This window comes from Triticum urartu, chromosome 5A (assembly GCF_056163025.1).
Source record: "Triticum urartu cultivar PI428250 chromosome 5A, HENAU_Tu73, whole genome shotgun sequence".
Lineage (NCBI taxonomy): Eukaryota > Viridiplantae > Streptophyta > Magnoliopsida > Poales > Poaceae > Triticum > Triticum urartu.
Genome location: NC_141877.1, coordinates 607,537,524 through 607,681,306, shown reverse-complemented (window position 1 = coordinate 607,681,306; position 143,783 = coordinate 607,537,524). Strand labels below are relative to the sequence as shown.

General features: G+C 46.7%; 6 protein-coding genes, 1 long non-coding RNA gene, 4 other non-coding genes and 1 pseudogene across 11 annotated transcripts; 4 read left to right on the top strand and 8 right to left on the bottom strand.

The window, feature by feature from the left end:
* Positions 1 to 1,544: 1,544 nt before the first annotated feature.
* Positions 1,545 to 4,482, top strand: LOC125507475 (uncharacterized; annotated as a pseudogene).
* A 44,879-nt stretch (positions 4,483 to 49,361) lies between these two features.
* Positions 49,362 to 50,262, top strand: LOC125506166 (uncharacterized). Its single transcript, XM_048671028.2, has one exon. It carries the CDS (start codon positions 49,470 to 49,472, stop codon positions 49,920 to 49,922), a length of 453 nt encoding a protein of 150 aa, XP_048526985.1. The 5' UTR covers positions 49,362 to 49,469; the 3' UTR covers positions 49,923 to 50,262.
* Positions 50,263 to 55,355: 5,093 nt separating this feature from the next.
* LOC125511003 (vesicle-associated membrane protein 721) lies at positions 55,356 to 59,610 on the bottom strand. Its single transcript, XM_048676289.2, has 5 exons — positions 59,249 to 59,610; positions 57,329 to 57,470; positions 57,124 to 57,244; positions 56,980 to 57,042; positions 55,356 to 55,810 (listed from the first exon to the last, which is right to left on the bottom strand). Exons 1-5 carry the CDS (start codon positions 59,436 to 59,438, stop codon positions 55,655 to 55,657), a joined length of 672 nt encoding a protein of 223 aa, XP_048532246.1. The 5' UTR covers positions 59,439 to 59,610; the 3' UTR covers positions 55,356 to 55,654.
* A 4,412-nt stretch (positions 59,611 to 64,022) lies between these two features.
* LOC125511002 (transcription factor BHLH089-like) lies at positions 64,023 to 67,874 on the top strand. The gene is made up of 6 exons (XM_048676288.2): positions 64,023 to 64,462; positions 66,395 to 66,589; positions 66,740 to 66,805; positions 66,966 to 67,034; positions 67,126 to 67,203; positions 67,422 to 67,874. Exons 1-6 carry the CDS (start codon positions 64,247 to 64,249, stop codon positions 67,554 to 67,556), a joined length of 759 nt encoding a protein of 252 aa, XP_048532245.2. The 5' UTR covers positions 64,023 to 64,246; the 3' UTR covers positions 67,557 to 67,874.
* A 1,965-nt stretch (positions 67,875 to 69,839) lies between these two features.
* On the top strand, positions 69,840 to 75,052 carry LOC147973303 (uncharacterized). Its single transcript, XR_015603640.1, has 3 exons — positions 69,840 to 70,301; positions 70,792 to 70,934; positions 74,605 to 75,052. It is a non-coding gene; the product is annotated as an uncharacterized LOC147973303 (long non-coding RNA).
* Positions 70,934 to 73,952, bottom strand: LOC125547146 (protein FAR1-RELATED SEQUENCE 9-like). Its single transcript, XM_087524949.1, has 4 exons — positions 72,207 to 73,952; positions 71,912 to 72,132; positions 71,662 to 71,832; positions 70,934 to 71,584 (listed from the first exon to the last, which is right to left on the bottom strand). The coding sequence occupies exons 1-4, from the start codon at positions 73,891 to 73,893 to the stop codon at positions 71,165 to 71,167; spliced, it is 2,499 nt and encodes an 832-aa protein (XP_087381075.1). The 5' UTR covers positions 73,894 to 73,952; the 3' UTR covers positions 70,934 to 71,164.
* A 7,256-nt stretch (positions 75,053 to 82,308) lies between the features above and the next one.
* On the bottom strand, positions 82,309 to 82,379 carry TRNAG-CCC (transfer RNA glycine (anticodon CCC)). The gene has a single exon. It is a non-coding gene; the product is annotated as a tRNA-Gly (tRNA).
* Positions 82,380 to 83,650: 1,271 nt separating this feature from the next.
* TRNAA-AGC (transfer RNA alanine (anticodon AGC)) lies at positions 83,651 to 83,723 on the bottom strand. The gene has a single exon. It is a non-coding gene; the product is annotated as a tRNA-Ala (tRNA).
* Positions 83,724 to 84,401: 678 nt separating this feature from the next.
* Positions 84,402 to 88,465, bottom strand: LOC125511004 (receptor like protein kinase S.2). Its single transcript, XM_048676291.2, is given in 3 exon segments — positions 84,402 to 85,376; positions 85,379 to 86,839; positions 88,026 to 88,465. Coding segments are annotated over 2 exon segments (2,121 nt in total). The 5' UTR covers positions 86,766 to 86,839; positions 88,026 to 88,465; the 3' UTR covers positions 84,402 to 84,642.
* Positions 88,466 to 95,385: 6,920 nt separating this feature from the next.
* Positions 95,386 to 95,456, bottom strand: TRNAG-CCC (transfer RNA glycine (anticodon CCC)). Its single transcript has one exon. It is a non-coding gene; the product is annotated as a tRNA-Gly (tRNA).
* Positions 95,457 to 95,697: 241 nt separating this feature from the next.
* On the bottom strand, positions 95,698 to 95,770 carry TRNAA-AGC (transfer RNA alanine (anticodon AGC)). The gene has a single exon. It is a non-coding gene; the product is annotated as a tRNA-Ala (tRNA).
* A 561-nt stretch (positions 95,771 to 96,331) lies between these two features.
* On the bottom strand, positions 96,332 to 106,662 carry LOC125507480 (wall-associated receptor kinase 4-like). Its single transcript, XM_087524636.1, has 3 exons — positions 106,440 to 106,662; positions 98,217 to 98,798; positions 96,332 to 97,128 (listed from the first exon to the last, which is right to left on the bottom strand). The coding sequence occupies exons 2-3, from the start codon at positions 98,722 to 98,724 to the stop codon at positions 96,332 to 96,334; spliced, it is 1,305 nt and encodes a 434-aa protein (XP_087380762.1). The 5' UTR covers positions 98,725 to 98,798; positions 106,440 to 106,662.
* Positions 106,663 to 143,783: the final 37,121 nt, after the last annotated feature.

Here is a 143,783-nt window from a genome sequence, read left to right as displayed (position 1 = left end):
AATTCAAAGTTTGAAATTAGTCACCATAATAAAAACTGCCCTCCTGTATGTGGACTTTATGGAATGAGATCCAGTTGGCTTCAATGTACTCGTGTTGATCTCAGCATTAATATATTTTCTTTGCGGGTTACCATTCACGTTTTCTGTTCCGAAAGAAACAACATTCATACGAGCCTGCCATTCATGTTTTATATTCAGAAGAAAAAAAATCAACCCTAAGGAAAAACCTTCATAGAAAAAAAAGGAACATTCACGCTGCTGGCTCTGAGCCGCGTTGCTCTACTACAGGCCTGCTGGAGTAAAGGGATTTTGTGTGCCGGTAAATAGCAGGGGTGCTCCAACTCGTCCAATTATAAAATTATCACAATGCCTACATTGAAAACCTCAACATAGGGATTAGGGATAGCCCGAAGCATCGTAGGAGTCCGGTGTACAACCCCTTCGCCTCAGATAAAACTAGTCCAGCAGGACCTCCCGGCGTGTCATTACCCCGATTGGAACCGCGCATATCTCGTAGTCAGGCCACAACCGGATGAGCTAAGCGTACAGCTACCGAAAACCCGAGTTGCCCTAGGTGGCGCCTTATCCTCCCCCCCCCCCCCCCCCCCAACCCCCGTGTCGCTCTTCTTGGGGCCGACCGCCCGTGGCTTGAGAAAACTTCTTGTTTGTTGGGAAAGCACGTGAATAGCGAGTGACTGTCGGTCGGGAATAGTACGAAATTTGTTGTCGCGATCGTCGGTGTCATCTGGTCTACATCAACGACTTCATTGTCATTGCTCCTACAAGCTTGTGGGTTTCAACAAGGTTGCTTCATTAAGGCAGAAAGCCCGGAGTCGGCAACAAGCGTTGCTCATGGCACAGCGCCACGGGATGCAGAAGAATACTTCAAGGACTTGCCTGTGCTTTTCTACTCTTGTAAACACTGATTTTGCAATAAAAGAAAACACAAAAAGAAAAAAAAACGAGTCACTCTACTACACCGTAAGTGCACCGATAGCAACGATCTCACGCGCACAACACAAGAGAGCGAGTAGAACTGATATATGCAGTTGGCTTTGGCTAGCTAGAGAGCGACGCCATGGCCAGGAAGTGCTCTCGCACTGCAGCCTTTCTTGTCCTTCTCTGCCTCGCGCTGGTGGCACACGCCGTTGCAGCTGCCAGGACCGTGCCTGATGCAGCTGGCGTCGCGGGGGAGGCCTCGCTTCCGGCCGCTGCTGCCTCAGAGAGCGGCGCCGGTGCAGGGGGAGAGGGCGCAGGAAGAACCTGTTCGTGGGCGTGCCGGCGTGGGAGCATGGGGGACCTTCCGGGCATGCCGGCCGTGGGCGGCCGCTACGGCGGGGGCTTGGGCAACAACGGCGCCGGCGTCTTCTGTTACGGCCCATGGCTCTCAGGCCCCAACAGCAGAAGACCAGGATGACACCGCCACGACCAAGGCGACTGGGCTGGAACGACCGCGTCGCCAGGCCCAGCCCAACAAACGCTATACAGGTCCAGAATGGAACACCGGCAGGAAGGGTTAAGTACTGCGCCTTCTCCCTGGGTGCGGGGTGTGGAGAAACTAGACACTGGACGGCGGCGACTCCTCCTCTTATCCCCATTTCCTTCCTCTAGAACCCTGATTCTGCTACTCAAAATCCTGTATCTCTTGATGAATTCGAGTGAAGTGATAGCGGGACCTTAACAATTGGTAATCAGAGCCACCAGATCCAGCCAATTTTTTTTCTCCACCCTTCCCAATCTGGTGGGGAGATTTCCATCCATCATCCAGACAAGAAGGGGCAAGGCTATGACGATGGAGGAGCACACCAAGGTGATCGCGGATCTGACCGCGGCAATTGCGGCCCTCACAACCAAGATCGAGGACATCCACCCCGTCGTCCACGAGCTGCAAGGATGGCGGCCCCAGATCGAGCAGTCTGTGGAGGAGATCCGATCGGAGGTGGGTCACTTGCGGACTCAGATCGACAAGGCCACGCTCCCACCGCCGGTGGACAGGGCCACGGCGACTGCTCCACCACCTCCTCTTCCGCGGCTCAGCGAGCTTCCGCCGCTCCTCCCTCTCATCGCGGATGGATCGCGGCCCCGATTGCCACCACCGACGGCCGACGCACCTCATCTGCGCGCCGTCGACATCTAAGATCGTGGTGACACCAGTCACGGGCCCGATGGCCACGGCGTTTTCACTGATCTTCGGGGGAAATCGTCAGGGGAGATCCGCACCCCGCGATTACCTCCGGCCACTGGTACGTCCGACTTCTATCACCATGGCGAGCAGTCATTTGCTGGGGATCGTGGGTACTTTAGATTGCCACCACCACCGCGGTTTGATTTTCCATTGTTCGATGGATCCAATCCGCGTGCCTGGCGTCTCAAATGTGAGGCATACTTTCGGGTGTGCACCTTGAGTGCGGACACATGGGTTAGTTGTGCGGCAATGTATTTCACCGACAACGCACTGTCATGGCTGCAGTCGTCGCAAGCTCATTTGCATTACCAGGAGTGGGGGGAGTTTGCATCTGTTATTTGTGCACAGTTTGGTAGGGAAGAGTTTCAGAATTTGTTGCGCCAGTTCAATTGCTTGCGACAAACAGGCACTGTCACAAAATACGCAGAGCAATTCACTCAGTTGATGCATAACCTATTAGCTCATCATAGCTCTTGGGATCCTGCATTTTTGTCACCCAATTCATGGATGGATTGCAACGTGATATACGTGTTGCAGTTGTTTTACATCGACCCCAAACATTGGATACTGCTGTGGATCTCGCGTGTTTGCAGGAAGAAGTCGTGGAGGCTCTTCGGCGGGACGAGAGGCGCCACCCCGCGCTGCCGCCAAGCTCTCAAGGGGGCCGGGCAATCCCTCGTATGGCCCTGCCCTTACCCCCACCACCATCAGCAATCGCTCGGCAAGGGGGTACTGCATCAGAGTCACGCCCACCGGAGACGACTCGTACTCCACCAAACGACGACAAGCTGGCCACCCTTCGGGCCTACCGTCGCGCCAAAGGGCTTTGTTTCACTTGCGGCGAGCGCTGGAGCCGCGAACATCGTTGCGCGCCAACGGTGCAACTTCATATAGTGGAAGAGCTGATCGAGATGTTGCAAGGGCCAGCACAACCAACACCATCCACAGAGTCCACACCAAGTGAAGCTGACTGTTGCGTGCTCTCGCAGGCAGCAGTAGGCGGTGCGGAAGCGCCAACAACCATGCGCTTACATGGCTGGGTGCAAGGCAAAGAGGTCCTCATGCTGGTGGATTCCGGTTCATCCCACAGTTTCGTGAGCGCTGCTCTGGCCACACATCTCCAAGGAGTTAAGCCCGCTCATCGTGCTCTCTCGGTGCGGGTGGCAAATGGCAGTATTCTGCAGTCTGACCAAGAGATCCCAGCGTGCAAGTGGAATTCGCAGGGGGTCGAGTTCACCACCAATCTCAGAGTTCTTCCGCTGGGCAGTTATGATGTAATTCTTGGGATTGATTGGCTGGCTCACCATAGCCCAATGAAGGTACACTGGCTGGAGAAGACCATGGCGTTTCAGCATGATGGATGAGAAGTGCAACTCTATGGGGCTCGAGCAGATATCACTCAGTGTCAGATGATCTTGGGAGCGGAACTACACGAATTACTGCAACAGACAGCGGTGGCCAGAGTGGTCAAACTGTGTACGGTGGCAGAAGACACGAATGATCCTCCAATTCCTCCGGAAGTGGCGGAACTCTTGAAACAGTATGCCACACTGTTCGAGGAACCCAAAGGGCTGCCACCACAACGCTCGTTTGATCATTCCATTCCTTTGGTGCGGGGAGCTCGACCAGTCAACATACGACCCTATCGGCACAGCCCGGCCCAAAAAGATGAGGTGGAACGGCAAGTCACTGAGATGTTAGCTCAAGGGATAATTCAGCCAAGCTCCAGTCCGTTTGCGTCACCGGTCCTATTGGTGCAGAAGAAAGACTTGACTTGGCGATTCTGCATTGATTACCGGCACCTCAACGCAAACACAATCAAAAATAGGTTTCCCTTACCAGTGATTGAAGAACTTCTCGACGAGCTGGCAGGGTCATGCTGGTTCACCACTCTCGACTTGCGCTCTGGCTATCATCAGATTCGCATGAAACCGGAAGATGCCCACAAAACAGCCTTCAAAACACATCATGGGCATTTCGAGTTCAAGGTGCTGTCATACGGCTTGACGGGAGGACCAGCTACTTTTCAGGGTGGGATGCACATGGTACTGTCACCCTTACTGCGCCATGGAGTCCTCGTGTTCATCGATGATATCTTAGTGCACAGCAAAGACAAGAAGACACATGTGACCCTACTGCGCCAAGTGTTCCAGCGTCTCCAGGAGCATCAGTTCAAGCTCAAGCGAAGCAAATGCTTCTTTGCTTGCCCCAGGCTCTTATATCTGGGACATGAAATCAGCGGGGAAGGTGTGCGGACGGATAACAGAAACATCAGCGCGGTTCAGACTTGGCCATAACCCACTTGTGTGAAAGAGGTGCGCGGTTTCTTGGGCCTTGCGGGCTATTATCGGAGGTTCGTCCGAGGTTTTGCAATCATCAGTCGCCCCCTCACAGATCTCTTGAAGAAGAATGTGGTGTTCAGGTGGACTCAACTCGAAGAGGCATCATTCAGAGAACTCCAACAGGCTCTGGTCACAGCCCCGGTACTCGCCCTGCCGGATTTCACTAAAACATTTGAGCTGGAAACTGATGCTTGTGACCAAGGAATTGGTGCAGTTCTCTCACAAGAGAAGCACCCAATTGGCTTCCTCAGTCGCGCATTGGGACCGCGCAATCGCATGCTCTCCACCTATGAAAAGGAAGGCCTGGCCATTCTCTTGGCGGTAGACCACTAGCGTGTGTATCTCCAGAATGACGAATTCATAGTACACACAGACCAGCGCGGTCTCATTCACTTGGAGGACCAGCGACTAGCGACACCATGGCAGCAGAAGATCATGGCCAAGCTGCTCGGGCTCCGCTATCACATCATCTACAAAAAAGGAGTGGATAACCGTGCCGCTGATGCCTTATCGCGCCGACCGCCTGTTCCACAGGGGGACCTCGCCACCATTACATCAGCAGTACCGGCCTGGCTGGAGGATGTGCAAAAAGGCTATGCTGAAGATCCGGCAACGCAACGTTTGCTCGCTCGGCTGGCCACAGTGCCAGGAAAGCAGGATGGTTTTCAACTCAGCCAGGGGGTTATCAAGCAGCACGGTCGGGTTTGGTTGGGCGACAATGTGGCGTTACAGAAGCAGATTCTCGAGGCCCTCCACACCGGAGCGATCGGTGGTCACTCGGGTTTCAACGCCACGTACCGCAGAGTGCGGCGACTGTTTACATGGCCGGGACTCAAGCACCACATCAAGATCTTTGTGGACGCATGCCAGACCTGCAAACAAGCGAAGCCTGAGCGCGTTCGGTACCCAGGTCTCCTCGAGCCACTACCGGTTCCCACTCAAGCTTGGCAGATGGTGTCATTGGATTTCGTTGATGGGTTGCCTCGGTCATCAGGATACAACTCCATTCTCGTGGTCGTTGACAAATTTTCACGGTACGCCCATTTCGTCGCCATGTCACATCCATTCACAGCCTTCCAAGTTGCTCAAGCTTTCGTGGCTAACATCTACAAATTGCATGGGCTGCCGGAGTCGATCGTATCAGATCGCGACCCGATCTTCACTAGCGTCTTGTGGAAGGAGCTGTTCCGGTTAACTCATACCAAGCTGCGCATGAGTACCGCACGACACCCGCAGACGGACGGGCAGACGGAGCGCGTGAATCAATGCATGGAGACCTTCCTGCGTTGTTTCGTCAATGCTACGCCAACCAAGTGGTACACCTGGCTGCCTCTCGCAGAATTCTGGTACAACACCTCGCCGCACTCCGCGCTGGGCACCACTCCCTTCGAGGTCCTCTACGGACATGCGCCAAGACACTTCGGCATCATTGACCCTGTGGCGTGCGCGTCACCGGACCTGGCGGATTGGCTCCAAGACAGGGCGCAAATGGTAGCGCTCATTCGACAACACTTGCTGCGCGCGCGCCAGCAAATGAAGGACTCGGCGGACAAGCGCCGCTCTGTAAGTGCATCTAGTGCCACCCCTAGTTGGTTTTGGAGTATTAACGACAAACCTAGTTGAGGGACTAATGTGTTTGTGAGAATTGCAGGATAACACAGGTAGAAGTCCTCATTGATTCGGTTTTCCTACCAAAGATGACCCCTAAAAATGTATGAAGACATTGATGTCAAAGGTGGTATATGAAGATATTCACATTGAAGACTATGACAAGAGAAGACACCGCATGAAGCCTATGGAGCTCGAAGACTTAGATCTTTCGTAGTTCTTTTTCTTCTGTGTTGAGTCATAGGAACCACCGTACTGTTAAGTGGGGTCCAAGAGAACCAGTCAGAATGACTGAAGTGATGCTTAAACAAAAACCTATGTCTTCGAGTGAAGACTATGAGAGCAAATCTTGTCCAGAGTCGGACAAGTCAGCTTTGCTTGTAGCCCAAGTAAAGTTGCCGTGTGAGTTTAAAATCTGACCGTTGGAACACGTGTCAGTTCTTTAGTGACCCAGGGTCATTTCGGACAAATCAGGTCGGGTTGCCTAGTGGCTATAAATAGCCCACCCCCTACAACCATAAACGGTTGGCTGCTCAGATTCAGAGTACGGCTTTTGTCGTTTGAGAGCAACCCACCTCGAAGCCTTTGAGAGAGAATTCCTTGCGAGGATAAAGCCCTAACCACCCAGAGCCAAAGAGAATTAGGCATCACTTAAGTCTTCTTGTCTGAGTGATCTGAAGACTTATTACACTTGAGGACTGTGCATCCTCCAGCCGGTTAGGCGTCGCGTTCTGAGCATCCAAGAGACATTGTGGATTGCCGGTGAATGAAGTCTGTGAAGGTTTGGGAGTCTACCTTGAAGACTTACCAGAGTGATTGGGCGAGGTCTGTGTGACCTTAGCTCAAGGGGGATACGGTGAGGACTGGGTGTCCTGAGCTGCGTGTTCAGGACTGGGTGTCCGGGACTGTGTGTCCTTTGGTTTAAATACCTAGCCGCCCTAACCAGACGTACAATTGTCACAGCAAATGGAACTGGTCCAACAAATCTTTGTCTTCAACGAGTCACTGGTTTCATCCTTCCCTTCTCTTTATTTACTGTTACTCTGTGTGAAGTCATTGTATGTTTGCTCTATCTTTTGTCTTCACTGAGTGACTGTGTGATCCGTTTGACTTCTTAATATCTTCCTGCCTGATCCTTACTACCTAGCTACTATTAGTCATTGTCCTTTCACTTCATTGAATACATGACTATGGTTTATCTAATGTAGTCTAACTTCCGCTGCATGGTAATAGGTTTATTTCTATCGTTTGTCTTCGAAACTTCCATGTTTTGAAGACTTTCATAAAAATCGCCTATTCACCCCCCCTCTAGTCGATATAACGCACTTTCAATTGGTATCAGAGCAAGGTGCTCCCTTGTTCTGTGTGATTCGGTTTAACCACCTGGAGTTTTAGCTATGTCGACTGCAGGGATAATTAAAGTCTCCGTTGCGTGCCCCGTCTTCGATGGAACTGAATATCCCTACTGGAAGAATAAGATGCGCATGCATCTTGAAGCCATTGACGTCGACCTATGGTATGTCGTCAAGAACGGCGTTCCCAAGGCTGGAGAAGGTGTCACTGCTGCTGATGTCAAGAAGTTCGTTCAACTGGACTCTACTGCCAAGAACATTATCTGTGGTCATCTGACCAAAGGACAGTATGGCCGTGTGAGCGCTTTGGAAACATCTAAGCTGGTCTGGGACTGGCTCTCCAAGGTCAACGAAGGCGTCTCAACCCAGAGAGATCAGAGAATCAGCGTTCTTCGCAACCTCTTCAACCGCTTCAAGCGTAATAACAATGAGAATGTCCAGCTCACATTTGACCGACTCACTGACATCACAAATGAGCTTCAAGCCCTCGGCGCCACTGAGATCACCAAGCATGAAGTCGTCAAGACACTACTGAGATCACTTGACAGTTTGTTTGACACCCTAGCCCTGATGATTTAAGAACGACCTGATTTCAAGACACTCAATCCGTCGGACATACTTGACAGGCTCAACACACATGAGTTTCAGCTTTCTGAGAAAAGAGATATCTACGGTCCAAACTATGGGCGAACTCGTGCCCTGAAGGCAAAAGCTGTCTCCTCATCTGAAGAAGAATCTGACAGCAGTTCTGACGATCCTGAAGACATTGGAAAGGAACTTGCTATGCTTGTAAAGAAGTTCCAAAGATTCACCAAGAAGAAAGGCTTCAGAAAGTCTTCACAATCAAGCTCAAGGAATGATGAAGCTTCTGCTCATGACTACAAGAAGAAAACATGTCACAAGTGCAAGAAAACTGGCCACTTCATCTCTGAGTGTCCGCAGTGGGACAATGAGAACAGAAAGAAGAAGAAGAGCAAGGAATATGACTCTGATGACAAGAAGAATAAGAAATACTCAAAGTCTTCTTCCAAGTCTTCCTCAAAGTCTTCATCACACAAGAAGAGCTCATCTGGCAAGGCACGTGCGTTTGTTGGCAAGGAAATGGATTCAGAGGAGGAGTCCGCGTCTGAGGAGGCGGAGGTGGAGTCTGAGGAGGAGTCCGATTCTGGTGTTGCAAGTCTAGCTACAGCATACGTTGCCAGGTCCATCTTCAACACTGAAGACAATGACTTCACCACCGACGCCGATGCAAATGACAAGGACGACTCTGCTCCTACCTACTGCTTCATGGCACACGGTGCCAAGGTAAACACACGCACTACTCACTATCAAACATCTAGTGACGATGACTCTGATTGTGATTCAAGACCCAGCTACAAAACACTGGCTAAAATTGCAACTGAACAACAGAAAGCCATGGAACATATTCAAAAACTGTTAGACAAAAGCGATGATCTGTTGGGCGCTGAAATGACTTGATCTGAATCCTTAATTGAAGACATAAAAAATCTTCACGTTAAGTATGAGGAACTTGAAAGTCGTCATGAAACGCTCTCAACAACTCATGAAAAGCTTTCCTATGATTATCTTCAAAGGAAGCAAGATCTTGAGAAATTGAGAGCGGCTCATGAAGATCTTCAAAAGGAAAATGAGTCACTTCGCACCGAACAGATCAGTTCCGCTCAGGAAGGATTTGAACCACCATGTCTTAAATTCATTGAGCGTGATAATGCTACTTCTGTTGCTGAATGTTCTACTGCTGCTACTGTTGCAATATCTTCAACTGCTGATGTGGTAACTAACCCCTCTGCCGAGGATACCACTGCTATTGCTGATGAGAATGCTAGGTTGAAGACATTGCTTGAAACAGGGATGTACAAAAGACTTAAAGGGCATCAGACACTATGTGATGTCCTCAAAAAGCAGATTCTGAGCCGAACCCCAAGGAAAGAGGGTGTTGGGTTCATAAGGAAAATGAATGCTGATGGCTCTTACTGGAAACCTGAGCAGTACCCCAAAACCACATGGGTTGCTGCAAAGGAACCTTCAGCAGATCCATCCAATCTATCTGGCTTCACTTGTGCTAACCCCATTATCATTGATGAATCCTTTGATGCAAACTATAAACTGTTTAAGAATTAGAATGGTGAAGTGTTTGCCAGGTACATTGGTACTAACTGCAGGTATGGACCGCCTATGAAGAAGATCTGGGTGCCCAAAAGGTGTTTGGAAAATCTTCCTGTGAATGTCGTCATGACACCACAGATGAAGAAGACTAACCCCAGACCACAGGCTTCATACGGCCCAAAGGCTTCATACAGACAGAGGACTCATCTTAGTCGCACTAACGCAAATGTTTTGCAGGGAAACCATACTCAGGCCTATGAATATGAGCGTTGTTCATCGAACTGCCATGTTCATAAGACCAAGAACTATTCTGCTTATTCTTATGAGTATTATTGTCCGCCTGCAAGACTGTTTGCTAGGGCTCCAAAGCCAAAATTCTCAGATGCTGCACTTAGACTCATTGCTTCTAAGCCACCCTTGAAGATGTGGGTGGCTAAGAAAGCTTAACTCTCTTTTGCAGGGAAAGGTCTCCAGTAGAAAACCAAAATCGTCTGACGCTATTGCTGGGGACCTTAAACATCTTGTAGGGCAAGATCAAATGCCCGAATGGCATTACTATGTACTTCGTTCCTGAATCGCATGCTACTCTCCCTATTAGTCCTAATCTGGATCTAAGCTTTCATAACCCACTGGTTCGTTAAATGTTTTTGCTTCACAATTCTCTTCGTGAAGCCTATCCCCCTAACTACACTGTAGGGTACGACACCAGCGTCTTCAGAATGGATTATTGATAGTGGGTGTACAAATCACATGACTGGCAAAAGAAGCCTTCTTATGGACTCAACCTTACGTCCATCCGACAAGAGCCACATCACATTTGCTGATACTGGTAAAAGTAAGGTATTGGGTCTAGGTAGAGTTGCAATCTCAAAGGATCAACACATGGACAAAGTCATGCTTGTTGAATCCCTTGGCTTCAACTTAATGTTTGTCTCAATGCTTTGCGATTTGAACATGATCGTAATATTTGGAAAATATCGCTGCCCTAATGGAATCTGACAAGTCTCTATTGTTTGAAGGGTATCGGAAAGATGATTTGTATGTGGTAGATTTCTCAGTAGGACCACAGCTTGTCGTATGTCTTCTAGCAAAAGCTTCAGAATGCTGGCTCTGGCATCGGAGGCTTGGGCATGCTGGCATAAGGAACCTCCACACCCTTGCAAAGAAGAAGCATGTCATAGGCATAGAGGGTGTCAAGTTCAAGAAAGATCACTTATGCGGTGCCTGTGAAGCAGGAAAGATGACGAGGGCCCAGCATCCCTCGAAGACAATCATGACTACGACTCGACCCTTCGAGCTGCTTCGCATGGATCTTTTTGGTCCCACTCATTACTCAACTCTTACTACTACTGCTTGTCTCTATTGCTTCGTCATTGTTGATGATTATTCTAGATACACTTGGGTGCATATAATCCTTTACAAGACTGAAGTGCAGGATGTCTTCAGACGCTTCGCCAATCGAGCAATGAACAACTATGGCGCCAAGATAAAGCACATCAGAAGTGACAATGGCACTGAATTCAAGAACACTGGCCTTGATACATATCTTGATACCTTGGGCATCACACATAATTCTCGGCCCCGTACATGCCACAGCAGAATGGCGTCGTCGAACGCAAGAACAGAACACTCATTGAGATGGACAGAACAATGCTAGATGAATACAAGACCCCAAGAAAATTCTGGCCGGAAGCCATTGATACTGCATGCCATACAATCAATCGTGTTTATCTTCACAAGCTTCTGAACAAGACATCGTATGAGCTCCTCACTGGCAAGAAGCCAAATGTCAGTTACTTCAGAGTATTTGGCGCGAGGTGCTGGATCAAGGACCCACGTCACACTTCAAAGTTTGCCCCAAAAGCACATGAGGGTTTTATGCTTGGATATGGAAAGGATTCGCACTCCTACAGAGTCTTCAACCTCTTTCATTATAAAGTGGTTGAAACCGTGGATGTGCGGTTCGATGAGACTAACGGTTCACAAAGAGAGCACTTGTCAAATGTGCTAGATGAAGTTCCATCCAGTGAATCAATCAAGCTAATGGGAACTGGAGAAATCATACCTTCTGAAGCTCATCCTGAAGAGGAACTCATCATCTCCGCACCAGATCAACCTGAAGACAATGCTCAACCTGAAGACAATCCCTCCAACAACGACAATGATCAGCAAGAGCAAAGTCTTCGCCCTGTACACCCTCGTGTTGCCAATGAAGTGCAGATTGAGAGAATAATTGACAGCATCAATGCACCTGGTCCGCTCACTCGATCAAGGGCAACCCAGCTGGCAAATTTCTGTGGGCACTTCGCATTCGTCTCAATAACAGAACCCAAGAAAGTGGAAGAAGCCTTCATGGAACTTGAATGGATTCAAGCTATGCAAGAAGAGCTTCAACAGTTTGAGCTGAATAATGTATGGGAATTGGTTAAGCGTCCTGATCCTCGGAAGCACAAAATAATAGGCACAAAATGGATATACCGCAACAAGCAAGATGAGCATGGTCAAGTTGTCAAAAACAAAGCTCGTCTAGTTGCTCAAGGATATACTCAAGTGGAAGGCATTGACTTCGATGAAACATTTGCTCCTGTGGCTAGACTTGAAGCCATACGCATACTGCTGGCCTATGCAAATCATCACAACATACGTCTTTATCAAATGGATGTGAAGAGCGCCTTTCTCAATGGAAGATTGAAGAAGAAGTGTATGTTGCACAACCACCTGGCTTTGAAGATCCAAAACATCCTGATATGGTATACAAGCTCAACAAGGCACTGTATGGCCTCAAACAAGCCCCTCGGGCCTGGTATGACACACTCAAATACTTCTTGAAGAGCAAAGGCTTCATACCTGGTTCCCTCGACCCCACTCTCTTCACGAAGACATATGATGGTGAACTGTTTGTGTGCCAAATATATGTGGATGACATTGTCTTCGGCTGCACCAATCAGAAGTACAATGAAGTGTTTGGATATATGATGCAAGAGCAATATGAGATATCCATGATGGGAGAGCTGAAGTTTTTCCTCGGTCTTCAAATACGACAGCAACGCAACGGTATCTTCATAGCTCAAGAGAAGTATCTCAAAGATTGCCTTAAGAAGTTCGGTATGCAAGACTGCAAAGGCTTCACGACGCCAATGCCAGCCAAGCATCATCTAGGTCCTGACGACAATGGTAAAGAGTTCGATCAAAAGGTATACCACTCCATGATTGGTTCTTTGCTTTATCTATGTGCATCTAGGCCAGATATTATGCTTAGTGTTTGCATGTGTGCTCGATTTCAAGCGACACCAAAGGAGTCGCATCACTTAGCGGTGAAGCGAATTCTTTGATATTTGGCTCACACCCCAACTCTAGGATTATGGTATCCAAAGGGCTCAGAGTTTGATCTAGTTGGATTCTCGGATGTTGATTATGCTGGTGACAAGGTGGATCGCAAGTCTACATCAGGCACATGTCATTTTGTGGGACGATCACTTGTATGTTGGTCTTCAAAGAAGCAGAATGGTGTATCTCTCTCCACTGCTGAATCTGAATACATTGCTGCTGGATCTTGCTGCGCTTAGCTTCTGTGGATGAAGCAAACCCTCAAGGACTATGGCATTCATCTGAAGCAAGTGCCACTCTACTGCGACAATGAAAGCGCCATCAAGATTGCCAACAACCCAGTTCAGCACTCGAAGACAAAGCACATTGAAATTCGTCATCACTTTGTCAGAGATCATGTTGTGAAGGAAGATATTGATATCATACACGTCAACACTGAAGAGCAATTGGCAGATATCTTCACCAAGCCCTTGAATGAAAAGAGATTTTGCAAGTTACGGTGTGAGCTAAATATCTTGGAATCCTCAAATGTCCTGTGATCAGGCACACATCCTAACACTTATGCATATTGATGACTTAGATGTGCAACACACGAAGTAAAGTATATCTTCAATCAATGAAGACATACATTCTAAGTGTGAACACATTAATGTGGAATTTGACTTCGGAGCGCCACGATAATTGTGCGCCGTGTCTGGGTCTAATACTTCCTATACGGTGGGTAACGCCACCACCAAATGTTCTATTTGAAGTGTTTCACTCATGGCGTTACCTTGCTATGTCTTCACATTTGGTTTGGTTTCAATCTCAACATGTTTTCATGATTATCTTCACTATGTTGATTATATATATATACACTAGTGTTCTGTCCTCTACAGCATTCACTTATAGCTATGTCTTCTTGTTGAATCTTTTGATCTAAGTGAATGTGATCGGACCCTAACCTCTCTGTGCTCTCTATTTCAAACTCTATCTCTCCAAATCATATGCATTCTATTGAAACTGTCGAATGTCTTCTCTGCGTCCTTGTCAGCAGAAGATACAGAGACAAACATTAAGTCCGTTTTCAATGCTCATTCCTCCACATGAATGTTGGAAATATGCCCTAGAGGCAATAATAAAAGCATTATTATTATATATCTTTGTTCATGATAATTTTCTTTATTCATGCTATAATTGTGTTATCCGGAAATCGTAATGCATGTGTGAATAACAGACACCAACATGTCCCTAGTAAGCCTCTAGTTGACTAGCTCGTTGATCAACAGATAGTCATGGTTTCCTGACTATGGACATTGGATGTCATTGATAACGAGATCACATCATTAGGAGAATGATGTGATGGACAAGACCCAATCCTAAACATAGCACAAGATTGTATAGTTCGTTTGCTAGAGTTTTCCAATGTCAAGTATCTTTTCCTTAGACCATGAGATCGTGTAACTCCCGGATACCGTAGGAGTGCTTTGGGTATACCAAACGTCACAACGTAACTGGGTGACTATAAAGGTAGACTACGGGTATCTCCGAAAGTGTCTGTTGGGTTGACATGGATCAAGACTGGGATTTGTCACTCCGTATGACGGAGAGGTATCACTGGGCCCACTCGGTAATGCATCATCATAATGAGCTCAAAGTGACCAAGTGTCTGGTCACGGGATCATGCATTACGGTACGAGTAAAGTGACTTGCCAGTAACGAGATTGAACGAGGTATTGGGATACCGACGATCGAATCTCGGGCAAGTAACATATCGATTGACAAAGGGAATTGCATACGGGGTTGATTGAATCCTCGACATCGTGGTTCATCCGATGAGATCATCGTGGAGCATGTGGGAGCCAACATGGGTATCCAGATCCCGCTGTTGGTTATTGACCGGAGAGTCGTCTCGGTCATGTCTGCTCGTCTCCCGAACCCGTAGGGTCTACACACTTAAGGTTCGGTGACGCTAGGGTTGTGAAGATATGTATATGCAGTAACCCGAATATTGTTCGGAGTCCCGGATGAGATCCTGGACGTCACGAGGAGTTCCGGAATGGTCCGGAGGTAAAGAATTATATATAGGAAGTGCTGTTTCGGCCATCGGGACAAGTTTCGGGGTCACCGGTATTGTACCGGGACCACCGGAAGGGTCCCGGGGGTCCACCGGGTGGGGCCACCTATCCCGGGGGGCCCCATGGGCTGAAGTGGGAGGGAACCCAGCCCAAAGTGGGCTGGGGAGCCACCCCCCAAGGGCCCATGCGCCTAGGGTTGGGGGGGAACCCTAGAGGGGGCGCCCCCTTGCTTGGGGGGCAAGCCCCCCACCCTTGGCCGCCGCCCCCCTAGTAGATCCATCTACTAGGGCCGGCGCCCCCCCCCTTGGCACCCCTATATATAGTTGAGGAGAGGGGAGGACTTCATACCTGAGCCTTGGCGCCTCCCTCTCTCCCCGTTACGTCTCTCCCTCGTAGTATAGGCGAAGCCCTGCTACTGTGACGCCCTGCATCCACCACCACGCCGTCGTGCTGCTGGATCTTCATCAACCTCTCCTCCTCCCCTTGCTGGATCAAGAAGGAGGAGACGTCTCTCGTCCCGTACGTGTGTTGAACGCGGAGGTGCCGTCCGTTCGGCGCTTGGTCATCGGTGATTTGGATCACGTCGTGTTCGACTACATCATCACCGTTCTTTGAACGCTTCCGTGCGCGATCTACAAAGGTATGTAGATGCATCCGATGTCTCGTTGCTAGATGAACTCCTAGATGGATCTTGGTGAAACGAGTAGGAAAATTTTTGTTTTCTGCAACGTTCCCCAACAGTGGCATCATGAGCTAGGTCTATGCGTAGTTCTTCTTGCGCGAGTAGAACACAATTTGTTGTGGGCGTAGATTTGTCAACTTTCTTGCCGCTACTAGTCTTTTCTTGCTTCAGCGGTATTGTGGGATGAAGCGGCCCGGACCAACCTTACACGTACTCTTACGTGAGACCGGTTCCACCGACTAACATGCACTAGTTGCATAAGGTGGCTGGCGGGTGTCTGTCTCTCCCACTTTAGTTGGAGCGGATTCGATGAACAGGGTCCTTATGAAGGGTAAATAGAAGTTGACAAATCACGTTGTGGCTTTAACGTAGGTAAGAAGACGTTCTTGCTAGAACCCTAATTCAGCCACGTAAAACTTGCAACAACAATTAGAGGACGTCTAACTTGTTTTTGCAGCAAGTGGTTTGTGATATGATATGGCCAAAGTTGTGATGAATGATGAATGATCTATATGTGATGTATGAGATGTTCATGTTATTGTAATAGGAATCACGACTTGCATGTCGATGAGTATGACAACCGGCAGGAGCCATAGGAGTTGTCTTTATTCTTTTATATGACCTGCGTGTCATTGAGAAACGCCATGTAAATTACTTTACTTTATTGCTAAACGCGTTAGCCATAGTAGTAGAAGTAATAGTTGGCGAGCAACTTCATGGAGACACAATGATGGAGATCATGATGATGGAGATCATGGTGTCAAGCTGGTGACAAGATGATCATGGAGCCCCAAGATGGAGATCAAAGGAGCTATGTGATATTGGCCATATCATGTCACATTTATTATTTGATTGCATGTGATGTATATCATGTTTTGCATCTTGTTTACTTAGATCGACGGTAGTAAATAAGATGATCCCTCATAATAATTTCAAGAAGTGTTCCCCCTAACTGTGCACCGTTGCGACAGTTCGCTGTTTCAAAACACCACGTGATGATCGGGTGTTTTATTCAGACGTTCACATACAACGGGTGTAAGACAGATTTACACATGCAAACACTTAGGTTGACTTGACGAGCCTAGCATGTACAGACATGGCCTCGGAACATAGAAGAACGAAAGGTCGAGCATGAGTCGTATAGAAGATACGATCAACATGAAGATGTTCACCGATGTTGACTAGTCCGTCTCACGTGATGATCGGACACGGCCTAGTTAACTCGGATCATGTAATACTTAGATGACCAGAGGGATGTCTAATCTAAGTGGGAGTTCATTAATTATTTGATTAGATGAACTTAATTATCATGAACTTAGTCTAAAATATTTTACAATATGTCTTGTAGATCAAATGGCCCACGTTGTCCTCAACTTCAACGCGTTCCTAGAGAAAACCAAGCTGAAAGACGATGGCAGCAACTATACGGACTGGGTCCGGAACCTGAGGATCATCCTCATAGCTGCCAAGAAAGATTATGTCCTACAAGCACAGCTATGTGATCCACCCGTCCCACAGAACCAAGATGTTATGAACGCTTGGCAGACACGTGTTGACGACTACTCCCTCGTTCAGTGCGGCATGCTTTACAGCTTAGAGCCGGGGCTCCAAAAACGTTTTGAGAGACATGGAGCATATGAGATGTTCGAAGAGCTGAAAATGGTTTTTCAAGCTCATGCCCGGATCGAGAGATATGAAGTCTCCGATAAGTTCTTCAGCTGTAAGATGGAGGAAAATAGTTCTGTCAGTGAGCACATACTCACTATGTCTGGGTTACATAACCGCTTGTCTTAGCTGGGAGTTAATCTCCCGGATGATGCGGTCATTGACAGAATCCTCCAGTCGCTTCCACCAAGCTACAAGAGCTTTGTGATGAACTTCAACATGCAGGGGATGCAAAAGACCATTCCTGAGTTGTTCTCAATGCTGAAATCAGCGGAGGTAGAAGTCAAGAAGGAACATCAAGTGTTGATGGTCAATAAAACCACTAAGTTCAAGAAAGGCAAGGGTAAAAAGAACTTCAAGAAGGACGGCAAGGAGGTTGCCGCGCCCGGCAAGCAAGCTGCCGGGAAGAAGCCAAAGAATGGACCCAAGCCCGAGACTGAGTGCTTTTATTGCAAGGGAAGCGGTCACTGGAAGTGGAACTGCCCTAAGTACTTAGCAGACAAGAAGGCCGGCAAAACAAAAGGTATATGTGATATACATGTAATTGATGTGTACCTTACTAGTGTCCGTAGTAGCTCCTGGGTATTTGATACCGGTGCAGTTGCTCACATTTGTAACTCAAAGCAGGGGTTGCGGAATAAGCGGAAACTGGCAAAGGACGAGGTGATGATGCGCGTCGGGAATGGTTCCAAGGTCAATGTGATCTCCGTCGGCACGCTACCTCTGCATCTACCTTCGGGATTAGTTTTAAACCTTAATAATTGTTATTTAGTGCCAGCTTTGAGCATGAACATTGTATCGGGATCTCGTTTAATTCGAGATGGCTACTCATTTAAATCCGAGAATAATGGTTGTTCTATTTATATGAGAGATATGTTTTATGGTCATGCTCCTATGGTGAATGGTTTATTCTTTATGAATCTCGAACGTGATGCTACACATGTTCATAATGTGAGTACCAAAAGATGTAAGGTTGATAATGATAGTCCCACATACTTGTGGCACTGCCGCCTTGGTCACATAGGTGTCAAACGCATGAAGAAGCTCCATGCAGATGGACTTTTAGAGTCTCTTAATTATGAATCATTTGACACGTGCGAACCATGCCTCATGGGTAAGATGACCAAGACTCCGTTCTCAGGAACAATGGAGCGAGCAACCAACTTATTGGAAATCATACATACTGATGTGTGCGGTCCAATGAGTGTTGAGGCTCGCGGTGGCTATCGTTATGTTCTCACGCTCACTGATGATTTAAGTAGATATGGGTATATCTACTTAATGAAACACAAGTCTGAAACCTTTGAAAAGTTCAAGGAATTTCAGAGTGAGGTTGAGAATCAACGTGACAGGAAAATCAAGTTTCTACGATCAGATCGTGGAGGAGAATACTTGAGTCACGAGTTTGGCACACACTTAAGAAAATGTGGAATAGTTTCACAACTCACGCCGCCTGGAACACCTCAGCGTAACGGTGTGTCCGAACGTCGTAATCACACTCTATTAGATATGGTGCGATCTATGATGTCTCTTACCGATTTACCGCTATCTTTTTGGGGCTATGCTTTAGAGACTGCTGCATTCACTTTGAATAGGGCTCCGTCGAAATCCGTTGAGATGACACCATATGAATTATGGTTTGGGAAGAAACCTAAGCTGTCGTTTCTAAAAGTTTGGGGATGCGATGCTTATGTCAAGAAACTTCAACCTGAAAAGCTCGAACCCAAGTCGGAAAAATGCGTCTTCATAGGATACCCAAAAGAAACTATTGGGTACACCTTCTACCTCAGATCCGAAGGCAAGATCTTTGTTGCCAAGAATGGGTCCTTTCTAGAGAAAGAGTTTCTCTCGAAAGAAGTAAGTGGGAGGAAAGTAGAGCTTGATGAAGTATTACCTCTTGAACCGGCAAATGGCGCAGCTCAAGAAAATGTTCCTGAGGTGCCTGCACCGACTAGAGAGGAAGTTAATGATAATGATCAAGATACTTCTGATCAAGCTCCTACTGAAATTCGAAGGTCCACAAGGACACGTTCCGCACCAGAGTGGTACGGCAACCCTGTCTTGGAAATCATGTTGTTAGACAACGGTGAACCTTCGAACTATGAAGAAGCGATGGCGGGCCCGGATTCTGACAAATGGCTAGAAGCCATGAAATCCGAGATAGGATCCATGTATGAAAATGAAGTATGGACTTTGACTGACTTGCCCGTTGAACGGCGAGCCATAGAAAATAAATGGATCTTTAAGAAGAAGACAGACGCGGATGGTAATGTGACCATCTATAAAGCTCGACTTGTCGCTAAGGGTTATCGACAAGTTCAAGGGGTTGACTACGATGAGACTTTCTCACCGGTAGCGAAGCTAAAGTCCGTCCGAATCATGTTAGCAATTGCCGCATTCTACGATTATGAGATATGGCAAATGGACGTCAAAACGGCATTCCTTAATGGTTTCCTTAAGGAAGAATTGTATATGATGCAGCCGGAAGGTTTTGTCGATCCTAAGAATGCTGACAAGGTGTGCAAGCTCCAACGCTCGATCTATGGGCTGGTGCAAGCATCTCGGAGTTGGAATATTCGCTTTGATGAGATGATCAAAGCGTTTGGGTTTACGCAGACTTATGGAGAAGCCTGCGTTTACAAGAAAGTGAGTGGGAGCTCTGTAGCATTTCTCATATTATATGTAGATGACATACTTTTGATGGGAAATGATATAGAACTCTTGGACAGCATCAAGGCCTACTTGAATAAGAGTTTTTCAATGAAGGACCTTGGAGAAGCTGCTTATATATTAGGCATCAAAATCTATAGAGATAGATCAAGACGCCTCATAGGTCTTTCACAAAGCACATACCTTGATAAGATATTGAAGAAGTTCAATATGGATCAGTCTAAGAAGGGGTTCTTGCCTGTATTACAAGGTGTGAAATTGAGCTCAGCTCAATGTCCGACCACGGCAGAAGATATAGAAGAGATGAGCGTCATCCCCTATGCATCAGCCATAGGTTCTATTATGTATGCCATGCTGTGTACCAGACCTGACGTAAACCTTGCCGTAAGTTTGGTAGGAAGGTACCAAAGTAATCCCGGCAAGGAACACTGGACAGCGGTCAAGAATATCCTGAAGTACCTGAAAAGGACTAAGGAAATGTTTCTCGTTTATGGAGGTGATGAAGAGCTCGTCGTAAAGGGTTACGTCGACGCTAGCTTCGACACAGATCTGGATGACTCTAAGTCACAAACCGGATACGTGTATATTTTGAATGGTGGGGCAGTAAGCTGGTGTAGTTGCAAGCAGAGCGTGGTGGCGGGATCTACATGTGAAGCGGAGTACATGGCAGCCTCGGAGGCAGCACATGAAGCAATATGGGTGAAGGAGTTCATCACCGACCTAGGCGTCATACCCAATGCGTCGGGGCCGATCAAGCTCTTCTGTGACAACACTGGAGCTATTGCTCTTGCCAAGGAGCCCAGGTTTCACAAGAAGACAAGGCACATCAAGCGTCGCTTCAACTCCATTCGTGAAAATGTTCAAGATGGAGACATAGAGATTTGTAAAGTGCACACGGACCTGAATGTAGCAGATCCGTTGACTAAACCTCTCCCTAGGGCAAAACATGATCAACACCAGAATTCCATGGGTGTTCGATTCATCACGATGTAACTAGATTATTGACTCTAGTGCAAGTGGGAGACTGTTGGAAATATGCCCTAGAGGCAATAATAAAAGCATTATTATTATATTTCTTTGTTCATGATAATTGTCTTTATTCATGCTATAATTGTGTTATCCGGAAATCGTAATGCATGTGTGAATAACAGACACCAACATGTCCCTAGTAAGCCTCTAGTTGACTAGCTCGTTGATCAACAGATAGTCATGGTTTCCTGACTATGGACATTGGATGTCATTGATAACGAGATCACATCATTAGGAGAATGATGTGATGGACAAGACCCAATCCTAAACATAGCACAAGATCGTATAGTTCGTTTGCTAGAGTTTTCCAATGTCAAGTATCTTTTCCTTAGACCATGAGATCGTGTAACTCCCGGATACCGTAGGAGTGCTTTGGGTATACCAAACGTCACAACGTAATTGGGTGACTATAAAGGTAGACTACGGGTATCTCCGAAAGTGTCTGTTGGGTTGACATGGATCAAGACTGGGATTTGTCACTCCGTATGACGGAGAGGTATCACTGGGCCCACTCGGTAATGCATCATCATAATGAGCTCAAAGTGACCAAGTGTCTGGTCACGGGATCATGCATTACGGTACGAGTAAAGTGACTTGCCAGTAACGAGATTGAACGAGGTATTGGGATACCGACGATCGAATCTCGGGCAAGTAACATATCGATTGACAAAGGGAATTGCATACGGGGTTGATTGAATCCTCGACATCGTGGTTCATCCGATGAGATCATCGTGGAGCATGTGGGAGCCAACATGGGTATCCAGATCCCGCTGTTGGTTATTGACCGGAGAGTCGTCTCGGTCATGTCTGCTCGTCTCCCGAACCCGTAGGGTCTACACACTTAAGGTTCGATGACGCTAGGGTTGTGAAGATATGTATATGCAGTAACCCGAATGTTGTTCGGAGTCCCGGATGAGATTCCGGACGTCACGAGGAGTTCCGGAATGGTCCGGAGGTAAGGAATTATATATAGGAAATGTTGTTTCGGCCATCGGGACAAGTTTCGGGGTCACCGGTATTGTACCGGGACCACCGGAAGGGTCCCGGGGGTCCACCGGGTGGGGCCACATATCCCGGGGGGCCCCATGGGCTGAAGTGGGAGGGAACCCAGCCCAAAGTGGGCTGGGGCGCCACCCCCCAAGGGCCCATGCACCTAGGGTTGGGGGGGAACCCTAGAGGGGGCGCCCCCTTGCTTGGGGGGCAAGCCCCCCACCCTTGGCCGCCGCCCCCCCTAGTAGATCCATCTACTAGGGCCGGCGCCCCCCCCCCTTGGCACCCCTATATATAGTTGAGGAGAGGGGAGGACTTCATACCTGAGCCTTGGCGCCTCCCTCTCTCCCCGTTACGTCTCTCCCTCGTAGTATAGGCGAAGCCCTGCTACTGTGACGCCCTGCATCCACCACCACGCCGTCGTGCTGCTGGATCTTCATCAACCTCTCCTCCTCCCCTTGCTGGATCAAGAAGGAGGAGACGTCTCTCTTCCCGTACGTGTGTTGAACGCGGAGGTGCCGTCTGTTCGGCGCTTGGTCATCGGTGATTTGGATCACGTCGTGTTCGACTACATCATCACCGTTCTTTGAATGCTTCCGTGCGCGATCTACAAAGGTATGTAGATGCATCCGATGTCTCATTGCTAGATGAACTCCTAGATGGATCTTGGTGAAACGAGTAGGAAATTTTTTGTTTTCTGCAACGTTCCCCAACAATGAAACCCAGAGAAGTAGGAACGACCACCCGACAATCCAGGCGTGCGTGAGACATGGAACAAACCCCAATATACTGCATGATGGCCACATGTTCCTCAGATGTGAATCGCCAGGGGCACCTGTGTAATAACACAGTACCACCCCTGTACCTATAAATACACCCTTCACATCGGTCATTATCTCTTCTTCCACTCTCGCACGAACCCTAGCGCCACCTCTAGCCCTCGACGACGCCGGCGACGAAGTGCTTCACTGCCGCAACCTCTCCGACGTCGTCTTCACGCCGACCGCGGACAACGTCCTCTCCGCCATCGCCGTAGGTGTCCTCCGTCGCCAAGTTAGGGCACGAAAGATCGAACTGCTCGGCCTCCTCTTCCACTCCGTCTAGCAGTTCTCAGTGTGGTAAATAAAACTTCTTTTTACGGCCCCTTTTGATCCTATGGCTTTGTCACTTTCTACCATAAGAAGTTTCTATTCACACAAGTTAGATCTCTCTCATACTACATCTCATAACATGCCTAGTATATTCACTTATGCTTCACAAAGTAGTTAGATTCCTCACTTGTACTGATCTGTGGATTCGTACAAATCTGGAACCAACTCCTTATCTATGAGTGAATGTCTTCGCGCGATGAGGTCAATGTCTTCTAAACTGATTTATCTTCAAAATCTTCTGAGAATGCATATGACCTCTTCCCCTTCCCTCGCACCTTAATGCTGTCACAGGTACATGTCCGTGGGAGAATCCTTTGGTTCTCATAATCTGCATTCATTTGCAGAATTCTTACAGCATCACATAAACTCTCCCGAAGCCAGTTCATGTTGGTCCAGCAAGCGAAAACCTTTGAAGCCTTTGAACGTGTTGAAGCCTTTCAAGTTAAAGTTTATGGCTTCAGAGAAATCAGTAAGGAGGGGTGGCAGAAAGCATCGTGGAGAAACATCTAGAGATCTGCCAGATGACCTCTCAAAGCTTTACAAGACAGATCCTGAAGAGGATTACAATCAGCGCAAAACACGAATCCAATGGATTCGACGCTATTGGGCAGAACAGTGGTTCAAGTACAGATTTGTGACAAAGGAATATGCTGAAAAGAATGCCATCAAGCGACCATGGGGAGACATCTTCTACAAAAATCTTCAACCCAGGACCAGAGATGAAGCCATTGAACAAGGCTTCTATCCCTGCATGGTCCGTGGGCCACAGCCTGCAGATGCACACCCATCGTCACTACTATGGTGCCGTGACGACAATCTGTTCAAGCGCAACTTCCAGTTTGCCACGAACTCAGCGAAGCAGAACAAGAAGTCTTTTGGATTAGACTTTAACCCTGGTCCTTCTGCTCCAAGGGCTGACGGCACACGCGATGCGGAACCCAATGTCATCGGTCCTTTCTACAACCTTGCAGGACTCATCACCCATATCTTGGTTCAAGGGACAGCCGTGAATGAGCCTGCAGCTGACGCTGAATCAGATGAAGCGCCTGCAGCGCCAACGCCAAAGAAGTTGAAGAAGCCCAAAGCTTCAAAGCCTGCCCCTTCACCAAAAATCTCAAGGGTGAAGCCACTGGCAACTGCACCTCCTGAAGACAGTGTGCAGTCCGAAGATTTATTACGCATCTCCAAGCCCCAGAAGGCCAAGATGCCCCTGCCACACACCGGCCAAGAGCTAACAGCTGCTGCCATTCTGCGCAATGATGACATTGATCTGTCAAGTGATGAAGATCTTGCAGATGACGCTCTTGAGCAACTCATCAAGAGCAAAGAAGAAGCCGAAATCTTCAATGATCTGCCTCTCTTTGATGTAACCATCATCCACAACTTCATTGACGAGTGGTTTGACATGCCAAACATCAGCTTTGATGATCTGCAGCTACCCATTGGCCTCAGTGTTGCCTTCCAAGGTGACATTGCTTCAGAGCTAGCCATCGCCCAGCGCGTTATTGAACTGAAGCAGAAGATTGACTATGAAAAGGCTCAGTTCAAGAAGCATATGGCCAAGCTCAGTGTGCAAGAAATGAAGAACTTCAAGATCATGATGCACGAGCTCAAGGAAGCCTTTCTGAAGAAACGTGCAGAAGCTCAGGGTTCGCGTGAGCGCATGAAGGCTCTGGCTGACAGATGTGTGCAAGCCTACAATGAGGCTGAGAAGCGCAAGGCCCTTGGGCGTCCTGGCATTGACCCCAGGATGGCCGCAAAGAAGAAGAAGAAGCCTGCTACGGCTGAACCCGACGCACCAAGGCAGGAAGCAGTTCCGATTGTCTTCCCAACTAGACTGACTGGCTCGAAGCCAAAAAGTCGGTCAACCGCTTCAGAGCTCAAGAAGACAAGGACTGCTGAGGCTGAAGCAAGGAAGAGAAAATATCATGAAGCCTCTGCTGCTGACCCCGCCAAGAAGAAAAGAAAGACCAAGAAGGAACGGGCTGCTCCCACAGAGCCCTTAATTGTTGAACCCATTTCCATGGTTCACCCTGACGCTGATCCACAAGACCGTCAACTGACTATCCATGAGCCTGCTTTCTCAGAGGCTCATGAAGCTGAAGACATTGGTCACCATGACCATGTTGAAGATGATGTAGTCCTTCCTCAGCTAGAGCACCAACAGGTATCATCGCCTGTGCTAACGCACATCGAACGCATAAGCATTGGTCGTCCACTGACGCCAATTGCACAGGATGCTTCATGGGCTGATCGCCCACAAAAGGAAGAAGACTCTGAGGCCCGGCCAACACCAACTCCACAGGCGTCGCCCGCGTTGCGCAGGCTTCGCAAAGGTCCAAGGCCTCAAGTCTCTGCTGAAGACAATCCGGCTGCATCAGCCGCGGAAGAAGAAGTTCCACAAGCTGCTACTCCCCTGCCCCACCAAGAAGCGGTTCTCGAGGAGAACGTGATCGTGACCGACCCTCCAGCTTGTCAAGTGGAGGATGAAAATCTTGAGGCAGCCACAACCACCAATGAAGCTAATGTGGAGCCCTCCCCACCAAAAGCATCAGAAGACAGTGAAGTCACTGATCCTGACACTTCTGTTCCTGAGTCTACTGTCGGTCCTCAATTAGACTATCATGTTGAGCATAGGCCTCAGGTCCAGAAGCCAATCCCAAGATTGCCAAGGTTCCCAGGTCCTGCATCAGCACCTGTCTCCTTCAATATCAATGGCTTCAGGGCAGACAACACATTCTTCAATAGCTCCAGGAACCCCTACTCAAGGGAAAGGATATCATCTGATCGGTTCTGGAGCTATCCTCAGCGAAGCTATTACTCATGCATTCTGTACAACCAAGGTCGCATCTTCCCACACAAGCGCCTTGACTTTGAAGCTATAGCTGGTCTGCCCTGTCTGGAAGAAGTTTTGGATTGCTTCAAGGAAGTTGGACTGCTGTCGTTCGTTACTGACCAAGAACATTGGAATGAAGAGCTACTGCTCCAATTCTATGCCACACTTCACATTCAAGGGTATAGCAGAGATCCGAAGACTTGGGTCCTGGAGTGGATGACTGGAAATGTTCATCACGAAGCAAAAGCCTTTGACATCATTGAGCTCACTGGCTTGCCCACTCCTGGCGATCTCTTCGAGCATGGCTGTCAGCTGCATAGTGAAGCTATTGAGAGCATCTTTCAGAAGCCGGAACCTGATATGAGTCAGATGCTCAGCATGATGAAGCCATTGCCCCAAGACGCTGCTTATCCCACGGAGTTCTTCGTTGAAGACCTTGAGTATCTGCCAAGAACCATTTATCACATCATCCGGCGGACTCTCTGGCCCATCAAAGGGCACTCTCCAAATGCCAAGCTTGAGGGTGCAATGAAGACTTTGATCTTCTATATTCTTCATGGAAAATGCTTCAATGCACAGGACTTCTTCATTCGCCAACTTGCTGCATCAGGCTCTGATCTGTTTGGCTTGAAGTTCTACGCCCCATGGGTCATGCGGTTAATTAAACTTCACTCCGATATCTCATATCAGCCATCTGCTCGCAATCATAGGATTTTTCTGCCTGATGTGGATATCTCTACTGAAGCCATCTATCCTGAGCCTGCAAAGGAACCTCTAAATCTTCAGAATGCACAGCATCAGAGTTTCACGCAGAACATTGAAGGAGTTGAAGCAGTCACTCGGGTGTATCCTTTGGCTGGCACTACACGTGCACCACACCCTGCTTCCACTGAAGCCACTGATAGTACAACTGCTCCAAGACCCAAGAAGCGCACTCGTGTTCTCAATGATCGAGAGCTTCTTGTGGCTCTTCATCAAAAACAGGATAGGCATCATGACTGGCTGAAGCGTTAGATGAAAAGCCTCTTGGTGGATGTTAATCGCATTCGAAATCTTGCCACCAAGAATGCTTTCGTTACCCATGAAACCTGTCGCCGCACATGGAAAGGGCTAACGATGATGTGTTCTGAAGCTGATCTTCAAGAGGATGGCTTCACTGAGCGATTCAAGTTTGACTCCACACCTCCTCGAAGGGCTGTGCTGCGAGGAACACCATCCCTTGAAGACTCTAAGTTCTCTTCCTCTGCTGCAACAGTGACTGTCAGAGTTATCGAGGATGAAGACGATGCTACTTCACCGTCACCTCCTCCAGCACACGTCAAATCTGCTCCAAGCTCTTCTGCACCGCCAAACACCACCAACGACCCTGCTGCTTCACCTACTCCTCCTGGGAACGAGTAGATGCTCTATGTCTTCAAACCTTTTTGGTCCTTACTGACAAAAGGGGGAGAAGCATATGAGTTTGATAGTCTTCAAGCGGGTCCATATGGGCGGGTACTTTATATTTTGCTTCGTGCTTACAACTCTCGTTTTGCTACATTTGGTTCTTTGAGTTGTAACACTTAAACTCGATGGTCGTCTGCTACTTATTTGCCACCTTGTGTTGCGATGATAAATTCCGCATGTGCGACGATAAATTCCGCACTTAGATCATTCTGCAAACGTCCATTTTCCATTATGCATGTCATTATCTTCACATACTTTCTCATGCATAATGGATTGTCATCATAAGTTGAAGTGGATCTCCACAAGTACAACCTGCCATGTGCATTTGCATTCCAAAAGCAAATTACTTATATGCACATATTCAGGGGGAGCCCTTGCAACTTATGAAGACAATTCCTTATCCTTTACAATTTCACAGATTATATTCCCCGTTGAAAACTTCAACTAGTTTGTCATCAATCACCAAAAAGGGGGAGATTGTAAGTGCATCTAGTGCCACCCCTAGTTGGTTTTGGAGTATTGAAGACAAACCTAGTTGAGGGACTAATGTGTTTGTGAGAATTGCAGGATAACACAGGTAGAAGTCCCTCATTGATTCGGTTTTCCTACCAGAGATGACCCCTAAAAATTTATGAAGACATTGATGTCAAAGGTGGTATATGAAGATATTCACATTGAAGACTATGACAAGAGAAGACACCGCATGAAGCCTATGGAGCTCGCAGACTTAGATCTTTCGTAGTTCTTTTTCTTCTGTGTTGAGTCATAGGAACCACCGTACTGTTAAGTGGGGTCCAAGAGAACCAGTCAGAATGACTGAAGTGATGCTTAAAAAAAAACCTATGTCTTCGAGTGAAGACTATGAGAGCAAATCTTGTCCAGAGTCGGACAAGTCAGCTTTGCTTGTAGCCCAAGTAAAGTTGCCGTGTGAGTTTAAAATCTGACCGTTGGAACACGTATCAGTTCCTTAGTGACCCAGGGTCATTTCGGACAAATCAGGTCGGGTTGCCTAGTGGCTATAAATAGCCCACCCCCTACAACCATAAACGGTTGGCTGCTCAGATTCAGAGTACGGCTTTTGTCGTTTGAGAGCAACCCACCTCGAAGCCTTTGAGAGAGAATTCCTTGCGAGGATAAAGCCCTAACCACCCAGAGCCAAAGAGAATTAGGCATCACTTAAGTCTTCTTGTCTGAGTGATCTGAAGACTTATTACACTTGAGGACTGTGCATCCTCCAGCCGGTTAGGCGTCGCGTTCTGAGCATCCAAGAGACATTGTGGATTGCCGGTGAACGAAGTCTGTGAAGGTTTGGGAGTCTACCTTGAAGACTTACCAGAGTGATTGGGCGAGGCCTGTGTGACCTTAGCTCAAGGGGAATACGGTGAGGATTGGGTGTCCTGAGCTGCGTGTTCAGGACTGGGTGTCCGGGACTGTGTGTCCTTTGGTTTAAATACCTAGCTGCCCTAACCAGACGTATAGTTGTCACAGTAACTGGAACTGGTCCAACAAATCTTTGTCTTCAACGAGTCACTGGTTTCATCCTTCCCTTCTCTTTATTTACTGTTACTCTGTGTGAAGTCATTGTATGTTTGCTTTATCTTTTGTCTTCACTGAGTGACTGTGTGATCCGTTTGGCTTCTTAATATCTTCCTGCCTGATCCTTACTACCTAGCTACTATTAGTCATTGTCCTTTCACTTCATTGAATACATGACTATGGTTTATCTAGTGTAGTCTAACTTTCGCTGCATGGTAATAGGTTTATTTCTATCGTTTGTCTTCGAAACTTCCATGTTTTGAAGACTTTCATAAAAATCGCCTATTCACCCCCCCCCCTCTAGTCGATATAACGCACTTTCACGCTCCGATCGCACATTCGCAGTGGACGATTGGGTCTTCCTCAAGCTCCAACCGTATGTCCAGCGCTCAGTGGCAACAAGGAGCAACCAGAAGCTATCCTTCCGGTACTTCGGGCCGTACAGGGTGTTGCAGCGCATTGGTGCGGTTGCATACAAGCTCCAGCTTCCACCTACCAGCACTATGCACCCGGTCTTCCACGTCTCGCAGCTTTGGCAAGCCCTTCCACCAACGGAGCAAGTCCACCAGCAACTTCCAGCAGCATTAGCTGTTGGGGAACGTAGCATAAATACAAAATTTTCCGACGTGTCACCAAGATCTATCTATGGAGTCATCTAGCAACGAGGGAGGAGTGGATCTACATACCCTTGTAGATCGCGCGCGGAAGCGTTCAAGAGAACGGGGTTGATGGAGTCGTACTCGTCGTGATCCAAATCACCGATGATCCTAGCGCCGAACGGACGGCACCTCCGCGTTCAACACACGTACAGAGCAGCGACATCTCCTCCTTCTTGATCCAGCAAGGGGGGAGGAGAGGTTGATGGAGATCCAGCAGCACGACGGCGTGGTGGTGGAAGTAGCGGGATTCCAACAGGGCTTCGCTAAGCGCTGCGGGAGGAGGGAGATGTGTCACGGGAGGGAGAGGGAGGCGCCAGGCCTTAGGTTTGGTTGCCCTCCCTTCCCCCCACTATATATAGGGCCAAGGGAGAGGGGGGAGGCGCAGCCTTGGCCCTTCCTCCAAGGAAGGGTGCGGCCAGGGAGGAGTCCCTCCTCCCCAAGGCACCTCGGAGGTGCCTTCCCCTTTTAGGACTCTTCCTTTCCCTTGATTCTTGGCGCATGGGCCTATTGGGGCTGGTGCCCTTGGCCCATATAGGCCAAGGCGCACCCCCTACAGCCCATGTGGCCCCCGGGGCAGGTGGCCCCACCCGGTGGACCCCTGGGACCCTTCCGGTGGTCCCGGTACAATACCGGTGACCCCGAAACTTGTCCCGATGGCCGAAATAGCACTTTCTATATATAATTCTTTACCTCCGGACCATTCCGGAACTCCTCGTGACGTCCGGGATCTCATCCGGGACTCCGAACAACTTTCGGGTTGCCGCATACTAATATCTCTATAACCCTAGTGTCACCGAACCTTAAGTGTGTAGACCCTACGGGTTCGGGAGACATGCAGACATGACCGAGATGACTCTCCGGTCAATAACCAACAGCGGGATCTGGATACCCATGTTGGCTCCCACATGTTCCACGATGATCTCATCGGATGAACCACGATGTTAAGGACTTAATCAATCCCGTATACAATTCCCTTTGTCTAGCGGTACGATACTTGCCCGAGATTCGATCGTCGGTATCCCGATACCTTGTTCAATCTCGTTACCGGCAAGTCTCTTTAATCGTTCCGTAACACATCATCCCGCGATCAACTCCTTGATCACATTGTGCACATTATGATGATGTCCTACCGAGTGGGCCCAGAGATACCTCTCCGTTTACACGGAGTGACAAATCCTAGTCTCGATTCGTGCCAACCCAACAGACACTTTCGGAGATACCTCTAATGTACCTTTATAGCCATCCAGTTATGTTGTGACGTTTGGCACACCCAAAGCACTCCTACGGTATCCGGGAGTTGCACAATCTCATGGTCTAAGGAAATGATACTTGACATTAGAAAAGCTTTAGCATACGAACTACATGATCTTGTGCTAGGCTTGGGATTGGGTCTTTGTCCATCACATCATTCTCCTAATGATGTGATCCCGTTATCAATGACATCCAATGTCCATGGTCAGGAAACCGTAACCATCTATTGATCAACGAGCTAGTCAACTAGAGGCTTACTAGGGACATGGTGTTGTCTATGTATCCACACATGTATCTGAGTTTCCTATCAATACAATTCTAGCATGGATAATAAACGATTATCATGAACAAGGAAATATAATAATAATCAATTTATTATTGCCTCTAGGGCATATTTCCAACAGTCTCCCACTTGCACTAGAGTCAATAATCTAGTTCACATCGATATGTGATTAACACTCAAGGTCACATCCCCATGTGACTAACACCCAAAGAGTTTACTAGAGTCAATAATCTAGTTCACATTTACCATGTGATTAACACTCGATGAGTTCTGGGTTTGATCATGTTATGCTTGTGAGAGATGTTATAGTCAATGGGTCTGAATCTTTCAGATCCGTATGTACTTCGCAAATTTCTTATGTCATCTTGTAGATGCAACTACTACGCTACATTTGGAGCTATTCCAAATAACTGTTCTACTATATGAATCCAGTTTACTACTCAAAATAATCTGGATTAGTGTCAAAGTTTGCATCGGCGTAACCCTTTACGACGAACTCTTTTACCACCTCCATAATCGAGAAAATTCCTTAGTCCACTAGTTACTAAGGATAATTTTGACCATTGTCCTGTGATCCATTCTTGGATCACTCTTGTACCCCTTGACTGACTCATGGCAAGGCACACTTCAGGTGCGGCACACAGCATAGCATACTGTAGAGAGCCTATGTCTTAAGCATAGGGGACGACCTTCGTCCTTTCTCTCTATTCTGCCGTGGTCGAGCTTTAAGTCTTAACTTTATACCTTACAACTCAGGCAAGAACTCCTTCTTTGACTGATCCATCTTGAACACCTTCAAGATCATGTCAAGGTATGTGCTCATTTGAAAGTACCATTAAGCGTTTTGATCTATCCTTATAGATCTTGATGCTCAATGTTCAAGTAGCTTAATCCAGGCTTTCCATTGAAAAACACTTTCCAAATAACCCTATATGCTTTCTAGAAATTCTACGTCATTTCTGATCAACAATATGTCAACAACATATATTCATCAGAAATTCTATAGTGCTCCCACTCACTTCTTTGGAAATACAATTTTCTCATAAACTTTGTATACACCAAAATCTTTGATCATCTCATCAAAGCGTACATTCCAACTCCGATATGCTTACTCCAGTCCTTAGAAGGATTGCTGGAGCTTTGCATATTTATTAGCATCTTTCAGGATTGATAAAAACTTTCCGGTTGTATCACATACAACCTTTCCTCAAGAAAATCGTCGAGGAAACAATGTTTTGACATCCTATCTGCAAGATTTCACAAATAATGCAGTAATTGCTAATATAATTCCAACAGACTCTTAGCATCGCTACGAGTGAGAAAGTCTCACCGCAGTCAACTCCTTGAACTTGTCGGGAAACTTCTTAACGACAAGTCGAGCTTTCTTAATGGTGACATTTACCATCATTGTCCGTCTTCCTTTTAAAATCCATCTGTACTCAATAGCCTTACGACCATCGAGCCGTTCTGCCAAAGTCTACACTTTGTTTCCATACATGGATCCTCTCTCGGATTTTATGGCCTCGAGCCATTTATCGGAATCCGGGCCCACCATCGCTTCTCCATAGCTCGTAGGTTCATTGTTGTCTAGCAACATGACTTCCAAGACAGGATTACGTACCACCCTGAAGTAGTACGCATCCTTGTCATCCCACGAGGTTTGGTAGTGACTTGATCTGAAGTTTCATGATCACTATCATAAGCTTCCACTTCAATTGGTGTAGGTGCCACAAGAACAACTTCCTGTGCCCTACCACACACTAGTTGAAGAGACGGTTCAATAACCTCATCAAGTCTCCACCACCCTCCCACTCAATTCTTTCGAGAGAAACTTTTCCTCGAGAAAGGACCCGATTCCAGAAACAATCCCTTATTGCTTTCGGATCTGAGACAGGAGGTATACCCAACTGTTTTGGGTGTCCTATGAAGATGCATTTATCCGCTTTGGGTTCGAGCTTATCAGCCTAAAACTTTTTCACATAAGCGTCGCAGTCCCAAACTTTTAAGAAATGACAGCTTAGGTTTCTCTAAACCATAGTTCATATGGTGTCATCTCATCGGAATTACGTAATGCCCTATTTAAAGTGAATGTGGTTGTCTCTAATGCCTAACCCATAAACTATCGTGGTAATTCGATAAGAGACATCATGGTATGCATCATATCCATAGGGTGCAGTTATGATGTTCGGACACACCATCACATTATGGTGTTCCAGGCTGTATTAGTTGTGAAACAATTTCCACAATGTCTTAATTTTGTGCCAAACTCGTAATTCAGATATTCATCCCTATGATCATATCATAGATATTTTATCCTCTTGTCACGACGATCTTTCAACTTCACCCTGAAATTACTTGAACCTTTCAATAATTCAGACTCGTGATTCATCAAGTAAATATACTCAACATCTACTCAAATCATCTGTGAAGTAAGAACATAACGATATCCACTACATGCCTCAGCACTCATTGGACTGCACACATCAAAATGTATTACTTCCAGCAAGTTGCTTTCTTGTTCCACTTTACTGAAAACGAGGCTTTCAGTCATCTTGCCCATGTGGTATGATTTGCATGTCTCAAGTGATTCAAAATCAAGTGAGTCCAAATGGTCCATTTGCATGGAGTTTCTTCATGCATATACACCAATAGACATGGTTCGCATGTCTCAAACTTTTCAAAAATGAGTGAGTCCAAAGATCCATCAACATGGAGCTTCTTCATGCGCTTTATACCAATATGACTCAAATTGCAGTGCCACATTTGTGTGGTACTATCATTACTATCTTATACCTTTGGCATGAAAATGTGTATCACTACGATCGAGATTCAATAAACCATTCATTTTATGCATAAGACCATTGAAGGTATTATTCAAATAAACAGAGTAACCATTATTCTCCTTAAATGAATAACCGTATCGCGATAGACATAATCCAATCATGTCTATGCTCAACGCAAACACCAAATAACAATTATTTAGGTTTTAATACCAATCTCGATGGTAGAGGGAGCGTACGATATTTGATCAACCTTGGAAATACTTCCAACACATATCGTCATCTCACCTTTTAGCTAGTCTCCGTTTATTCCATAGCCTTTTGTTTCGAGTTACTAACACTTAGCAACCGAACCGGTATCTAATACCCTGGTGCTACTAGGAGTACTAGTAAAGTACACATTAACATAATACATCCAATATACTTCTATCGACCTTGCCAGCCTTCTTATCTACCAAGTATCTAGGGTAATTCTGCTCCAGTGGCTGTTCCCTTTATTACAGAAGCACTTAGTCTCGGGTTTGGGTTCAACCTTGGGCTTCTTCACTAGAGTAGCAGCTGATTTGCCGTTTCATGAAGTATCCCTTCGTGCCCTTGCCCTTCTTGAAACTAGTGGTTTCACCAACCATCAACAATTGATGCTCCTTGATTTCTACTTTTGTGGTGTCAAACATCGCGAATATCTCAAGGATCATCATATATGTCCCTGATATATTATAGTTCATCACGAAGCTCTAGCAGCTTGGTGGTAATGACTTCGGAGAAACATCACTTTCTCATCTGGAAGATCAACTCCCACTCGATTCAAATGATTGTTGTACTCAGACAATCTGAGCACAAGCTCAACAATTGAGCTTTTCTCCCTTAGTTTGCAGGCTAAGAAAATCGTCGGAGGTCTTATACCTCTTGACGTGGGCACGAGCCTGAAATCCCAATTTCAGCCCTCGAAACATCTCATATGTTTCCGACATTTCAAAAACGTCTTTGGTGCCTCAATTCTAAACCATTTAGCATTACGCACTGAACTATCATGTAGTCATCAAAATGTGTATGTCAGATGTTCGCAACATCCATAGACAACGTTCGAGGTTCAGCACACTGAGCGGTGCATTAAGGACATAAGCCTTCTATGAAGCAATGAGGACAAACCTCAGTTTACGGACCTAGTCCGCATAATTACTACTATCAACTTTCAACTAAATTTTCTCTAGGAACATAACTAAACAGTAGAACTGAAACGCGAGCTACGACATAATTTGCGAAGACCTTTTGACTATGTTCAGGATAATTAAGTTCATCTTATGAACTCCCACTCAGATAGACATCCCTCTAGTCATCTAAGTGATTACATGATCCGAGTCAACTAGGCCATGTCCGATCATCACGTGAGACGGACTAGTCAACATCGGTGAACATCTTCATGTTGATCGTATCTGCCATACGACTCATGCTCGACCTTTCGGTCTCTTGTGTTCCGAGGCCATGTCTGTACATGCTAGGCTCGTCAAGTCAACCTAAGTGTTTTGCGTGTGTAAATCTGGCTTACACCCGTTGTATGTGAACATAAGAATCTATCACACCCGATCATCACGTGGTGCTTTCAAACGACGAACTTTCGCAACGGTGCACAGTTAGGGGGAACACTTTCTTGAAATTTTAATGAGAGATCATCTTATTTACTACCGTCGTTCTAAGCAAACAAGATGCATAAACATGATAAACATCATATGCAATCAAATAGTAGTGACATGATATGGCCAATATCATATAGCTCCTTTGATCTCCATCTTGGGGCTCCATGATCATCTTGTCACCAGCATGACACCATGATCTCCATCATCATGATCTCCATCATCGTGTCTCCATGAAGTTGTCATGTCATCTATTACTTCTACTACTACAGCTAACGGTTAGCAATAAAGTAAAGTAATTACATGACGTTTATGTTGACACGCAGGTCATAAATAAATTAAGACAACTCCTATGGCTCCTGCCGGTTGTCATACTCATCGACATGCAAGTCGTGATTCCTATTACAAGAACATGATCAATCTCATACATCACATATATCATTCATCACATCCTTTTGGCCATATCACATCACATAGCATACCCTGCAAAAACAAGTTAGACGTCCTCTAATTGTTGTTTGCATGTTTTACGTGGCTGCTTATGGGTTTCTAGCAAGAACGTTTCTTACCTACGCAAAAACCACAACGTGATATGCCAATTGCTATTTACCCTTCATAAGGACCCTTTTCATCGAATCCGATCCGACTAAAGTGGGAGAGACAGACACCCGCCAGCCACCTTATGCAACTAGTGCATGTTAGTCGGTGGAACCGGTCTCACGTAAGCGTACGTGTAAGGTCGGTCCGGGCCGCTTCATCCCACAATGCCGCCGAATCAAGATTGGACTAGTAACGGCAAGCATATTGAACAAAATCAACGCCCACAACTACTTTGTGTTCTACTCGTGCATAGAAACTACGCATAGACCTAGCTCTGATACCACTGTTGGGGAATGTAGCATAAATACAAAATTTTCCTACGTGTCACCAAGATCTATCTATGGAGTCATCTAGCAACGAGGGAGGAGTGGATCTACATACCCTTGTAGATCGCGCGCGGAAGCGTTCAAGAGAACGGGGTTGATGGAGTCGTACTCGTCGTGATCCAAATCACCGATGATCCTAGCGCCGAACGGACGGCACCTCCGCGTTCAACACACGTACGGAGCAGCGACATCTCCTCCTTCTTGATCCAGCAAGGGGGGAGGAGAGGTTGATGGAGATTCAGCAGCACGACGGCGTGGTGGTGGAAGTAGCGGGATTCCAACAGGGCTTCGCTAAGCGCTGCGGGAGGAGGGAGATGTGTCACAGGAGGGAGAGGGAGGCGCCAGGCCTTAGGTTTGGTTGCCCTCCCTTCCCCCCACTATATATAGGGCCAAGGGAGAGGGGGGAGGCGCAGCCTTGGCCCTTCCTCCAAGGAAGGGTGCGGCCAGGGAGGAGTCCCTCCTCCCCAAGGCACCTCGGAGGTGCCTTCCCCTTTTAGGACTCTTCCTTTCCCTTGATTCTTGGTGCATGGGACTATTGGGGCTGGTGCCCTTGGCCCATATAGGCCAAGGCGCACCCCCTACAGCCCATGTGGCCCCCGGGGCAGGTGGCCCCACCCGGTGGACCCCTGGGACCCTTCCGGTGGTCCCGGTACAATACCGGTGACCCCGAAACTTGTCCCGATGGCCGAAATAGCACTTTCTATATATAATTCTTTACCTCCGGACCATTCCGGAACTCCTCGTGACGTCCGGGATCTCATCCGGGACTCCGAACAACTTTCGGGTTGCCGCATACTAATATCTCTATAACCCTAGCGTCACCGAACCTTAAGTGTGTAGACCCTACGGGTTCGGGAGACATGCAGACATGACCGAGATGACTCTCCGGTCAATAACCAACAGCGGGATCTGGATACCCATGTTGGCTCCCACATGTTCCACGATGATCTCATCGGATGAACCACGATGTTAAGGACTTAATCAATCCCGTATACAATTCCCTTTGTCTAGCGGTACGATACTTGCCCGAGATTCGATCGTCGGTATCCCGATACCTTGTTCAATCTCGTTACCGGCAAGTCTCTTTAATCGTTCCGTAACACATCATCCCGCGATCAACTCCTTGATCACATTGTGCACATTATGATGATGTCCTACCGAGTGGGCCCAGAGATACCTCTCCGTTTACACGGAGTGACAAATCCTAGTCTCGATTCGTGCCAACCCAACAGACACTTTCGGAGATACCTGTAATGTACCTTTATAGCCATCCAGTTACGTTGTGACGTTTGGCACACCCAAAGCACTCCTACGGTATCCGGGAGTTGCACAATCTCATGGTCTAAGGAAATGATACTTGACATTAGAAAAGCTTTAGCATATGAACTACATGATCTTGTGCTAGGCTTGGGATTGGGTCTTTGTCCATCACATCATTCTCCTAATGATGTGATCCCGTTATCAATGACATCCAATGTCCATGGTCAGGAACCGGTAACCATCTATTGATCAACGAGCTAGTCAACTAGAGGCTTACTAGGGACATGGTGTTGTCTATGTATCCACACATGTATCTGAGTTTCCTATCAATACAATTCTAGCATGGATAATAAACGATTATCATGAACAAGGAAATATAATAATAATCAATTTATTATTGCCTCTAGGGCATATTTCCAACAGTAGCGACAAGTCCCGTTCCCGAGGAGGTTCTGGACAGCAGAATGGTGCAGCGAGGCACTTCCGGAGTTCCACAGGTCCTTACTCGCTGGACGGACCAACCGGCGGAATTTGCAACCTGGGAGGACCGCATCGAGCTACAGCAACATTTCCCGAATGCTCCAGCTTGGGGACAAGCTGTGTCTGAAGGAGGGAGGGATGTTACGGCCCATGGCCCTCAGGCCCCAACAGCAGAAGACCAGGATGACACCGCCACGACCAAGGCGACTGGGCTGGAACGACCGCGTCGCCAGGCCCAGCCCAACAAGCGCTATACAGGCCCAGAATGGAACACCGGCAGGAAGGGTTAAGTACTGCGCCCTCTCCCTGGGTGCGGGGTGTGGAGAAACTAGACACTGGACGGCGGCGGCTCCTCCTCTTATCCCCATTTCCTTCCTCTAGAACCCTGATTCTGCTACTCAAAATCCTGTATCTCTTGGTGAATTCGAGTGAAGTGATAGCGGGACCTTAACATCTTCACCTGCATGACGGGCCCGCTTGGCGGCGTCGTCGGGGGTGGCGTGGGGAGCGTCGGCCCGGTTGGCAGCGTTGGGGTTGGGGGAGCAGGTGGTATCCCGTGCGGAGGGTTCGCCGGTGTCAGCGCCCCGTTCGGAGGGCTCGGAGGCGGTTACGGCGTCGGAGGCGCCGGCGGCTTCACGCCTTGAGTTCGCCGCGCTAGCCGAGCTAGCTAGGGCGCTCTATGTCATGCATACATGCGATCATGGAAGAATTTACTGATAGTCAGCCCTTCAAAGAGAGCATCACCCCGACTAAGCAAGACGGTTTGGAAGAGCATAGCTCAGCGCGGCTAGACAAAGAAGCAGACACCGAAGAGAATGAAGACCCAGAAGGTGATGAAGGCCATAGCCCTGGGCAGCTCAATCTGAACGAGGTACCAACATGCGGCAGCGAAGAAGGAGATTCCGAAGCCGAAGACGTGTCATGGAGGAACCTCCGGTGCGCCTTGCGCAATAGCCTCTTTGTGGTTGAAATATCAATGATGATACGAGCGGAGGAGTCTGCAAGGGCATCAAATGAGCTTAACCTTGGCACATACAATAGATGGACCAGTGGGGACAGAATGTATGAGGAGGGGAATGCAAATGACTCCGATGAAAATGGCCCACCTCCTAAGATGCAGTTCATCATTTTGGAAAGGATCATCTACCGGAAGGTGTATGGACTGGACCCTGGCTATCACGAGTTCTGGGATGTAACCCTTGCACATGAGGCGGTGTTCCGCGAGGACGACATCGAGGCGACACAACAAAAGATGCCTCGTGTTCCTCGGATAATCGGTGAAGAGAAGAACAATCCATGTGCGAAGCCCTTGATATATCCCGGACTTGTACTCAACAGATGATCGATTTGAAGATATGGATGCAAGAGTATGTCGTCTGGCATTATCGGCCATACATTTTCTGCAAATCTAAAGCTAGCCTTACGATTATCGTCAGGAGCAATCATGTTGATTCGTTTCTCAATGACAAATGTCTTTAACCTGAATGCATGAAATTTATGTTCCAGTTGTTGCTGAAAGGGAAGTTGAATGGTTCAAGCTCTTATCCGACTAGCTATGTGCAAAGATTTTTCTTTTGTCAAGTGAGCACTGACAGTGGCGGTGCCAGGATCAAAATGTTGTGATGTCAATCTTTTCTAATGAATTTTGTTTGTACCCACAAAAAAGGTTTTTTTAGACAAGTTTGTATCCCTTTATTTATCCCCTTGATGTTACATTGTGAGCCAATGAAAACATAATACTTCATTGCTTACATAAATATTTATGGCAGCAATCCTTTGTGATCATGCATATTTGGATACATATGTGCATATTGCATAGCATATTGGAATAAATTTCAGTATGAGACAATGATCGGAAGAGAAAAAACATAGCAATACAAAAGACAGAACTTACGAATAGAAGGGGAAGGGTAGATGGCCTCGTTCTAGCTTTGGACCCGATGACCAATACAACAATATTGATCGATTGATGCCGACGGACCATTGACGGTCCATCGCTCGTGGCTCACTGGACGGCCGGAGGTGGCCATGCCTCACGGCTCACATCCTGACCGAAGATCGCAGGTGGTGGACAGGAGTCGCTCGCGGCTCACCGGACGGGCGGAGGTGGCCCTGTCTCACGCCTCACGCCCTGGCCAAAGATCGCAGGCGGAGGACAGGATGAGGCTGTGGCGGAGGAAAAAGAAGTTGAACTGACGAGCAGAAAGTTGGGAAGGCAGAGAAGTCGAAGGAGAAAATCAAGGGATTTCTGCGATGCATAACGATCAGGGAAGATATTTAGGACTTTCTATTCTTGTACGAACTAGCCCTTTTTTTTAGAAGATCCTAGCCCATTGTACACGAATCAGATGATACATGGGCCTGTAGTCAAATTCCAACAGTTTTTTTGTTCAGGGGCGTGTTGTACGTAGGCCTGGGTCAATTTGTTACGAAATTCCTGTGTAGTCAAACGACTACACAGGCTTAACGTGGCTTCGCCACTGAGCACTGACCCCTAAAAAGTAGTGTAGCTTCAATAGTAATGTTATTTGGGTAGCCGAGTGATTAAGGTTCAAAATACTCTTGACTAAATTTCCTAATTTATAATGCCTTTGTTTCCACTCATTCACTGAAAGCTCTGTCTGAATCCTACAACGAAAATAGTTGCACCAAACAAATTGCGCCCTGAGCCTTTTCAAAAGTTTGTCTTTGGGGCACAAGTCCAAGTCCAGAATTTAGCTAGAACCCTGAATTTTCCATTTCTAGCCCCCAATTTGTAGCCTCGTTGTATTAGTTGATCTATAACGGGCAGTAGATGATGAACTTCAATTGTAATTACCGATACCTCCTAATCCAGTGTGGCTCACCGGCAATCTAATTGTTTCGATGATCGATACTTGTCCACCGGAGAATTAAACTTACTGGGGCTAAGGATCATGAGAGCCCGATGCTTCAACCTATTCGTGTGACCAGACTGTACATATCTACTGCATGCGGTTGCTAATATGGACATGCACATGCCTCACCGACCACCTCCTAGCAAGTTCTAAATGCATTTTATTTGGAGGATAGTTGGTCGTCATTGTTATTCATGGACATTTATTGTTTGGTGCAAACATAAATCCAACTCACGTGGATGCGGTTCATCCTTTGTCCTACTTCTAGGTATCTTTGAGACTTGATTTGCTTATCCAATTCATCTCAGTTTTGATCGTTTGCTATTTCTAGCTTATGTACAAGTTCTCAGAAGTGTCAAATTCTAGTGCATTAGAGGTGCACATTACTACATATGCGCACACCATTGCGCGATGCATGGCATATTGCTAGAAATATTGCAAGGTAGGACAATATATATTGTAGTTTATTTTAGGTAAATTCACTTATACATCATCTAACATGAGATTATTAGACACATACTAGTGTTGTATTAGTTTAGAGATCACATATCACTTAATTCAGTGGAAATTTATACCCCCAAGGATAAATTGTACTTGGGCGTCTATCTGAAATGGGTATTTCGCCATGTTAATTAGGCTATATTTCTCTTCTAAATTTGATCTACGTTACAGCAAATATGCATACCCCGCACATATCCATCTAGCAATCTTTTGAAGAAGCACAATATGGCAAATATGTTTGCCAGGTTAGCTGTGTCAAGTGTGATTCTCGTGATGTTTTCAAGTTGATGTGCTCCTGCGCTATTCCAAACTCCAGTTGATCGATGTATTGTGACTGTCCATGCGTGGCAATATTGACGAACGAACCCAGCCGTACGTGGTACTCCCCTGGTCCAAGCCATGTGCTACGTACGTACTCTCGACTTTGCAAGAGAGATCTTTACTTCAAAGCCAGGGCGCATGCAGATGCTAGGCGGCAGAGACCGATCTCTCGACGCATGAACCCACCCACGTACTACGTACGTACGCCCAGCGATCCGGCACCAGTAATGCGAAAGCTGGGAGTGGAAATGTGCTCAGTGGGGGACGGCCAATGACATTCATGACGGTCAAGGGGGCAGGCCAAGCTCTGAAGCGGCGTACCCAGCGTCACGTTGCGCGGCAAGCGTGCACTCCATCGACCGGGTGTTCCATGTGATAGGGCATGCAAGAGGCGCCATTTATTCTGAGTTGGCAACAAGGCGTAGGACGAGGCGAGCGGCGAACGAGGATGGGAGTAGGACGCGGGGCGGTGCTGCAGCAAGCTATGGACATCACGATGAGCTGCTGCTCTCAGACCGGAGCCTGTCTTGAATGCGCACGCGGCAGAGATGCTGCAGCAAGCAGCGGCAGAGCGACGAGAAGAGAGGGGCACGTAAAGTTTTTTTTTCTGTTTTCGTTGCATTTAATCCTTTATAACTACTAGCAAAGTGTTAGATTTAGTGGGACTGTCTAATTGACAGTCGATTGAAAAACGATTGGTTTTCAGTCAGATTTTTAGGCCAATAGGTACCTAACGGTTGTCTGCCCCTGTTTGTACCTGTCACCTGTACGTCCATGGCAAAATTTGCTACCAGCCTACCAGCCCCACTAAAATAATAACGGGTTTGTCCATCTGCCAAAGCCGGCCCGATTACACTGGAGGGATCTCGTAGCACCTGAACTTGCGAGGGGATTATAAGCTAAATAAAACAGAAACATGCGGGAAGGAGGGATCTCATGTCAATCGATCTAATCACCAAGGGAGAAGCAAGCAGGAGGTCAAAATCACCAAGTTCAGAGACACTCACATGGAAGAAAAATTGCTAGATGAACCTCAGGGGACACATGTTCGAAAATTCCTCCTCACTAACCTCTTTTGCGTTCACCAAAAAAAAAACTGCCGTGCATTACTGTTCCGGTACTTCTTCTCATATGGGCTGAGTCTGGAAAACACAGTACACACGAACATCAACAGTGGATGAAATCGTCTGAAAGAAAGTAGACAGAACATAAAACAGAAATTCAGGAATTCAACACTAGATCAGAGGAAATTTCAGTATAATGTCAAACACCAGTAGTTTGACAGCAGCAACAGTAGTTTTAAAATACAAAGTTCAGGCATTGCTTACAAACAACAGTAATTCAACAATGATCAAATAACAGTACAAGCATCTATTTTTAAGCTATTTCTTGTAAAAATACAGTAGAATAACAGTGCAAATGACAGTCAGCTTTACAGTGTAATTGCAGTAGATTTACAGTGTAATTTATAGTAGAATTACACTGTAAATTCTACATGTTCCAGTGACATTTTACAGTAGATTTACAGTGTAAGTAAAGTAGTGTTGCAGTTGAATTACAGTGTAATTACAAGTAATTGTACTGTAAATGTCAGTGGAACTACAGTCTAAATACAATTGTATTTTACGATAGAACTTCAGTGCAAAATACAGAGTTTTACAGTGTAAATGTAGTATAATCAAAGTGTATTTTACAGTAGAACTTCAATGTAAAATTCAGATTTTGAGGGTATGATTGCAGTAGATTTACAGTACAATTACACCATAAATACTACAGTTGAGTTCCAGTGACATTTTTACGGTGTAAATACCGTAGTATTGCAGTTGACTTACATTAACTTACAGTTTAATTTCACAAGTAATTCTACTGTAAATGTCACTAGGAATTTCAACTGACATGCACCTCCATCTTCCTAACAACATAAACACCCACTAATTGAAGAACACATCACTGTTAAACTTGACAGGAAGCAACTACTCGGGTCACGACAACGCAGATGAGCTACTACTGGAAACATGTCTTCTTCAGTTAGTATCATCCGCATGCAAAGGAAACAAACATGAGTATTATAAGAGAAAGTTAGAATAAGAGAACATATATTGCAAAGGAGATTAAATTTACACACATCTTTAAATCAAATCTACAACTGATGTGAAGTCTAAAACCTTGACAGAAAATAAACCAAAATCCATAACGCATTGGTTTCACTGGAGCTGATTCTTGGACCAAAAAACACCTCGCCTACAATATTGAAATTACATTAGCTAAAATTACAAATTACACTAGAATATTCAGTTTACAGTGTGATCTTGTGAAATTCAGTTTCCATTGTTTCAGTGAAAAAATTACAGTAGCTAAAAACACCAATTAAATTGAAATTGCACTGAAATTCTACTGTAATTACCATGTAAATTACACTGTAACAACACTAAAAAATTCAGTGCAATTACAGTGAATTACACTGAAATTATACTGTAAAATCCAGTGTAAACTAGCATGTAAATTACGCTGTAATAACACTATAAAATTCAGCGTAATTACAGTAAAAAAGCACAGTAAATTCAGTGTAACTACTATCCAAAAGAACACTGAAATTCAGTGTAACTACAGATGCATTTTCTGTAATTACACTGCTTAGTAAATTACAATGAAGATTTCACTGACATGCTAAACTGTAATTACACTAAAAAAAACTAGTGCACTGACTAATGACACCGACCAAGTAGAAAAACCTGTGCATGGTCAGATTTCTTCCACAAAAGGTCAAACATTAACAACCACTGAAATTTCAGTATTTTTATTGCCAACACACTAAAAAATAAGATAAAGTTCTAAAATGGTGCTAAAAATGGATGAAATAATACCCAACAAAGACCAACCCCAACAAAGAAGACAAACCCCAAAGAAAAGGTTCTACAATGCTTGCAGGCCAACCATAGACAAACCCCTAACAAAAGGTTAACATAGACAAACCAGAATAAAAACCACTAAGAGCTACAGTGTGGAAAAGAAACTTCAGTTACAATGAAAATACACTATAATTTCATTGTAATGTACACTCAGAATCTGTCTTTAATTACACTGAATATTGAACTGTAATTACCATGAAAATTACACTGTAACAACACTAGGATTACTCTGCAATGTGCACCGTAATTACACTAAAAGAGAGAACTGAAAAAGAAAAGAAAAGGTAGACAAAAAAAACTACCGGCAACATATGATACGAATCATCTTCCGCAGAGTCATTGGGCACAAAAAATATTGATCTAAAGAATCTGAGGTTTTAAACAGATTACATAAACATGATACACAAAGGTTAACAACACTTACTGGATGAGCTAGAAAACAAAAGGAAAAGCAAAATTAGGCATAAAAAGAAATAAGAGAAACAACTGAATATTATGGAACTTAACCTGCTTGACTATGGAAATTGCACAGATGAAAAATTATGGAACTCATTGGGGTAATACAATTTTAAGAGATACTGCAAATTTCTGAACTTGCCACAAGGAGAATGACAGAAATAAACATGGTACTAAGCTAATGGTCAAAAAGACTTGACCATCATTTCTACGAGGATGGAACTGCACAAAACATAACTGTACCCGACATATATTGCAAATGCACTGAACAAAAAATACTGCAAATGCAGTGAAAATACTACCTACCTACCCTGCACAAGATAGCTAGCAAATATTGATGCAGAAATGAAGTCATACCGCAAATACAGTGAACAACACTAGTTACATAGCACCAAACTGAAAATACAGAACCAATACACTGTAAGCAACTAAAGTACCACAAATCACATACATTGGAACCTTAAAGTAACACAGTACAAAACTAAAACAGAAAATTCAGAGCAAGTAGGATCTAACACCTACATCCACAAAAGAGATCATGAGACATCTAAATCAATCGGGAGATTGAGCAAACTTCACATACATCTACATCAAATGGGCCAGCCAAAAATTAAACGAGCATGGGGGATCTAGCGCACTATTAGATGCCCATGGGGATCAATCAACAACCACTGTAGTGGGATGATATCAAAATCGAACAGCAGTAAAATATCAAAAGGGGCACGGGGATCCACAGCTACGAACCACCGGAGCGGGACTCAAGCTCGAGGAGAGGTGGAGCTTGGAATCGCAATGAATACGATCAAAATCGCCTCTTCCTCTCCGCTGGTGTAGCGCTCACTCTACGCGTCAATTCAATCGGGCCGGTGGGCGGTAAAAGACAGCGTCCGGGCGGTAACGGGCCGACCCAAAATGAAAACCGCGCCCGACAAGTAGAAACCGCCCAACAAAACCCAGCTCTCAACGCGAATCGCGTGCAAGATCGAACGGCCAGCGATTTGAATGACAGCGAATTGTAATTCACTCGACTGTAAAATAGCAAATCCGTAGATTTAATCTTGTTACTAATTTGTGTTTAGATTATTTTCTTTACTCTGTCAGGTCAGACTTGTTTCAGCTAGAGTCCTAGTCACGTAAGAGTGGTTGCATGCATGGTGGTTGTACTGCATGCAAATAACATGGGCCAGACGTGTGCTATGTTCACGCTGCGGCCAGGTTGTTAGGATTTCTATCGAGTCTTCCGATGCGGTCCATTGTACGTGGGATGGCACGTACTCTAAATGGATCGTGGCGGAATTATCGTTGTCAGTTTTTTTGTGTGGGATAATTACTGTTGTTAGTTGATGGAATAAAAGGTCCTGATCACGGCTAAAATCCAACACAAAGCTTGTGAGACTGGCAACCTCACTAGTCCTGTTGGGGGCACAAGGAAGTTTTGTGTTTGTGTGTACAAGTACTGGTCATTGGTTGTGCCGCTTAACTCCTGTCGGTTTGATGAACTTCGAGGCCGTTTAAGGGGAATTGTTGTTCGCTACGAACCCTGCAGTTGAGGGCCCAACAACTTCCTAGTACAGAGGAAGTAGTGGGGGGCAACCGGTGATGTAGTTTGGGAAGGATTAGGATAACGTGTGCACGTGTTGGATGCACACGGGGCGTCTGAGTATATATGGCTCATGGGACGGTGGTCGACACACCTCCCGATAACGCATCAACCCACCCACCATGTCGTTCTCCTCGTTATGGCGGTGAATCTCTATGGCGTCACGTGAAACTCCAACCAACTGCATGGTCCCCAAGACCACTGTGTCATGGGCGTGGCACTCCTCCCTCAGCCACCGGCGATAGCCGTCTGGGAGACGGGCTCGGCGGCACGTTTGGGAGCGAGCTTGGGGACGTCGTCCCTACCAACAGTGAAGAAAGAGAAATTCCTATCCTTTTGGGGATTTTTTTAATTTAGCCCTTGGACTCTATTTACTTTCTACTTGTCTTTAATGTTTGTATGGGTTACCATGACATGTGGGACCGGGTGCCACATCACAGCAACACCGTTGCTTGACCGCGTCAACTGGATAAATTGAATGGTATTGGAAGTTCAGGGTTGTGTCCTGATCAGTTTTGAAGTTGGGGAATGTAAATTAGACTAGGACATGAGTTGAGGGTTGCAATATGCACTTATCTCTTAGGGCATGCAACCATGTGGGCAAAGTTCAGATAGGTGTGAACTTGTAAGTTGGGAACTCGTCTTATACTCTTATTTCACTAGTGGGTCATGCTTTGTGTCGATTTTGAAATCATGTTGATTCTATTCTCAAATTTAAGATGTATTTAACATGAATGTGTGAAATTTATGTTCAACTTATTGCTGGAATGCAAGTGAATGGTTCAATCTCTGATCTGGCTAGCTATGTCGGAGATTTTTGGTGTCAACTGAGCATCGCCCCCTGAAAATTAGTCTAGCTTCAATGGTATAATGTTATTTGGGTAGTCGAATTATTAAGGTTCAAAATACTATGAATTAAATTTCCTAATTTATAATGCTTTGGTTTCCACTGATGCACTCGAAGCTATGTCATTGGATCCAACGATGAAAATGGTTGCAACAAACATATTGTGCCCTGAGACTTTTCAAAAGTTGGCCTTTGCGGCACAAGTCAGTCCAGAATTTAGAAGCTTAGATTTTCATTTCTGGCCCCCAATCTGTAGCCTCGCTGTGTGTATTACATGATCCATAGCTGATAGTCAAATAAAAGCACACAAATATGCATACCCCACAATATCCATCAAGCAATCTTTTGAAGAAGCACAATATGCCAAATATGTTTGCCATGTTGACGGTAGTAGTGACATCGTAAGTTGGGAACTTGCCTCAATTTGCTAGAACTTTTATGTGGACGATGTTTTGGGTAGATTTTTTAAATGCTATTGATTCGTTTTCTTTTCTCAAATGCTACTACATGTCTTTGAGCTAAACGTGGTGAAATCTATCTTGTCCCCCCCCCCCCCCCTGTCTTTGAGCTAAACGTGGTGAAATCTATCTTGTCCCCCCCCCCCCCCCCCCCCCCAAAAAAAAAAAAGCAAACCAAGGCTGAATAGTTCAAGCTCCGATCCAACTAGTTAGGTGCACAGCTGGGTCAAAGAGCCTTGCCCCTGAAAATATGTGTAAATTTAATAGTGACGTTATTTAGGGGACTGGTTAATGTTCAAAGTATTCCCAAGTGAATGAGTAATTTGTATTAGCTTTCAACGTATATATAAAATAATAATTTGTATTAACTTGGTTTCCTGTGAATTTCACTACAAACTTTATTAGTGGGTCCAACAATGAAGATTATATTAAGCAGATCCAAAAAGTGGCACCAAAAAAACGACTGGACCGCTCAAGTCCAAGTCCAGAATTTACAAGCCCAGCCTGTAGAAATACCATCAATTTGTCGTATTGGCCACCACCTCCCGGGCGCGGATGTTTGGTTCCTTGGTGTATATACACCTCGTTTTGAAAAAAAAAATAGTAACTAAAGTAAAAGTCAAAAACTTCTGAAAATATTTTTGAAATAAACCTGATCTTCCATTGTACTCATAAAATAATTCCACAAAAGAAACCCCGTTGACTTCAAGGCGAAAAAAATAAAAGGATTGGAAAAAATAGTATGAATAGTGACTTGTATATAGCATAGCAAAAAAATGTTTTTTTGCCTGGAAGTCGACGTTGGGTTTTTATTCACGTAAATTTATGCAAAAAAATCAAGTTTATTAAAAAAAACTTCTGAACTGTTTTGACTTTTTTCAAAAAAAAAATCAAAAACTGGGTGTACATACACTACCGAGAAACCAAGGGGTATTTCCGCCCACTTCCCGGGCATTATCGCGCCTCGCCTACCTCCCACTCCACCGAGATTTTTACTGGCCATCCTGATCCCTGAACAAACATTGACTGCACCCCACGCCCCTCCCCATGCCCCGGTCGAGTCTCCGTCCCACCGTACGTACTCCTCTCCTCCTCCCTCTCGGCCTATTTAAACCGCAAGCATCGGCACGCCAAGTGCACCAGTAGCAACGATCTCGCGCGCAGAAAACACAAGAGAGAGCGAGTAGAACCGATATCCGTAGCTGGTTTGCTAGACTAGAGCGGCGCCATGGCCAAGAAGGGCTCAGGCACTGCCGCCTCTCTCCTGCTCTGCCTCGCGCTGGCGGCGCACGCCGTCGGGGCTGCCAGGACCATGCCCGCTGCAGCTGGCGGCGTGGCGGAGGCCTCACTTCCGGCCGCCGCCGCCACGGAGAAGGGCGCCGGTGCAGGAGGAGCCGGCGCGGCGGACGCGAAGAACCTGTTCGTGGGCGTGGGAGCCATGGGGGACCTTCCGGGCTTCCCCGCCGTCGGCGGCGGCTACGGCGGTGGCTTCGGCAACAACGGAGCCGGCGTCTTCACCGGCGTCACGGGCCCGCTCGGCGGCGTCGGGGGCGGCGTGGGGAGCGTCGGCCCGTTCGGCGGCGTCGGGGGAGCCGGCGGCATCCCTTTCGGAGGCTTCGGGGGTGGCAGCGCCCCGTTCGGCGGGTACGGCGGGGGAGGCGCCGGCGGCGTCACGCCTTGAGTACGCCGCGGTGGCCGAGCTAGCTTGGGCGCTCTGGGACGTGCATACATGTACGTGACGAAGTGGCGCTCTAGCTCATGGTGGATCGCACTAGCTTTGACCACTTGTTTCCTTGGACCTAGGGTGTTGTCATGGTATGGCGCAAGGTATATGCGCAGTAGTACTTAGTTTTCAGGTCCGTGTACGAGAAGTAGCTGATTCGCTGGGAGTGTGTGTGTGGCCAGTCAGGGTTTGTGACTGTTGTGTGGTTGTGTTTGGTCGTGTGAACTACCTGTGTATCCGACTAGCTAGCTGCTAATGGTATGTAGTACGTGTGATTCTCGTGGTGTCCTCAACTCAACTCGGTGTCCTCGCAGTGTTCCAAACTCCAGTGTTCATTTCGTGTGTGCGCGTCTCTTTTGTCTACGTGGCAATATTAACATAGGGAAAGAGGCAAGGTTATACCTCATACTAGTATATAGTACTACTAAATTGCAGCTGACAAAATGCTCGGGTTAACTGAAGAGGGAAAAATTTATAAACCAAAAGGAAGAAAGCGGGCGGTTCGTGTTCGTGCTAACAATTCAAAGCTTGAAATTAGTCACCATAACAAAAATTGCCCTCAATGCATGTGGACTTTATGAACTGAGGTCGAGTTCGCTTGAGTGTGCCCAGTGTTGATCTCAAAATAAATTTTCGTGGGGTAGCATGCATTCACGTTTTCTGTACCAAAAACATTCATACGAGCATGTAGTGTTCACGTTTTCTGTTTCAAAATAAATAAAATAGCATTACAGAGCACTAGACGGTTCGTGCCGGAGTGAAGGATTTAGGCGCGCCTGTAAATACGTGTGAGTGTGATCGATATTATCGCAACAGGGGCCGGGATTTATCTGCATAGCCACGTGAATCAGTTCACACACCCCTGATGGCCTGATTCATCTGCTCTCCATGCTGCGTCGTCCGCATTTGCGCCTGCCATAAACGCCTCGTACGCCATATTACTTACACAGCCAGCCAGCCAGCGAGGTAAACGAGTCCATCCCACTGCGCGGTGACGAACTGGAACTGAAGACGAACCCGGCCGTACGTACTAGGTAGGAGTACGTACTACACTACTACTACGCCCTAGTCGAAGGCATCATGCATGTACAGTACTTTCGGCGGAGATCCATCTTTAATTTGTAGCCCAGGACGCACGCAGCATGATAGTAGGCGGCAGAGATCGATCCACCCGCGTGCGTACGTCCGGCGATCGACCGGCATTGATGCGAATCGGGCCTCGAGATCGGCGCCACGTCGGTCCGGGCGCTGTCCACTGTGCGCTTGCTAGAGCTGGGAATGGAAATGTGCTCGGTCGGGCAACCGCTGGCCGGCCAAGGCCATTCATGGCGGTGCCCGGTCAAGGCCAGGCCGAGCTCTGAAGCGGCGTCACGTGGCGCGGCTAGCTTGCACTCCATCGGCATCGGGTGTTCCAGGTACGGCACCTGATGGGCGCCATTTATGAGTTGGCAGCGAGGGAGAGCGACTAGGCGAGCGGCCAGCGGCCAGCGAGGATAGGAGCTGCAACACGCTAGGGGCATCCATCACCATGGGCTGCTGGTCTGAGGCAGGAGCCGTCTTCAATTCGCGTGTTGCAGATGCAGATGCTGCTGCAGCGGCAGCAATGGAGGAGAGCGAGGGGAGGGGCACGTAAATGCGGCAGCAAATGCGTCGCACCGGCTACGGCCGGCCTAGAAGAGGGGAGCGGCGTGCTCGGCGGTGCGCGTGGATTGGCACGACAGACGCAGCTGGGACTATACGCGAGCTCTGCAATGCCCAGGGCGCGCCACTACGTCCGCTGCGACATGCAGTCAGATAGCCGCTTAGGGCATCCCCAGGTGTCATCCATCAAAACGTTTCCTGTACTTTCTTAATTAAGTACTCCTCTATTCATTTTTATAAGGCTTTGTAGACATTTCAAACATTGCGTAAAACAACTCAATTTCACTTGTCTGAAACGACTTATAAAAATGAACGGAGTGAGTAATAAGTTTGAGTTTCCAAAGAAAAATAACGTTGCTAAACATGTACTTGTGTCATTTTGTCAGCTTTTCGTCTGTTTGGGTCGGTTGCCCGCTCGACGTCCGCCATGTTTTCTTTTTGGGTCAGCCGTGCGTCCAACGCAACATACCCATTTCATGTCCATCTACAAATTTAAAAGGCCTGCGGCCATAGATCATGCCAGTGGCCATGCCGCCGCCCAAAGTTCATCGTCGGCACCATGCCAGCGGCCGGCATACAATGCCAGCTTCCAAAAATACTATCGCGCAGTTCTTGCTTGCGCGCTTGACCGGCACACATGCCAGCACACAAAAAAGGTCAGGAGTTTGACCACGCCATCTCGGTTGTGGTCATGCCAGCACACTTGTCGGCATACAAAAAAAGATGGTGCATGCTGCCATAGATCACTCATCATGGTACTCACGATGGACACGAATCCAAAAGGTTGATGCCTTTTGTTCGACGCCAACCTTGGGGTCTTGCCCAATGTCCCTCCAACACTCACAAAGGAGCTTGTCCTCAGCCGTTATGTATGCCTTTGTCCGCTTGCTCTTGCGTTTCGGTTTCACCCAGACGGCTTGGTTGGCGAGCTCGTCCTCGAACAAAGGCTCCCAGTCGATGTACAACTCATCCTCTTCCTCTTGGCCATAGTCCTCCGAAAACTCATGGTCCAGCAGGAAGCCGTCCAGCTCCAGGACATTTTTTTTTTCGTTTTCCATGCAACGATTCCCAACGGAAGGGTCTTCTGCACTAGGGAGCATGCCCAATGTGCGATCACGAACAAGAGAGTATCGACCACCTACTGATCTCATGTTCTTTAGCGAGATCGCTTTGGTTCGAAGCTCCGTGCATGCCAGCTTGATCATAGGTCGCCGGCGTGAACGGCCCTCGACCGTCTTGGCTTTGGGTCTCATCGGGATCGTAGCCAGCCACGGTGGCACCGCTAGCGGCCGCCGCACCACCCTCGAAGATGATGTTCTCCATTAAACGGTTGGTCGTCTCGTCGGTGGCAGCCGCCGGCATTCTGTCGAACAGGTTACGGGTGCCGGTGAGCACGTCGGCTGGCATCTCCCGCGTGTGTTTCCTGGTCCCTCCGGACGACAAAGCACCGGTCACCGGTGTGGTGTTGAGGTCGATGTGCGCGGGCACAGGCATGCAAGGAGCCACCACGCTCACCTCCGGCGAGCATTCCCCAAAGAGTTGGGAGGATAGTGGGTAGACGTGGAAGCCGGGGATCGGGTGCATCGCTGACGCGCGTTTCCTGGTCCCTCCGGACGACGTGGCACAGGCCACCGGCGTGGCGTTGAGGTCGATGGGCGTGGGCGTGAAAGGAGCCACCGCGCTCACCTCCAGCGAGCATTCCCCGGAGAGTCAGGAGGCTTGCGGGTAGACGTGGAAGCCGGGGATCGGGTGCGTCGCTAACGCGTGCGGCGACTCCAGCAGCACCATCTGAGGAAACGCGGACGAGCCGGTGCTAGCCGTAGCCACAGCGGCGTTGACAAGCCCGACCAGGGTTTAACCCTAGGTAGATCAAGGCCTCCCTCATTGCCGCCGCGACGCGGGCATTAGTACTATCCTCCTGCTGTGCGGCGGCGGCGAGGGCGGCGAGGGCCGCTGCTTCGTTCCTTGCGTCCGCCGCGTGCCTCCGGCCCTTCCTCTTAGTCGACTGCACGACCCGCTCTTCCGGCGTCAGCTTCTTCTTGGGCGGTGCAGCGGTCTTGCAAGGGGCGCGGGGTTTGCCTTTGCCGGAAGGGGCGGAGGCGAGACTAGACGAGACGAGGAAGGCGAGGCCGCCGCCGACGACATCGAGGGCGTCGTCCATGGCGAACGGCCAGGAGCGCGCGGGCGGGAGGGTTTTTGGGAAATTGAGGGAATAATGGATGCTTTGCCATCGATTGGCGGGCCAGGAGGAGTAGTTGGTGCGCAGCCCACGCGCCCGTCTCTTGTTTGTGCCGACGTAAATCAGGCTAAAAAATAAGTCGTAAATGAATCGACAGGCGGACAAAAAGCGGACGCGCATCTGTTTGGGTCATTGTGTTAGGCCGACTTTTCTGTTCATCATGACCCAAACGAACGCGCACATACGAAATTGGAGTTAGCTCTAATTGCCATCGATCGAATGATTTAAAATGAGGCTGAATGACAGACATTTGATTAACTTTTCTTTTTAAGAAAGGGGGCAGGTGCGTAGGCGATGGGTTGGATGGCTGCTTCACTATCCGCTGACCACGGACACGTTGTCTGATTTAATGGACAGAATTGAAGCTGCCGTCAGAATCATCATAGTCCGTGCAGGTGCAGCTGCAGTGATCACCCCGCTGCCTGAGCTGAGGTGCAGGAAGGCAGGCAGGTAAGCAGATGCAGCCAGCCAATGAAAGCTCTGGTTCAAGCTCTGGATGTTCCGCGAAGCGGGGCAGGGCAGGCTCACCGAACAATGGCCGGCACTGACTGATGAGCGCTGTTCAGTGCGTGCGTAGCAGCAACAACTAAACGTGTCATACTGTAGGCAACTGGAAATCGCAGCAGGCGGTGGGTTTTCGCAGATAATGCCAGGTCGTTTACATTAAGGTGAGAAATAGTCTGAGATTGCATCTTCCAAAACCTCAGAGGGTCCACTAGAATGAGATGATTTTGTTATACAATCAGCTACACTATTAGCTTCCCTGGAGCATTTTGTTACATTTCCTTGCACTCAAAAAGAATTGCCGATTTCTGGCCCAAGAAAAGGTTTAGAGCCTCAACTGCGTTTGAGCTGTCCGGTTTAATCTGTAAACTGCTATAGCCAATCTTAGCTAGTAAGTAGAATCCATTCTGAATAGTTATCATTTCTGTCGAATCCATCGAAGAAACATGATGTATAAACCAAGATGCCGCAGCAATAAAATCGTGATGATCATCCCGTGCTTGCTCCTGTGTGGGGCGGAGCTTGGATTGGGCCATGCCCCGGGCCCCAGGCTGCTACAGTAGGCTACAGGGCCAAAAAATGCAACAGTAAAACCGAAGTATTGTGCAGTCATGTTCTCCGTGCTGAAGGATCGCAGCAAGCGGTGGGTGATATCACTGCACAGTCGTCCCACGCCGGAACAGCGCATATCCCTTGGACGTGGGCTGTGGACCAAACGTCCCTCCGTTACACGCCCATGGATTGCCGAATACATTTGCTATCAGACTGGCCTCTATTAACAGCAAACGGGAAGGGATATGACCCCAAGCTATGCAAATAAACCGGGTGAATGCAGCAGAACGCAACAAGGTTCATCTACGTCGCAGCAACGAAAGTGACACGGCATATGAGAGCAACTGGCCAACGCGTGAAAGCCAAGGCCAGGCTTGTCGTGGTCAGACAAGCACAAGCTCCAGCCCCCAACAAGAGAGACCAAAGCAGACACATCCACATAATTCCGACTCCAATTAAGTAAATCTACTACTCATCCTCATCATCATATAACAATAGAACAAAGATGTCAAGATCCAAGCTATACATACATAGCGTCCAAAAATACACGACCCGCCGACCCAGCCACCACCCATCCGGCGGTAAGCGAACATCCCAACAAGACGACAACGAAAACACAGACCCACCCACAGGCACCACGGCCCGGGCCGGCGCACACTAGAGAAGAAAGAACACTAAGCACCATATATGGGTTTTGCTCGAATCAGCAGTAATATAAGGACAGTTGAATGTGTCTCACGACCTCGAGTAGTCCTCACTTGGACTTGCCACAGTTGAACCCATGGCACACCGACAGGATTATGATGAGGATGAGCGCGACGATGATGCCCAGGACAATCAGCTTGATCTTCATGTTTTGTAGCCACATCTTTCTCCTCACCTGTGTTCCTTGCTGCCTGAAATCTTGGGCCTGAAATTGCATGCACACCATTAAAAATCTTAGATAACAATTGCTGTTTCAGACATCCAACTGAAGCATAATTGGAAACACATGGTATGTTTATGCAAACTTTATGATCAAAATTGAGTAGCAATATCATGTTATCCTTTTGAAATACCCAAAAGCTCAACACTAGGCAATGTTTTGGCTCGCCAGAATAAGACCAGGATGCTAAGATGGGCGGCGTTGTATCAGCCAGGAGAACATCAACTTCAAAATTCAAATTTTGATGCCCAAGCTTAAGAACAACATTATGGTCGTTTGTGTCTCCTTATCACAAGAACACATCAACTTGGAGATATAACTGGTCATTACGATTAGAGCAATAGCAGGAAAAGACTTAAAACTCTTGTAGAGGAAAAATAACAGTTAACTTATCGTAACAGCAGAAATAATTAATGCTCCATTAGTAATAAATCCTATCCAACGTTACCTGAACAAATATGTAACTGTTCTCACCAACGGAAGTAGGAATTACAGGAAGATGACATATTCAATCACCTTAAAGTCCTTATCAGCTATAGGAGAAAACAATTTTTGATATAACCTAGGGAGGTCTCTAGTCATCCATAAGAAGTACTCCCTCCGTCTCACATATTGGATGTAATAACCTATGTTTTTAAGGCGACGCTTTGCTTTAAGGCGCTAGGGGGGGCGCCTCGACGCCTAAAGCGGACATATTTGCAAAGCGCTGGGGGTGGGGGGGGCTCGACGCCTAGGCGTCGCCTTAAAAACATAGGTAATAACATCTTATATTATGGGACAGAGGGAGTACTAGCCAGCCTTCTTCGATGAAGTATTAGCCAGTTACGCCTGAGTGGTTTGAGCATATCAAGAGCACCTAACACAACAACTACTAAGTGTGCCAGTAGTTGGCTTGACCACTTACCATAACTACAGTTTAGTATAAAGCTGGATCCATCTTAACTGCTTCAATTGTGACCTTTCTGTACTCTTGCTAATATACAATAACAGCTTGGAACCAAGCCTAATTATCCTGGTACTAACAATAAATAATAACAGCTTGGAATCGAACCCAATTAAAGTACAGTACCCAGTACAGGGCGGGATAAAAGAATGTGCCAATTATTAAAACCTGTGAGCAGAGCGGGATTAAAGAATGTGTCAATTATTAAAACCTGTGAGCGGAGATTCTCTGTCTTGTCAACAAGCAGCTCAATCTTCTCCCCGCGATCAAGAACCTGAATTTTAGAAGTACACTTAGGATCAGAAACTTCCTGCAAATTATACCTTCAGTATATCTGCAAAGTACAAAGATGTACCTTCTCAATGTTTTCCATCATCACGTTCTTGACTTCTGAAACTTGTGCTTGCACTTTAGCGAGCTTGTTTATCTCTTCAGGGTGGTCTACACAGTACTGCATGTGCTCTTTGAGTTTTGACCTACAACAGTAAACATTCACACAAAATGAGAAAGTAAGGCCATATATTTTAAATAGCCCCACACTGCCAAAAGCACACACGTACCCAAACTCTCTGTTGAGGCTGCTTGGTGCAGCAGTAGCAGCTTTCCCACCAGCATATCTTTTGCTGAAATCGTCCTTAACCCGAACCAAGAAAGCAATTGGCATCTGTTGCCCCACTGATTCCACAGCAACCACACAGTATGCTGCAGATGAAAGCATGATGTCAGCATCATAGTTTTTTGACTTGGAAGTTAGCAACATCAACAAATGCAATGTAGTGTTCTGGAATTATAACTCAACCAAGGAGAGAAACAAGCATTATCTTCATTTTTAGAGAAGTGCTATGTCTGCAAAAAATCAGTTGCTTAATATATTTCAACAGTAGTTCCTTTTATCAATTTTTCCCAGCAGTATTGTCACGGCTATAAGCAATGTGGTCGTTGGAAAACGGGTTTGAAGGAATTGAGCATTAAAATTCATAGAGTAGCACTAGAAAAAAACGCAGCAATATAACAAAATTAATCGGTAATGTTAATTTCCACTACATCATCACATCTGTCTTCTACTACCTCAGTACACAATCAGTTGACTTTTGACTTTAACTAATGAAGGTTTCACAAATGTTATATTTGAACATAATCATGTAATGTATGAACGGTATTGCTAGATTGGCAATGAGATGTACTCTACTGATGCTATACACTTAAAAAAATGCATCTGTGTACAGTAAAATGCTACTATTGAATATTCACAAGTAGAAGCCAAATGTCAGAACTAAATATGGATTGAGAGAGCATTATAGTTTCCACATTAATCCAAATCTCGAAACAGTTTTAAAGCTTCCACTGGGTATGTGCGACAAAAGCAAAGACTAGTGTTGTTGCAAAGTGCCAAAGGCTACACTTAACAAACAAGTGCATCAAATCTACAGTCCAATCAGAGAGGAACATCTATGTGAATTGATTTTTCATAAATACCGTGCAAGGGAATATTCATTCTTATGGTGCTTGCAGATCAATACTCGAATACTTTTGCGGTTGTAGAAATATTATCCATGAAATGCTTATACAAACTTAGATGGCCCATCGTAATGTGATCTGCTGTCATAAAAGGCTGAAACATGCTAAACACTTATGTAGGTTGATTTAATTTATCACTGGTGAAAACATCTTCTAACCAATTCCCTATCTACTTGCTCTTCAAAAAGATCAAGGGTATGAAAATAGCATTATAAATGGCACTCACACCCATTAGAAAACTCGGAAATGTTGATACATCTATATTACTTTTTAATAGATTATTAAGGGGCATTGCTTATCTGGAAGCCTATACCATGCATATATAGGCTGCCATTTGCTACACACGTCTAGCAAGCCAGCAATGAACCATCTACCCTTCTACTATAAATAGATATCACGACATGTAAGCAGCAACAAATGAACTGCCAAATTAGCATAAATATGTGCTGGCATTCCATACACATGCCTAGCAAGCCAGCAACTAACAGTCTGTCCTCTACTATAAATAGCACAGATATCCAGAGCCGGCACTATGTACTTGATTATTTTACTGCTGATGTCGGTCGGCTATTGCAGCTCTTACAACCACTGGCCCCATAGGCGTGGGATAAGAGGAGCAACCACAATATATTGACTGCATAGCACGATATTGACCAAGTATTACCAAACTCGAACTGGCCGATACCCAGCGTGCGACCAACTAAACTAGAAGCCTGGTACCAAACGGCGAGAGCAACAACCTCCCGCACGAAGTTCGCGCAGCAACAAGCCGATCGGCAGCAGCAATCGAAACGACCCGGCCGCAAATCCAGCGAATCCGCGAGATCTACGCCCGGCGAGCCCAAATCGAGCGCGCGTCGCACCAGATCCACGCGGATCAGATCACGCCCGCGACGAACCGGACGGAGGGAAGCAAGGATCGGGCGGGGCGGAGGGGAGGGGAGGGGAGGCGGGCGACTCACTGAAGCCGTCCTCGACGAGGTAGTTGAAGGTGTGGCCGTCGCAGTTGTAGGTGAACTTGTTGTTGCTGGCGGGGAGCTTGACGAGGCACTGGGAGGCGATGGTGGTGAAGTTGCCGGTGAACTCGGTGTACTCGGCCAGCACCACCGTGCCGCGGGCCACGAACGCGTAGATGAGCGACTGCTGCCCCATGGCTCCTCCCGCGCGCTTCGCCGCCTCTCCGCTGGAGCTCGCCGCCGGCGGGGGAGGGGGGCTGCCGGATTGGATCTCGGCGAGGCTGCTGCGGGAGGGGAGGGGAGGGGAAGGGGGAAAGGTCGGTTTCGCTTTGGTGGAGTGGGAGGAGGGGCAAGGGGCAATGGGGGTGGTGGGGGTGGTAAAAGAAAAAGGGAAATCAAATTTGGTAGGTGGACGTTTTGCGGAACGGTCCCCGAAATGTTTCCGCCCACCGCGTGGAGACCCCTTCTGGTCTGGCTGGCTCCCTCCTGGTGGGTCGTTCGTCGGTTCAACTTTTCCGGGGTTGGTTTCTTCAGGGTTAAGCGAGGGATGGATTGATTAGCTTAGCTGCCTCGTCGGGCTCAGCAGCCGCGTGCCTTCTCCGTACCGTCGATGATTTAATTATCTATCTTCCTTTGCTCGAGGGAAAAAAACTATCTATGTTCCTTTCTTCTTTTCTACTCCTGCAAATACAGTCAGATTACCACAAGTTTGGCTATTAAATTAGTACTAGAAGCTTGTGTGAGGTGCGATTGGTGCGTAATTGTATGAAATGAAACTGGGGGTCAACGAAGCTTGTGATGTTGGCGCGTATGGATGGCTGTAGCATCAAACACATCTAGAATGGACAGCACACATGTCACGCATGTGACGCGCTTTATTGTACAAAAATAAGACTATGACGCGGTAGACGGCATTTTACTAAAAGTTTTTATGGCAGCTATCATTTTTTGACAGCGAAATATACACGATAGTCTAACATTTGAGTCCTGAGGCCCTGTCAAATCGACCTTTTTTGCGCGTTTAGCCGGGTTTCGGTGAAGTTTCCCCTTTTTTTTTGTAGTTTCGATGGGTTCAGAAACGTTTGTAATCTCCAAGTTTCGTGTTTGATCCAGCCTAATCTTAAACAAAATTTTAGATCTAACTTCAAAAGAAAATCAACGGATTTAAATATGTTAAAATTTAGAAGAATTTCTGGAATTTCAAAAAGTTGATATGTCGGCGAGGTTCAAAAATTTAGGGCTTTGTTGAATGTTGATTGATTATGTCATGATTTTCCCTCCTTGCCACACATGTGTCCTCTCTCGTGAGCGTTATGAACCTCAAGACATAGTGATCCTTGCCACACATTTTCCCTCCTTGTCGTCACACCTCCGCCCTACGACGTCGGCCTGCGCCATCCACCATCGCGTGAAGGGGAGAGGAGTCTTCGTTGCCGCCTACGTCGGTAGGGCTTTGCCCATAAATGAGATTAATATGTCTCCGTAGTATATACTTTTCCAAACACTTTTGCCCTTATTTTGGACTCTAATTTGCATGATTTGAATGGAACTAACCCAAACTGACGTTGTTTTCAGCAGAATTGTCATGGTGTTACTTATGTGCAGAAACAAAAGTTCTCGAAATGACCTGAAACTCCACGGAGCGTCTTTTTGGAAATAATAAAAAATACTGGCAAAAGATCAAGACCAGGGGGCACACGCCCTAGCCACAAGGGTGGGGGCGCGCCTGCCCCCCTACCTTGTGGGCCTCCTGGAACTCCTCCGACCTCAACTCCAACTCTATATATTCACTTTCGGGGAGAAAAAAATAGAGTAGAAGGATTCATCGCGTTTTACGATACGGAGCCGCCGCCAAGCCCTAAAACCTCTCGGGAGGGCTGATCTGGAGTCCGTTCGGGGCTCCGGAAAGGGGAATTCGTCGCCGTCGTCATCATCAACTATCCTCCATCACCAATTTTATGATGCTCGTCGCTGTGCGTGAGTAATTCCATTATAGGCTTGCTGGACGGTGATGGGTTGGATGAGATTTATCATGTAATCGAGTTAGTTTTGTTAGGGTTTGATCCCTAGTATCCACTATGTTCTGAGATTGATGTTGCTATGACTTTGCTATGCTTAATGCTTGTCACTAGGGCCCGAGTGCCATGATTTCAGATCTGAACCTATTATGTTTTCATCAATATATGAGAGTTCTTGATCCTATCTTGCAAGTCTATAGTCATCTACTATGTGTTATGATCCAGCAACCCCGAAGTGACAATAATCGGGACCACTCCCGGTGATGACCGTAGTTTGAGAAGTTCATGTATTCATTATGTGTTAATGCTTTGGTCCGGTACTCTATTAAAAGGAGGCCTTAATATCCCTTAGTTTCCGTTAGGACCCCGCTGCCACAGGAGGGTAGGACAAAAGATGTCATGCAAGTTTTTTCCCTAAGCACGTATGACTATATTCGGAATACATGCCTACATTACATTGATGAATTGAAGCTAGTTCTGTGTCACCCTAGGTTATGACTGTTACATGATGAACTACATCCGGCATAATTCTCTATCATCAATCCATTGCCTACGAGCTTTCCATATATTGTTCTTCGCTTATTTACTTTCCCTTTGCTATTGTTACAATCACTATAAAATACCAAAAACATTACTTTTGTTATCATTACCTTTTGCTACCGTTAACACTATTATTATATTACTTTGCTACTAAACACTTTGCTGCAGATATTAAGTTTCCAGGTGTGGTTGAATTGACAACTCAGGTGTTAATACTTGAGAATATTATTTGGCTCTCCTTGTGTCGAATCAATAAATTTGGGTTGAATACTCTATCCTTGAAAACTGTTGCGATCCCCTATACTTGTGGGTTATCAGAGATTTGGCGGTGGCAAAGATGGGGAGGAGGGGATAAAAACATCTATAGCCAGACTTGCCAAATCCGAAACCCCATATGCCCGCGGGCACGCCCAGGCGCGTCCGTGATCAATGACCGGGCGGTCCCCAAATCGACGCCTCCATGGCCATGTATCATATCCGGCATCTTATATCCATACAAAGTCATGCAACATACTACGAGATCACCAAACGGCCAGAATCGATATGAATCAGACATATAAAACCGATAGCGAATGGGCATAATTCATATATAAACAACACCAAAAGTGGACACAATTCAACCATTCGGCAAATTCCAACTAGATAGTAGGAGCTAGATTATATAAACGGAGAGAGGGCCGATCTTCACCACTTCCTCGCCGGCCCTTTCCTCTTCCAGTCGCAAGCGTTGCTGTAAGGAAAATGTTTCAGAACCCATCAAAACTACAAAAAATAGGGATCGCGATAATCATGCTTGATGGGTTTAGAAACTTTTGTAATCTTCAAAATTCTGGTTTGATTCAACCTAATTTTGAACAAAATTTTAGATCAAATTTCTACAAAGTTCAACGAGTTTCAACATATCAAAAATTCGAAAGAACTTATGAAATTCCAAAAAATGGATATGTCAGTGAGATTCAATTTTTTTAGGCTTGTTCAGTGCTCACTAATTATGTTATAGATTTCCCTCCTTTTGCCACACATTTGTCCTCTCCCGTGAGTAGTACGAACCTTAAGCCATAGTTACCCCTTAGCGTGCAAGCTTGACTATTTAGAGCTCGTATGTGACAATATTGTGATGACAACTTTCTCGATGATAACCACCTTGAGGAACTTCCATCACCCCTCATCGACAAGATTGCTTAATGTCGTGCTCGTGCATAGATATCGCCAAAATCACTTGTGTGGCCCACAAAGCTAGGGCGGTCTCGCATCTGTCTTTTGCGCGACTTTCTCTCTAAATCCCTTTTGCCGCCAAGTACTGCAACCTTCACTTAGTCGATGATGATGATGACTTTATTGAAGTTAATCGGGATAAATCTATTAGGAGTAGGGGTCCTGCGCTTGATGACAAACCATCTTTATAAGAGGAGATAAGGTATACACAAGAGAAATAGTGGCATCGAAAAAGGTCAAATCGGCTGCGATTGGAGAGTGGTGATAGTGACACGTCGGCGGCTCGTTCTGGCGGCAGTAATGGTCATTCGGTAGTCTCGAAATCTTGATGTAATTTTTATTATATACTATTTAATATGCTTTGTAATTCTTTTGATGAACCTTTTATTTTACGGTATAGATCTGATGCTTTTCGCAAGAAAAAAAAAGTGAGACAGAAAAGCTTTATTTGAAAGACAAAGAAGATGCCTACCCGGTACGGAGGCCCTGTTTGGTTTAGCTTTTATCGACGGATTCCGCTGCCGCGCAATAGAATCTGAACCAAAGGGCGAACCCAGCAGAATCCGATTTCAGAAATCTGCTGCTAAAATCTGAACCAAAAGCAAAAGCAGCCCAGGACGTGCTTTCCAAAATCTGATTCCACTGCGGGCTAAAATCTGAAAAAGCTGTATCAGCTGATTTGCCAAATGACATACATCTTTTTTACATCAGATTTTTCACAGCTGCTTTTAAAAATTCACAGCCGAACCAAACAGGGCATAGTCGCTACCTCCTGGACTGCCTTCCACGGGCACACCGGACACGTGACGGCGACCCGCGTCGGTTCGCCAGGCTGAAGACAGCTTGCGGCGCAACAACATGCTCCAAGACGGGTCGGGACGGGCCGGGCTGGGCTGGGCCGGGCCGACCCGCACGTCCAGACCCACACCGATGGGGCAGATTCGATCGCGTGGAGTGGAGTAGAGTAGATCCAGACCCACGCACGCCCGCCAATCACCGCGTGGCCAAATCCCGAGCATTTATTAATTTCTTTCTCCTCCAGTCTTCTCTGACCCTCCCTCCCCTCTCCCCTGCGCAAGTGCACAGTGGGTCAGTGCCGCGGCGAGCTCCCCCAGCCTCCGCCTCCCCACCCGATCTGGTCGCCCCCCGCCCGCGGACGCAGCCCCCGCCAAACCCTAGGGCTCCGCCGCGCCGCCGCGCGAAGGGGCGCTTCGCTGCTCGCCCGCTCGTGATGGAGCCCGCCCCGCAGCTCAAGGCCGAGCCCTGGCGCCCGCCGCACCGCGCCGGCGCGGCCGGCGGGCGCGCGGCGGGGGAGGCGTCCTCCGCCGTCACGGGCCAGAGCAGCGGCAGCCGCCCGCGGAGGAGGCAGCGGGAGCCTCCCGCTTCCGAGGACGACTCGGCCTCCGCCAGGCCCGTCTCCACCTCCGGCGGCGGCGGCCAGGATTTGGTAGGTTCTTCCTCGGCGTTCGTCGTGATCCGTGTGGCGGGGGTGGAGTTTGGGCTGATGAGAGGGGAATTCGGAGGCTCACAAATTGTTGCTCCACTACTTGCTGGAAGTGAGCTCTGAGAGTGTACGCTTCAGACACTGGTCAGCTTGGCTGCGTCGGTGATCTGTTCATGTGTTCGATTCGGCGTAGTTGTGCTTCTTCTAAGTCAGTAGCATGACCGTTTTGGTTAGCTTGGATTGGTTTGGTACTTTAGTTTAGTTCGATATATATGGTCTAGCACTTGCCCTGTGACGGTGCCTGTATGTAACTAGACTTGGATGCTGGTTCACAATTTAGTTTACATAGGGCCGTACAAAAAATTCCACAACATTCCCAGAAGTACTGGAAGGTTAACATTGTAGATTCCCCTAATTACCAAATGCCTTCGAGTAGGAACCATAAGTGGTGTTTAAGTTTGAGTATAGATAAGACTCACTTCCAGATGTCTGAAAGCCACCATTACCCTGTAACCACCTTTCATCATTATTTTAATAATAACACACAGTTGATTGCAGTAGTAGTTTTCCTATTTTTAGATGGCCACCGTTTTATTATATCCATGGTGTTGGCATGGATTCTACCCCCTCCGGGATTTTTACTCCGCATACAAGTTTTGTCTTAAGTCAAATTTTGCAAAGTTTTTGACCAAAATTATAGGGAAAATGTCAACATTCACAGTATCAATTCAATATCATTAGATGCATCAATATTGCAAATCTTTAGTATTGTAGATGTTGATAGTTTTAAATATAAATTTGGTCAAACTTTCTTTACGAAGTTTAACTTAAAACAAATGCGGAGTAAAAAGAAACGGAGGGAGTACTTTTGACAAAGCCATCCTGTAGTGGCTTTCAGAACTCAACTTCTGTCAACTGAAAGGATGTATATAATAAGTAGGTGTCGTAACTTGGTACTGACCAGTGATGTGTGTACGCACTCTAGATTGGTCCATATCGGTGCTAAACTGATAATGCCTGTCAGGCTTGGCTCACTGATGTTGACAGCGTATGATTGCTCTGCTCAGTATCAAGTTAACAAGACTAGTTTATCCTTGCACAAAGTCTGCCAATCTTTATAATCCCTAGTTGCAAGGGGACAAGTTACTCAACCAGCAGTAGATGTGCATATGCCATAGAACTTCTACTGTCCTACATGCTCTTTATGTAGCTACAGCCTACAGTCAGCACTATTCTACTGTTGAAATCTTGCTGGCACTTTTAAATCTGTAATAGTCATTGGTATCCCAGTTACCTGCTTGCTATATTAGTAGCTTAGAAAATAAAACCATCCACTGTTTTCTTAACCTTCTCCCAGTGTTATTTTTTGTTTACATAAACTGTATGCATGTTGAATTATATACCATGGCCAAGTTTTTGGGTGACAGCTGGTTTGACTATTTGTTTTAGAGTTCTCTGTTTTCGGTACCTACGGTTTTAGTGCAATACTTTTTTGGTCTGTACTTGCTGGTTAAAGGTGGTTGATGGACAAACAATTAAATCCAATCAATTGTCTCCAACACTTAACTACTAAAGTACTGAGCCAACAACCTAATGGTCCAGAGTGTTTTGCATCTTCTACTTGCATTTAGTAACCTACTGTGATATTTTAGCAGGCATCATATTGGTGATAGTCTGCAAGCTATCATTATTGTCATATGTGATCTTTGATTTTGGCGTGCCATTTTTGTGCCCCTTATATTGACTGGTTATGTACCGATTGACAGTTTAAATAGTTGTTTGACTTCGTAGGCCAGAAGGTGGTTTACAATATTTTTGTTATATTCTATAATAAAGAAAAATGCCCCACAGCACAGCTTATGCAGAGAGCAAGTGCTCAATTGTTCTTTCTCCCGTCTGTCCTAATCGCCAATTCACTGGAATCTTAATGTGCAGACTGATGCAGAAGCAAAGCGTTTCAAGGCAAATAAATCCAGTGATGAGAATGGCAGTTTCAGAAAAGATGCTGAAGCTGATTCAAGAAATGCTAGTAAGGCTGTTGATCAAAATCCTCCACCACCAAAGCAAGATTTCATCCATGTGAGGGCAAGAAGGGGTCAAGCAACTGACAGCCATAGCCTTGCAGAAAGGGTCAGTTCAATGCACAGTTTTCAGTTTTGACTATCCTGAATGTATTGTTTTCAGTTTTGAGTATTCTTATACACCCCATAGATACACATTCACACTACCCATTACAGGAGCTACAGATCTGGTCACTGAAAGTTCTATTTATTTTGACAGGCACGGCGTGAGAAAATAACCGAGCGGATGAAAATTCTCCAAGATCTTGTCCCTGGATGTAATAAGGTGCATTTTAATCTCATCAACAAGCATTCAATATATTTTATGTTTCCATTCTGTCCCACTAATGTCCATATATATTTATCTTTGTATCATCTTCAAACTTCCTCCCTAGTTTTGTGTCTGTCAATGATTTTCTTTGGAAAGCTTATGCGTCCTTGGTTAGGTTATTGGCAAAGCATCAGTCCTTGATGAGATAATCAATTATGTCCAAGCTTTGGAACGTCAAATTGAGGTATGTTGTGTCACAGATTGTTGCTTCTATGGAATTGTGTTGCCCTCTGTAGTGCAGTTAATAATTGCTCGACAATTGCTGTCATCTGCAGTTCCTGTCCATGAAGCTTGAGGCGGTTAATGCCCATGCCCATGCTCACAACGGAGTTGAAACATTTCCAACTAAAGACGTAAGTCAGTTGTGAACTCAGTGGCTAACTATAGCAAGATAACTGGTACAAGGAAATATATCTTAGCTTCAACATTTGATTTCTCAAACTGTGCCACCAATATATTATTTCACATTTTGTCCCTTGCAAATATATTCCAATGATATATTGGCACGTTTGTGTACAGCAAAACATATCTTAGCTCCAGAAGGTTTACCTTTTGTTCTTCTCACTTGCAGTTCGCTGCGCCAACATACAACACAGCTCCAGGGTTAACATTTGACCCACAAACACCAAGGGAGTATGCCCAGGGCTCGCCGGCTGCAGAATGGCTTCACATGCAGATTGGTGGCACCTACGAAAGAGTGACATGAGCAGAACAAAAGTCCAGGGTGTTGCCCAACAAAGCGTGTCATGAATCCTCGGCCAATCAACCCCCACTTTCATATCGTAGATCATTTTTTTTGTGCCACCATCTCGTTCCAAATGCGGTTTTATTCATAGTTTTTGGAGCTGTAATTGCCGGTAGAGACGTCAGACATGTATTTAGAGAGAACCGCCGAGCACAGTGCCTTTTTGTTTTGACCTTCGGATTCAGGACTGTTCCTCATGTATTCGCAACCTTCATGTATTCCATGGATTTCTGTAGCTGGTAATCATTCTTAAGATGAAAGGAAGCGACTTTTTTTTCAGGTGTCTGTCAGGCTGTGAAAGCTTAAACCTTATCTTTTTTTTTTCTGATTTCATTTATTTATTGGTTTTAGAATCAAAGCTTGAACCTTATGGCATGTTTCTCTTTCTGAGTTCTGTGGGTTTGTGCCCATGGCAGTTGGTTTCTCGGATCACATGTTTGGTGTCTTCAGGGTTTGCCTGAGATTGGATTTTCACTCCATGATTTTGCGCTACAAAAATGAACCCTTTTTTTTCATGGCTTGTATAGTTGGTTTTAGCTTTTAGTGTCCCCTTGTTGCCCTAGGGCCTTTATTTTATCTTCAGAGCTTGCAAGGAACTTTGGTTCTTTTTTACCTGAATCGATTCAGGCCGGTACCTAAAAAAAAGTCCGCAAATTTGACCATCTCAACAAATGTAAATATGTGATTGTCAAACACCCAGGGTTCAAATGCCGGAGGGCGAAGAGCTTATGAAAAACAAAAACACGCATGGGTTCATGCTGGAACAGCTCGAAGCCATTCATCATTTGCACTGCTCCTGAAGCTTTGATATATCTGCCGCTCGCTTCTGACCTCCTTCAGCTTTCTATGTAGGTTTGCATCATGAAGTTGAGAAAAACCAAGATGCTAGTACGATCAACGGTGTCTTATTCAGGAGAAAACAAGGAACACTGGAGTATATGCAGGTTATATCGATCCTGAATTTCTCGGAACTGGGCAACCAACAGAGAAATCCAATGGATATTCTTTATTTCTTTTGATGTCGTGCTGTTTGAGGTGTTGTGTGCTCGGGCTGCATTGGGATCCTAGTTTTCCAAGGAGACAAGTTGAACTTGCACAATGCGCCCTTAGTTGCCAGAAGAAGGGCGTCCTTGATCTGATTGTTGATCCCTATCTTGAAGGAAAGATTGCTCCGCGGTGCTTCAAGAAGTTTGTGGAGATTGCTGAGAAATGTGTAAGTGATCGTGGTATCGACCGCCCTACAATGCAAGAAGTGCTTGAGAAGCTGGAGTTGTGTCTTGTAGAACAAAGCGGAAGCCTTGGTGATGGGATGCTGGCCGAAGAGTTGTAGAGTACCTTGTAGCAGACGATGATTCCAGATATTGTGGTGAGATTATGACACGGATGGTGATGAGCAAGTTGCGGATAGTATGGATTCCTAACGGCCAACGGCATGATGAGCAGGCAAGAAGTGCTTTCACGACCAATTTCCTAGTACTGGTAATGCTCATGTCCGAGAGAATTATTCCATAAATTTATATGTTCCGCCCCTTCTTTTGGGAAGCAAGTATTTCTTACTTCTTCATGCTTTTCGTTACCCGAGTGCTGTAATGGATTTATGAGGCCCTTCGCCTGGGAAATACCCTTTGCTTCCTGGTTGTAGATACACCTGGGATTTTTTTTTACAAAAAAGTCAAATAAGTTTAGAAGTTTGTTTGGATTTTGCACTAGTATATAAATTTTCACGAATAAAAACCCAGCGTTGACTTCGGGGCAAAAAGAAAATTTATTTGCTATTATAGGTCACTATTCACACTATTTTGGCTGAAAATTTTATTTTTTTGAAAAGGAGTTCGTAGGGTTTTTCGTCTTGTGAAATTTTGTCACAAGTACAATGAATTACTATTTTTTTCATATAGGATGTATGTACATCCATAGACGAAAGCCCGCGTCCCTCTTTGCCTGCACTATTATATCATGTGTTTGTCAATGATATGAATATTAGATTACATGGTTCTCGACGAGTGGACGCCTCCTTGTTTAGTGGCGATCAGCGTGCAAAGGAGGTGTGCTGTCAGCGTTTTCGACGGTCCTGGGGTCAGTTAGGATTCGTTTTACGGTGCAAGTTACCGGACGGGGCTTGCCTGCTCCCGTCGCCTGCTCCCATCCGTGCTCCCCTTCCCTAATTCTTCATCTAACGGCTGGCGCTATTTTCCTTCCCCGTGCGTCTTTTCTGGCAAAAAAGAAATCACGAAGCTCCTGTATTTTCGTTTGCCCGAATACGTATTCGCTCCTCCTCTATCTCTTTCCCTGCCGACAGTCGACCGTGGGGAGCGGAGGCATCGAGTGGATCGGCTACCTCCCCAAGGCGTCGTCGCGGCTTCCGGCGGGAGGTCCGTCAGCGTGCACTGCCTTGTCTCACCGTAGTCCGCAGTTATGGCGCCGCGCTCGTCCCAGATTTCGGCTTCTCCCGCCGCAAGACCGGCTCCTCCTCTTGATTCGTCCTCGCGCAAGGGCCAGGTCTTGGAGTTGCCTGTGATGCGGGCAGCCATGGTGGAGCTCGGGTCGGGATAGTGGAGGTGGTGGTGGCTGTTGTGCCGCCACTGAAGACCACGGGCGGTGGCAGGGCAGAGGCCGCGGCGAGCGACGAGGGCGGCCGCCATCCAGCGGGTCTTCGCGGGCCCGACACCGGCCATGCGGCTGCCGACCTAGCCTACTAGCGCCATGGTCAGTACGGCAACTCACCCTCGCTCCCTTCCATCCTCCTCTCTACTGTTTTGTGCAGAATACAGATGTCTCCTGGTTTCTTTTCCCTTCAGTTCAGATCCGAGCAAGCAACAGCTAGCTAGTACCAATTAAGCACACATGCACATCGGGCCTTGCAAATTAATTTGTTCCATACAGTGATTCGTTAAAAGCTCAAATTATGTGAGTGCAAAATTATAGACCGAAATTAGTTTCTAAATGTCCTGGATACCTAGTTAGCTCAGTTTTAGTTGATAATTCCTTTCTATCACTGTTTTGCTGCGTAATGAAGGTGCTCAATTTTATATATTTTTAAAGATGTTTAATTTTTGAGGCAACAAAATACATAGTTCAAACACAGTGGATTCGGACATGGGAATCTCTTGCGTTGCACAAAATGCTGATGGTGTCGTTTACTGGTTGAAAATAAACTGAAAGTTAATTAGCTACTGATGGTAATATTTGCATACAGGATGATGCCAGAAAGACGGTTCAACTAAGTGAACAAACTACTCCTTAGATCGATGCATGCAAAGTCGTTGGTTTGGCTCATCCTCATCCAGGTGACAGTGGCGCTCCATTACCATAGTGATCGACTAATGGTCTGTTTGTCAGGTTAGAGAAACTAATCTATGATGTTGGTAATAGTACAGTTTGTACCTGATGCTAACCAAGCCTATTAATACAAGACAGATAAGACTATTTTTATATTTATCACAGTCACAAATTGCTTATTCAGTTAATTGCTGATTGATATAGGTAGTCTCCTTCAATCCATGGTCGTATACTCATAGGTTCTAATAGAATTGCACAGAAGTACATGAAATAAAAATCTATAACATTGATTAAGCTGGCTTTTGTTGTTGGGAGAATGGTAGATTTTGTCCTGGGATCATCGTCGGGGTTGAGGTACCAACGGTAGGATTTTGTTGCTGGAGAAATGACAGATTCTGTCCGGGCATCATCATAGGGGTAGAAGTACCACTGGTAGGAGTCTGCTGTTGAAAGAATGATAGATTTTGTCCTGGCATCATCGTAGGGCTACAGGTACCAATGGTAGGATTCTGTTGTTGGAAGAATGGTAAATTCTGTCCTGCCATTATCCTAGGGGTAGAGGTACCACTGGTAGGAGTCTGTTGTTGGAAGAATAATATATTTTGTCCTGGCATCATCGTAGGGGTCGACAGACCAATGGATTGTTGCAGACTTGAGTTGTAATGTGCTAAATAGGGGTAAGCATGACTTGGCGGAGCTCCCAGTTGAACCTATGCAGATAAATAGCAAAGCTTAGGTCACAGGTGATTGAAAATGAGAAATAGTTCAATAATTAAACTTCTTATACCATTTGGCTTGGATTGTACTGTGGTAAATACCCAGGCATTTGGTTTGTCAAAGGCATTTCAGGTCCTTCTTGTAAAGAATTGACTGTCTTCTTTTTCTTCTTTGTTTTTGCTTTCTCCAAGCCATCAGCGGGTCTTGCTGATCCTGGTACAATATTTTCTCTGAATTGACCCTATGAAGATTAACAACAAAACTTAGTGTGGTTCAAGTTTAAAAAGGAGATAAAGTCAAAAAGCTTCGACTTCTTATACCATTAAGATTGGGTTATACGTAGGCATTTGATTTGTGAAAGGCATTTCAGGTTGTAGTTGTAAAGAATCATCTATCTTCTTTTTCTTCGTTGTTTTTGCTTTCTCCAAGCCACCAACGGGTCTCGCTGATCCTCGTACAGTCTTCTCCTTGACCTTCATACCTCTTGGCATGTGAAGCCCCTCGTTATGCTTTGAAACTCTAGTAGAGTCGATGTTCAGACCTGCAACCATATAGTAAAATGTAAGTCTTTGAATATACCCTATGCAACTAGTAGTATAGTATATAACTATATACCTTGTGAAACAGAGGAGTCACCCAAATCTGGATTTGGGTCTGGATCAACTCTGATTTTCAAGCTTTGCTCCACATCTCGTGCTAGCTGCTCTGCACATTTAGCAGCCATATCATATGTTTCATCGGACTCTGCGGCGCGAGCAGCTATGTGGATAAACATTCTGCACAAGTCCTTGTAAAAGTTCGACATTCTTGCTTTTAGATCTTCATGCAGATTGCGATTGCTTGTTATCTCTAGCACTTTCGCATCAATTGTCCATCTTTTCAGTATATATTGTTCAGGGATATGCTTGATATTATTAATATCAAGTATCTTTAAGCAATGAGAGCAGAGGATTCCAGCAAATTCAAACTTCTTGCAACTGCAATTGACCTTTTCTTCATTTGGATAAAAACTGACAACATGCTCGCGCTGCGTTCCATGAAATTTTACTGTGTAAACCTTCTTCTCTTTATCACTTGAATCACAAAGAAATGTGTCATAGTTCAGGGTCCGAAGCACTTGCTCCTGAAACATCTTGAATATTGCGGGAGTATATGTAGTTGCGGCTTGCCTTAACACATAGCTACCTTCTGCCTTCAGCTTGGGAGTAGTTTGTGACGCCTTGAAGTCACACTTCACCTCTACAAATCTTTTATCCGCAACTAGACGCTCAAAATGCTCAAAAAAAGTAAGCATGTCATATTTAATACTAATGTACCGCTTTAGTTCATTATTCATGCTTTCACTTCTTTGGGTAGTGCTCATGTGGGCTGAGAATGTATTTCTGCCATACACTAGTGCCCATTGCTCCCTTTTCTCAAACAGCCTTTGCAGCCACGTATTGTCACGGAGTCCATACCTGTCTAGCATTCTATTCCATTCATTTATAAAATCGTCTTCTTCCTCAATATCATAGATGCAATGCTGGAAATCGGCATTGAACTTCTTATATTCTTCAACAACCCCAGCAAGGTGCTTGCAAGCATTTTGATTCATATGCCACACACAAAGTCTATGGTGAGACTGAGGAAGGACTTTACTGATTGCCTTGGCCATTGCTGCATCTTCATCGGTCAGAATAGTCCTTGGATGTTTCCCAGACATAGCTATTAGAAATGTTCTAAAAAGCCAACCAAAACTTTCAGCAGTTTCATCATAGAGAAGTGTAGCACCAAAGACCATGGTTTTCTTGTGATTATTCACCCCAACAATCAAACCAAAGGGACGCCCATCATCTAGTTTCCTATATGTGGTGTCAAAGCATATAACATCACCAAACATTGCATAGTCTGATATCATTTTCGAATCAGCCCAGAAAATATTAGTTATCAGATCATCCTCGTCAACTTGAATTGAATAGAAAAAATTGGCATCTTCTTTTACCTTCTTCTCCATGTATTCTAACACCCCCCCTGTGTCTCCTTTCTTTGCTTGCAGTGTTCTCTTAGAGTACAAACGATTTTTCATATCTTCGGGTGCAAACCCAAGATTTGGAAGTCCACATGCTTCTTTGGCCATAAGATCTATAGTTGCTTTATTTGAAATGCCCACAGACTTTGCGACTTCAGCGTTTGCTATTTGTGCTTCTGTGACTTTCCTTTGGGATCTTAAGTATAGGGCCATGTCTCCAGTAGCAAGAGGATGGTTATGTGCTGCCTCAAATTCGTACACATAATATAATCCATTTTTGAGACTTATCTTCATATGGGCTTGACAACCACATCGTGTTTCGGGCCTACTGTAACTGAAAGAATCCTCTCTGCTATCTTCAGCACGGAATCCTGTCAATTAAAGTAATTATCTTAGTGAAACCAAAAGTAATAGTAGTATAACCAAAACAAAAATACAAACAACCCATACCTTGACGGGAGCACATAAATGTCCGTTGTTGTATTACAGTAGTATTCTTCACTTTATGGTGACTTCCTCTTCGGATGCTAAAACCAGTAGCTTTTGCATATTTGTTATAAAATGAGTAGGCCTCCTCTTCCGATAAAAATGTCATGTCAATCTTTGGTAACCTGTTGTCAGTACAATTTGTTGCAACATTTTCTTGCACATCCTGTATGAATTAGTATTCAATTTTGTTAATGCACATTTTCACATATGTTGTATTGTGCTTACCATGCGTAATTTGACTGGATTTATGAAACACAGATTAAAAAAAGATTACCCATGTCATAACAGTATTATCAAACAATGTAGACTAATATGCACGGGCTGCTGTTTTATTAGAATATGCTGACTAGAGTATTAACTGAGTATTAAGCATCTATTTTGACATGTGCAGTTTCTTCATGTACCAGGCATAAGGCTAGTATAATTATAACCGATCCATAAGTTGTATCATCCTATACGAAGCAAACACAGATGTTTTATGATCATGATCGACATTTTCAATTTTGTTTTCATCAGGAAGAATTAACAATCTACAATCGTGAAGGCATTTTTGATCTTTATCAGCAGGGAAAATTAATCAGTACATTCTACAAGGAAAAGAACAATGAAAAGAGATCATGAAGGCTATACTTTTGGTCCCTGAGATTCATCACCGTCCTCATGGATTCGAGGATCGATGCTTGAAGAAGCCATGGGGAACAAGATGCCCCTTTCCTTCAGCCCCTAGGTCGCCTTGCTTCTGCCCGATTGATGCACCTTAGCCTTGTGAATTTCCTTCTTCTGCCTGATATTGAATTTGTTTGACGTGCTTCTGCCAAGGATCTTGTTCCTGATTGATGTGGGCAATGGTGAGATTTGCGTGTTTGTGTGTTTTCGTTTGGATTAACAAAGGTCTAAGAGATTTGGTGCCCAAACCTCTTTTGTTCTGTATGTTGGCGGCAAAAATTGAGATCAGCCTCATTTTCCCTCCAGGTTAGTGCAGCGGGAGTCTTGCCAGGTATTACGGACAGATAACAGAGAGAGAGACGTGGGTGGAGATAAGCTGTGCCAAGTATTACGGAAAGATAACAGACAGAGAATACGAGTTTTGTAACGTGTTTTCTTTCGCTGGAAAAGGGGCATGGGTGGAGATAAGTTGCGCAGCCGTCGGATGGAAAATAACTCGCTGGGAGCACGGATGGGAGCAGGCGACGGGAGCAGGCAAGCCCCATCCGCAAGTTACCAGTCATAGGAAATGCTAGTATTTGCACAGATCCACCGTCGATTTGAAGGGTAAATATAGGCAGTTTACATTAGATTTCTTTTCTTTTAGCCCAAGGGCAGTCTAGCTCGATAGTTAAATAGTTCAATCAATCAACAGAAAGTCCCGACTTGTCACCCAAGCCCTAGTTGCCGCCGCAGCCGACCCGTGGCTCTCGCCGCCGCGCCACCGCGCCGTCGGCCTCCGGATCCTTCCTGCCCGTCCGTTCCATCCGCCTCTACCGTACCTCCTGCCCGAGCCGTCCGCCTCCGGAACCTTCAGGTCCGTCCGTTCCGTCCGCCTCTACCAGAATCTCTGGCCGCCGTTTACCGATGCACCACCGCCCGCTAATCCTGCTGTCGCCGTTGGCACTGCCCTTCCGTTCGTCTCTATCACTGCTGGTCCGCCGGCAGAAGGTAATGCTTCAATAATACCAAAGAGATTAGAATTCACGTATGAGGCCCAAGTAAAATTAAACTGGACATGCTCTTGCCTTCAGTACTCTATATTCTCTTGACCTTTATCGTCGACACTGTTATATCTTCTATAAGAATGATGTGGCATCAGAAGTTTTGTTCATACAGAATCTTAAATAATTTTAGAAAAGGTGTGTCTAGGGCACATCTAGATGTGCTCTAGTTATTGCACATCTAAGTGGGTGAGTCAAGCATAAAGAGGAAAAGAAAAAAGAAAAAGTAAGTATCCACACGAATCTCAACGTAAGATCAATGACATAGGATTTAGATGTGCAATACTTATAGCACATCTAGATGTGCTTTAGCAAAACTGTTTTAGAAATTGCATGGAGTATTTAGGACCAACTCTCCATGAAAACATGGTGGCTACATATTATTTGCTTGGTGGAATCACATAGTTTATATTGTTTGCTTACAGTACAGGCAAAGTCAATCCACATATATTCAGAACACTTGCAATTACGGTTCACATTTTGGTGTGTTGGTTGTCATGTGGCAGAAGTGCTTTGATTTACATTTTTGATGATGTAGTTTGGCACTAGAGATGCGTAAATGACATTATTCAGTTTATTTGTGGCCGGCATGCAGTTGCACAACATGGATGCTCGCCATGTCAGCATAGAGGAAACTGAAGAATATTACAGGGTTGTTAGTCAAACATTCACAAGCGATGAACAAGGTTTCGAGTTCTGTAATAAACATGCTTAAGAGGAAGTGTTCAGCGTCAGGAAGGCCAATGTGAAAAACAAGGGAGACATAAGAATCCAAAGGTTGTATATGTGCAGCAAAGAGATATATAGGCCCATGAATAACTTTGGAAGCTCCAACTGGAAAAAGGAAACCAAGGGCACTCTCTTGTCAAGGAATTTGTGGACCAGCATAACTATGAATTCACTAAGCCTGACCAGACACCTTTCTTATGGCCTCGTCGTGGACTTAATGATGCTCAAAAGCCTGATGCCATTGAGTATGGTATTGGTGGTCACGCACACATCAGATAATGGAGGTAATGGAGAGGCATCACGCTGGTTATGACAAAGTTGGCTGTGTCTTTCGGGACCTATATAATTTTTTTGCTGAGTACAAGAAGCAAAGAATCAAAGATTTCGGTGCCCAATACATGCTGAACTATATGGCAGCGCAGGAAGATGAGATTCTGAATTTTGGTACAGGTACAACACAGACAGCAGAGGCCATCTGCAGAACCTTTTTTGGTCAGACGCGTAGTCCCGGTTGGACTATGATGCCTTTGGTGGTGGTGTTGTGTTTGACAACACGTACCATGTGAACAAATATAACTTGCCATTTGTCCCAATCATAGGATTGAACCACCATTGCAGCACAGTTGTCTTTGGGGTTGGCATTGAATTGGACCAGACCATGGCATCATATAAGTGGTTGCTCCATTCATTTTTGGGAAAAAATTCCTTATTTGACACTGGAAAATTTTTTCTTCCCTATTTGACACAAGTTCTAAATTTTATTCCCTATATGACATTTCCGTCCATTTTGAGCCTAAATGATACATGAAAAGATTCTTTTGCCCCTCATGTGGTATGTGTGTGGGGGGCAATAGCGCACGCACGTAGCATCAGTGCGAGGGCAAGAGAACACACGCAGCAACACATACACATGCACCAACACACACGCACACGCACACACACGCAACAACACGCACGCGCATGTGCACACACACACGCAACAACACACACGCAGCACACACACACGCAGCACACACACATACACACACACACACGCAGCAACACACACACACGCAGCACACACACATACACACACACGCACGCAGCACACACACATACACACACACGCACGCAGCACACACACAGGCAGCACATAGGCACGCAACAGCACACACACGCGCGCACGTACATACGCAGTAGCAAACACACACTGCAGCACACATGCACACACACATGCAGCGGCAGCACACATGTGCGCGTGCACCCACACACGCAATAGCACACACGCGCGCGCACACACATACCGCATGAGGGGCAAAATCGTCTTTTCAGGTGTCATTTAGGCTCAAAATGGACAGAAGTGTCATATATGGAATAAAATTTAGGACTAGTGTCAAATAGGGAAGAATAACTTTTTCAGTATCAAATAAGGAACCAGATTTTAAGACAGTGTCAAATAAGGAATTTTCTCCATTTTTGGAGGCGATGCACCGAAACCATCCCAGGTCTGTGATCACAGATAAGTGGTTGCTCCATTAACGTGTGAACAAAAACGAACACCGGGCATAACTTGAACCAGAAAATTGATAGATGCTATGACCCCAACAAGAAGGTACTCATCTTTGGGGCAATGCCCTCTCGACTGTGGAAGATGTCGAGCATATCATGCGTGTGCACACATTGTCCAAGAGTGTTTTCCATGTGAATCAAGTCAGACATCTGCATTATATGAAGAGCTGAAAGACCCTAGCGAAAATAAAATCACTTTGAAAGGGTTTACTACAAGAATAAAAAACAGCAAGGGGTCAACTTTCATCCGCGCCTATGTAATGTACACAATATGTGTGCTTATGTATCCAACAACACAGAGGCACGTCGGCACGAGCTACATAGGACTGGTAGCAGACATATATAGAATAAAATGGGTGAATTTTGCACTCCCTACTCTTAACCATCTGATGCCCAGCATCACCAAGTTTAAAGATGGAAGCTCGAATTTGGAGAGGAACCTTCCATTGCTACAGGTTACAAAAGGCTATAAATATATGAATCTATATGAACCTCACATTCAGATAGTTATAGCTTTTCCAACATGTAGCAATGGGAGGTTCCCCTCCAAATTCGAGCTTCCATCTTTAAATTTGGTGATAATGGCCATCAGATGAGTAAGCGTGAGGAATGCAAAATTCACCATCGTTATTCTAGATATGTCTGCTACCAATCCTAGGTACTTCGTGCCGACGTGCCTCTCTGCTATTGGACACATTAGCACACCTATTGTGTGCGCGGATGAAAGTTGATCCCTTGTTGTTTTTTATTTTTCAACAAGTCCTTTCAAAGTGGGTTATTTCCGCTAGGGCCTTTTAGCTCTTCGTATAATGCAAATACTTGAATTGATTCGCATGAAAAAAAAACTCTTGGCCCAATGTGGGCACACCTATGATATGCTCGACATCTTCCACAGTCATCTGAAAGGCTTTCCCCCAAAGATGAAGGCCTTACTATTGGGGTCATAGCACTAGCAATTTTCTGGTGAACGTTACGCCCTCGGAGTTGATGTTGATGTTGTTGGAGCATCAACATCTTTGCCTTTGCCTTGGGCCTTAGATTGCCTCCGTACACGCCCGAGGCCGCAGATTGGCACACCGGGTGGCCGCTCAAGCTCACGAGGGTGGAGTAGACCCAGGCTAAGATCCTGATGGAGCAGGTCAGCGTGCTCACGAAGTCGGATGTGACCGGCAATGACATCGTTGCCGCCTGGGTCAGCCGGAGGATCCAGCCACTTCAGGCCCGCGTCAGGGGAATGTGGTTGTACTTTGGTGGAGCCGACCCAACGAGAACCTCCCCGCTCCGACATTCTGACTAGACCCGGATGAAGCGGATCACCAGGTCCGCAACATTCTCTGATGAGACGGCCCTGTCAAACCTCTTGGAGGCGGCCAACGACCTGGTCCAGAGTACTGAGCCAATGACCTGGTCCAGAGTATTTTGCATCTTCTACTTGCATTTAGTAACCTACTGTCATATTTATTTTAGCAGGCATCATATTGGTGATAGTCTGCAAGCTATCATTATTGTCGTATGTGATCTTTGATTTTACTGGTGCCATTATATGATTTTTCGCCCCTTATATTAACTGGTTATGTGCCGATTGACAGTTTAAATATTTGTTTGACTTGGGAGGCCAGAAGGCGGTTGACAATATTTTTGTTATATTCTAAAGAAAAAAATGCCCGTAGCACAGCTTATGCAGAGGGCAACAGGTTAATTGTTCTTTCTCTCGTCTGTCTTAATCGCTAAGTCACTCGAACCTTAATGTGCAGACTAATGCAAAAGCAAAACATTTCAAGGCAAATAAATCCACTGATGATAATGGCAGTTTCAGAAAAGATGCTGAAGCTGATTCAAGAAATGCTAGTAAGGCTGTTGATCAAAATCCTCCGCCACCAAAGCAAGATTTCATCCATGTGAGGGCAAGAAGGGGTCAAGCAACCAACAGCCATAGCCTTGCAGAAAGGGTCAGTTCAGTGCACTGTTTCATTTTGACTATTCTTGTACACCCTTGATCACTGGAAGTTCTACTATTTTGAGAGGCACGTCGTGAGAAAATAACCGAGTGGGTGAAAATTCTCCAAGATCTTGTCCCTGGATGTAATAAGGTGAATTTTAATCTCAACAAGAATTCAATATTTTTTATGTCTCCATTCTCTCCCACAGTCCCACTAATGTCCAGATCTATTTATCTTCGGTATCATCTTCAAGCTCTAAGTCCTCCCTAGTTTTGTGTATGTAAATGATTTTCTTTGGAAAGCTTATGCTTCCTTGGTTAGGTTATTGGCAAAGCATCGGTCCTCGGTGAGATAATCAATTATGTCCAAGCTTTGGAACGTCAAATTGAGGTATGCTGTGTCTTGTCGCTAATATGGAATTATGTCCCTCTATAGTTCAGTTAATGATAAATAGCTTGACAATTGCTGTCATCTGCAGTTCCTGTCCAGGAAGCTTGAGGCGGTTAATGCCCATGCTCACAATGGGGCCGAGACATTTCCAACTAAAGATGTAAGTCAAGTTGCGAACTCAATGGTTAAGTAGCAAAAGAATGATGGGTACAAAGAAGTACAGTATATCTTAGCTCCAATGCTTGATTTCTCAAACTGTGTTGCCAATATACTATGCATCTCGGCCCTTGATCTGCAATCAGGCCTGCTATGATAGATGCTATGTTGTCATGTTTGTGTACAGAAAAATATGTATTCTTGTCTTCTCGCCGACGTACAACACAGCTCCAGGTCTAATATTTGACCCGCAAACACCAAGGGAGTACACGCAAGGCTCGCCGGCTTCAGAGTGGCTTCGCATGCAGATTGGTGGCAACTACGAAAGGGCGACATGAACAGAAAAAAGAATCAGGGTGGCGCCCAACAAAGCATACCATGAATCCTCAGCCAATTATTCCCCACCTTTCTAGTCCCATTTTTTTTGCGCGACCATCTTGTTCCAAATGCGGTTTTATCTACAGTTTTTGGGGCTTTAATTTGCTGGTGCCTGGTAGAGACACCAAACATGTATTTAGGGAGACCGCCATGTATGGAAGAAACTTTTTTCAGGTCTCCTGTCAGGCTGTGAAAGCGTAAACCCTTTTCCTTTTGAGTTTTTTTTTTCAGTTTTCGGATCAAAGTTTGAACCTCAGGGCACGCCGTTCTCTTTCTGAATACTGATGATTTGTGCCTTGTTCTCTGGGTAGCAGCAGGAGAAGTTGGTTTCTCGGATTACAATGTGTGTAATACTTCTACACTGTATGTTTGGTGTCTTCTGGGTTCACCTGAGATTGGATGGCCTTCGATCGCATTCGTCAGTCGTTTTTCTTCACTCCGATGTTCACAGACAATTGCAGCAAGGTTCGTGTTTTTTGGGATGGCTCTCATCTTTGCGTAAGTTCGTTCTACAGCGCTGATCTCCGCCATATGGAATCCGTGAAAGTGGCGCAACAGCAAGATTTTCCGCAACGAAAATGAACCTATGCCCGCGATCTACCGCTGTTGCCCTGACAGCTTGATGCTCCGGTTCGACTGCTGCGCCAATGCTCTTCGCAAAGCTCTTCTTCATGATTCTCTTCAATTGGAAATGGTTCAGGCCGGATTTTACCCGTTCTAGTTGGCTAGTTCCCCCCGAAGAAATTTCCGCAGATTTGACCATCTCGACAAAGGGAATTCCAGAAATGCGACCCTCACCTTGATCACCACCCGGACCATTCGGAATGAGAGAAATGCAACGGTCTTCCAGAAGAAATCGACCCCCCCCCCCCCCCCCCCCACAAAATCATCTTGCGAAACCTGAAGGAGGAAGCTAGGCTGTGGGTGCTAACGGGTGCGAAACGATGCCACGAGAGTAATGACTTTGTATTCAGTGGGCCTCATGTGGCTCTGACTTAAACCTTGTCTCCTTCCTTAATTAATGAATGAGGCAAATCTTTTGCCTCTGCGTTAAAAAAACACACCCAGGTCTTGTCCTGCAAAGAAAAAAAAACAGCCAGGGTTCACGGGGGAACAGCTGTCGGCGGTTCATCATTTCACTGCTCCTGAAGCTATAACTATAATTTCTTCCCTTCCTAAAAAAAACTATAATTTCTTCCCATATTTCAGATAATTGTTATGTACAAAGAAAGAAGAAGACTACAGCCTAGGAGGTATCAAAAACAAATACATCAACAACAGAGAAAGAAATCCATTGTACGTCAAGCCCTGCTGTGCTCATCTGAAAGTCCATAGAAAACAACAAAACACCAGATGAGAAAACAAATAAGTGCGCATCCAGGGAATCGAACCCTGGTCAGTACCGTGGGAGGGTACTATGATACCACTACACCAGATGCGCTTTGTTAATTTGTTTTTCCTTTCCGTATATATGATGGTCTCTTATCTACCAGGTGAATGCGAAATCTCAGCTCGTTATCGTCTGCATGAAGGTTTTTTTCTTTAGCAATGCATGAAGGTTTGTAATAGCTCACGCGGTGACAGTTTCGACAAAGGTAAACGATTGCGTTCGGCGCGCCGGCCGAAAGCTTCGGCCGGTCTCGTCGACGCACGCAGCGCTACACCGAATCAAACCATGAAGGCCCACCACGTTATTCTTTCCCCCATCCCTGCGTCCTTCTTCTTTCCTTTCCTGGTTCTTTTTTTCCCCACCTCCCCGGCTGCCATGAAAGTCCAAGCCTGCGATCTCCTCCAGCGAGACCCCCTCCTTTCTTCTCCAGCGAGCACCCCCGAAGCCGACCCTCCCCCCCCCCCTCCCCCCCCCCCCCCCGAGCTAGTGTCCCCCCCTTGATTTTTGTAAGCCATGGCCGCGCTCGTCGGGGGCCATGGCTCACCTGCGAGCTCACAGGCAGGGCGGCCATGGCTCACGAGCTTGAGGTGGACGTCGAGCTGAGAGTACAATGGGGACACCCCCTGATGTTGTGACCAGCGTTCTGGAAAGCTACAATCAATGCGGCAAAAAGTTTCAACCAGCGACGACAGATGCTGGAACCAACCACTGCCACAACAAAAGGCTACATCCGGTATCGCACAAAGCTTCAACCGGCGTTGGAAAAAGCTTCAAACACTGAATGCCGATGCTAGGGGCTGGCTACTGCCAACAAGGGAAAAAGCTTCAAGGTGTCACAAAAAGCTTCAACGTAGATAATAAAGATTCAATCGTAGCTGGTTTTTGCTACCACCGGCAAAGTTTTTTGCTACATCCATCAAGACGAGGGGGTTGGCGAGGGATGGGGCCCGACGATGAGGAAAACCGATGGGGGCCGACGATGAGGACAGCCACCGAAGGGGACAAGAGGCCGCGCTCCTCGAGCGAGGCATGTGGATCCAGCCCGAGTGCTCGAGGAAGAAGAAGCTGGAGGGCGATTCCTTTTTTTTTTTGCCTGGATCCAGCGACCCGCGCGGCTCACATCCAACGGCCTGGGCTGGACCGGCCGAAACTTTCGGCCGGCGCGCCGACGCCTATCATCGCCCTTCGACAAAGATGTTCCATCATCCAAGAAAACTGTGATAACTTGACTGATTTTTAGAGATGGTGATAACTGTGTAGAGGAATTTGAATTCTACAGTATATTTCAGTGTTCAGATTTGCAAAAAAAAAAGACAGAAAAATGGAGAAGTGGGGTATCGATCCCCATACCTCTCGCATGCTAAGCGAGCGCTCTACCATCTGAGCTACATCCCCTTATTTGTTTGCTAAATTTAACAAACCTACTTAACAGGATGGTAACTACATCTGAGGTAGTATTAAAAACCCGTCCCACTACTTTGTATGGGAACTGTGAAATTACATCTTGTTTCTTCTGAACTTCAGGATGCAGAAGAAGCTGCACGGAAAGCTGAAGCAGCTCAGAAGCGAGAACCTACAATTCCTGCTATTGCATGGCTATGGAATTCCTGCAATCAGAGAAAGAGTTTTTTCACTGAGGACTGCACATGTGTCATGTGTGATCAGCAAGTTTTGGAGACAAGAGATCACTTGTTCTTTCATCTGCCCCGGTTGGTCTCCCCTGTCTGTCTGCAGGTATTCAAGATCAGCTCAGTCAGTTAGTTCGCCTGCTCAATCTTCCATTTGCAATGGATGTCATCATACTGATTGCTTGGGCCATTTGGAACACGAGGAATGCATATGTTTCCAGAAGGGAGTTATCCCCAGTCTCTTTGCCTGCAGACGTAGGTTCAGGGAGGAGCTTCAGTGGTTACTTCTATCTAAGAGCAAAAAGAAAATCCTATCCTACTCTGCCAGACTGCCAGATTCCCTTAGTTGCTTGTGCTGGTAAGTACAGTACTATCGATAATGTCTTATTATTCAGGACGAAACAAAGGAACCAGTTTTATGCATAATGATGATTACCCAACTGAAAACTGTAGCCAGTGCAAGACTAGCAGGACATAACAATAGTGCAGGGTGAACGGCCTGACAAATCCATTACAGCACCCGGATAATGAAAAGCATGAACAAAGACATAGTACAAAATACTCGCTTCAGAAAAGAAAGGGACCGTCAGAAATTGCAGTATACATATATGGAGTAATTCTCTGGCATGATCTGTCGGTGGAGAGAGCATTGGCAGTAGGAAAATTGGTGACCGCTTCCTGCCTGCTCATCGTGGCATTAGCAATTCGGAATCAGAATCCACACCACCATCAGAAGCACATTCCATGTCATCATATTCGAAGGTTGATACCAAACTACAATGGCTGGAATCATCGTCTTCTGCAAGGTACATATCCAGGTTCAACCGACGCTCTGTCCTTGAAGGACCATTAGTGTCATCTTCAGCCAACATCTCATCACCAAGGCTTCCGCTTTGTTCTACAAGACACAACTCCAGGTTCTCAAGCACCTCTTGCATTGTAGGGCGGTCGATACCACGATCACTTACACATTTCTCAGCAATCTCCACAAACTTCTTGAAGCACCACGGAGCAATCTTTCCTTCAAGATCTGGATCAACAATCAGATCAAGGATGCCCTTCTTCTGGCAACTAAGGGCGCAATATACCAGATTAGCTTGTCTTTCTGGAAGATTGGGATTATAAGCAGCCCGAGCACACAAAACCTCAAACAGTACGACACCAAAAGAATACACATTGGATTTCTGTGTTAGTTGTCCAGTGCAGTAAAATTCAGGATCGACACAACCCAGACGTCCCATACGCAGTGTGGGGGTCACATCCATGGCATCCCGCCATGGTGAGACTTCACTTGAAAACTTGCCGGCCAATCTCTCATCTAGGAGAATCTTCGTCGTCGACACATCATTAGGGATGATGGAACACTCATGAAGGTAGTGCAGGGCACGAGCAGCACCGATGCAGACGTCTAGACGCTGCTCCAAGTAAGCGGTGGCTCCTTCATTTTGTTAGCGTAAAGGTTCTCACTCAGGGTGCCACGAGCCATGTAGTCGTAGATCAGCATCCTCTGGTTTTTCTCTTTACAGTAACCGACCAATGATACGAGATGATGGTGGCGGAGATTGGCCATCATCGCTATCTCTGTCTGGAACATACTCACATCCTGTTCAAACCTGCCCCGTTTGATAGCCACCTTTGTTGCTCCCCCATCAATCACTCCATAGTAAACTTTACCAAATAAACCCACACCAATAAGGTGCGACTTCTCAAAATTTCTTGTCGCGGATTTCACCTCCCTGAGTGAGAAATGGCGGCACAAGTTATATGGCAAAGATTGTTGCGTGACTGAGCTAGAAGATTGCCAGTTGTTTTGAGCTGCTGGCTTGTTCCTCCACCCCCAAGGAAAAATAGTTGGTGTTTGTTTAACTTGAATTTGAGTTTTCCTAAGCGCTCGAAGACGTTCCGCCACATCTCTCATCTCAGGGCGTCTATCTATCTCCATTCTCAAGCATTGTCCTGCTAGCTTTGCAACCCCTTCAAGAACCTTCATGTTGTTCTGGCTTGAGATTTCAACATCGAACAACTCTCTCACCTTTCTCTTCTCTGTTACAAGAGATTGGGTAAAACATTCAACTATGCCGGCCTCCCCATTTCTTATCGTTGCCTTTTTCTTTGTAATCAATTCAACCAGAACGATTCCGAAACTGTAAACATCACTCTTCGAGGTGAGACGCCCGCTGCGAGCAAACAAAGGGTCCATGTAACCTATGCTCCCCATTACATGATCAGTGAAAAGGGTCGAGTCTGTGTTGACAAGTCTTGATATTCCAAAGTCAGATATTTTTGCATTGAAGTTGTCATCTAATAGTATATTGGCAGGCTTGATATCACCATGGATCACCTGAGTATACATTTGTGAATGCATGTAGCACAATGCCTCTGAACACTCCACCGCGATACGCAGTCGTGTATCCAACGTGATGGGAATGCGTTCATGGTGAAGAACATTGCTGAGGTTCCCTTTAGATATATACTCACTGACTATCATTAGGGCATTTTCCTTGGCACAGTAGCCTATGAGCCTAACTACATTCTTGTGGTTGATTTCACAGTGGACTTTCAGCTCTTTTGCAAAATTTTCTTCTATATTACTCATAAATCTCTTGACTGCAACTGTTCTTCCATCTTGCAGAACACCTTTGTAAACTTCTCCGAAGCCGCCTTTTCCAATGATAGTTTCGTAGTTGCTGGTAATTCTTTTTATCTCACCCTCTGTGAAGCATTTTATGTTATGATTGCTACATGACAACCACTTTGACCTGTCATCTCTTTGGATCATTTCTGCCACTGTACTCTCCCGAAGGTCCATCTTATGAAAGTGAAGTAGCAAAGACTGAGTATACAAGTTAGCTTCGGCTTATATGCTGGACACACCGACTTGACCTGAAAAATAGTTTCCAAATGGGTCAAACTCAAATCTCATATAACCAGAGTTATCAACAACATGTCAACATAGGAATACTTTGCAGAATCAATGAATGATAAGTAACTTGTGGCCGTATGAGATGGCCACGTACTGACAAAAACACTGAATTGCGGTTTTTTCCCATACTACCTTATGGCCGGGTTCCACTATCATCAGATAACGGAACAACACACATCCAGCATCCAGTGCAAAGATAAGAAACAAAGATAGTTTGTCATACAAGATCCCCTCTTGCCCGCGAAGGGTAGGACGTTGACCAAGGATGGGAATCATGGGATAAGAGTCATTTTCAGTCCAACACATCAATGAAGAGAACAGGAGGGCTCGACTTTGCCCATTTAATCATAGAACATATCCTCTGGGTGATGATGGTTTAATTATAATATACCTAGGTTACTTCTTCTGTAATTTGCACAAATTTGTAGAAAATATTATTTAATCTCGCTGCTGGACTTCATCGATGGGGCATACGTCCATAAGGCGGAAACTGTAGGTAGGGGAGAGCAAAATTAATAATTATTGTTCAGTTCTGTCGTGGTATTGATTGGAGTTTCATGGTAGGCGTTGTGTAAAGTAATTCTGCATCCAGGTGCAAACCAAAAAAAAAAGACAGCTAAAGCCCCATAACTCTGACAAGGAAAAGGCATGAACACTATGAGGAAAAAAACCTGAAGGTTAGAACCGAAGATTTAAAATGCGAAAAATGCAAACCTGTAGAAACCTATCCACTGAAGAAAATATAAAAAATCAGTAAGGTTATAAAGATGGTTGCTGCTGAGCCCAACATACCTCTTTAGGAACTGATGCGGCAATATAATTTATGTTGAAGCATGTTTCTCATATTTTGTAACACACATCGGCATGGAGTGGATCTGGAAGAAGGAACCGATGCTCAGCTCTCATGGGAAGACCTCATCCGTGAAGGTTGAGGGGTCAAAATGAGCCCGCTAGCTACCGAAGGTTAATATGCGTGTTTTTTTATGGGCATAGCATGGTCTGACTGTCCATGTCGTGGAACAATTTTCCAACTTGGAAACTTCCTATACCAGACAATCTGGATTTATATTTACAGGTCTGCTAGTGCTTTTATGAAACTTCCTAAACCAATCAATCCCTGGGGAAAATAATTTCAAAGAAGAATACCTTAAATTTTTATGACCACAGAATTTAGATGGTGAATCTAGCTCCAATGTGGATCCATTTTTCCCCATATCAGAGACGGGAACAATTGAAGTTGTTGGAACTGAAAATTTCCTGGCAGCCATGGAGGATCCCCTGCAGCTGCAGCGGGCCGTCCCCTCACCCGCTGTACCCAAATGCTCAGATCCACGCCCGCCGTGGAAGCCCGCCCTTGGGCCCAGCCGCTGCAGCCGCACCACAGAGGTCCACCGCGGCTGCCGACTGCCATACCGGACCCGTACTCGCTCGCTCCCTGCTTGCTTCATTCAACCGCCGCGGGACGGCAGCCCGCTGATCTCACCGCTGATTTGGAAGGAGTCTGATGCGGCGCCCTGCAAGCAATGTGAGAAAGGCGGCGGAGATGTCAACAGTGAAACAACGGCAAGGAAGCGGAGACCAAGGTTCGCCGTACCGTTTTCTGTGGATAACCATGGAGGGGTGTATCCGACCGTCGGCAGGGCGCTGCTATCTAAGGGCATCTCCAGCCGCGCCCCCAACAAGCCCTCTCAGATCATTTTTTCAACGCCGACATCGAAAAAACGGTTCAGTCGCGTCCCTAGGACGCCGAAAATCGTCGGTTCGGACCTTTTTTCCGCCCGGCGGTCACAGGCCGAACCCGGCGCGCTGGGGAGCAGTTGGGGGCTCCGGCGCTAGGGAAAAGCACGCCTGGCCCACACCGACAGGGGAAAAGTCAAGGTTTTCTTCCCCCGACTCGTCTCGCACCCCCCGTGCCCTTGGCCACCACTAGCTATATCCCGGCAACGGCCGCCGCCCTACTCCGCTAGATAGCCATTCCCCGCCGGAAAATAGCAGCGCTTCGCCGCGGCAGCCCCTCCCACAACAGCTGGGCGTTTCCGGCCGCGGAGGCGCGGTTTAACGGCGGGTACACGCCCACCGAGCGCAAGGTGTTCGGCGTTTTGCCTGCCTCGGCGATGGACTCGGATGAGGAGGAAGAGCTCGCCGCGCTGCTGGAGGAGGAAGCCGCGGCCGACATCCAGGAAAAAGAGCATCTCATGGTGCTCGCGCCCTCGCCCAGCTGCTGACGAGCAATGAAAAGCCGCGGCGAGGTGGCTCGGCGCCGGGGCGGATGAAAGCAAAGAACCGGCATCGTCTCCAAGGCTACTGCATGCTCTACTCCGACTACTTCGCCGATGCTCCACTTCATGGCGAGAGAACATTTTGGCGCCGTTATCGGATGAGCCGAAAGCTCTTCCTCGGGATTGTGAATTCCATCCGGGAGTTCGACAACTACTTCAAGTGCAAGATGGATTGCACTGGCGCTCTTGGATTCACCTCCATCCAGAAGTGCACTACAGCTATGAGGATGCTTGCATATGGAGCTCCCAGTGATTCACTCGACGACTATGGGCGCATGGCCGAGTCCACCAGCATAGAGTGTTTCTACAAGTTCTGTCGGGCAGTGGTGGCAGTGTTTGGGCCACAATACTTGAGAACACCCAATGCGGAAGACACTATTCGGATCCTAGCCTAGAATGCAGCAAGAGGATTTCCTGGGATGCTTGGAAGCATCGACTGCATGCATTGGAAATGGAAGAATTGCCCATTTGGTTGGCAGGGGATGTACAAAGGCGCCAAAGGCGGTTGTAGTGTGGTGCTTGAGGCGGTAGCCACACAGGACCTCTGGATTTGGCACACCTTCTAACTCACAATGACATCAACGTGCTGCAGTGCTCTCCTGTTTTTGCCAAGCTCGTTGAGGGCCATTCTCCTCCGGTGAACTTCGAGATCAATGGGCACCAATACAACAAGGGGTACTATCTAGCTGACGGCATCTATCCGAGATGGTCGACATTTGTGAAGACAATCTCAAACCCTGTGGCAGGAGGCAAGAACGCCTGGTTTGCGAAGCTTCAGGAGGCTTGCAGGAAGGATGTCGAGCGGACATTTGGTGTGCTCCAATCTCGATTTGCTGTTGTTCGGTACCCCGCTCAGACCTGGTCCAAAGATCAAATGTGGGAGATTATGACTTGCTGTGTCATCTTGCACAACATGATAATCGAGAGCGAGCAAGAAGACCCAGTGTTTGACACTGAACCATACTACAGGCAGGGTCCTCTAGCCGAAGTTGATCACCAGCTACCGGCAACTTGGACTGCCTATCTCAGTATGCGTTAGGAGATCCGAGACCCACAGGTGCATCATCAACTGCAGAAATATCTGATTGAGCACCTATGAAGGCTCAAGGGGGACGCCGTGTGATGAAATACGAGTTTTTATTTGTTGAACTATATAATTTATATTGAACTATTTGTTGTTGTACTATTTTGTTGAAATATTTGATTTTTCTGTGATGAAATATGTGATAAGAAATAATTGTGTTGATAATTGAACGCCGAGACACGGCGAAACCACGCCGAATATGGGCCTATTCTCGCCCATATGGGCCCTTTATTCGCCGAAATTGGGCTGCAAAGTGGGCCAATTTCGGCGCCTGGGGGCGACGACTGGGCGCAAAACCGCCCCCGGCGCCGATTGTATCGCCGGCTCGCCCCCAGGGGGCGATTTTTATGCGTCCTGGAGGGGCCAACGGCTGGAGATGCCCTAAGAGAACTCTAGCAAACCTCTTAAAACGCGTCGACCCACAAAATAACCGTCCGTTTACGGTTTCGGGCCAAAAAAATGATCTGACTAGACACCATATCAGCGTGCGAATTGTAAAATTTTATGGGACACGGAAAAACTTCGCCCTCAACCTTTAGATTCATGGGGCAGGAGGCTGACCCAAGCTCGATCCCTATCAACTGCGAGATTTGGCGGGAGGGACATTTCCGCGCGGCTCTTCCCGCTTCGCTCTCCCTCCACCCCCAACCACCTCCCTACGGTCCCCCGGAGCACCTTCCTAGGCGTCCCTTCGTCGGCATGGAAGCCTCTCAGCCGGAAGCCATCACCGCGGACGCCATCCACGTGCCACCCCCTTGGGCAGATCTCGTCGACGGCCATGCCGCGCCCGTCGCCGTTCAAGGCTACACCGCGCCACCCCGCAAGCGGCAGTGCAACGTCGTCGTCCAGGACGACATCCCCACCGGCCCCGCCGTGAAGGCACGCCTGCTCGCCCGCCTCGCCGCCTCCGATGCGAATTCGGTCCGGCAACCGCCGGCGAAGAAGGGGAAGGTTTCCGGTGTGAAATGCAAGAAGCTCGCCGGGAAAGCTGCCCCGCTAACACATCCCCCGATTGCTTCGGCAAGAGCTTCCCCGAGCACTCTGGCGATGGCGTAGCTACCGCCCCCGAGGCGTTCGACGAAATGGACACAAGGTATGATTCTTCGATTTCCTGCACTTCATTCATTTGAGTTCATTCCTCTTGTACGTGACATGTCGAGCGCAATTGTAGAGCCGGTATCCATCATGCGACGGCTGACTTCGTGCAAATCTTGGACGACAACACCGTCGACATCGATCAAACACCGATCGGTGAGTACGGCTACAACGAGATGGATGGTGGCGTGCACGGTCACGGGAAAAAGACGATGTGGAGGAGGTTGACGAGGGGGTGTACGACGAAGCGCTAGCAAAACGCGCAAGATCAAAGAACTGCACTCCATTGGAAGACATAATTTTGATCAAGGCGTGGGAGTCGGTGTCTCTTGATGCGTGCACCGGCGCCGACCAAACCGCATAGCGGTATTGGCAAAGGATCAAGGATCAGTTCTTCCGCATGATGGCAAAGTATCCCAACAGGACGCCACACACTTTTCGTTCTCTTCAAGGTCGTTGGGACGTCATCAAGCCAATATGTAGCCGTTGGGCTACTTGCTTGACGCAAGTGCACAATGCACCTCCAAGTGATGTCATTGAAGCCGACTATGTGAGTTTGTTTCATGTCCCAAGCGCAAATCTTTTGTACAACTTGGAGCGGTTGCAATTTGACATTGTTTCCATTTTATAGGACAAAATTGCGCAAGAAAGGTACAAGGACATGGAAGCTTCATGCAAAAAGGCATTTCAACTAGAGCATTGTTGAGAACTTCTCAAAGATATATAGTGAGAAGTGGAAGGTGTTTGAGAAAGAATACCCACCGAAGAGAGGTGCCCTCACCAAGATGGATGATGATGACAATGATGAAGAGGATGATGGCCCAAGAAACAAGAATAAGCCTGATGGAAACAAGAAGGCCAAGGACAAGATCTAGAAGGAAGCGGAGGCTTCAAGCTTGCGGGACAAGCTAGATCGCATGGTCAAGTCCAATGAGCTTTTGGTGATCAAGACATTGGAGGAAAAAAAGAAGTTGGCCGAGAAAAAGGCTCAAGGGAAGCAGGAGAAGTGGCAACGTAACTACTCAAGGAGGAGACCAACCGCAAGGCCGCCATTGAGGAGAGAAGAGCCAAGGCCGAGGAGGATAAAGCCATGGCCAAACTCCTTCAATAGGAGAACAAGATCATGATGATGAACCGAAATGAGATGGACGAGGTCACCAAAGAATGGCATGACATGGAAAGGTTGGAGATCGTGGAGAGGAGGAGGCTAGCTGGAAGAGGCCATGCGGTGCCAAGGTTCGGTGAGCATGGTGGTTCGGCAAATGGTGGTGGCAATGGTGGCAGTCAAGATTTCATCTTGCGATGATAATGATGATGATGATGATCATGATGATGATGGAGTGATGACGGATGGTGCGGTGATGTCTTTTGGGTTGTGGTGCAAAAACTATGTTCAAATGTCGCCAAAACTGTGTGGTGGTGTCAAGATCATGTTTGAATTATTGGCATTTATGTTTTATTTGCTCAAAATCATGGTCAATTGATTTGTGTGCTTTTATAGTTTGCGGGGCCGAAATCGGGATATTCTCTTTTACTGTTCGGGTTTACGGGTTCTGTTCCGCCGCCGGTGATTTCGAACCTTAAAACGCGATTTATCGACCCTTATCATGCTTTTAAGGGTCGCGATTTTAAGGGGTCTTCTAGAGATGATCTAAGGGCAACTCCATCCAACGCGGATCATCAAATCTCTTGTAAATATTTGGATTTTTGAACAGTTTTTTGTCATCCAACGGTGATCATCAAAATTGACCGAACGGGTCTTAATCTCTGAAATGCCACAAACCAAAACCAAACGTCGGCGAGGTTGGAGATGGCTAAGTATAGCAAGATAACTGGCCACAAACCAAATCTCTTAAATCCAGTGATGATAATGGCAGTTTTCAGAAAAGATGCTAAAGCTAATTCAAGAAATTTGATCAAAATCCTCCGCCACCAAAGCAAGATTTCATCCATTTTTCAAAATAGGCTTTCGCCCCGCTTTATAAATAAAGCAACGGTCCATACAACCCATATCCGAACATCAATAGACAAACGACAGCTAGGACCACAACACATTCAAGCCCATGAAAACATAAGAGAAATAAGAAAAAAGAGCCACCTAGTGGCGGGCGCCAGTTGGCACTATGATGATGATAAGCGGCGCGCCGAAGCCAGGAGCGCATCCATCATGAGGCCGAGCCGATTGCGATCACGCTGCCTCGCGAGCGGGTGCTAGTGCTGGAGTGAGATCGTGTGCCGCTTGAAAAAAAAAGATTTCATCCATGTGAGGGCAAGAAGGGGTCAAGCAACTGACAGCCATAGCCTTGCAGAAAGGGTCGGTTCAATGGGCACTGTTTTCAGTTTTGACTATTCTGAATGTATTATTTTCAATTTTGAGTACCCCATAGATTCACATTGACACTGCCCATTAAAGACGGTTAAAAATTGAAGTGGAAAAGTACACTCTTGCTATACGGCAATTGCAAGTAAACAAGGTGATTCGATTACTGAGATCTCTACTTATTTTGACAGGCACGACGGGAGAAAATAACCGAGCGGATGAAAATTCTCCAAGATCTTGTTCCTGGATGCAATAAGGTGCATTTTAATCTCATCAACAAGCATTCAATGTTTTTTATGTTTCCACTCTGTCCGACTAATGTCCTCCCTAGTTTTGTGTCTGTAAATAATTTTCTTTGGAAAGCTTATGCTTCCTTGGTTAGGTTATTGGCAAAGCATCAGTCCTCGATAATCAATTATGTCCAAGCTTTGGACCGTCAAACTGAGGTATGCTGTATCACAGATTGTCGCTTCTATGGAATTGTGTTACCCTCTATAGTTCAGTTAATAATAAATAGCTTGACAATTGCTGTCATCTGCAGTTCCTGTCCATGAAGCTTGAGGCGGTTAATGCCCATGCTCACATTGGGGCCGAGACATTTTTCCAACTAAAGATGTAAGTCAAGTTGCGAACTCAATGGTTAAGTAGCAAAAAGATGATGGGTACAATGAAGTACAGTATATCTTAGCTCCAATGCTTGATTTCTGAAACTGTGTTGCCAATATACTATGCATCTCGGCCCTTGATCTGCAATCAGGCCTGCTATGATGCAGATGCTATGTTGTCATGTTTGTTTACAGCAAAATATATCTTAGCTCCAGAGGTTTACCTTCTTGTCTTCTTGCATGCAGTTTGCTGTGCCAAGGTACTACCCAGGGCTCGCCGGCTTCAGAGTGGCTTCACATGCAGAACCTTAGGGCACGCCGTTCTCTTTCTGAATAATGATGATTTGTGCCTTGTTCTCTGGGCAGTAGCAGGAGAAGTTGGTTCCTCGGATTAGCCTGTGTGCAGTACTTCTACGCTGTATGTTGGCCTGAGATTGGATGGGCTTCGATCGCATTCTTCAGCCGTTTTTCTTCACTCCGATGTTGCAGCAAGAAGGTTCGTGATTTTTGGGACGGCTCTCATCTTTGCAGAAGTTCGTTCTACAGCGCTGACCTCCGCCATATGGAACACGTGGAAGCGGCGCAACGGCAAGATTTTCCACAGAGAAAATGAAGCCTTGCCTGCGATCTACCGCTGTTGCGCTGACGGCTTGATGCTCCGGTAGGACCGCTGCGCCAATGCTCCTCGCAAAGCTCTTCTTCATGATTCACTTCTACTGGAAATGGTTCAGGCTGGATTTTGCCCGTCCTAGTTCCCTCGGAAGAAAATGCCGCAGATTTGACCATCTCGACAAAGGGAAATCCAGAAATGTAACTCTTGTTAAACACCCCGGGTTCATGGTGGAACAGCTTTCGGCCGTTCATCATTTCACTGCTCCTGAAGCTATAACTATAATTTCTTCCCTTCCTATAAAAAATATAATTTCTTCCCATATTTCAGATAATTGTTATGTACAAAGAAATTTTCTTCCCATATTTCAGATAATTGTTATGTACAAAGAAAGAAAAAAGACTACGGCCATAAAAAACAAATAACAGAGAAAGAAATCCATTGTGCGTCATGGCCCGCACTCCTTATCTGAAAGTCCATACAAAACAACAAAAAAACGGATGAGAAAATAAATGCGCATCCAGGGAATCGAACCCTGGTCAGTACCGTGGGAGGGTACTATGATACCACTACACCAGATGCGCTTGGTTGATTATTTTTCCTTTCACTTTGTATTTTATCCTCTGTACACTTTTTTTTTGGAGCGAAGATGAAGGTTTGTAAATAGCTCACGCGATGACAGTTTTGACAAAGATGTTCCATCATCCAGGAAACTGTGATAACTTGACCGTTTTGTAGAGATGGTGATACTTGGTGTAGAGGAATTTGAATTCTACAGTATATTTCAGTGTTCAGATTTGCAAAAAAATAGGGGGACAAAAATAATGGAGAAGTGGGGTATCGATCCCCATACCTCTCGCATGCTAAGCGAGCGCTCTACCATCTGAGCTACATCCCCTTGTTTTGCAGAACGCAATTAACAACCCTACTTAAGAGCATGGTAACTACATCTGAGCTATTTAAAAAAAATCCGTCCCACTACTTTGTATAGGAACTGTGAAACAAAGGAACCAGTTTTATGCATAATGATGATTACCCAACTGAAAACTGTAGCCAGCACAAGACTGACAGGACACAATAATAGTGCAGGCGAACAGCCTGACAAATCCATTACAGCACCGTATAATGAAAAGCATGAACAAACACATAATACAAAATACTCGCTTCAGAAAGAGTATACATTGGAGTTCTCTGTTAGTTCCCATAGAGCTCGTGCTCACTTTCATGGTATCCTGCGGCTGTGAGACTGTACTTGAAAGCTTGCCGACCAATTTCTCATCTAGGAGAATGTTCGTCGTCGACACATCATTAGAGATGATGGAACACTCATGAAGGTAGTGCAGGGCACGAGCAGCACCGATGCAGACGTCTAGACGCTGCCTCCAAGTAAGCGGTGGCTCCTCCGTTTTGTTAGCGTAAAGGTTCTCACTCAGGGTGCCACGAGCCATATAATCGTAGATCAGTATCTCTGGTTTTTCTCTTTGCAGTAACCGACCAAAGATACGAGATGATGGTGGCGGAGCTTTGCCATCATCCCTATCTCTGTCTTAAACAAACTCACATCCTGCTCAACTCTGCTACATTTGATAGCCACCTTGGTTGCTCCCCCATCAATCACTCCACAGTAAACTTTACTAGATCGACCCACACCAACAAGGTATGATTCGTCAAAGTTTCTTGTCACAGATCTCATCTCCCTAAGTGAGAAATGGCGGCACAAGTTGGATGGCAAAGATTGTGGCGTGACTGAGCTAGAAGATTGCCGGTTGTTCTGAGCTGCTGACTTGTTCCTCCACCCCCAAGGAAAAATAGTTTGTTTTCCTTGAACTTGAGTTTTTCTAAGCGCCCGAAGACTTTCTGCCACATCTATCATCTCAGGGCGTCTATCCATCTCCATCCTCAAACATTGCCCTGCTAGCTTCGCAACCCCTTCAAGAACCTTCATGTTATTCTGGCTTGAAATTTCAAGATCGAACAACTCTCTCACCTTTCTCTTCCCTGTTGCAAGAGCTTGGGTGAAACATTCAACTATGCCGGCCTCCCCATTTCTTATTGTTGCCTTTTTCTTTGTAATAAATTCAACCAGAACGATTCCGAAACTGTAAACATCACTTTTCCAGGTGAGACGCCCGCTGCGAGCAAACAAAGGGTCCATGTAACCTATGCTCCCCATTACATGCTCAGTGAAAAGGGTCGAGTCTGTGTTGACCAGTCTTGATATTCCAAAGTCAGATATTTTTGCATTGAAGTTGTCATTTAAGAGCATCTCCAACAGCCGCGCAACGCGCCGCACGCTAAAAATCGCGATACAGCGCCAGGTTAGCCAATTTTTGCGCGCAGCGGTGCGCTGGCTCCAGCGGCCGCCGCAAATTAAAGCGCGCCCACGTCGCTCCAGCAGGCGTGCTATATTTCAGTTTTTTTCTACTACATATTTGGTTTCGTAGATAGTTCTCCTACTACATATTTGGTTTCATAGATAGTTCTCCTACTACTACTCGTTCGACTCGGACTCTGTCTCAGTGATGTCCTCCTCCGACGTCAGAGCGTAGGCGTCAAGGAACCGCTCGTCGCCGGAGTTCCAGGAGGACGCATCTCCTAGCGCTTGGTTGTATTTAGCGACCGCCTTCCGCGTTCGCTTGTCCTCGCGATAGTCGGCTCGCTCCTCTCTCCTCTTCGCTCTCCTCGCCCTTCTCTGGGCGAAAAACTGTTCCTCGTTGGTGTCTTCCGGAAAGCGATGACTCCACAGCGTCATGGCTTGCTCGTCCATCTCGGCCAGCCTGAGACGATGCTCCCGCCTTCGGTGCTTGCGATGATCCTCGTCAGTGAGAAGCCGCGGGAAAGGCACCAACTCCTGTGCGCGCTCCAGCGTCGCCACGTCGGCGAAGTTCATGTCTTGACGGGACTGCAGGAGGCACCACGCCGCAGCGTCGTACGCGCGGCCTCCTGGGCGGTGTCGAAAGTTTCGAGACGGAGCCGCATGCCGCCGCCCGCCCGAATCTCGGCGGAGTAGGTGCTGGACAGACGCACGTGGACGTCGCGGTAGCCCGTACCTCCCCGGCGCCGAGGCGGCATTGTGGCGCGGTGGTGGCGTGTCAGCGGCAGAGCGCGGCAGGGGGGATGGAGAGACGGAGAGAGCGGCAAAGGGCGATGGAGAGAGCGGCGGAGGCCCTGCAATTTATAGGCGTGCCGGACGCGGCGCGCCAAATGTAACGCGCGAGCGGCCGCCTTTTCCCGCGCGCGCAATCGTTTCCCGCCACCGCTGGAGCGCGCGTAAACGCCCCGCGCGCGCTATAAAGTCAATTTACCCTGCGCGCGCGTCTTTTGGCGCGGCTGTTGAAGATGCTCTAATAGTATATTGGCAGGCTTGATATCATCATGAATGACCTGAGTATACATTTGTGAATGCATGTAACGCAATGCCTCTGAACACTCCACCGCGATCCGCAGTCGAGTATCTAATGTGATGGGAATGAGTTCATGGTGAAGAACATCGCCAAGGTTCCCTTTAGATATATACTCGCTGACTATCATTAGGGCTTTTTCCTCGGCACAGTAGCCTATGAGCCGAACTACGTTCCTGTGGTTGATTTCACAGTGGACTTTCAGCCCTTTGGCAAAATTTTCTTCTACATTACACATAAATTTCTTGACTGCAACTGTTGTTCCATCTTGGAGAACACCTTTGTAGACTTCTCCGAAGCCGCCTTTTCCAATGATAGTTTCGTAGTTACCGGTAATTCCTCTTATCTCACCCTCAGTGAAGCATTTTATGTTATGATTGTTGTGTGATAACCACTTTGATCTGTCATCCCTTTGGATCATTTCTGTCACCGTACTTTCTCGAAGGTCCATCTTATGAAAGTAAAGTAGCAGAGATTGAGTATAACAGTTAGCTTCGACTAGTATGCTGGATACATGGACTTGACCTGAAAAATAGTTTCCGAAAGTGTGAAACTCAGATCTCAATATCCAGAGTTATCAACAAAATAAGAGTACTTTACAGAAATCAATGATTGCCAAATGATTTGTGGCCATATCAGATGCTTATGTACTGAAGAAACATTGATGTGTGTTGTTTTAAAGATAGTTTGTCATGAAAGATCTCCTCTGGCTGCTAGGGTAGGAAGTTGACCAAAAGATTGGGTAAGAGCTGGTTTCAGTCCAATACATAAATCAAGAGAGTAATGTCAAACATGTAAACATGTCATGTTCATTGAGCCCCACACTGGCGCATGATAGAGATAGATAGAGTAGGTTGTTTGGATGTTTATCTCATATCTCATATTGTAACCTCTCTCTTATCTCTTCCTCCCCAAGATGTAATCTTCCTAGAAGATCTAAACTACCGCAATGTATGCGCTATCAGGGAGGTGCGCCCCTACTCCATATAACACGTAACGCGACCCTCACATCGAGGTAAGACGCTTCCGCCTAGTCGCACATGGTAATCAGAGCCTCCTCTTCCAATCTCGTCTAGGTTTCCAGAAATCCAGTAGCACTAGCCTCCATGGCTTCCTCCGCCACCTCCCACACAAGCCTCAACGGCCAGGTTCCGGAGAAACTCTCTCGCACGAACTATGTGCTTTGGCGTACTCAGATCACGCCCCAGCTGAGAGGGGCAGGTCTCTTCGGCTATGCCGATGGCACCATGCCCGAACCAATGCCCCTTCTTGTCACCAAGGACAAGGATGGGAAGGAAACCTCCGAGCCCAACCCTCTCCACCCCATCTGGGTCAGGGAGGACCAGCAGGTGCTCGGCTACTTCCTCAGCAACCTCTCCAAGGAGGTGCTGATCATGGTGACCGCGATCACCACCGCGCACGGCCTCTGGTCGGCGCTGGCGGGCATGTTCTCGTCGCAGTCCTTGAGCCGCGTCAACAACATCCGCACCGCCCTCATCAACGCTCAAAAGGGCAACCAGTCCGTCGCTGCCTACTTTGCCTTCATGCGCGGGCTTGCCGATGAACTCGCCGCGGCGGGCAAACCCATCCAGGATGACGAGCTCATCTCCTACATCCTGCACGGGCTGGACATGGACTACCAGCCCCTGGCCTCAGCTCTCGACGCCCGCGTCATGCCCTTCACCCTCGACGAGCTCTTTGCCATGCTCAGCAACTTCGATCAACGCGTGGCCCACTTCCAGAACTCCGGCGGCGGCTTCAAGTCATCTGCGAACGCGGCCACCCGCGGGCGTGGTGGCTACTCAGCTCGCCACCGCGGTCCTCCTCGTCCCAAGGGCAAGCAAGGCGGCCCCAGCAACGCCACCGGCTCCGGTTCACGCTCTGGCCGTCCCAACTCCACCAGCAACAGGGGGCGGCGCAGTGGATCTGGCCGGTCTCGTCTTGACGCCATTCGCTGTCAAATCTGTGGGAAACCTGGCCACACAGCTAAAGACTGTTGGTACCGATTTGATGAGGACGAGGCGACATCTGAAGAAGATGACAAGGTGGAGGCGGCTGCCGATGGCTCCTATGGCGTGGATACCAACTGGTATCTCGATAGTGGCGCCACCAACCATCTCACGGGCTAGCTGGAGAAGGTGACTCTCCGTGAGAAATATCATGGGAAGGATCAGATCCATACAGCCAGTGGTGCAGGTATGAGCATACATCACATAGGTCACTCAGTTATTCATACCCCTTCCCGCAAAATTCATCTTCGAAAAATCTTGCATGTTCCTAGTGCCAATAAGAATCTTCTGTCCGTTCATCGCATCACCGTTGATAATCATGTTTTCATTGAGTTTCACCCCTTTTTCTTCTTGATTAAGGATCAGACCATAAGGAGAATCCTCTATCGAGGTAGATGCGTTCGAGGACTTTAGCCGTTGATTCCGGAGTTTCGAAGATCAAATAAACAAGCTTGTGGTGCTATCAAGCTCTCGTCCACACGATGGCACGATCGTTTAGGACATGCTTCCTTTTCCTTAGTTGAAAGTTTGCTTAAGAAAAATAAGTTCCTGTTTGCTGGTGAGCGCAACATTGAGACTATTTGTGATTCTTGCCAAATAGCAAAATGTCATCAGTTACCGTATCCCATATCAACTAGTGTTTCTACTCAACCTTTGCAATTAATATTTTCTGATGTTTGGGGTCCTACTCCTAACTCGGTTGGTAGATACACATATTACGTTAGCTTTATTGATGACTATAGCAAATTCTCGTGGATTTATCTTCTCAAGAAGAGGTCCGAAGTCTTTCAAGTTGTTCAAAACTTCCAAGCACTTGTTGAACGCAAGTTTGACCGCAAGATTATTGCCGTCCAATCCGACTGGGGGGGGGGGGGGAGTATGAGAAACTCAATTCCTTTTTCCAACACTTGGCATATCACATCACGTGTCATGCCCTCATGCTCGCCAACAAAATGGGTCAGCCGAACGTAAGCATAGACACATCGTTGAGGTTGGTCTAGCCCTCCTAGCTGGTGCTTCCATGCCCCTTAAATTCTGGGATGAAGCTTTTCTCACGGCTGTTCATATCATTAATATGCTCCCTAGCCGTGTTATAAATAATGAAACTCCCATTGAACGACTTCTTCATGTCAAACCAGACTACACTTCTCTATGTGTTTTCGGCTGTGCATGCTGGCCCAATCTCCGTCCTTACAACACCAGAAAACTCATGTTTCGCTCCCAACAGTGCGTGTTCCTTGGGTATAGTGCTCAACACAAGGGGGTCAAGTGCCTTGATGTCTCCTCCAGACGTGTCTACATCTCTTGCGATGTAGTCTTTGATGAGACCAAGTTTCCATTTTCTGACCTCCACCCAAATGCCGGTGCCTTGCTTCGCAAAGAAATTCTTCTTCTCCCATCCACTCTCACTGGCTTGATTCAAGGGATGATAAATGTGTTGACTCTATGATGACTAACCCGCTCACTGAAGGAAATATGCCCTAGAGGCAATAATAAAGTTATTATTTATTTCCTTATATCATGATAAATGTTTATTATTCATGTTAGAATTGTATTAACCGGAAACATAATACATGTGTGAATACATAGACAAACAGAGTGTCACTAGTATGCCTCTACTTGACTAGCTCGTTGATCAAAGATGGTTAAGTTTCCTAGCCATTGACATGGGTTGTCATTTGATTAACGGGATCACATCATTAGGAGAATGATGTGATTGACATGACCCATTCCGTTAGCTTAGCACTCGATCGTTTAGTATGTTGCTATTGCTTTCTTCATGACTTATACATGTTCCTATGACTATGAGATTATGCAACTCCCGTTTACCGGAGGAACACTTTGTGTGCTACCAAACGTCACAACGTAACTGGGTGATTATAAAGGTGCTCTACAGGTGTCTCCGAAGGTACTTGTTGGGTTGGCGTATTTCGAGATTAGGATTTGTCACTCCGATTGTCGGAGAGGTATCTCTGGGCCCTCTCAGTAATGCACATCACTTAAGCCTTGCAAGCATTGCAACTAATGAGTTAGTTGCGGGATGATGTATTACGGAACGAGTAAAGAGACTTGCCGGTAACGAGATTGAACTAGGTATTGAGATACCGACGATCAAATCTCGGGCAAGTAACATACCGATGACAAAGGGAACAACGTATGTTGTTATGCGGTCTGACCGATAAAGATCTTCGTAGAATATGTAGGAGCCAATATGAGCATCCAGGTTCCACTATTAGTTATTGACCGGAGACGTGTCCCGGTCATGTCAACATAGTTCTCGAACCCGTAGGGTCCGCACGCTTAACGTTACGATGACAGTTATATTATGAGTTTATATGTTTTGATGTACCGAAGGTTGTTCGGAGTCCCGGATGTGATCACGGACATGAGGAGGAGTCTCGAAATGGTCGAGACATGAAGATTGATATATTGTAAGCCTATGTTTGGATGTCGGAAGTGTTCCGGATAAAATCGGGATTTTACCAGAGTACCGGGAGGTTACCGGAACCCCCCGGGAATCAAATGGGCCTTAGTGGGCCTAGGTGGAAGAGAGGAGAGGAGGCAAGGGCTGGCCGCGTGCCCCTCCCCCTAGTCCGAATAGGACAAGGAGAGGGGGGCGGCGCCCCCCTTCCTTCCTTCTCCTCCACTCCTTCCCCCTCAAGTCCTAATCCAACTAGGAAAGGGGGGAGTCCTACTCCCGGAGTAGGACTCCTCCTGGCACGCCCTCTCCCTTGGCGGCCACACCCCCCTTGCTCCTTTATATACGGGGGCAGGGGGCACCCTAGAGACACAACAATTGATCATTGTGCGGCGCCCCCCTTCACCATAGTCCACCTCGATAATACTGTAGTGGTGCTTAGGCGAAGCCCTGCGTCGGTAGAACATCAACATCGTCACCACGCCGTCGTGCTGACGAAACTCTCCCTCAACACTCGGCTGGATTGGAGTTCGAGGGACGTCATCGGGCTGAACGTGTGCTGAACTCGGAGGTGTCGTACGTTCGGTACTTGATCGGTCGGATCGTGAAGACGTACGACTACATCAACCGCGTTGTGCTAACGCTTCCGCTTTCGGTCTACGAGGGTACGTGGACAACACTCTCCCCTCTCGTTGCTATGCATCACCATGATCTTGCGTGTGTGTAGGATTTTTTTTTGAAATTACTACGTTCCCCAACACTCACCACGTTGCATGAGTTGTGTGATGATACATGAGATAGTGCAGATGCATCTGGGAACGGAAACTCGGAAGAAATCGGTGAAAATCCTGAAGAAAACGGTGCTACAGCACCATATTTCATGTGCCCCAGCTCGGGGAACAAATCCCCCTCGGGATCGGTGTGTGCAGGGCCGACAGAATTCGCCCCGGGATCTGCATCCGACGACAGGCTGCGTGGATCCGCCTCGGGGTCAGCGCCCACCCGCGTCTCGGCTGTGCCCGACCGGGCCGCTCCTGTGCCTGACGCCGCGCCCCTCGCCCAGCACCAACCCCGCTCGACCGCGTGGCCACCTCCGACTGGCTCGACGCGCGCCCGCTTTCCGGTCCAACCGGTCTACTACAAGCGGCGCGACCTGCATCGCCCGACCGGCGCGGGCCCAACCACTGCTGGCGTGGACTCCGCTGCTGGCGCCAGGAGGGCCACGGGCAATGATGATCCCGGATCTTCTGCGGCGGCTGCTGCTTCGCCCGTGCGCGTCGCTGCTTCGTCCCCTGCCACAGAAGATCTGCTGCCGCTGGACACCGCTGCTATCCCCGAATCCTCCTTGGGATCGGTGCATGCAGAAACTCCTGTACGCAGCACGGGATCCTCTTTGCAGTCACCACGACATACACGGCTGCAAAAAGGGGTAGTTCAACCTGTTGATTACAAACATGTAACAAAATACGGTATGATTTGTTCAACAGGTGAACCTTATACACTTGAAGAAGCACTTGGTGATGAACATTGGAGAAAAGCCATGAATGAAGAATACATGGCTCTGAAAAGAAATAAAACCTGGCACTTGGTTCCCCACAGAAAGGTAAAAATCTTATTGATTGTAAGTGGGTTTTTAGGATCAAGAGAAAATCTGATGGAACCATAGATCGCTACAAAGCAAGACTTGTGGCAAAGGGCTTTAAACAATGGTATGGCATAGACTACGAGGACACCTTTAGTCCCGTTGTAAAAGCTGCCACCATTCGTCTTGTGTTGTCTATTGCAGTTTCCAGAGGCTGGAGTCTCAGACAACTTGATGTACAGAATGCGTTTCTTCATGGTGTTCTGGAAAAGGAAGTGTACATGAAACAACCTCCTGGGTTTGAAAACAAGAATGCACCTTCTCACGTGTGCAAACTTGATAAGGCACTATATGGGTTGAAGCAAGCTCCTAGGGCGTGGTATTCCCGACTCAGTCAAAAAATGCAAACACTTGGTTTTGTCCCTTCTAAGTCTGACACCTCATTGTTCATCTACAATAAATGCAACACACACATATTTGTTCTCATATATGTTGATGATATTATTGTTACAAGTTCATCTGATGATACTGTCATAGGACTTTTGAAAGATCTTAGTGCAGAGTTTGCTCTCAAGGATCTTGGAGAGTTGCATTATTTTCTGGGAATAGGTAAAGAAGCATGAGAATGGTATTCATCTCTCCGAAGAAAAGTATGCAACAGACTTGGTGAAGAAAGCTGGCTTACAAGGTTGTAAACCCTCACCCACTCCATTGTCTAGTTCTGAAAAGCTATCTCTTACAAAAGGGCAGCCCTTGAGCCAAGATGACAGCACAAAATACAGAAGTCTAGTAGGTGCACTTCAATATTTAACACTTACAAGACCTGATATCTCATTTGCTGTCAATAAAGTTTGCCAATTCCTCCACGCACCCACTATAGTTCATTGGACTGCTGCAAAACGCATAGTCAGATATGTCAAAAACACTCTTAATATTGGTCTCAATCTCAGCAAATCTTCATCTACACTTGTGAGTGCCTTCTCAGATTCTGATTGGGCAGGATGCCTAGATGACAGGCGTTCCACTGGTGGCTTTGCAGTTTTCTTTGGCCCTAACTTGATTTCATGGTGTGCAAGAAAACAGGCCACGGTCTCCAGATCAAGTACAGAGGCAGAATACAAAGCATTAGCTAATGGTACAGCTAAGATCATATGGGTGCAGTCCATGCTAAAGGAGCTTGGTGTGAAAAGTGCCAAGGCTCCCTGTTTGTGGTGTGATAACTTAGGTGCCACATACTTATCTGCTAACCCTGTTTTCCATGCCAGAACAAAGCATATAAAGATTGATTTCCATTTTATCAGAGAAAGAGTGGCTCAAAAGCAACTTAACATTCGGTTTGTGCATTCCAGAGATCAGATAGCAGATGGATTCACAAAGGCCCTACCTGTCAGAAGCTTTGAGGACTTCAAGCATAATCTCAAGTTGATGAAGTTGTGATTAAGGGAGGGTGTCAAACATGTAAACATGTCACGTTCATTGAGCCCCACACCGGTGCATGATAGAGATAGATAGAGTAGGTTGTTTGGATGTTTATCTCATATCTCATATTATAACCTCTCTCTTATCGCTTCCTCCCCAAGATATAATCTTCCTAGAAGATCTAAACTACCGCAATGTATGCGCTATCAGGGAGGTGCGCCCCTGCTCCATATAACACGTAACGCGTCCCTCACATCGAAGTAAGACGCTTCCGTCTAGTCGCACAAGTAAGAGTGCTCGACTTCGCATATCGAATAACATAACATAGTCTCTAGGTGATGAAGAATAAACATTGTCACGTTTTCATAATTATAATAAACCTAGGATGGTTCTTCAGTAATTTGCACAAAATTTAAGAAAATTATTTAATTTGTTGCTGGGCTTCATTGATGGAGGGAATACATCCATAAGGAAAGGTCGAAGGAGAGTGCAAAATTAATCACTATTGTTCAGTTCTGCCGTGGTACTACTAACTGGAGCTGGGCAGGCATTGGGTAACTCTGCATAAGCTGTCTGACAGAGAAAAGGAATAACACCAGGAGAACAGGTGGAAACCTATTGATGCATAGAACCAAAGAATAAGAATGCCAGAACGCAAACCTATAGAAAATCATCCACTAACGGAAGTATAGAAGTTCAGTAAGATATAAAGACGGTCATGATTGAGCCAAACATACCTCTTAGGAATTGATGTGACAATACAATTTATGAAGCATCTTTCTCATATTTGTATGCTTGTAGCACATATCGCCATGGAGTGGATCTGGACGAACGAGGAGATGGTCGACTCTCACAGGAAGACCTTATCTCTGAAGGTTGAGGGGTCAAAATAAGCCGGCTTGCTACGTACCAAATGAAATACATATCAAATACACAGTACGCATGCTACCAAATGAGAAGTCTGACTGTCCATGTGGTGGAACAGAACAGTGTTCCAACTTGGAAACATCCTAAACCAGTCCAATTGGAATCTTTTTCCCCACGAATACCTGGAAATTTTCTGGCCACAGGCTTTAGATCGCGAATGTTCGGCCAATTAATGAAGCAGCAAAGACTGAGCATACAACTTAGCTTCGGCTAATATGCTGGACACACCGACTTGACCTGAAAAATAGTTTCCAAATCAGTGAAACTGAAATCTCATATAACCAGAGTTATCAACAACATAGGGATACTTTGCAGAATCACTGAATGGTACTCCTTCCGTCCCATAATATAAAAACGTTTTTAACACTACGCTAGTGTCAAAAACGTTCTTATATTATGGAACGGAGGAAAACATTCTTATATTATGGGACGGAGGGAGTAAGTAATTTGTGGCCATATCAGATGGCCACGTACTAACAAAAACACTGAATTACTACCTTATGGCCGGGTTCCACTATCATCAGATAACGGAACACCGCATATCCAGCATCCAGTGCAAAGATAAGAAACAAAGATAGTTTGTCATACAAGATCTCCTCTTGCTCGCGAAGGGTAGGAAATTGACCAAAGATGGGACAAGAGTCATTTTCAGTCCCATAGAACATATCCTCTAGGTGATGATGGTTTAATTATAATATACCTAGGTTACTTCTTCGTGTAATTTGCACAAAACTGTAGAAAAATTATTTAATCTCGTTGCTGGACTTCATCGATGGAGGGCATGCGTCCATAAGGAAATTTCGAAATTGTAGGTAGGGGAGAGCAAGATTAATCATTATTGTTCAGTTCTGCCGTGGTATTAACTGGAGTTACTGTTGGAACTAATCTTGTTATTAGTATTAAGCATATAGGATTAGATCATGTTTAATCTGTTGCATTGGTCATAGAGATGTAGAGTTGCATTAGTGTTACTAAGTGATGATTCGTTGCATGCTCGGCAACATGGCAAAGCGGCCGGATCAGCAACACAGAGATAGAGCGAGTGCAGGCGAGCAAATCGGCAAGTCAGGAGATGAGTGGCCGTGACATGATTTAGTTAGACTTAGTGATGTACATGCATATTAGTGTGGTCAAGTGTTTGTTAGTGGCAGACTACATGCATGGAGGTAAACGGCCGAGCTGTGTGGCCGTTGCGTGAGGTTCGGCTAGTTAGTGCTGAACGTGCATGCATGAAGGTAGGTAGTGTGGAGTTAAAAACGGATCAAGCCATTTGTGTGTGGCTTGGCCGGCGTGTGTGCATGTAGTGGTTAGTGGGTGCGTGATAGTCGTGTGAGTCCGGCTATTAAAGCCCATGTATCTGCATCATGTATGTGTGAGAGTGTCGTCGGAACCATGATGGCGCTCCCAACGGCTCCTGTACGGTCAGGAGGCAGCGGCGACGCGCTCGGTGTCCGGGTGGAGGAGGCGGTCTGCTCCGACGAGGAGTGGACGGCGGTGCGGAAGGGCGCGGGGGGCAGGGCGGTGCACGCTGCACCCCTCCTCAGCCCGGCGCCGTCGGGCGGCAGCCACTTCTGGGCGTTGGCGGGGGAAAGCTCGGACGACGACGAGGTAAGCCATGTGAGTGAGGGTGGGAGTGCGAGTTCGATTTCGACGCGGGCACGTTCGTCGTGCTCGCTGGCTGACTATGTCACGCACGCCGAGGAGCAGGGAGCTTCCGGTAGGGCGGGCCGGCACCGGCGTTTTGCGCCCGGTGGCCGCGGCGTGGGTCGCCAAGCGGAGTCGCGTGGTGGGGTACCACGGGGTCGCCAGGGGGCGGGTGCCCTTGCGCTCCTAACAGCGGCGAGGGAGGCCGCGGCGCAGGAGCTAGCTCGGCTGGACGCGGAGCCTCGGCGGCCGGCGATGGGCGCGCAGGGTGGCGGCGGCGGATTGGCGTCGTCTCCGCTCGGAGGGGAAACCGTTAGGGTTTCCGTGGCTGGGCCGCGGTCCATTGGTGGGCCGCTGGCGTCAGTTGGGCCGCCCGGTCCAGTTGGGGGGCCCGATGTGCTCCCCTCGGGGCCTGGCTCCACAGGGGTGGGGTTGGACCTGGTGCTGCGGGCTGGCAATGCGTTGGAGGCGGCCCAGGGGGCGCCTTTGCGGCCCGCGGCCCGGTCGGTCGACGCGTCGCTAGGGTTGCCTCCCCGCCTCCCCTATAAATGGATGTGGGTGCGCCGGGGCGCGCTAGATCCCTCCTTAGGGTTTCCAGCCACCACTGCTCAGATCCGCCGCTTCGGAAAGCAAGCCCATCGGCTGCGTCGCCTATCCTCTCCCCCTCCTCTTCGTCGCTCTTTCGCCGAGGTGGTGCAGATGGGCTCGCGCGGGGAGCGGCGCGGGGAGAAGCCATCGATGTCGCCTCCCCTGGATCCAGAAGCCGAGCGGTAGCGCGAGTGCGACCTGCGCGCCAAGGCCAAGATGCAGCTCGCAATCCAGGAGGCGGAGGCAGGTGGTTGGGGGCTGCCGCCCCCATGGTGGATCAAGGAGCAGGAGCACAAGCATCAAAAGAAGGAGGAGCACCGGCGGCGCGGCCTCGAGAAGAAGAAGGAGCTGAAGCATAAGGAGATGCAGCACCCTCTCGGCGGCGACCGGGTCTACGCCAAGAAGCAGAAGCAGCGGCCGGGGCCTGTGGCGGATCTGCGCCGGGCTACGCCTGCGCTGATGGGGGCACTGTCTTCGTCCAAGGGCACGGCGGCAGAGCCGATCCCGGTGGAGGTGGAGGCAGCGGATGGGCCGGAGTGCTTCAAGTGCGGGCGGGTCGGCCATTTCCAGAGTGAGTGCGCGTTCAAGCCCCTCTGCATCCTCTGTCAAGAAGAAGGCCACGCCTCGGCCTACTGCTCGACCCGTGGCAGGCCGCTGCAGCTGCAGATCATGGGGAACGCGATCCCGGGCCAGGGGTTCTTCTGCCTGCCGTTCGTGGAGGGCCCGGAGGACGCTGCCGAGGTCGAGGGCCTGGGCTCGGATGCGGCCTTCATCTCTGCCGCTCCGGGCCTGCTCTCCTCTGTGGTTCTTGAGGCGGAGCTGCCGCACCTCTTTGAGGGAGAATGGGATTGGCAGGTGCTTCCGGTGGGCGTGGACCGGTTCTCGGTGGTGTTTCCCAACAAAGCGATGCTAAGGATGGTGACGCGCAGCGGAAAGTTGTTCCTCTCCCTCAACAATATCATGGCGGAGATCCGGGAGGCGCGCGAGGAGGAACCCAAGGCCATGACCATGCCCGAGGTGTGGGTGAAGTTGTGGGGCGTCCCCCCAAGCAATGACGGGTCGATCGGCTCATGGCAGCCACCACCATGATCGGCCGCCCCATTGCGGTCGACGAGCTGTCCCTGATCCGGGTGGGTCCGGTGCGAATGCGGTTCGCCTGCCGTGCACCTGACAAGCCGGCGGTCGTGTCGAACTATGGTTCAACGGCGAGGGGTACGGCATCAAGCTGGAGCCAGAGCTGGCGGCGCCAGGGCGCGGCGCGGCACCTCCACCGCCCCCACCTTCAAATGGCAAAGGCCCCAGCGACAAAGACAAAGATGCGGACCACGACAACGACAAGAGCATGGGAGATGACTCCATCGACACTTCGGCATGGGACAAGCTGGGCATCCACGACAAGTCCCTGGACAAGACAGCGGGTACTCCCAAGGGCTCGGTGGCGGCTGCGTTTGCGCCTCCCGGCGCGACGGGCGCACTCCTGGAGGTGAACCAGTACGGGTCCAATCTGGCCCTTGACTCCGAGGCGGAACGGGGAGTGACGGCCTCGTGCGACTCTGGGCGTCGCTCCTCTCTCCTGCCAGGCGTGCGCTCCTCGGGGCTCGGGGGTGGAGACCAGGGGGCGGCTCCGCCATGTGGCTGCCCCCCTCCTCCGGAGGTGCGAGCAAGAGCGGGTCGGTGAGGCAGGTGAAGAAGACCGCATGCCGCAAGGTGGCGTCGATCCCTCCGATGGAGAATTTGGGCGCGCCACCTACGCCTAAGCAGGCGGTCATGGCCTTGGCTTCTCCGCTAGCCCCGGCTGTTGGCGGTCCTGCGGCTGCCTCGTCGGGACTAGCCACTACCCTGCGGGCGGAGGCTGTGGCGCTCCCGGTGATCAAGGCGCGTCACTCCAAGATGGTGGCCACGGACCCTACCCCGACGCGCACCAGTGGTCGCCCCAAGGGAGCCAAGGGCAACATGCCTTCGCTCCAACGCGCGCAACTTCTGCAAGCCGAGAAGAACATGGAGATTGACGGTAATCCCCCCTCCTCCCGTTTTACGATTCTAGAATCTTTCTCGGACACGCGTCTGGGGGCTATTTTGGGGGATAGTGGGGTGGACTTGGTGTGTGTGAGGGAGATGCCCGTTCGCTAATATCTTTAGTTCGTGCGAAGGAACTAGCACAAGCAACACTTGCTAGTGCTGCAGCTGCGCGCGTGGGCACAACGGCAGAGGGAGCAGGGGCACCCTTGTCCATGGCTGCGCTGCCCGATCAGAGCGCGGTATCCGCAGGGGAGGATACCGTCTCTCCCCCTCGTCTGCCCCCAAAGGACGAGGCGTGTGGCAAAAGCGGTGACCTCGCGCAGGATCCGCCTCCGTAACCGCATTATTTGATGTGTTTCCTCTTTTGGAACATACGTGGCTTCGGCCACGCTGGGAGACGGACCCAGCTTAAGGAGTACTTGCACAATGAGGGCATTGACGCGGTAGGCATCCAGGAAACCATTAAGGCTGAGTTTCAGCATCACGAGTTGCTGGCAATTGATCCCCTGGAGTGCTTCGTGTGGCATTGGTTCCCGGCCCGCGGCCACTCTGGTGGCTTGCTCATGGGTTTAAGCAACCTTTGCTTTGAGGTTCTGTCTTGGGAGACATGCACCTTTTTTTATTTCTGCCCACGTTAGACATAGGGCGTCTATGCGGGAATGGGTGATGCTTGTGGTGTACGGCCCAGCTGACCACTCATGCTCGCTAGAATTCCTGAACGAGCTCCAGGCCAGGGTGGGTTCTGTGGAAGCCCAACATTTGCCAGTGGTGATGGGGGCGACTTCAACTTAATCCGCTTGAGTGCGGACAAGAACAATGCTAACATTAACTGGAACAGATTCGCCATGTTCAACAATGCGATCGCAGCCATGGCACTTAGGGAAGTGGCCAGGTCTGGAGCGCGGTTCACCTGGACCAACAAACAACTATCGCCGATGCGGTCTGTTCTAGATAGGGTGTTTGTTATGGCCGACTGGGAGCTGTGGTTCCCTATGTGCTTGTTGGTCGCCGAAACTAGGATCGGGTCTGACCACGTGCCTCTGGTCTTGTCCACTGATACGTCTCCAACATATCTATAATTTTTGATTGCTCCATTCTATATTATCTACTGTTTTGAATGTTTATGGGCTTTATTATACACTTTTATATCATTTTTGGGACTAACCTATTAACCCAGAGCCCAGTGCCAGTTTCTGTTTTTACCCTGTTTTAGGGTTTCGAAGAAAAGGAAAATCAAACGGAGTCCAATTGACCCGAAACTTCATGGAACTCATTTTTGGAAGGAATAAAGCCCAGAAGACTTGGAGTGCACGTCGGGGGGCCTGCGAGGAGGCCACGAGGCAGGGGGCGCGCCCACCCCCTGGGCGCGCCCTCCACCCTCGTGGCCGTCACATCCCTAGAAATCTTCTTGTAATTAGTGGCATTGCATCCATGCATCTTTTTCAATTTCAATTAATCTTGAAATGGGGATGCTTAAACCCTAGCACCAAATGAATTCAACTAGGGTCAAAATAAAATATTTTTCATTGAACTCAAAATGCCCTCTAAAAATGTTCAACATTTCTGGATTGAGGTGGAAGCATCTACCAAAAATGGTTTACATTTTTGCAGGACATATTTGGGCTTTGAATTAATTCAAACATATTTGAATTGGAGCTATTTAAATGCTATATATATTTTAGGTGCTCCAAAAATGTTGGAAGTAGTTATGGGTCACTGGAATAATTCAGACAGCACCCCTAATTATTTCCAGGATTTTATAAAATGGTTTAGTATTTTACTAAATCAAAACGAAACAAAATAAATAGAAAACAGAAAAGAGAGAGAGAAAGGAAACTAACCTGGCGCCTAGCTGGCCTGGCCCAGCACGGCCCAGTCTAGCTGGCCGATGCCAGCCATCTCCCTCCTCTCGCCAGAAGGACGAGAGTCGCGTGCTCGACGCGCGCGTCCACACGCCCGAGCCACCTCCTGCTTCTGCCGATGCCCCGGACGACTCCAGACGACGCCACGCGCCTCCTGACCTCTCTCTCACACCCGCAGCTCCTCCCCTCCTCTGGCTCCCTCCCCCTCTCTTCCCGAGCGCACCAGAGGGTGCCGCCGTGCTCTGCCGCGGCCATCGGCCACCCCACGCCCCGCCGACGTGCCCAGAAGCCCCGCCACTTCTTCCTCAACCTTCTCACCGAGCCGCGCGACGCCTGAAGCCCCCGGACGACCTCACCGAGCTCGTCTTTAACCTCCCGATGCCGAGATCCCCATCGCCATTTCGTCGCCATCTCTGCCTCCCCGAGCTCGCCGTTCGCTCGCCTGCACCCGCAGTGAGCCACTGATCCTTCCCCCCTTTCCGTTTTCGCTTGCGTGCATCGTATGCGCTGCCTTGAGCTTGCCCGCACGCATCACCGCCCGTGCTCGCCGCCGACGTGTCTCTGGCCATCTACTGGTCCGGCCGTCCTGCCCAGCTCCCTCCCCGCGCAGTGTAGAGCACGTAGGTGCCCTGCACGAGCCACCACGGCCGTTGCAACGACGACCCCGAGCCCACCGAACTCCGGCCGCCGCTGTCGAGCTCGTCGGCGTCGTTTACGGCGTCCCCTTGTCCAACCACTTGCACCCTTGGATGCGGCAGCCCCCCAGCTCCATATAGCACGTCTCCGCCGTCGATTTGGTCACCAGAGGACCAAATCCGAGGCCCTCCGCCGCGTCTGGCCTCGCCGGCGTTGAGTCGCCGGCGGGTTGACCGCTTTGACCGCCGGTGGTTTAGCCCCGGTTGACCAGGGGATTTGACCTCCCCTGGGTCTATGACATGCGGGCCCCGCCCGGCTAATTAATCTAGTTTAGGTTTAAACTTAATTAGTTTAACCTAGGTTAGTGCTAATTAAATTAGGTTAGTTTAGTTAGCCACTGACACGTGGGCCCCACGCCCTAATTAACCCCTGTTTTATTTCTGCTTAGGATTAACTAAACCAGAGCGGCCCCACGCGTCAGCTTTGACCAAGCTGACGTGGCCGTTGACTGGCCCCACACGTCAGTGACTCTAGGTAGCACCGTGACACTGACCAGTGGGACCCATTGGTTAGGTTTGACCTGGACCGCCTCTGTTGACTTTTTGATGTCACACCGACATCATGCTTACGTAATAAATGTTTCTAGAATTAAAATAAATCAGAAATGATTTATAAATTTCAGAAAATGTACTAAACTTCTAAAATTCATATAAATTCAACCGCAACTCAGAATCGAATAATTTATATATGAAAAATTATCAGAAAAATCCAAAGAATCTGTTTATGGCATTTTCATGCATGTTAGAACAACTTATGGCTACTGTCTAGGACAAATTAAGTGAATGACATTTAAATAACCACATGTGGAGTTTGAACCTAAACCTAGTGTTCAAACCAACTCCAGTTAACTTGTTGCTAGTTGCATTAGGCCAATCAACAACATATTTCCATGTCACATTCATGCATCATATTGTTGCATTGCATTGATTGTGTCCTTCTCCGTTTGCCGGTAACCGTCCCCTCTGAGTCGACGATGTTTCCGATGACGTGATCGATGACACCGATGAAGAACTATATTATCTTCAGAAGTGCCAGGCAAGCAAAACCCCCTTGTTCATTCCGATACAATCCCACTCTCTCGCTCCTGCTCTCTTTTACAGCATTAGGACAACAACAATTCAACTGTTACATGCTGCGGTAGTTGAATCCCTTTCCTCTGCATGACCTGTCATTGCCACAGTAAATAGATGAAACCCACTAGCATGAGTAGGAATTGTTTGAGCCCTGATGTGCCTACTCATTCATGCTTGTTTGTCATGCCTGCTATTGCTTAGAGTTGTGTCAGGTCTGATTCATCGGGGGTGAATTGGAAAGTTGTGAACATGTCCTACTGTTGAGAGCTAAGTGTGTGAACACGATTTGGTAAAGGTAGCGGTGAGAGGCCATGTAGGAGTACATGGTGGGTTGTCTCATTGCTGCCGTCCTCAGGAACTGAGTTCTATGTTTGTGATCCATGAACAGTTACTACCACACATTGGGTTCCGGTAACTCGACCCCTCTCGGCTTATTAATCAACTCGATCTCTGTCCAGGAGTTGCAACTAGTTTCTGGTGTTTGTAGGTAGTGTTAGTAGTCTACCAAGTGGCACCCGGTACAGATGGGCTTGGGACAGACTAGGCACAGTGGCACGGTGTACCAAGTGGCACCCGGATGGTGGGCTTGGGAACCCTGCACACATCGTTTGGGGCCGTGAGCGACACCCCGGCCAGATCTCCTTGCGGATGGAACCCGAATAGGCGATAAACCTGGACGAGAGACTTGTGTTATTAGTCAGGTCATGGCCGACTCCCTCACCAGGCTTCCGCTTGAAGGTTGCCGAGATACACGACGTGTACATGGTGGTAAGTGGCGAAGCGTGTGTGAAGAAGTACACCCCTGCATGGTTATCATTATCTATTCGAATAGCGGGATTCCTCGGATATGGAAACTTGGACCCCTTGCATAGTTCATAGACAAGTGAAAGTGGATACTCTAAAATGCGCAAAATGAGCGTGAGTGCTATGGATGGCGTTCTCGTAGGGAGACAGGAGCGGATCCATAGTGGTGTATTGATATGGTGAATATGTGGACTCATGTGCGCCACCTCAAAGAGTTATTTGCAGTCGTAGTTCAGGATAGCCACCGAGTCAAAGCTGACTTGCTGCAGTTAAACTCCACCACCCCTTTGACGATACCGATGCATATGTAGTTAGTTCTGATGTAAGTCTTGCTGGGTACATTTGTACTCACGTTTGCTTAATTTATGTTTTGTAGAGAGAGTTCAGTCTCACTAGTAGTATCGTGTGGACTTCGAAGTTTAGCTTGTTACCTCAGCTACGATCTTGTACCCTTGGGAGGGTCTTGTAGATAGTCACGCTTCTCAGCCTTTTTCATTTGTAGTTGTCTGTACTCAGACAAGTTATCCTTCTGCATGTGCTTGTTGCTTGTATGCTTTGTATGTTGGGTCATGAGACCCATGTTTGTAATATCTAGCTCTTCGGAGCCTAATGAATAAATACTTTGAGTCGTAGAGGTTTGTTGTGATGCCATGTTGTATTTGCACATACCGAGCATATTGTGTGTATGTTATTGAAATGCTTGGTATGTGTGGGATCTGACAATCTAGTTGTTTATCCTTGGTAGCCTCTCTTATGGGGAAATGTAGTCTGGTGTTTCCACTGAGCCTTGGTAGTCTGCTACAGCCCGGTTTACCGGAGTCCTGCTAGCCCAGTACTACTGCTCCGGAACACTTAGACTGGCCGACATATGATTCGCTTTGTTCCTGTGTCTGTCCCTTCAGGGAAATGTCACGCGGTGACTTCCGGAGTCCTGCTAGCCTGCTACAGCCCGGGTTCCCGGAGTCCTATTAGCCCAGTTGCTATAGCCCAGATTCACACGCTGATGACCGACATGTTCGATGTTGTTTCATGTATGCCTATCCCCATAAGTTAGTGCCACTTTGGGTTCACGACTAGTCATGTCGGCCCGGGTTCTCTGTCATATGGATGCTAGCGACACTATCATATACGTGAGCCAAAAGGCGCAAACGGTCCCAGGCCAGGTAAGGTGGCACCCGTGGGAATACCGTGCGTGAGCCCGCAAAGTGATATGAAGTGTTACATGCTAGATCGGTGTGACTTAGGATCGGGGTCCTGACAGTGGCCCCCCTGACGTACTTCTTCCGCCTATATATCTCCACATACCCTAAAAACATCCGGGAGCACAATAGATCAGGAGTTCCGCCGCCAGAAGCCTCCGTAGCCACCGAAAACCAATCTAGACCCGTTCCGGCACCCTGCCGGAGGGGGAATCCTTCTCCGGTGGCCATCTTCATCATCCCGGCGCTCTCCATGACGAGGAGGGAGTAGTTCTCCCTCGGGGCTGAGGGTATGTACCAGTAGCTATGTGTTTGATCTCTCTCTCTCTCTCTCGTGTTCTTGAGGTGATACGATCTTGATGTATCGCGAGCTTTGCTATTATATTTGGATCCTATGATGTTTCTTCCCCCCTCTACTCTCTTGTAATGGATTGAGTTTCCCCTTTGAAGTTATCTTATCGGATTGAGTCTTTAAAGATTTGAGAACACTTGATGTATGTCTTGCCGTGGATATCTGTGGTGACAATGGGATATCACGTGATTCACTTGATGTATGTTTTGGTGATCAACTTGCGGGTTCCACCCATGAACCTATGCATAGGGGTTGGCACACATTTTCGTCGTGATTCTCCGGTAGAACTTTGGGGCACTCTTTGATGTCCTTTGTGTTGGTTGAATAGATGAATCTGATATTGTGTGATGCATATCATATAATCATACCCACAGATACTTGAGGTGACATTGGAGTATCTAGGTGACATTAGGGTTTTGGTTGATTTGTGTCTTAAGGTGTTATTCTAGTACGAACTCTAGGGTTGTTTGTGACACTTATAGGAATAGCCCAACAGGTTGATTGGAAAGAATAACTTTGAGGTGGTTTCGTACCCTACCATAATCTCTTCGTTCGTTCTCCGCTATTAGTGACTTTGGAGTGACTCTTTGTTGCATGTTGAGGGATAGTTATGTGATCCAATTATGTTAGTATTGTTGAGAGGACTTGCACTAGTGAAAGTATGAACCCTAGGCCTTGTTTCAATGCATTGCAATACCGTTTACGCTCATTTTTATCACTTGCTACCTTGCTGTTTTTATAATTTCAGATTACAAATACCTTTATCTACTATCCATATACCACTCATTTCACCATCTCTTTGCCGAACTAGTGCACCTATACAATTTACCGTTGTATTGGGTGTGTTGGGGACACAAGAGACTCTTTGTTATTTGGTTGTAGGGTTGCTTGAGAGAGACCATCTTCATCCTACGCCTCCCACGGATTGATAAACCTTAGGTCATCCACTTGAGGGAAATTTGCTACTGTCCTACAAACCTCTGCACTTGGAGGCCCAACAACGTCTACAAGAAGAAGGTTGTGTAGTAGACATCAAGCTCTTTTCTGGAGCCGATGCCGGGGAGGTTAGCGCTTGAAGGTATATCTTTAGATCTTGCAATCGAGTCTTTTAGTTTCTTGTTTTATCACTAGTTTAGTTTATAAAAGAAAATTACAAAAAAATGGAATTAAGTTTGTCTCATACGCTTCATCTTTTTAATATATTTCGTGAGTATGATGGAAAGGAAAATTGTGCTCAAGTACTAGAAGAAGAATTACATAGAATGCTTGGCATTAAATATGTGAATGATGAGCATGATTTCAATGTTGTTAGTACGAATTCTTTGAATATCCATGATGCTAATTATGATTGCATTAGTTATGATGAAAATGTCTCCTATAAACATGTCAATTTTTGTGGAGTACATTGGGTTTGTAAGTACACACCAAATAGGGAAGATAGATATTGCAAGAGACATAAGTACTTAGAAACTAAATTGTTGCAAGAAGAGCTAGATGAATGTGCTGAAAATTTAAATTATGTTGGCCATGCTTGTGAGCTTTGCAATGAACATGATCATTTCAATACCCAATGCAAATTGTTTCATGATCGTATCGTGTCCAAAATTTGTGATGACTTGATTTCCCTTACAGATTATAATGAACTTAGTTTGCTTATGGGTTACGAAGAAATGAAACGTATAACTAATCATCTTCCAGAATTTGGCCGTTACAAACTTCTTGGCTTTGATCTAGAGGAAATTTATATGTATTGTGCGGTGAATTGCATTGAAAATCCTTATATTGCCAATTACATAAAGAAAAGAGCAAATAGAAGATGAAGAGAATACTAATGAAAGGGAAGAGACTTCCCAATATCCTCCTATTATTTCTTATGATGAATCAGGTAACGAGGAGGAGCCTCCTATTCAACCAATCTCATTAATAAGGAGCTCAAAAAAGAGAATTGAACCCACACATGATGTGGTGAAGAAGAAGAAAAGAAAAAGAAAGAGAGGTAAAAATATATCTCCCCTAAATAATGTTGCTCCTATTACTACTGTGCCTCATGAAAATATAATTGTGGAAGGTAATGATACTTCTTATGATCTTGAAAATCTTTTTGGCACTTGCTTGGAAGAATATGATAATTGCTATACTTTTGGTGCTATCTGTACTATTAATGATGAGAGTGATTATGCTTATGATATGAAAAGGCCCAAGCTTGGGGATGCTATGTTTGATGAAGATGATGTAATGTTTGTCCCAAGCTTGGGGATGCTACGCTTAATGAAGATGATATTTTTAGTATCCCAAGTTTTGATATGCAAATTTATAATGATAATAACATGCCTACTACTTATGATAATTATTGTGATGATACATATGCTATAAAAATTAGTGAGGATTATATTTATAAAACTTGTCATGATTATGGTTACCCCTTTTCTGAACATTACTCTTTTAATGTGGAAACAATTTATAGTATGCAAGTCTCTTATGATACTCCCACTATCCCGAATGAGAAGAATTTTGCTTATGTGGAGAGTAATAAAATTTCCATGCTTGTAGATCATGAAAAGAATGCTTTAGGTGCTAGTTATATTGTTGAATTCATTCATGATGCTACTGAAAATTATTATGAGGGAGGAATATATGCTTGTAGGAATTGCAATAATATCAAGTTTCCTCTCTATGTGCTTAAAATTTTGAAGTTATGCTTGTTTTACCTTCCTATGCAAGTTGGTTCTTGTTCCCATAAGTTGTTTGCTCACAAAATCCCAATGCACAAGAAGTGGGTTAGACTTAAATGTGCTATTAATATTCTTCATGATGCTATCTTCATGTTTCAATTCCTATCCTTTATGTGAGCATCATTGAAATCATCATGCCTAGCTAGGGGCGTTAAACGATAGCGCTTGTTGGGAGGCAACCCAACTTTATTTTTGTTCCTAGCTTTTTGTCCTATTTTAGTAATAAATAAATTATTTAGTCTCTGTTTTGGTTGTGTTTTTGGTGTTTAATTAGTGTTTGTGCCAAGTAGAACTGCTGGGAAGACTTGGGGAAAGTCTGGTTGAACTTGCTCTAAAAAACAGAAATTTTAGCGCTCACGAGAACTGCTTTAATTTTTATTTGGAGAGTGATATTTAGTTAATTATTTTTTTCAGATGATTAATAGATAAATTCCTCAGGTCCAGCAATTTATTTTAGAATTTTTGGGGTTCCATAAGTATACGTTTGATCCAGATTACTACAGACTGTTCTATTTTTGACAGATTCTGTTTTTCATGTGTTGTTTGCTTATTTTGATGAATCTATGGCTAGTAAAATAGTTTATAAACCATAGAGAAGTTGCAATACAGTAGGTTTAACACCAATATAAATAAAGAATGAGTTCATTACAGTACCTTGAAGTGGTGATTTATTTTCTTATACTAACGGAGCTTATGAGTTTTCTGTTAAGTTTTGTGTTGTGAAGTTTTCAAGTTTTGGGTAAAGATTCGATGGACTATGGAATAAGGAGTGGAAAGAGCCTAAGCTTGGGGATGCCCAAGGCACCTGTCACAGCCCTAGATTTGGTTGTAACCAGTTGCACAAGCATTCATGCATCATGTATATATTTATGAAAGTTGAATTGGGGAAAGTGGGAAGCCTCAGAAGTCTTTTACAAAAATGATCAACATTAAAAAAATTGTTTCAAATAAACCCAAGAAAATGTTCCTGTCAAGCTATAAAAATATTGGCAAGAGGTAAAACTCAAACCAATAATTTTTGGAGTCTCAGAAATATTTATTTTGGGCCTTTGAATTAATTCAACAACTATTTGCATTGGATATATATTCTTTATATAATTAATATATGTCCAATAATTCTGGAACATTTTATGTGGTTTAGGATATTTTAGTTCTAGTCACATATTTATTTTCAGGATTTTATAAAATGGTTTGGTGTTAAAACTAAACCCAAAACAATTACAGAAAAATAGAAAACTGAAACAATTTAGAATTCAGAGAAGAGAGAGAACTTACCTGGGCCAACTCACCTGTGCAGCCACCTGGCGGCCCAAGTGGCCGGCCCAGCCCACCTGGCCCTCCCCTGTCGTCTTCCTCCACGCGCCAATAGACAACGCGCGTGGCCGAGGCACGCCGGCACGCGCCCGGCCACCTCCTGCTTCCTGCCGCTTCCCCCTCATCGCCTGGACATCTCCAACGCCGCCACGCACGCCCCTGGAACCCCCTCGCACTCTCCCTCGCTCATCCCCCTCCTTCGTTGCTCTTACGCGCAACCGCCGAGCGTAGCCGTCGCCGCCGACGCGCACCGCCGTGGCCACAGCCACTGCCTCGCCTCCCCGACGTGTCCACAAGCATCGCCACGCCTTCCTCGTCCTCTCCGTCCAGCCACGCCTCGCCGGAGGCCTTGCATCGACGCCATCTTCATCGTTTTCGTCGCCGGCCACCGGAGATGCCTCTCGCCGCCCCGCTCGCTCCGGTGCTTCCCCAAGCACGCCGAGGCCACCTCTGCATCCATCGTGAGCCCCTGCCCCTAACCCCCCTCCTCTACGCCTCGGTTGCGCCCCCTAGCCGCCATCTCCACCGAGCCCGAGCACTCTGCTCCGCCGGCGACGCCGTCGACGTGACCACAGCCACGTGGGCTTGAAACCGAGCGCGTCACCGCGTTTGCCACACTCCTAGGAGGCCGTAGCCCCTCTCCACGCCCCTGTTGCACATCGCAGCCCCTTTCCCGAGTGCGCCCGAACTCCGGCCGCCGCCGAGGTCGACGCCGCGCACAACCCCGGCCACCCTAGCTGCTGCTGCTTGCTGCGCTGGATGCGGGAGAGCTCCAGCTCCCCGCGGATGCCCTCCGCCGCTTGCTTCGTCGCCTGTGCTGCGTTTCCGAGCCGCGCCGACGTCTCGGGCCTCGCCGGCGTCATGTCGCCGGTGGGGTTGACCCATTTGACCACGTGGGCCCCGCCCCCTGGTCAAACCTAGATTAGGAGTTAAACTAACACTAATTTAGTTAGGTTAGCCGCTGACATGTGGGCCCCGACCCACTGACATTTTAGTTAGGCTTAATTTAAGGTTAATTAACCATATTAATTAGCTGAGTCAATGACATATGGGTCCCACAGTTCAGGTTTGACCTGGCCGACCAGTTGACCCGCTGACATCACCCTTGCGCAATGCTGACGCAGTAAAGCTTTTCTGGGATTTTAAATAAATCAGAAATGATTTATTTATTCCAGAAAATTGCCTAAACTTCTAAAAATCATAGAAAATCAACCGTAACTCCAAATGAAATAAATTATATATGAAAAATTATTAGAAAAATTCAAGGAATCCATCTGTGCCACTTTCATGCATGTTAGATCAACTTATACCTGCTGATCAGGTCAAATCAATTAAATGGCATTTGAATTTCACATATGGAGTTTGAATTTGAACCTAGGGTTCAAACCAACTCCATTTAACATGTTGCTAGTTGCATTAGCTCAAAACACAGCATATTGACATGTCATGATCATGCATCATATTATGCATTGCATTGATTGTGTTCATTCTCTGTTGCCGGTGGTTGTCCCCTCTCGATAGACGTTGTACCGACGCTGTGATCGTTGACACTGATGAAGACCCAATGATATCTTCAGAAGTGCCAGGCAAGCACAACCCCCTTGTTCATTCCGATACAAGCCCACTCTCTCGCTCCTGCTCTCTTTTACTGCATTAGGACAACAACGATCATCTGTTACTTGTTGCGGTAGTTGAACCCCTTATCCTCTGCATGACCTGTCATTGCCACAGTAAATAGATGAAACCCACTAGCATGAGTAGGAGTTGTTTGAGCCCTGATGTGCCTACTCATTCATGCTTGTTTGTCATGCCTGCTACTGCTTAGAGTTGAGTCAGATCTGATTCATCGGGGGTGAATTGGAACAGTGATGAACATGTCCTACTGTGTGTGAGCTAAGTGTGTGAACACGTTTTGGTAAAGGTAGCGGTGAGAGGCCATGTAGGAGTACATGGTGGGTTGTCTCATTGAAACCGTCCTCAGGAACTGAGTTCTGTGTCTGTGGTCCATGACCAGCTACTACCACTCATTGGGATCCTTAATTGACCCTCTCGGTTTCTTAATCACCCTAGTACTCTGTCCAGGAGTTGCAACTAGTTTCTGGTGTTTGTAGGTTATGTGTTGGCGGCCGTGCGTAGCGCTGACCCTAGGGGTGGGCTATGTTGCGGTAGATACACCGTGGCACGGTGTACCGGGCGCCCGTTTGGTGTCTCGGGAACCCTGTTCACATCATTCGGGGCCGTATGTGGAAACCTCGGCCGGACTCCCTGCGGATGGAACCTGGATAGGCGATAAACCTGGACTAGAGACTTAAGTGTTTAGGTAGGCCGTGGCCGACACCCTCGCCAGGCTTCCACTTGAAGGTTGCCGAGATACATGACGTGTATATGGTGGTAAGTGGTGGGAGCGTGTGTGAAGAAGTACACCCCTGCAGGGTTATCATTATCTATTCGAATAGCCGGATTCCTCGGATATGGAAACTTGGACCCCTTGCATAGTTCATAGACAAGTGAAAGTGGATACTCTAAAACTCGCAAGATAAGCGTGAGTGCTATGGATGGCCTTCTCGTAGGGAGACGGGAGCGGATCCATAGTGGTGTATTGAGTGGTGAATATGTGGACTCGTGTGCGCCACCCCAAAAGAGTTGTTTGCAGTCGTTCAGGTTAGCCACCGAGTCAAAGCTGGCTTGCTGCAGTTAAACTCCACCACCCCCCTTGTTGATACCGATGCATATGTAGTTTAGTACTGATGTAAGTCTTGCTGAGTACCTTTGTACTCACGTTTGCTTAATTTATGTTTTGCAGAGAGATTTCAGTCTTGCTAGTAGTTCCGCGTGGACTTCGACGTTTAGCTTGATACCTTAGCTACAATCTTGTGCCCTCGGCAGGATCTGGTAGATAGTCAGGCTTCTCAGCCTTTTTCATTTGTAGATGTCTGTACTCAGACATGTTAAGCTTCCGCATGTGCTTTGCATTGTATGCTATGATTGTTGGGTCATGAGACCCATGTTTGTAATATCTCGCTCCTCGGAGCCTAATGAATAAATACTTGAGTTGTAGAGTTATGTTGTGATGCCATGTTGTATTTACACATATCGAGCATATTGTGTGTGTGATTCAAATGCTTGGTATGTGTGGGATCCGACAATCTAGTTGTTTATCCTTGGCAGCCTCTCTTATGGGGAAATGTAGTCTAGTGCTTCCATGAGCCATAGTAGTCCGCTATAGCCCGGTTCACCGGAGTCCTGTTAGCCCAACACTACTGCTCAGGACACTTGACTGGCCGGCATGTGTTTCACTTCATTCCTGTGTCTGTCCCTTCGGGGAAATGTCACGCGGTGACATCCGGAGTCCTGTTAGCCCAGTGCTACAACCTGGATTCTCACGCTGCTGACCGACATGCTCGATGTGATTCATGTATGCCTGTTCCCATAGGTTGGTGCCGCTTTGGGTTCACGACTAGCTATGTCGGCGCGGGTTCCCTGTCATATGGATGCTAGCGACACTATCATATACGTGAGCCAAAAGGCGCAAACGGTCCCGGGCCATGGTAAGACGACACCCGTGGGAATACTGTGTGTGAGGCCGCAAAGTGATATGAGGTGTTACCGGCTAGATCGATGTGACTTGGAATCGGGGTCCTGACAGCGTTGGTATCAGAGCCTGACTGCCTGTAGGATTACCAAGCCAAACTGGTCAAAGTTGTGTCTAGAAATGCTTTAGTTATGTAGGGGAATTGATTGTGGAAGGGAACGTAAGGCTATTTTTACTCCTTATATCTTATGCCCTTCTGATCTGAGCCATCCTCTTCTCTTCTACAGGGATTAAGAACTAGGCCTTCTCATCTATCTATCAGGATGACGTGTTACTAATCCGTAGACTTATAGGATTGTTGGATTCGAGTTTCAGTTCAGTTTCTACTACTTTTAGTATGTTGTCAGTCAAATCAGACCCTTGACATGATGATGTTAAGTGGTTACACCACTATTTTGCAGGATGTATCAAATCTTTTTGAGCAATTACAGCCATTATGCTGTCCGAGTCATCCCAGGTTTCTAAATAGTCTGATGCATTTGCAAACCCTTTTCCCTGTTCCTGATGTCCATTTGGGCCAGATTAATCACACTACCTGTCAGTTGAGGTACTCTATTGCCTCGACATATATGTTGGAGCTATTATTATGACCCTAGGTGTTTAGGGAGTCACTAGTAATCTAGCCATGTTTTGTGTTCCCGGTGTGATGATTCTGGCCACCATTCTCGAAAGCATCCCATGATGCCATTTAGTTAGTAGGTATTCTACTACTGGGTTTTGAACCCGAGATTCACCCTACTTACCTCATGTTGATAGTGTTGCTAGTTCCTTTAGGATATTAGTAACCTTTGCATTTGTCCTCGAGGTCCGTGGTATATCCTTCTTCCAAATACTATGAACCACCTATGGCAGAAGTTCTTTGAACCATAAGATCACAACCAGAGTGCTCTTGATGAGTTCTCCATTCTTCATTGTGAATCTTCCAGTCCTACCATTCTGCATGGGTTGTCCGGAAGAAATGTTGAGCTATGCTCGACATACTAATCTATGCATCCACAACTCAGAAAATTATATGTTCCTCGAGTTGTTCCTCTTCAGTTGTATTCCGACCATCTTCTATCAGTTGATAGCCAAGAGTATGTGTGCATTTGTGTTCATCGATGCCTATAATTCTTGTGGTCCGTCAAGCCATTCTATTCCAGAATGACTAGGAGAAACAAACTCCAGTACCTCATCCATATCTAGGATTGGGTCAAAGTAGTTGTATCCCGCAGATCAAAATGCCAATCCAGCTTTTGCTCTGTTCTACCTTGGAGCTTTACCCTATTCATGCCAAGAATATCATAGGAATTGCACCATCTCTTATGAATTTTTGATACAGTGATACTTCTCGCCATCATTATTCATTCCTCGGTTCCGTGTTGTTGTAACCGGAATGCCGACAAGTGAATTGTGATGTGTGAAATCAATACTCCGAGCAACTCGTTGCTCTGTAGTAAATGGACAATATTCTCATTCTTAGCGTGTTGGTTATTGAATCATCATTCTAAGATAGATTGTGCTACCTAGTTCTTATTTCCTGGTGCACTCTTCAATCAACGGGTTAGGATTTTGTCAATCCCTCACTCTTTTGATCATATCATCTTGCCCTAAAAAGCAAGATTGTTCTCGAGCTTAGTAACATATCGGTGGTTCGTGATTTTTCGAAGATCTTCTCAGAAGTATTACCTGGCTGTCACCTGACCGCTATGTTGAGTTCGTGATCAAGTTGGGTCTCTTATAAATCACCCCTTCTCCAAGAATCTGTGTTGGATATCCCTGAGCTAGTTGGTTGAGCTAGACAAGAACTTGGAGAATTGGAAGATAAAAGCTTGTCTGACTTAGTTCATGTTAAGGGATATCTTCTGTGTGTGTGTGTCTGTTGAAGAAAGATGATATCTCCATCAATTGGTCCTCGTGATCAGTTGTTGGATCTATTGCCTTGTCAAAACTTTGACTTGAGTATGGGCTATCGTCAAGTCAAGTCAGAACCAACGATGCTCGTAATGTTGTCTTACCCATGGTTGATCCCTCGAGCATACACCATTACATCTTTTGGTCTGACCAATACTATCATCGTGTTCACATGATGGTGGAAGTCCAGTGATATGGAAATTCCGGTGAGTTGTTGTTGAGCCATCAACAACATTTTCTCTCCCCCATGATTCATGTTGAATATCAACCTAGTGTTGGAAACTTTATAAGCAATGCCTTCGTATTCCGTTCATGAAGCTTATGCTTGGATGGAAGAAGTGACTTCCTCGAATTCATGTGCATTTGGGGCAAGTTACCGCTGTGAGTTCGAGAAAGATTGTTTTTGTTTTCCCTGGTACCATTCCAAGTCAGTTATGCATGTGTGAATGTATTCTATGGTTTGGTAGATTAATTACCTCCACTCCATATGTATTCCCTAGCACACCAAGCCACTGATTGAATTGTTCAAGGCAAAGAAGTCTACGCTTGGGATCTAATCCATGGACTTGCGTAAAGACTTTGAAATCCTTGATGATGGTTCCCCACCTAAACTCGATAGTGTTTTACTATAAGACTACTACGTAGTCATGCTCGTCTTGGATAGCGTGTTCACAGGTTTGTAGCAGAACCAGCTCATGTTTTGGAGCTTACTATCGTAGTTCAATTCCCGAGAATCTCGTAACATCATCTCGTCGGTTTGTGTTGCAAACTTTCTTTCCGGACATGTTGTCTGAAATATCCCGTTACCAACCAGATCTGAATCTCAGGCAGATATGATGGTTGGAGCTATTCCAAGATTTATGATGTAGGCCCGACAAGGTTGATGTTCTGGCCGACACACCTAGTCGGAAGATCTATCGTTGTAGTATCTTGATTGAGCTATTTGACCATCTTCTCCATGAGGATTTAGTGCAACTTATTCTAGAAGTTGTTCCTCAGGGGTCGTTGTGCTCTTGGTTTCCTCGATTAAGCTATAACCATTCAAATGGTGGAATCACCCTCGTTGAGTTATTCCCAGTTACTAGAATCATTCCCAGCATTTGCATTTTGTTCCCAGCATGCACCGCCACGGTGCCATTCTACCATGGCATGACTCTCAGTAATTGTTTATGGCCATCTTCAAAGTGTTCTTACCATGGGCGCTAATCCTTCTCGATGATAAGCAGAAATCATCCCTTGCGTTGTCTTCAACAAGGTAGTCCACATCATCCATCCTAGTCCGAGTATGCAATTTCTTCGAGCTCTTTCAAACAATCAATTGTAATTTGCCTTAAGCTAGTATGACGCGTTTCAATGATCTATGGATCAAAAGTAATTCTTTTTGCCACTTAAGGGAACAATCCATTGAGTCACCTTTCCCAAGGTGCCCCGTTACGGGATCATGGCAATTATTTCCCCGCCACCTTGACACCATCCACCATCTTTCTAAGCGTGGAATTTTTGCCCACCAAATCAAACCCCGTCGTTTGTTCTTCCATCCCTCTCGATGTGTTTTGTGTCTCAGTTCGTGAGATGTTTCTATGTATCACTCCGTGAGTTGATCGTGAGTTGCTTGATCTTCGAGGAGATCGACTCTTTAGGGTTTTCCTTCCTTCTCATTGTTATGAGTGGATGAAATTCTCAGAGCAAGATGTCAATGCTAGATGATGAGTGGATCAACATCTTCAGAAATGCGATGGATCGTGAAGACTGTGTCAGTTCCGTGCCCCCTCTGTCTTCTTACCTCACGACTTGAATCTCGGGACGAGATTCTTGTTTAGTGGGGGTGAGTTGTCACAGCCCTAGATTTGGTTGTAACCAGTTGCACAAGCATTCATGCATCATGTATATATTTATGAAAGTTGAATTGGGGAAAGTGGGAAGCCTCAGAAGTCTTTTACAAAAATGATCAACATTAAAAAAGTTGTTTCAAATAAACCCAAGAAAATGTTCCTGTCAAGCTATAAAAATATTGGCAAGAGGTAAAACTCAAACCAATATTTTTGGAGTCTCAGAAATATTTATTTTGGGCCTTTGAATTAATTCAACAACTATTTGCATTGGATATATATTCTTTATATAATTAATATATGTCCAATAATTCTGGAACATTTTATGTGGTTTAGGATATTTTAGTTCTAGTCACATATTTATTTTCAGGATTTTATAAAATGGTTTGGTGTTAAAACTAAACCCAAAACAATTGCAGAAAAATAGAAAACTGAAACAATTTAGAAAACAGAGAAGAGAGAGAACTTACCTGGGCCAACTCACCTGTGCAGCCACCTGGCGGCCCAAGTGGCCGGCCCAGCCCACCTGGCCCTCCCCTGTCGTCTTCCTCCACGCGCCAGTAGACAACGCGCGTGGCCGAGGCACGCCGGCACGCGCCCGGCCACCTCCTGCTTCCTGCCGCTTCCCCCATCATCGCCTGGACATCTCCAACGCCGCCACGCACGCCCCTGGAACCCCCTCGCACTCTCTCTCACTCATCCCCCTCCTCCGTTGCTCTTACGCGCAACCGCCGAGCGTAGCCGTCGCCGTCGACGCGCACCGCCGTGGCCACAGCCACTGCCTCGCCTCCCCGACGTGTCCACGAGCATCGCCACGCCTCCCTCATCCTCTCCGTCCGGCCACGCCTCGCCGGAGGCCTTGCATCAACGCCATCTTCATCGTCTTCGTCGCCGGCCACCGAAGATGCCTCTCGCCGCCCCGCTCGCTCCGGTGCTTCCCCGAGCACGCCGAGGCCACCTCTGCATCCACCGTGAGCCCCTGCCCCTAACCCCCCTCCTCTATGCCTCGGTTGCGCCCCCTAGCCGCCATCTCCACCGAGCCCGAGCACTCTGCTCCGCCGGCGACGCCGTCGACATGTCCACAGCCACACGGGCTCAAAACCGAGCGCGTCACCGCGTTTGCCACAGTCCCAGGAGGCCGTAGCCCCTCTCCACGCCCCTGTTGCGCATCGCAACCCCGTTCCCGAGTGCGCCCGAACTCCGGCCACCACCGAGGTCGACGCCGCGCACAACCCCGGCCACCCAAGCTACTGCTGCTTGCTGCGCTGGATGCAGGAGAGCTCCAGCTCCCCGCGGATGCCCTCCGCCGCTTGCTTCGTTGCCTGTGCTGCGTTTCCGAGCCGCGCCGCCATCTCGGGCCTCGCCGACGTCATGTCGCCGGTGGGGTTGACCCATTTGACCACGTGGGCCCCGCCCCCTGGTCAAACCTATATTAGGAGTTAAACTAACACTAATTTAGTTAGGTTAGCCGCTGACATGTGGGCCCCGACCCCACTGACATTTTAGTTAGGCTTAATTTAAGGTTAATTAACCACATTAATTAGCTGAGTCAATGACATATGGGTCCCGTAGGTCAGGTTTGACCTGGCCGACCAGTTGACCCGCTGACATCACCCTTGCGCAATGCTGACGCAGTAAAGCTTTTTTGGGATTTTAAATAAATCAGAAATGATTTATTTATTCCAGAAAATTGCCTAAACTTCTAAAAATCATAGAAAATCAACCGTAACTCCAAATGAAATAAATTATATATGAAAAATTATCAGAAAAATTCAAGGAATCCATCTGTGCCATTTTCATGCATGTTAGATCAACTTATACCTGCTGATCAGGTCAAATCAATTAAATGGCATTTGAATTTCACATATGGAGTTTGAATTTGAACCTAGGGTTCAAACCAACTCCATTTAACATGTTGCTAGTTGCATTAGCTCAAAACACAGCATATTGACATGTCATGATCATGCGTCATATTGTGCATTGCATTGATTGTGTTCATTCTCTGTTGCCGGTGGTTGTCCCCTCTCGATAGACGTTGTACCGACGCTGTGATCGTTGACACTGATGAAGACCCAATGATATCTTCAGAAGTGCCAGGCAAGCGCAACCCCCTTGTTCATTCCGATACAAGCCCACTCTCTCGCTCCTACTCTCTTTTACTGCATTAGGACAACAACGATCATCTGTTACTTGTTGCGGTAGTTGAACCCCTTATCCTCTTCATGACCTGTCATTGCCACAGTAAATAGATGAAACCCACTAGCATGAGTAGGAGTTGTTTGAGCCCTGATGTGCCTACTCATTCATGCTTGTTTGTCATGCCTGCTACTGCTTAGAGTTGAGTCAGATCTGATTCATCGGGGGTGAATTGGAACAGTGATGAACATGTCCTACTGTGTGTGAGCTAAGTGTGTGAACACGTTTTGGTAAAGGTAGCGGTGAGAGGCCATGTAGGAGTACATGGTGGGTTTTCTCATTGAAACCGTCCTCAGGAACTGAGTTCTGTGTCTGTGGTCCATGACCAGCTACTACCACTCATTGGGATCCTTAATTGACCCTCTCGGTTTCTTAATCACCCTAGTACTCTGTCCAGGAGTTGCAACTAGTTTCTGGTGTTTGTAGGTTATGTGTTGGCGGTCGTGCGTAGCGCTGACCCTAGGGGTGGGCTATGTTGCGGTAGATACACCATGGCACGGTGTACCGGGCGCCCGTTTGGTGTCTCGGGAACCCTGTTCACATCGTTCGGGGCCGTATGTGGAAACCTCGGCCGGACTCCCTGCGGATGGAACCTGGATAGGCGATAAACCTGGACTAGAGACTTAAGTGTTTAGGTAGGCCGTGGCCGACACCCTCGCCAGGCTTCTGCTTGAAGGTTGCCGAGATACATGACGTGTATATGGTGGTAAGTGGTGGGAGCGTGTGTGAAAAAGTACACCCCTGCAGGGTTATCATTATCTATTCGAATAGCCGGATTCCTCGGATATGGAAACTTGGACCCCTTTCATAGTTCATAGACAAGTGAAAGTGGATACTCTAAAACTCGCAAGATAAGCGTGAGTGCTATGGATGGCCTTCTCGTAGGGAGACGGGAGCGGATCCATAGTGGTGTATTGAGTGGTGAATATGTGGACTCGGTGTGCGCCACCCCAAAAGAGTTGTTTGCAGTCGTAGTTCAGGTTAGCCACCGAGTCAAAGCTGGCTTGCTGCAGTTAAACTCCACCACCCCCCTTGTTGATACCGATGCATATGTAGTTTAGTACTGATGTAAGTCTTGCTGAGTACCTTTGTACTCACGTTTGCTTAGTTTATGTTTTGCAGAGAGATTTCAGTCTTGCTAGTAGTTCCGCGTGGACTTCGACATTTAGGTTGATACCTCAGCTACGATCTTGTGCCCTCGGCAGGATCTGGTAGATAGTCAGGCTTCTCAGCCTTTTTCATTTGTAGATGTCTGTACTCAGACATGTTAAGCTTCCGCATGTGCTTTGCATTGTATGCTATGATTGTTGGGTCATGAGACCCATGTTTGTAATATCTCGCTCCTCGGAGCCTAATGAATAAATACTTGAGTTGTAGAGTTATGTTGTGATGCCATGTTGTATTTACACATATCGAGCATATTGTGTATATGATTGAAATGCTTGGTATGTGTGGGATCCGACAATCTAGTTGTTTATCCTTGGCAGCCTCTCTTATGGGGAAATGTAGTCTAGTGCTTCCATGAGCCATAGTAGTCCGCTACAGCCCGGTTCACCGGAGTCCTGTTAGCCCAGCACTACTGCTCAGGACACTTGACTGGCCGGCATGTGTTTCACTTCGTTCCTGTGTCTGTCCCTTCGGGGAAATGTCACGCGGTGACATCCGGAGTCCTGTTAGCCCAGTGCTACAGCCCGGATTCTCACGCTGCTGACCGACATGCTCGATGTGATTCATGTATGCCTGTTCCCATAGGTTGGTGCCGCTTTGGGTTCACGACTAGCCATGTCGGCCCGGGTTCCCTATCATATGGATGCTAGCGACACTATCATATACGTGAGCCAAAAGGCGCAAACGGTCCCGGGCCATGGTAAGGCGACACCTGTGGGAATACCATGCGTGAGGCCGCAAAGTGATATGAGGTGTTACCGGCTAGATCGATGTGACTTGGAATCGGGGTCCTGACAGCACCCCAAGGTAATATTCAAGGATAGCCAAGAGCCTAAGCTTGGGGATGCCCCGGAAGGCATCCCCTCTTTCGTCTTCGTTCATCGGTAACTTTACTTGGAGCTATATTTTTATTCACCACATGATATGTGTTTTGCTTGGAGCGTCATTGTATTTTATTTTGTTTTGCTTGCTGTTTGCATAAAATACCAAGATCTGAAATTCTTAAATGTTAAAGAGTATTCACATAGTTGCATAATTATTCAACTACTCATTGATCTTCACTTATATCTTTCGGAGTAGTTTGTCGATGCTCTAGTGCTTCACTTATATCTTTTAGAGCATGGTGGTAGTTTTATTTTGAAGAAATAGATGAACTCTCATGCTTCACTTAGATTATTTCGAGAGTCTTAAATAGCATGGTAATTTGCTTAAAATCCTAATATGCTAGGTATACAAGATTAGTAAAAACTTTCTTATGAGTGTGTTGAATACTAAGAGAAGTTTGATGCTTGATGATTGTTTTGAGATATGGAGGTAATAATATCAAAGTCGTGCTAGTTGAGTAGTTGTGAATTTGAGAAATTCTTGTGTTGAAATTTGCAAGTCCCGTAGCATGCACGTATGGTAAACGTTATGTAACAAATTTGAAACATGAGGTGTTATTTGATTGTCCTCCTTATGAGTGGCGGTCGGGGACGAGCGATGGTCTTTTCCTACCAATCTATCCCCCTAGGAGCATGCGCGTAGTACCGAGGTTTTTGATGACTTGTAGATTTTTGCAATAAGTATGTGAGTTCTTTATGACTAATGTTGAGTCCATGGATTATACGCACTCTCACCCTTCCATCCTTGCTAGCCTCTTCGATACCGTGCATTTCCCTTTCTCACATTGAGAGTTGGCGCGAACTTCGCCGGTGCATCCAAACCCCGTGATATGATATGCTCTTTCACACATAAACCTCCTTATATCTTCCTCAAAACAGCCACCATACCTACCTATTATGGCATTTCCATAGCCATTCCGAGATATATTGCCATGCAACTTTCCATCATTCCGTTCATCATGACACATTCATCATTGTCATATTGCTTAGCATGATCATGTAGTTGACATAGTATTTGTGGCAGAGCCACCGTTCATAATTCTTTCATACATATCACTCTTGGTTCATTGCATATCCCGGTAAACTGCCAGAGGCATTCATATAGAGTTATCTTTGTTCTAGTATCGAGTTGTAATCATTGAGTTGTAAATAAATAGAAGTGTGATGATCATCATTATTAGAGCATTGTCCCAAGTGAGGAATAAAAAAAGGCCATAAAAAAGAAAAGGCCCAAAAAAAGAGAAAGGCCATAAAAAAAAGAAACTGCCCAAAAAATGAAAGAAAAAGAGAGAAGGGACAATGTTACTATCCTTTTACCACACTTGTGCTTCAAAGTAGCACCATGATCTTCATAGTAGAGAGTCTCTCATCACTTTCATATACTTGTGGGAATTTTTCATTATAGAACTTGGCTTGTATATTCCAACAATGGGCCTCCTCAAGTACCCTAGGTCTTCGTGAGCAATCAAGTTGGATGCACACCCACTTAGTTTCTTTTGTTGAGCTTTCATACATTTATAGCTCTAGTGCATCCGTTGCATGGCAATCCCTACTCCTTGCATTAACATCAATCGGTGGGCATCTCCATAGCCGATTGATTAGCCTCGTTGATGTGAGAGTTTCTCCTTTTTGTCTTCTCCACATAACCCCCTCATTATTCTATTCCACCCATAGTGCTATATCCATGGCTCGCGCTCATGTATTGCGTGAAGGTTTATAGGTTTGAGATTACTAAAGTATGAAACAATTTCTTGGCTTGTCATCGGGGTTGTGCATGATGAGAGCATTCTTGTGTGATGAAAATGAAACATGACTAAACTATATGATTTTGTAGGGATGAACTTTCTTTGGCCATGTTATTTTGAGAAGACATGATTGCTTAGTTAGTATGCTTGAAGTATTATCATTTCTATGTCAATATGAACTTTTGTCTTGAATCTTTCGGATCTGAATATTCATGCCACAATTAAGAAGAATTACATTGAAATTATGCCAAGTAGCACTCCGCATCAAAAATTCTGTTTTTATCATTTACCTACTCGAGGACGAGCAGGAATTAAGCTTGGGGATGCTGATACGTCTCCAACGTATCTATAATTTTTGATTGCTCCATGCTATATTATCTACTATTTTGAATGTTTATGGGCTTTATTATACACTTTTATATCATTTTTGGGACTAACCTATTAACCCATAGCCCAGTGCCAGTTTCTGTTTTTACCCTGTTTTAGGGTTTCGAAGAAAAGGAAAATCAAACGGAGTCCAATTGACCTGAAACTTCACGGAACTCATTTTTGGAAGGAAAGAAGCCCAGAAGACTTGGAGTGCGCGTCGGGGGACCTGCGAGGAGGCCACGAGGCAGGGGGCGCGCCCTCCACCCTCATGCCCCCCCTGATGTACTTCTTCCGCCTATATATCTCCATATACCCTAAAAACATCCGGGACCACAATAGATCGGGAGTTCCACCGCCAGAAGCCTCTGTAGCCACCGAAAACCAATCTAGATCCATTCCGGCACCCTGTCGGAGGGGGGAATCCTTCTCCTGTGGCCATCTTCATCATCCCGGCGCTCTCCATGACAAGGAGGGAGTAGTTCTCCCTCGGGGCTGAGGGTATGTACCAGTAGCTATGTGTTTGATCTCTCTCTCTCTCGTGTTCTTGAGGTGATACGATCTTGATGTATCGCGAGCTTTGCTATTATATTTGGATCCTATGATGTTTCTTCCCCCCTCTACTCTCTTGTAATGGATTGAGTTTCCCCTTTGAAGTTATCTTATCGGATTGAGTCTTTAAAGATTTGAGAACACTTGATGTATGTCTTGCCATGGATATCTATGGTGAAAATGGGATATCACGTGATTCACTTGATGTATGTTTTGATGATCAACTTGCGGGTTCCGCCCATGAACCTATGCATAGGGGTTAGCACACGGTTTCATCGTGATTCTTCGGTAGAACTTTGGGGCACTCTTTGATGTCCTTTGTGTTGGTTGAATAGATGAATCTGAGATTGTGTGATGCATATCGTATAGTCATACCCACGGATACTTGAGGTGACACTGGAGTATCTAGGTGACATTAGGGTTTTGGTTGATTTGTGTCTTAAGGTGTTATTCTAGTACGAACTCTAGGGCTGTTTGTGACACTTATACGAATAGCCCAACAGATTGATTGGAAAGAATAACTTTGAGGTGGTTTCGTACCCTACCATAATCTCTTCGTTCGTTCTCCGCTATTAGTGACTTTGGAGTGACTCTTTGTTGCATGTTGAGGGATAGTTATGTGATCCAATTATGTTAGTATGTTGAGAGGACTTGCACTAGTGAAAGTATGAACCCTAGGCCTTGTTTCAATGCATTGCAATACCGTTTACGCTCATTTTTATCACTTGCTACCTTGCTGTTCTTATAATTTCAGATTACAAATACCTTTATCTACTATCCATATACCACTCGTTTCAACATCTCTTCGCCGAACTAGTGCACCTATACAATTTACCGTTGTATTGGGTGTGTTGGGGACACAAGAGACTCTTTGTTATTTGGTTGCAGGGTTGCTTGAGAGAGACCATCTTCATCCTACGGCTCCTACGGATTGATAATCCTTAGGTCATCCACTTGAGGGAAATTTGCTACTGTCCTACAAACCTCTGCACTTGGAGGCCCAACAACGTCTACAAGAAGAAGGTTGTGTAGTAGACATCATCCACCTAGGAGGACAGGATCAAGCGTAGCCCACGTTTCTTCTTTGAAACTGCTTGGTTCGAAATCCCTGATTTTGATCAGGTATTCAGGCAAAAGTGGGAGGCTTGTGTGAACAGGCTCGGCCCCCAGCGGGGCCCCATGGAGTTGTGGGTCGCGTCCGGGGCGGGCCTACGCGCGTCTCTTAAGGGCTGGGGGCCAACCAGGGACGCGAAGATAAACTCTGCCGGGCTCGTCTTGTCCAGGAGCTTGCGGTTCTGGACGCTCAGGCCGATTCCCGCTCTTTCTCCGAGGCCGAGTGGGCCCACCGGTACAACCTGGAGAGACAGGTGGAGTCGCTCCTCCGTGCCGAGGAGGAGTACTGGCGGTGGCGCGGGGGGCTTAAATGGACCTTGAAAGGCGATGCGAACATGAAATACTTCCACGCCTATGCGAACGGCCGCCGTCGCAAATGTGCCATCCTCCGACTGCAATCCGACCAGGGGCTGTTGTTGCGTCAGGTTGACATAGTGCGGCACGTCTATCAGTTCTACATTGAACTCATAGGCTCATGCGAACCTCAAGGGGCTCGCCTTCGCGCGAACATGTGGGGTCCGGATGCCAGGGTGTCTGAGGCCGAAAATGACGCGCTTGGCCTCGCCTTCACCACCCAGGAAATTGACGATGCCATCCATAGCATGAAGTCTGACACGGCTCCCGGCCGAATGGCTGGCCGGTGGCCATGTTCAAACGCTTCTGGGCTCTCCTTCAGGACCAGATTTTCGGGGTTTGCAATGGTTTCATGCATGGTGAAGTCGACATCTCACGTTTAAACTTCGGGATTCTCTCCCTCATCCCCAAAGTGCAGGGGGCTGATAACATTATGCAGTTTAGACCCATTGCGTTGATCAACGTCCCTTTCAAAATCTTCTCCAAAGCCTGATCGACGCGTCTTTCCCCGGTGGCTCATCGTATTATTAGTAGGAATCAGTCCGCGTTCATCCGTGGGCGCCACATTTTGGAGGGGACACTCGCTTTGCTCGAGATTATCCACTCGCTCAAACGTTCTCATGAGCCCGCGATCCTTCTTAAACTAGATTTCGAAAAAGCGTATGACCATGTCAATTGGGACCTCCTTAGACAGGTCCTCTTGGGTAGAGGCTTCTCGCCCGTCTGCGTGCACCGCATGCTAGAACTGGTCTCGGGGGGGGGGGGGCAGACGGCTATTGTAGTTAATGGGGAAGTAGGCCAATACTTCCGTAACAAACGAGGGCTGCGTCAGGGCGACCCAGCCTCTCCACTCCTCTTCAACTTCGTGGCCGACGCCTTAGCTGCCATGTTAGACAGGGCATGTGTGGCTTGAAGGAAATATGCCCTAGAGGCAATAATAAAGTTATTATTTATTTCCTTATATCATGATAAATGTTTATTATTCATGCTAGAATTGTATTAACCGGAAACATAATACATGTGTGAATACATAGACAAACAGAATGTCACTAGTATGCCTCTACTTGACTAGCTCGTTAATCAAAGATGGTTATGTTTCCTAACCATGAACAAAGAGTTGATATTTGATTAACGAGGTCACATCATTAGTTGAATGATCTGATTGACATGACCCATTCCATTAGCTTAGCACCCGATCATTTAGTATGTTGCTATTGCTTTCTTCATAACTTATACATGTTCCTATGACTATGAGATTATGCAACTCCCGTTTGCCAGAGGAACACTTTGTGTGCTACCAAATGTCACAACGTAAATGGGTGATTATAAAGGAGCTCTACAGGTGTCTCCAATGGTAGATGTTGGGTTGGCGTATTTCGAGAATAGGATTTGTCACTCCGATTGTCGGAGAGGTATCTCTGGGCCCTCTCGGTAATGCACATCACATAAGCCTTGCAAGCATTGCAACTAATGAGTTAGTTGCGGGATGATGTATTACGGAACGAGTAAAGAGACTTGCCGGTAACGAGATTGAACTAGGTATTGGATACCGACGATCGAATCTCGGGCAAGTAACATACCGATGACAAAGGGAACAACGTATGTTGTTATACGGTCTGATGATAAAGATCTTCGTAGAATATGTAGGAGCCAATATGGGCATCCAGGTCCCGCTATTGGTTATTGACCGGAGATGTGTCTCAGTCATGTCTACATTGTTCTCGAACCGTAGGGTCCGCACGCTTAACGTTACGATGACAGTTATTATGAGTTTATGCATTTTGATGTACCGAAGTTAGTTCGGAGTCCCGGATGTGATCACGGACATGACGAGGAGTCTCTAAATGGTCGAGACATAAAGATTGATATATTTGAAGCCTATGTTTGGATATCGGAAGTGTTCCGGGTGAAATCGGGATTTTACCGGAGTACCGGGAGGTTACCGGAACCCCCCGGGAAGTATATGGGCCTTAATGGGCTTTAGTGGAAAGGAGAAAAGGGGCAGCCCAAGGTGGCCGCGCGCCTCCCCCTTCCCCTAGTCCTATTAGGACTAGGAGAGGTGGCCGCCCCCCCCCTCTCTCTCTCTCTCTCTCTCTTTCCCCCTTGGGAATCCTATTTGGAATAGGATTGGGGGGGTCCTACTCCCGGTAGGAGTAGGACTCCTCCTGCGCCCTCCTCCTGGCCGGCCGCCCCCTCCCCCTTGGCTCCTTTATATACAGGGGCAAGGGGGCACCTCTAGACACACAAGTTGATCCTTGAGATCGTTCCTTAGCCGTGTGCGGTGCCCCCTGCCACCATATTCCACCTTGATCATATCGTTGTAGTGCTTTGGCGTAGCCCTACATCGGTAGAACATCAAGATCGTCACCACGCCGTCGTGCTGACAGAACTCTTCCCCGACGCTTTGCTGGATCGGAGCCCGGGGATCGTCATCGAGCTGTACGTGTGCTCAGAACTCGGAGGTGCCGGAGTAACGGTGCTTGGATCGGTCGGATCGGGAAGACGTACGACTACTTCCTCTACGTTGTGTGATCGCTTCCGCAGTCGGTCTGTGTGGGTACGTAGACAACACTCTCCCCTCTCGTTGCTATGCATCACCATGATCTTGCGTGTGCGTAGGAAATTTTTTGAAATTACTGCGTTCCCCAACAGTGGCATCCGAGCCTAGGTTTTATGGTTTGATGTTATATGCACGAGTAGAACACAAGTGAGTTGTGGGCGATATAAGTCATACTTCCTACCAGCATGTCATACTTTGGTTCGGCGGTATTGTTGGACGAGACGACCCGGATCAACCTTACGCGTACGCTTACGCGAGACCGGTTCCCCCGACGTGCTTTGGACACAGGTGGCTTGCGGGCGACTGTCTCTCCAACTTTAGTTGAACCAAGTGTGGCTACGCCCGGTCCTTGCGAAAGTTAAAACGGAGTCTATTTGACAAACTATCATTGTGGTTTTGATGCGTAGGTGAGATTGGTTCTTGCTTAAGCCCGTAGCAGCCACGTAAAACTTGCAACAACAAAGTAGAGGACGTCTAACTTGTTTTTGCAGGGCATGTTGTGATGTGATATGGCCAAGGCATGATGCTGAATTTTATTGTATGAGATGATCATGTTTTGTAACCAAGTTATCGGCAACTGGGAGGAGCCATATGGTTGTCGCTTTATTGTATGCAATGCAATCGCGATGTAATGCTTTACTTTATCACTAAGCGGTAGCGATAGTCGTGGAAGCATAAGATTGGCGAGACGACAACGATGCTACGATGGAGATCAAGGTGTCGCGCCGGTGACGATGGTGATCATGACGGTGCTTCGGAGATGGAGATCACAGGCACAAGATGATGATGGCCATATCATATCACTTATATTGATTGCATGTGATGTTTATCTTTTTATGCATCTTATCTTGCTTTGATTGACGGTAGCATTATAAGATGATCTCTCACTAAATTATCAAGAAGTGTTCTCCCTGAGTATGCACCGTTGCGAAAGTTCTTCGTGCTGAGACACCACGTGATGATTGGGTGTGATAGGCTCTACGTTCAAATACAACGGGTGCAAAACAGTTGCACACGCGGAATACTCAGGTTATACTTGACGAGCCAAGCATATACAGATATGGCCTCGGAACACGGAGACCGTAAGGTCGAGCGTGAATCATATAGTAGATATGATCAACATAGCGATGTTCACCAATGAAACTACTCCATCTCACGTGATGATCGGACATGGTTTAGTTGATTTGGATCACGTGATCACTTAGAGGATTAGAGGGATGTCTATCTAAGTGGGAGTTCTTAAGTAATTTGATTAATTGAACTTAAACTTATCATGAAATTAGTACCTGATAGTATCTTGCTTGTTTATGTTTGATTGTAGATAGATGGCTCGTGCTGTTGTTCCGTTGAATTTTAATGCGTTCCTTGAGAAAGCAAAGTTGAAAGATGATGGTAGCAATTACACGGACTGGGTCCGTAACTTGAGGATTATCCTCATTGCTGCTCAGAAGAATTACGTCATAGAAGCACCGCTGGGTGCCAGGCCTGCTGCTGGAGCAACACCAGATGTTATGAACGTCTGGCAAAGCAAAGCTGATGACTACTCGATAGTTCAGTGTGCCATGCTTTACGGCTTAGAATCGGGACTTCAACGACGTTTTGAACGTCATGGACCATATGAGATGTTCCAGGAGTTGAAGTTAATATTTCAAGCAAATGCCCGGATTGAGAGATATGAAGTCTCCAATAAGTTCTATAGCTGCAAGATGGAGGAGAATAGTTCTGTCAGTGAGCATATACTCAAAATGTCTGGGTATAATAATCACTTGATTCAGATGGGAGTTAATCTTCCAGACGATTGCGTCATTGACAGAATTCTCCAATCACTGCCACCAAGCTACAAGAGCTTGGTGATGAACTATAATATGCAAGGGATGAACAAGACTATTCCCGAGCTCTTCGCAATGCTGAAAGCTGCGGAGGTAGAAATCAAAAAGGAGCATCAAGTGTTGATGGTTAACAAGACCACTAGTTTCAAGAAAAAGGGCAAAGGGAAGAAGAAGGGGAACTTCAAGAAGAACAGCAAGCAAGTTGCTGCTCAAGAGAAGAAACCCAAGTCTGGACCTAAGCCTAAAACTGAGTGCTTCTACTGCAAGCAGACTGGTCACTGGAAGCGGAACTGCCCCAAGTATTTGGCGGATAAGAAGGATGGCAAGGTGAACAAAGGTATATGTGATATACATGTTATTGATGTGTACCTTAATAATGCTCGCAGTAGCACCTGGGTATTTGATAATGGTTCTGTTGCTAATATTTGCAACTCGAAACAGGGACTACGGATTAAGCGAAGATTGGCTAAGGACGAGGTGATGATGCGCGTGGGAAACGGTTCCAAAGTCGATGTGATCGCGGTCGGCACGCTACCTCTACATCTACCTTCGGGATTAATATTAGACCTAAATAATTGTTATTTGGTGCCAGCGTTGAGCATGAACATTATATCTGGATCTTGTTTAATGCGAGACGGTTATTCATTTAAATCAGAGAATAATGGTTGTTCTATTTATATGAGTAATATGTTTTATGGTCATGCACCCTTAAAGAGTGGTCTATTCTTATTGAATCTCGAGAGTAATGATACACATATTCATAATGTTGAAGCCAAAAGATGCAGAGTTAATAATGATGGTGCAACTTATTTGTGGCACTGCCGTTTAGGTCATATCGGTGTAAAGCGCATGAAGAAACTCCATACTGATGGACTTTTGGAACCACTTGATTATGAATCACTTGGTACTTGCGAACCGTGCCTCATGGGCAAGATGACTAAAACACCGTTCTCCGGTACTATGGAGAGAGCAACAGATTTGTTGGAAATCATACATACAGATGTATGTGGTCCGATGAATATTGAGGCTCGTGGCGGATATCGTTATTTTCTCACCTTCACAGATGACTTAAGCAGATATGGGTATATCTACTTAATGAAACATAAGTCTGAAACATTTGAAAAGTTCAAAGAATTTCAGAGTGAATTTGAAAATCATCGTAACAAGAAAATAAAGTTTCTACGATCTGATCGTTGAGGAGAATATTTGAGTTACGAGTTTGGTGTACATTTGAAAAATTGTGGAATAGTTTTGCAACTCACGCCACCCGGAACACCACAGCGTAATGGTGTGTCCGAACGTCGTAATCGTACTTTACTAGATATGGTGCGATCTATGATGTCTCTTACTGATTTACCGCTATCGTTTTGGGGATACGCTCTAGAGACGGCCGCATTCACGTGAAATAGGGCACCATCAAAATCCGTTGAGACGACGCCTTATGAACTGTGGTTTGGCAAGAAACCAAAGTTGTCGTTTCTGAAAGTTTGGGGCTGCGATGCTTATGTGAAAAAGCTTCAACCTGATAAGCTCGAACCCAAATCGGAGAAATGTGTCTTCATAGGATATCCAAAGGAAACTATTGGATACACCTTCTATCACAGATCCGAAGGCAAGACTTTTGTTGCTAAATTCGGAAACTTTTTGGAGAAGGAGTTTCTCTCGAAAGAAGTGAGTGGGAGGAAAGTAGAACTTGACGAGGTAACTATACCTGCTCCCTTATTGGAAAATAGTACATCACAGAAAACTGTTTCAGTGACACCTACACCAGTTAGTGAGGAAGCTAATGATGATGATCATGAAGCTTTAGATCAAGATACTACTGAACCTCGTAGATCAACCAGAGTGAGATCCGCGCCAGAGTGGTATGGTAATCCAGTTCTGGAAGTCATGCTACTAGATCATGATGAACCTACGAACTATGAAGAAGCGATGGTGAGCCCAGATTCCGCAAAGTGGCTTGAAGCCATGAAATCTGAGATGGGATCCATGTATGAGAACAAAGTATGGACTTTGGTTGACTTGCCCGATGATCGGCAAGCAATTGAGAATAAATGGATCTTCAAGAAGAAGACTGACGCTGACGGTAATGTTACTGTCTACAAAGCTCGACTTGTCGCGAAAGGTTTTCGACAAGTTCAAGGGGTTGACTACGATGAGACCTTCTCACCCGTAGCGATGCTTAAGTCTGTCCGAATCATGTTAGCAGTTGCCGCATTTTATGATTATGAAATTTGGCAAATGGATGTCAAAACTGCATTCCTGAATGGATTTCTGGAAGAAGAGTTGTATATGATGCAACCGGAAGGTTTTGTCGATCCAAAGGGAGCTAACAAAGTGTGCAAGCTCCAGCGATCCATTTATGGACTGGTGCAAGCCTCTCGGAGTTGGAATAAACGCTTTGATAGTGTGATCAAAGCATTTGGGTTTATACAGACTTTCGGAGAAGCCTGTATTTACAAGAAAGTGAGTGGGAGCTCTGTAGCATTTCTGATATTATATGTGGATGACATATTACTGATTGGAAATGATATAGAATTTCTGGATAGCATAAAGGGATACTTGAATAAGAGTTTTTCAATGAAAGACCTCGGTGAAGCTGCTTACATATTAGGCATAAAGATCTATAGATATAGATCAAGACGCTTAATTGGACTTTCACAAAGCACATACCTTGACAAGATTTTGAAGAAGTTCAAAATGGATCAAGCAAAGAAAGGGTTCTTGCCTGTGTTACAAGGTGTGAAGTTGAGTCAGACTCAATGCCCGACCACTGCAGAAGATAGAGAGA

Coding starts and splice junctions, on each gene's coding strand:
- LOC125506166 (XM_048671028.2), top strand. CDS start 49,470: ATGGCCAAGAAGGGCTCAGGCACTGCCGCCTCTCTCCTGCTCTGCCTC.
- LOC125511003 (XM_048676289.2), bottom strand. CDS start 59,438: ATGGGGCAGCAGTCGCTCATCTACGCGTTCGTGGCCCGCGGCACGGTG. Junction 57,245..57,328: donor AGCCTCAACAGAGAGTTTGG/GTACGTGTGTGC, acceptor TTACTGTTGTAG/GTCAAAACTCAAAGAGCACA. Junction 55,811..56,979: donor CAGAGAATCTCCGCTCACAG/GTTTTAATAATT, acceptor ATGCAATTTCAG/GCCCAAGATTTCAGGCAGCA.
- LOC125511002 (XM_048676288.2), top strand. CDS start 64,247: ATGGAGCCCGCCCCGCAGCTCAAGGCCGAGCCCTGGCGCCCGCCGCAC. Junction 64,463..66,394: donor GCGGCGGCGGCCAGGATTTG/GTAGGTTCTTCC, acceptor CTTAATGTGCAG/ACTGATGCAGAAGCAAAGCG. Junction 67,204..67,421: donor AAACATTTCCAACTAAAGAC/GTAAGTCAGTTG, acceptor TCTCACTTGCAG/TTCGCTGCGCCAACATACAA.
- LOC125547146 (XM_087524949.1), bottom strand. CDS start 73,893: ATGAAGATAAGTCTCAAAAATGGATTATATTATGTGTACGAATTTGAG. Junction 71,833..71,911: donor CGTATAACCCAATCTTAATG/GTATAAGAAGTC, acceptor TAATCTTCATAG/GGTCAATTCAGAGAAAATAT. Junction 71,585..71,661: donor AGTACAATCCAAGCCAAATG/GTATAAGAAGTT, acceptor TTATCTGCATAG/GTTCAACTGGGAGCTCCGCC.
- LOC125507480 (XM_087524636.1), bottom strand. CDS start 98,724: ATGGACCTTCGAGAAAGTACGGTGACAGAAATGATCCAAAGGGATGAC. Junction 97,129..98,216: donor GCCTGCCAATATACTATTAG/AGCATCTTCAAC, acceptor AGATGCTCTTAA/ATGACAACTTCAATGCAAAA.